At 38.8% G+C, this 144179-nt stretch overlaps 2 protein-coding genes across 3 annotated transcripts; both read right to left on the bottom strand.

Annotated features, from left to right (window-relative positions):
• Positions 1-48085: 48085 nt before the first annotated feature.
• CPA3 (carboxypeptidase A3) lies at positions 48086-80743 on the bottom strand. Of its 2 annotated transcripts, XM_024556292.3 has the most exons (11): positions 80659-80743; positions 80487-80562; positions 77498-77622; positions 69248-69350; positions 67287-67388; positions 66164-66265; positions 64754-64864; positions 63783-63873; positions 62579-62781; positions 60105-60189; positions 48086-48646 (listed from the first exon to the last, which is right to left on the bottom strand). In XM_024556292.3, exons 1-11 carry the CDS (start codon positions 80724-80726, stop codon positions 48459-48461), a joined length of 1254 nt encoding a protein of 417 aa, XP_024412060.2. In that variant the 5' UTR covers positions 80727-80743; the 3' UTR covers positions 48086-48458. The 2 variants fall into 2 exon arrangements, with proteins under 2 accessions (XP_024412060.2, XP_045047975.2); XM_045192040.3 differs by lacking the exon at positions 60105-60189 and having other exon boundaries at positions 48488-48646.
• Positions 80744-86580: 5837 nt separating this feature from the next.
• On the bottom strand, positions 86581-127107 carry CPB1 (carboxypeptidase B1). Its single transcript, XM_024556316.2, has 11 exons — positions 126979-127107; positions 126793-126868; positions 114360-114484; positions 104821-104920; positions 104633-104734; positions 103720-103821; positions 100210-100320; positions 100033-100123; positions 99184-99386; positions 88556-88640; positions 86581-86943 (listed from the first exon to the last, which is right to left on the bottom strand). The coding sequence occupies exons 1-11, from the start codon at positions 127047-127049 to the stop codon at positions 86756-86758; spliced, it is 1254 nt and encodes a 417-aa protein (XP_024412084.1). The 5' UTR covers positions 127050-127107; the 3' UTR covers positions 86581-86755.
• Between the last annotated feature and the right edge of the window lie 17072 nt (positions 127108-144179).

The following is a 144179-nucleotide window of genomic DNA, read 5'->3' as shown; positions in this document are numbered from 1 at the left end:
TTTCAAATTCTGAAGGTTGGGGAATATTAGGCTCTCATGTCAGGCCTGGGCCCATGGGGGGGAACTGAGTACCACCTTCCCTCTATGGACAGAGAACTATCCCCCAGTTCTCCTAAGTAACCATCTTGCTATTGTTATGAACTGAATTGTGTCTCCTGGATTCATATTTTGAAGCCCTAATTCCCAATGTGACTGTATTTGGAGATAGGGCCTTTAAAGAGATAATTAAGGTTAATTGAGGTCATAAAGGTGGAGCCCTAATCCCTTAGGACCCTGGTGGTATCCTTCTAAGAACAGGAGGGGACACCAGAGAGCTCTCTTTCTCCATGTGTGCACAGAGAAAAAGGAAAGGCCATGTGAGGACACAGGGAGAAGATAACCAGGAACAGAGACTTTATCAGAAGCCCACCTTGGTGGTACCATGACCTTGGACTTCATACCTCCCAAGCTGTGATAAGGTTAATTTCTGTTGTTTAAGCTACCCAGTCCATGGTATTTTGTTATGGCAGCTTGAGCAGACGAATACATCCGTTACCTCACTTATTTTGTGCCTAGCTTCTGTTGGTATTTGAGTTAGAGACTCCTGTTCTATGTGTTTGGGAGTTAAAAGAATGAGTTTCCAGTTCCTATACTTTGGCTACTGGTAGGGAAAGTTAAATGGAGAAATAATTTGTAACACAGGACATCATATAAGAGATGTACAACTGATATTGAAGGACAGAAGAGCTACTTATGGCTGGGATAAGAGGGAGAATACAGAAGTTTTTGCTATGGGGAGAGAGCATGTTAGAAGGTTTTTGACAGATTAGGAAGATTTCAATAAATGAGAATGCAACAGAGGCAGGAGCAAAGGCATGCAGGCACGAAAGTAGGTGGTATACCACTGAGTGGAGTTCTGGGTCCATGGCAGGTGGGGGTGTGTGTGACAGGAGATTAGGGCAGACAAGGAGGAGAGGGTCAAATCACAAGCCTTGAATATCATGCCATAGGGTTTGGTTTAATTCTAGAGTGAATGAGGAACACCTCAGGGGATGGAGGAGGGAACTGAGTAATGAAAGTTATGTTTTAATTAACTAATAAACGAGTATTTATTGGGAACATCGAATGTAGGCAATACATTTTTATTAACTAACTAAACAAATATTTATTGGGAACATCCAATGTGGACAGGACAGAACTAAGTCTCTGCCCTCATGGACTGGACGGAAATAGACAAATAGACACAGAACAATGTCAGGGGGTGATGAGTGCTATGAAGAAAAATAATGCAGTGTAAGGGAATAGAGTATAATATGGCAGGCGCTGGTGGTTAGGAGAGGCACAATAGTAGGGCATAACCCTGAATAAAGTGAGAGAATGGATTATTGGGTATTTGGGAGAATATAATTCTAGACCCAGGGAACCACAAGTGCAAAGGCCCTGAAGCAGGAGCACAGTCATGTTCAAGGAAAAACATAGAGGCCAGTCTGCCAGGAGAAAGCAGTGGGAAGAATGGTGGGCAGTGAGAATGAAGCAGTCAGAGGTCAGGTTTCTTTCTGGGAGAGGAACTCCGGTGCAGTGTGAATGGCTGATGAGGGACTAGGACTGGAGCAGGAGACACCTAGGAGCCTATAGTGATGATGAGGGCCTGATCCTTGATAGGAACAATGGAGTCGGAATTGGAGAGTCATACACAGGAGAAGGGTGCATTTTGGAGCAGTACACAAATAAAATCCCAAAACAGAGCCGGAATTGGGAACGACGGGGCTTTGTGGACATGATGAGATGGGGTACCTACCTCCCAATCTCTGGATCAATTGTGTGAGATGGCAGCCGTCAGAGAAGAATCAAAGTTCTGTCTCTCCCAAAGTTCAGAGCAGTCTGTAACTGTCCCAAGCTAGGGTGAAGGAAGAGACAGCCTTCGCCTGCTTCCACAGCTCAGAATCCCTGGGCGGTCTGCAGGGGGCATCAAGGAGAACAAAGATGTTCTTTCTTGTAAAAAGTACAACACTGACACTTAACACTGTACATCTCTGGCACATGTCTCCAAATCTTCTGGTTTGTCTAGCCCTAGAAAGAAATGACTTATTCTAACGAGGAGATAAAAAGAGTTGAAAGGCAATGCAGGGGTTGGGAGGGATAATGCAGGACGGAATGTGAATTGGCCTGGTATAGTTTCTCTTTGGGATTTTCCTTTTAAGCTTTAGTGAGGAGATAAATAGTCTTTTAAGAACCTTGTAAAGCTCTGCCTCCAGAGTGCAATGGCCAGGGAGCATGGTTATCACCTTTGGCATTCTTCTCCAATAATATTTTACCCTTGGTGTTTCTCCTCTTTCTTCTTGCTTGGGGAGCACTATGAGTTCCTTAGGAAAGAATGCTGTGCTTTCTCTGTTGGCCTCACTGTGGGGCATACATTCAAAATATATCAAAATGTCTTACTGTTGACTAAATATTTGTAGTAAGAGTGCCCTCTTTTGGTACACCCGACTTGTCTTCCACAGCCAATCCCTGACAATACTTCGCTTTTAATATTCGTTATCTTCTTCATTAAATAAATAGGCAAAGGAGAACAGCTAAAGGTATTGTTGTTGGGGATAAATGAATTCACTCAGTGTTTCTAGAACCTTCTTCCTCAGGCCTAATCCTTATTTGGCCATGGTCTCTGAATCTTCTGATCTAGTCTTTCTTTGGGATTTACACTTAACCTTTTACTAATCTAGAAAAAAGATACAAATGGAAGCAATTGAAAGTGTGGAAGGAGTGTTGATACAACCCATTTGATCACTTGTATTCCTCTGTTTCTGTGCTACTTACTAAGTGCCTTACTTAGCGTATCGAATGCTGAGGGCCATTGTCCTAGGCACTCAATGATCCTAAATGAGTAAGATATAGTCCTTGTCTTTGCTGAGCTTAGAATGTGGTGGGAAAGATGGATAAATAAACGGAAAATTATGACACCAGGTGACAGGTAACTGAGGTGTGAACAATACAGTTGGTGGTCAGAGGGAGATAGGAATTAATATTTTTGGTTATTCAAACTTGAAAGTGAAAAGAATGAATACCTCCCTGAAAAGAATGAATTCCTCCGCACAGGCACATCTCTCTGTGTACCAGACTTCAAGATTGTACGTACACACCATGATGGGTGTAACGTAGTTCTGTTTACTAACCCCACAGTGATTCCAGATCTCAAAGGGATACTTAAGAATACATATCAGTTTTCTCCCAATGTTTTCTTCTATGTTCAAGGAAAATTTTTTTCTATTATAATTTAAACTTTTGGAAAGACTCTATGCCCTAGCTTCAACTAATTAAATATCGCTTTTAATTACAGAATACCAATGTACAATAAAAAAGATTTGTGTGAGTTTTGCTAGAAATCATAGATTTGATAGAATGTTTTTCCTTCCTTTAAAAGGAGAGTCATACTTAATGAGACCCTCCTGAAATCATTCCTCATAAGGGAGAGGTTCCCCACCCCCACCCCGGGCTCTTGTCACCTTTATCCATTGGCTCTAACCCATGATCTTGTATATGTGCAGCTCTGAATGTTATCCAGGGTCCCAGTGACCCATAACCTTTCATTTTGGTTTATTTGGAAAATTTATTAATGCAGTTTACTGTATTTTTTCCTATGCTCTGAACCTTCTCCATAAGAAAAATTTTAGTTAAAACTGAGAGAAAAGGTAGTGGGTGGAGAGAAAAAGAGAGAATATATTGATGAGCTACATTTATCCCTCATATCCATCTTTTGGCTGTAAATTCAGATAAAATATGTTGGTGATATTTTGGGATATTCTTCTCACCGGACATAGATAGATGGTGATGTTTATTATTTCATATATATTTATTTTTTGATTTTTTAAATTAATGTTTGAATACAGTTGTCTCCATTTTCCCACCACCGCTTTCCCTTGCCCCAGCCACCCACCCACACCTCCTACCCTAAATCCTACCCCCTTTGGCCTTGTCCAAGGGTCCTTTATACATGTTCATTTATGACCCTTCCCATTACTTCCCTACCCCCTCCCCTCTGGTTCCTGTCAGTTTGTTCTTAATTTCAATGTCTCTGGTTATATTTTGCTTCCTTGTTTGCTTTGTTAATCAGGTTCTACGTATAGGTGAGATCATATGGTATTTGTCTTTCACCTCCTGTCTTACTTCACTTAGCATAATGCTCTCCAGTTCCATCCATGCTGTCGTAAAAAGTAGGAGCTCCTTATTTCTTTCTGCTGTGTAGTATTCCATTGTGTAAATGTACCACAGTTTTTTGATCCACTCATTTACTGATGGGCACCTAGGTTGCTTCTAGCACTTGGCTATTGTAAATTGTGCTGCTATGAACACTGGGGTGCATAGGTTCTTTTGAATTAGTGTTTCAGGATTCTTAGGGTATAATCCCAGAAATGGAATTGCTGGGTCAAAAGGCAGTTCCATTTTTAGTTTTTTGAGGAAATTCCATACTGTTTTCCACAGTGGCTGCACCAGTTTGCATTCCCACCAACAATGTACTAGGGTTCCCTTTTCTCCACAGCACTTGTTGTTTGTTGATTTGTTTGTGATGGCCATTCTGACTGGTGAGAAGTACTATCTCATTGTGGTTTTAATTTGCATCTCTCTGATGGCTAGTGATGTTGAGCATCCTTTCATATGTTTCTGGGCCCTCTTATGTCCTCCTTGTTCAGGTCCTTTGCCCATTTTCTAATTGGATTGTTTGTCTTCCTGGTGTGGAGTTGTGAGAGTTCTTTATATATTTTGGAGGTCAAACCCTTGTCCGAGGTATCATTGGCAAATATATTTTCCCGTACACTTGGTTCCCTTTTCATTTTGCTAATGTTTTCTTTAGCTATGCAGAAGCTCCTTATTTTGATGAAGTACCATTTGTTTATTCTTTCTTTTATGTCCCTTACTGTAGGGGACATATCAGTGAAAATACTGTTGTGTGGATATCTGAGATTTTCCTGCTTATGTTCTCCTCTAGGACTTTTATGTTATGACAATTTATATTTAAGTCTTTTATCCATCTTGAGTTTATTTTTTGTGTATGGTGTAAGGTGGTGGTCAAGTTTCATTTTTTTGCATGTAGCTATGCAGAGCTCCCAACACCATTTGTTGAAGAGGCTATTTTTACTCCATTTTATGCTTCCCCCCACCTTTGTTGAATACTAATGACCATAGAGACTTGGGTTTGTTTCTGGGCTCTCTATTCTGTTCCATTCATCTATGTGTCTGTTCTTATTCCAGTACCAGACAGTTTTGATTACCATGGCCTTGTAATATAGTATTTTATTTTTAACTACTTAGAATTCTTTTGACATTTTCATAAATTTGGTCTTCTTTTCATTTCGTTTTCAATGTTGGTTTTAACTCTTAATTGTGTACTAAAGAAAACATTTCTATCCCTTAAAGTGGAACTTATAACCTTTTTTTTTCCCCTCATATGTTGGGAACTGCCCTGCCTAGTTCCAGAAGCTGTAAACTCCCATGGTTAAGGCTGAGTCAGAGACCTTGGGACCATAAGCGACTAAGGAGACAAAGCTTACCTCCCTGGCAGGGGTACAATCTCTGCCCACTTTACTTCACCCTGCTTGGCCCTGAGCTTGGCCAGTTAGCCAATGATGGGTAAGATTCCTCAAGGGAGGGATGATCTAAGACAGGCATGATCACGAAAAAGGTCCACAGGGAAGGACTTGGGGGGCTATAGAAAAAGGGGGTGATGGACCCTCGCCCCTCGGCTTTGACATAGTCTGAGTCCTCATTCTGTCTCCAAGAAGTCTCCTAGTCTCTTGGCTGCCTTACTTCCCCTGCCTGACTTAAGCCTGAAACAATGACAGAGAGCGGTACAGTCCTGTGTAGGAAAGGGTGGATTCCCTGGGGCAATCAGGCCTAAGAAAGAATGCATAAAATCCTGTGAAACCTGCTTTGTTTATACCCTCAGTTTAAATGATAAGGATCCAAGCCTGAAATGAGTTTGTTTCCCAAAATCTTATAGCCCTTTAACTAACTGACCCTGACTCAGAATAAGCCCTCAGGTTTCTTTGTATGTTATCTATTGTTTGATCCTTACTGCCTGACGATGATTGATGAGCTTTACCTGTATTCCTGTGCAAAATGAACCCAATGAAAGCCCATTGAGGAAAAGGCTCTTGGCCCTTCTCCTTTGAGAGATTGGCCACCTTTCCTCCCCAAGCAGATCATGTCTTGGTAGACTTATTCTCATTTGTGGTGGCCTGGGGGGCCCTGGGGGCAGAGCCCCCCCACACTCATAGGACAGCTATCTCTTGGACTCCAGTTTTGGTTCACTTTACCTCTATTGCTTATACTACATCTTGTCCAAAAAATCTTCTATATTCAAAAATTCTTAAAAGGAATTCTTGGAGAAGTATACATACATCCTTAGGTTACTCCCTGGGAAGCACTGGTTTTGACATTGCCTTGCTGATTTGACATACAAAGTTCAAGTGGACTTAGAAGAACACAGATGCTCAGTGTAGCTTTGAACCTGCGTGGTCTGGAGCCGGTCTTGGTGATCCACATGGCTGAAGGTCCGAGGACTGTATATATATACAGACGGTGGACAATTGAGCCTTTATTTTTCTTTTCTTTTCTTCTTCTTCTTTTTTTTTTTGTAAGAGCAAAGCTGCTAAATCAATGGTAGAAGTTAAACACTCAAAATGGCAGTGAGAAGGAAACAGAGGTAAGGTAAAGACTGAGGGGACAGGCTGAGGGCACCCTAAGTTCCATTGGCTCTGTCACTCATGAGCTAAGTGTCCTAGAGTAGTAAACCTCACATGTGCTCTGAGGCTGATTTTCCCTATCTAAAATGATCAGTAGTGTACTTCTTGGGGGTGCCTCAGGGAGTACAAGAAGGGAAGGGGGAGCAAAGTACTGGGGCTAAAGGTCTCCTCTCCTGTTTCAACTGAACAGCTCAATTTTATTCTACTTTGTGTGTTTGACTTCATTGCAATATCTTGTTTGAAGAAAACAAAAGATTTTGTTTGATCCAGCAAAATAAAACACAACGTAACAAGACAAACAAAAACCTTTTGAAAATCATTAGACTAGATGATTTTTAAATTTTCTATGAGCTCTAGAATTCTATGAGTCAGAATAGTGGTATTGAAACTGGAAAAGTTTGTGTTCGTGCTGCCTGTCACTATCAGAATCAATAAGTAGAAACAAGGATTGAATCTTTACGGGCACTTTTTTCAAATGCTGGTGATCTGAGAAGATGGTGGGTGGTTATATATCCTCAAACATTATCTTAACATCTTATCTCAAGCCAACCTTTTTATAGGGAGAAGGAAAAGGTAGGTAAGGGGCTTGGAAAAAGCTAAAGATAAGAGTTGCAGTCTAGAAGTAATTTTCCTAGTACTTCTTTATCTGTTAATCAGCAATTCTTTATCTGCATCAGGGTCATTCCTCCTTGGAACACAATGGCTCAGACACCATCACCATCACTTGCAGACCCCCCAGGGCACAAAGGTTGAATTGCTTGTTGACCTCCTGGAGTCACCTGGTCACGTATTCCAGTTCCTGGAATAGCAGCTTTCCACATGCATTAATCACTTAAGCCTATCACCTATAGCTGAAGATCCTAGAGTTCTCCTACCAGTATTGCTTTCCTGCCCAGTATCCATGATGATTTCCTTCTGATTTTCCTGCAATCATCTTGTGACTATTCTTACAAAGCCAGAAGCTGTCAGAAGATACCACAGAGCTTAGGCACAGAGGCAGTCCAAAGGCAGCCAAACAGAGGAGGCTCCTGGTGGCAGCATTTAATTTCAGGGTGAAGCCTCGCCTATGGCTAACACCGTCTTCTGGGGTTTTCAGTTTTAGTGTAGTCAATAAATTTACCACCTCTCTTCCTCCACCTTTTTTTTTTTTTTTCTGAAGCCATTTAAAGTTGAGTTCTGCCCTTTGTAACCAAAAAATTTCTAACCAAATCAGATAGTGTTAAAAAGATAGCCAATAAATGTTAATTGAGATATAGGCACTGAACTGCAAGTGGGGTCCTGCTGCCCACCACCACCCTCTAGGCAAAATTCTGGAGGCAAAGCTTTGATGATAAAGGAAAGAAGTCTTTATTCAAAAGCTTCTCAATTTTGGAAGAACAGCTTTCCACATGCATTAATCATATAAGCCTATCAATTAAGGCAAAAATCTTTAACTCCAAAGTTCCCCTATCATTCCCCTGGTAGTTTTTAATTATCTTTTTTCTATAGGATTAGTTTATGAACTAAAACAACATAAGATACAAAAACTACACAGTTTTGGAAGAATGGCAGGCTTCTGCCTTGGCCCATTCACCCTAGAACATGCAAAGAGGAATAACCCTGGCCCCTCTGCCAGGCCAGCCCGATCCTAGGCTGCACCCAGAGTTTCTCCTCCCACCCCAATCCATCCAGAATGCCGTCCTTTGAGAAACAGAGGCAGCTGCAGTGCGATCATCCAGGCATCCCTGAGGAAGAGAGTCAAGGAGTGTCTGCCCTCCTTTTATTTTAAATTTTCTGGCCCATAATTCTATGCACTCCAGACACATTCAGCTTCTCAGCCAATTCCGTCCTAGACTGTTCAACATGGCCTGGGGCAACATCCTCCTATAATCCCTCCCTTCTCCTCCCCAAGTGATCTAATGAGATCTCTCTGTATCAGTGTCACAGAGTACAAAATAGTAAATGCTGGAGATACAGATGAAGGAACTCTTTCTTTCAGTAAAAAGCTTAACTTTAATATGCTGTCCTTTGTGAATGGAAATCAGTCCTGATTTACTATCAATAGGACATTCCCTTTGATTTGTTTACTAACTGGTAGTTACAAAACCTCTTACTTTGTGAGGCAATTAAAGTGATAATCTTATTCTCACTAACATATTGGGACCATCTGAACTCCTGAGGAGGTAGATGAATCTGAGAAACGTGAACTGGGTGAAAACAGATAATTGCAAAATAACGAAGGGACGCTGAAGGAACTGGGCTAAAATCACCCTTTGGCAGTGCTTGGGGAGAGTGTACATTGTAACGACTTTTTAAGGACAATTCCACAATATTACCAAAAGCTTAGATCTGTGATCCCATTCTTATTTAGCAATGCTGCCTCTAGAAAATGATTCTAAGGAAATAACTATGCATGTGCACAAAATCTTAGATTCAGAGATGTTCATTACAGCATTGATTATAAACACATGTACACACAGAGGAAAACATTCTAAATGTCAAGCAATAGGGGATTAATTAAACATGTATGCTCACATGCACACTTGAAGCCCATTCATCCATTTAAAGTGATGCAATGAAACCCTGGCTGGTGTGGCTCAGTTGGTTGGAGCATCGTCCCATAAACCAAAAGGTTGCAGGTTTGATTCCCAGTCAGGACACATGCCTACGTTGTGGGTTCGTTCCCAACTGGGGCGTGTCTCTCTTGCATGGATGTTTCCCTCCCTTTCTTCCCCTCTCTCTGGAATCAATAAGCATGCCCTTGGGCGGGGATAAAAAAAATAAAGTGATGTAATGTATACCCGGTGAAGATCTGTTGTTGGTATATCCTTAGGTGAAGCAGATTATGGAACAGTATGTATAGTCCTATATGTGTAAAAATATATGTGTGTACATGCACCATGTGGTCTAAGACATGAAGCATTCCTTGGCTAGGAAAGTAAAGCATGGCATGCTGGACCATGATATTCCCGAGTAAACATGAGCAGTGTCCACAGAATATAAACAATGCTCAGATGGGCCACTCTGACCGACTTTGGAACAAGATAAAGACAAAGCCACTCTACAACCACAAAAATGACTAAATATCTTCCTCTACCACAAGTGGCTGCTACTTCCTTTGTTTTTAAACTAGTGACAACTCTTACCTGCTTTAGTTCTTTTCCTTGCAAAATAAAAATCCCGTTATTCATCACCAAATTGTCCCTTATTGACAGAATCCAATTTAGATTTGATCCCTGTGGCCCTAATTTCTTTTGAAAAGCATCCATAAAAAGTCCAAATCTTGTAAGAATCCCCACCCGACTCCCTTTTCCTGAGGCGCCACAAGTGTGTTTCTGGTGGTTTCAGTCAATGGGCTTTAACACTTCTAAGTGAGATAAATGTGGCCTCTCCCACCCGCCAGAGCTGGCTGGACTTTCCATCTCCCTGAGTTTTGTATGCTGTGTAGCAGAGGAAGGGCTCCAACTGTGCAGTTAGTTCTCTGTGAGAGCCATCGAGGTGCTTGTTATCCTTTCTAAGAGGTCAGCTTCATTTCTTCTGTGCCAAGTGGGCTACATAAGCATCTCATGCTACAGGATAAGGCTGAAGATCTTCGGCTCAGTCCCCTTTCCCGAGAAGCCAGGTACTACTCCAGTGCTCTCTGGGTGTGGGGCACTGCCATTGGCCTCCTCCTCCGAGTGAACTTCTGTCCTAGTTCAGGCCTCCACTCAGCACCAGACTCCTGGTGGATGAGGTGTAGCCTTCTTATGTCTCTTAGCTTCTGTTTCTAGCCTTGTAGGTAAAATGTATTCAGCTGCTGAGGCTGGCTGGGAAGCTCAGGCTCTGAACAAAAAGTGGGTTTGGAGTGACAGAAAAAAAGTACCTATCATTCTTTTATAGCAGAGAGTTTGGCACACGTCATCTCTGGCACACAATCTAGAAAGGGTTTCAACAGGTATCCTGAAGTGCTAAAAGTGGGTGTCTCTCCACTGTTGTATTTGGACCTTTAAAAATGTTTACATATATTATTTATTTTTACTTTCTGGTTTTTCCTACAATGAATATATACTTTCAAAATTAAAAAAAAACATTATTTTTAACTAATAAAAGGGAAAACAGAATGAGAAGAAAGGATGAAAGAAGAAAGCAGGCCTTCCGCAGTAGATGTCCAGGCATGCGGGTGTTGCGGGCGTTTAAACGGACAGCCCTGGGGCTGGCATTCCCCGGCGTCGTGGAGTCCAGGTGTCAGCTTTTTGACTGTGATCTGTACCAGTGAGAATATTTTAATAAGCTGAGAGGCTTTTTCATCCTCTGTCTATCAGTGACTACAAGGGGGTCCCATGAGGGTGGAAGGGGGTAGTGGGGGTTCCCAATTGGGAAGAAATGTCGTTTGAAAGGGAAGTGGCATGATGGTATTACCCCAGGTTTCATATTAGAATTACTGGATACCCGCACCCCACCACCGTGACTTCGTCGATTATTGATTAAAGCAAGGATGGGATGGGTAAAGAATGGACATCCCAATTTTTGTAGAATTGAGCCAATTGTCCAAGGCCAGGCCACTCTGCAGGGAGGGTTTCCAGAGGCAGTGGCCACTGCTTTTGACCTGCTTCCAATCGGAAAAGGCCTGCTCACAGATTCTTTGTCAAATGCCAAGAACTGAGATATATCTCAGTAAAAGATACATCAAAGCCGTGATTTCATAGTTGTGATATAATTTTTTAAAAAACTATGCAAAAGATGCAAGCCAATTGATATCCATATCTTAGGTAAATTGCAGTGCAGGATACGGCAAAACCCACGCTGAGTGAGACACGTGACTGTAGGCTGGACAGGCTGGCAGAAGTTGCTTGATCAGAACTTTCTGAAAGAGCACGCCTTCAAACATCGCACTGAAAACATGCGGAGCTGGCTGAGAGCTTGTGGAAAACAGATTCCTGGTCCCTGTTAGAGAGTTTAGGTCAGGAGATCGGGGTCGGGGCCCAGGGCTGTGTCTTTTCACGAAGCTTTCCTGGTGACCAGGGCGGGGGTGGGGGGTGGGGGGCAGCCAGGTTTGGGAACCTTGAAGATGGGAGTGATACCTCCTTGGGGGCCTGCAGGATCGGTAGTTCTTGGTAATTAAACTTATTTTAAGTATGTGCTGGCTGTGAAGTCTATTAACTGTTGTTGATTGTTATCAGCATGGCTATCCCGTGGAATAATTTTATATTGATTTTCGGGGGAACAGAAATGGAGTTTCGCAAAGCTTGTCCACTAGGTGTCACTCCTTATCCAACTAAACCTGGCTAGCGGTGTTTAAATACAAGTACATCAATAAAATATTTCTGTCCTTGGTTACGTAAACACAAGTCACAGAACGTCCCCACGTGTGTGTTCTTAAGTCCTTTCCTGGCGATCTCCGTCAAAAAGGCGACCATACATCAGTTCTGTGGAGGACTAATTCCCATCACAGAGCCATTTTCGTTCTGAGACCTCTTTCTTTGTGCTGACAGACGCCCGAGTCCCAGCCTCCTCATTACACCGATTGCTTTTTAGGATGCGGGACCCAGCGCTTTCCGAGAACGCTCTGGATTCTCCTGTGATTAGAGCAAATGTTTCAAAAATGCTTCCTGAAATGCTGTCTCCCCGTGTTTCCGGCAGCACCTTCATCAGTTCCCCCTATCCATCATCCACGCCCCCAAGTCTCGGAGAGAGAGGGACCAAGGACGACCTGCAGGGACCCTCAAATGGGGAGAGGGGGTGGGGTGAGGGGGGCAGCGCTTCACCGCCACCACTCTGAGGCGATGCAGGCAAAATTTCTGTTAGCAATTTTGAATTCATAATATGTAATTATTTGATGCAAATATTGGTAAATGCTATTTGTTTCTCTTTTGCACTGCCTTTAGGGGTAAAAATGGATGTACAATTTAGAGTTTAGAAGAAAGCAAAAATGTGACTCAGATTGTGGTTCTAATTAAAAATAGATTTTATTATTATTTAAATATTGTCTTTCTTTAAAATATAAGGAGTCTATTTTCAGAGAAGAAATGGGGGGCAATAGTAAATAAGATGCATACTGCACCTTCCAGTTTAGGAGGTTGTCTCAAATCCATTATCTGGAATTATCTTCTGCACAACCTTGGGAGATGGGTGTTTTTGCTTCCAAGTTGCTGATGTCAACAGCTGTAATGCCACGCTGGAATTTTAATCCAGATAATCTGACTCCAAAAAGCTATACTGTCTATTAAACCAGTAATTCTTTTTTTTAAAAAAAATTTTTATTGTTATTCAATTACAGTTGTATGCATTTTCTCCCCATCCCTCCACCCCACCCCAGCTGAACCCACCTCCCTCCCCCACCTCTACCTTCCCCCTTGGTTTTGTCCATATGTCCTTTATAGTAGTTCCTGTAATCCCCTCTTCCCACTGTCCCCCCCCCCCCCCGCCCCCAGGCTATTGTTCGATTGTTCTTAACTTCAATGTCTCTGGTTATATTTTGTTTGCTTTTTTCTTCTATTGCTTATGTTCCAGTTAAAGGTGAGATCATATGGTATTTGTCTCTCACCGCCTGGCTTATTTCACTTAGCATAATGCTCTCCAGTTTCATCCATGCTGTTGCAAAGGGTATAAACTCCTTCTTTCTTTCTGCTGCATAGAATTCCATTGTGTAAATACACCATAGTTTTTGGATCCACTCGTTTGCTGATGGGCACTTAGGTTGCTTCCAGTACTTGGCTATTGTAAATTGTGCTGCTATGAACATTGGGGTGCATAGGTTCTTTTGGATGGGTGTTTCAGGGTTCTTAGGGTATAATCCCAGCAGCGGAACTGCTGGGTCAAAAGGCAGTTCCATCTTTAGTTTTCTAAGGAAATTCCATAGTGTTTTCCACAGTGGCCTCACCAGTCTGCATTCCCACCAACAGTGCACTAGGGTTCCCTTTTCTCTGCATCCTCTCCAACATTTGTTTGTGGATTTGTTTATGCTGGCCACTCTGACTGGTGTGAGATGGTACCTCATTGTGGTTTTAATTTGCATCTCTCTGATGGCTAGTGATGCTGAGCATCTTTTCATATGTCTCTGGGCCCTCTGTATGTCTTCCTTGGAGACGTGTCTGTTCAAGTCCTTTGCCAATTTTTTAATTGGGTTGTTTGTCTTCCTGGAGTGGAGTCATGTGAGTTCTTTATATATTTTGGAGATCAGGCCCTTGTCTGAGGTATCATTAGCAAATATGTTTTCCCATACTGTTGGTTCTCTTTGTAATTTGGTGCTGTTTTCTTTAGCCATGCAGAAGCTTTTTATTTTGATGATAAACCAGTAATTCTTGACTAGGGTGTGCATTGGAATCTCCCAGTGAGCTTTTCAACATAGGTACTCCCAGACCCACGCTGGACGACCTCCACCAGAATTCCCTGAGTGATATTGGGTTCATTCAATGAAGAAACACGGGGTAGGTCAGGTAGTGATAGATGTTTGGGGAGAAAGAACAAAGCACAGTAAGGTAGGAGAGAGTGACAGGAAGTGCTCTTTCAAAGGGTCAGTTGGGGAAAACCAACCTCTCCAAGGAGGGGACATCTGAACTTAGACCCTGATGAAGTGGAGCAGTAACCTTTGCAGATGCAGGTGGGAAGGGTGCTGTAGCAGAGGGAATAGCAGATGTAAAGGCTATGAGGCAGCAGTGTGCTTGGGGTGGAGAAACAGCAGGGAGACCAGTGTTGTGGAGTGGGGCTGAGGAGAGAGTGCTAGGAGACAGGTCAGGAGGCAACCTGGGGCCAGACGGTAGGCCTTCAGCTGGTGTTGCGCAGTTTTTAAAAAAGGTTCAGGCACAAATTCTCACTCCTCTAATGTTGTTCTTCTTCCTCCCCACCCCCTTTTGCCTTGCCAAGCAATGAAAAGGAAAAACAGGATAGATAAAAGCACAGCTAAAATACAACCCTGATGAGCTGCCACCATTGCAATCACCATGAAACCGCAGTTCAGGGCTGTTAGAGACCAAGAAGACTGAAAATGGTGAGTGGAGAATGAGTAGCTGCTAATTTGATAATCACCGTGAATCCGAGTGAAACAGATTTGTTCGCCTCACTGTCTACAATTTACTTTTATTTGTGATTGAATTGTAATTTCCATTTAAAATCATTATAAGGAAACAATACGCTCCTATCACGCTCACTTAACTACCATCCTGGAGCTTTTAGTTTTGCTCTAACATTAAATCTGGTCGTGCTGTCTTTCATTCCTACCATCAGGGCTTTCTCTTGAGAAGATGTTGTTCTTTTCCTTGTTGTATTTATAACGTGGGACAAACTACACATATGCCTGGAGAAATGATGATCGTGTTTTATTTCTTAGAGAAGTGAACATTGGTTACATTTGAAATTTTCTCTCAAGAGAGTTAAGTATCCCATAATTTTAGGGGAAAATCTTTTATATAGATATAATTAAAAATATGTTTATTAGAATAGGGGTAGAATGCCATATCCATAAAGTTTAAATCTACTATTTTTATGGATCTTAAACAATTAAACTCACTATGGTGAATACAGTTACAGTAGGCAGTATTGATGTTAATTTCCTTTTCATGTGCTCAGGTTTATTCTTTTAAATACTACGTGGAAAAATAAAGTGATATAAGCGGTCACTTGCTTAAGCCAGTTGGAAAAGCTGGATGAGAGAGAGCTCCAGACAAGAAACGCCAGCAACGTTGCCTGTCCCCACCCACAGTCACAAGTCCGCACTCTGAGTGACTGAGACACCCAGGTGAGGAATGACTCAGGAAACATGTGCCCTGTAGTGACCTCAGACTACCCCAGTAAAGTAGCGGCTTGTGAAACTGGATGCAAAATGTGATCCTCAATTCGTTAAGACGAAATCCTTTGTTTACATGTGCATTTAATAATGTGTAGAATGACATCCCCCCAGTATTGCCGGTGGTATTCCTTTAGTGGAGGGTGGTTTCTTGAGGCTTTCACGTTTATTTTTTTGCTTATGTATACTTGTTAAGATGAACACACACTTGCATAATGAAAACTTGTGCGATAAAGTTTATATACTTTTATATTATAGAAAACCACCATTAAATGCTACTCTTTTAAAACGACGTGTTGCATGATGTGAAGACCTCCCAGCCTCACTGCTTTATATCTCACCAACGAATCATTGACTCTTACTTATTTTACTTCAACACAAACTTTGCTTTCTGCAATAGAAAACTGTAGCTTTACTACGCTGTAGCTTTTCCAGTTTTTATAATAATCACTCCAACTCAGCACCACAGAAGAAGGGGCGATTTTTCTGTAAGTTAACTGTTTACGGAGTTCTGCGTGAAGGAGCTCAGGACTCTGGACCACACTGTCTGCTATATCCCTTCTGCCCACTAGAGGGCAACAGATGATAGGACTCGTGGTCCATTAAGGTTAACTTCTGTGTTGACAGCTTTTTGGGAGACAAGTGAGAAATGGTCCAGGCGTAGCTGGCTGGGTGTCACAGTGACTCTGTAATTCAGAAAGCTATGTGGTTTATTTGTGTTAGTGCAAATTAACAACAGAATGTTTTCCTCTCCTCTGACCTATCAGAATGCAGAAAATTAACTGCTGCCCCATTCTTAGGTTTTGGAGATGCCAATGACTCAACTCTACATACTTAGGAATAGGACTTGCACCAAATAAGGGTTCTTGTATAAGACTTGTGCACTATACACTATATATTCTTGGAGGTTCAGGTTAACCAAATTTGAAGCAGAGGCTGTATAAAGTTGAGATGTAAAACAGTTAAATTTTTTTTGCCCTCAAGGTATATACAATAGAAAAGCTAGATAACACAGTAAAAATTCTACATGCAATTAAGGGACTATAAAGGAAGGATTATTAGTAAAGAAAATAACAGGGAAATAAATTTGACTGTCAGAATTTGAAGAAAGTAATGTCTGCAGATTCGAATTTAGACAGGGGTTGAAAACTGGTATCTTCCTGGGACAGGCTGCAGAAGTACTTTGTCTGATTAGTAGACTGCTATAAAATTTTTAAAAATTGAGTTTATTTAGGGGGGCATGAAGTCTTTAGTTTGCTAGACTCCCCATCATTCCCTATCATTGTGTACCGAGCACTGCACACATTTCTCTCACCTTTCAGGCCCTTGAAGACATTTATGATTGCAACCCCTGGCTTAGAGGAACCGGGAAAGGGAGACACAGGAGGGAGGAGGCAGAGTGGCATGACTACTGGGACAGAACCTGGGGCAGGAGAGTCACACTGGAGGGTGTGTGGAGTGGGGCTGCTATATATACACTGGGTGACTCAGACCAAGGTGCCATGTTGGAAAATAGGTAAAAAAAAAAAAAAAAAAGGAAGAAAGTAGGTTACAAGGAATTGAGGGTGGTAGCGGTGTGATTTGAAGAGTTCTTTAGATCCGATACTACTATGGAGAGCTCTGTAAGTGCTTGAGGATGAGAGGGCCAGGAAGTCCTGGGATAAGATGCAGGGATCAGCCTGGAAAAGTGCTGGGAGTCTATTTCCTCTTCATTCTAGTATCTGTTTTTGCTGTGGGTTTCGATGACTAGTACTGCTCTTCTGAAAGGAAATGGTGAACTCTGGAGTCAAACGTGACATGTAGGGATGCTGCCCCTCATCACCACTCCAGACGTCACCACTCACCTGTGTGTGTCCCTAGGGAAGCTGGGGAGTCAACTCCCCACATCCAGGACACGAGTCTCTCCTTGAATGATCTTGGCAGCACCGACGCACGTCAGTGGGGTCAGTGCCAGCCCTGCTCCCAGCATTGACTCAGTGGCTCACAGGGGCACAGTGACTTAATCACTACACTTTAATTTTCTATAATAATTTCAAGGGATTGCACAAGCCAGCCTCAGAAGATTTATTCAGCACATTGGAGCTCAGAAAAAATGCCAAGATCCAGCTCTTAATAAATAAACCAAGCTGTCCACCCTCCACTTGAGAAGAGAATTGGTCGCAGTGCATTCTGGTAGTAAACGGTGGTGGGGGGTGGGGGAGGGTGAAGAAGGGCAAAGAGTCTAATAAGATTAGACATGGGTTCTAATTCTAACCTCACATTTTCCTAACTGAGTGACCTTAGGAAAGCCATTGAACTTCTATGAGCATCTGTTTCATTTGCAAAATAATGTCACTGGGATGTAGGTGGCAGGGCTTTTTTTTTTGGAAATGAAATGAGATAGTGTTTGTAAATGTCTGGCACATCTTCATTCCTACTTCATCTATGTGGATGTCACTCCTGGAACCCGGGAGTCCTGTCTGGGGAGACGGACTCTAGGTGAGAAGGAGCCAAGTCTCAAGGACACAGCATTAAGAGTTCATCTGTGTGAAGGAGCCAGGAAGAGATAATGTACTGATGTTTCCTGATTAACTCAATTAAACTCTGACCACTTAACATGCCGTTAACAGTTTTGGTTGCCTCAGCACTTTTTGTTCTGTTGCTCTGCTATCAAAAGAATCTAAGGCGGAATTGTGTTCAGGATCCAGAGGCTGCTTCCCGAACAGGTCGGGGAGTGCAGACCGCCCCTGTGGTGATTAGGCGGATGCTGAAGAGGAGCCTCTGACCAAGAAACAGACTGCCTGACTTCCCTGAGGCCTCACAGGACCTCAGGGAGCCTTGCTGCTTTTGTGTAAGTCTTCCTGTTCCCCGCAAAGTCATTTGGCCACCTCCAGCAAGAAAACCAAGCTTTTCAACACACCTGAGGGCTATGACACACCCCTGCCCCTTAACTGCATTGTCTGAGGGAAGGAAGAGTGTGGAGATGGGCTGATTCTGGTGATTGAAACAAGCCCCCAGCAGGTGCCTCTGTGATACCACAATTTCCTCTAGAAAGCCTCAGTCATAAACCTGAACTCATAAAGTAATCCATTCAATAACTAACTAGAAAGGCCATGTATCTAAGGATGAGATAAAAATCTGTTCCAGATAGAACTTTGGATGGTTTACAAGGCAGGCATGATGTCACGAAGTGTGGTTTCATAGTTTCATAGCATAACAAAGATGATTTCTTTGACTGTTTGTTTTCTCTTGAATTGAGGCCCAGAACTATTAACTTCTAAAATTTTTGGTAGGCTCTTTAAACCTCAGCCACAGACTCCTAAGGACAGAAGCAGCTTAGTTGAGGGAGGTGGGAGCAAGGTTTGGGGTGGTGTGGGAAGGAGTGGAGGTGTAGGGTAGAGAATTAGAAGGGAAAGGGCCATAGCACCTGGCTTGTAGGAGGAATTAACAGAAAGAGCACCGAGGTTATGGAGGAGCACCTGGTGTGGGAGCTGGGGGCAGGGTGGGGGGCTAGAGTGGGGCAAGTGAGGCAACTAGGTGCTAAACTTAAGGAGGCACTCATTGTCAGGTTCCTGTGAGTGCAGGGTTGGTACCCGAGAGTGAGCACCTCCTTAAATTTTGCATCGCGGATGCTTGGTTTGCTCATCCTAGTCCAGGCCCTGGACTAAATTGGAAAGACATTCTGGTTTCTCCAAGACAGTTTCAAATTTGCTTCTTACTTTGTTTACCCAGAGGGTCTAGTAAAGATCTAAATGGCACAACTTTGGTGAAGAAAGTCTCAGATACTAAAGTAAAGAGAAATCACAGCTTAACAGATGTAAACATTGGTCATTTAAGGTTAACCATTTTTATGACCTTCCGCTTTATTGAGATCCTCACTTCACTGCCGTGGTCGGGAGCCCTGGAACCGCACCCGCGTTATGCCCAATAACGTCTGCATACGGCCGGAGCGCTGAGCTTTTCTTCCTCCTCCTTTTCCTCTGTCTTTCTTCTTTCCCGTCTCAACTCTTTTCTTCTACTTCTCCCATTTTCCTTCTTACTCTGTGTGACACCATTGAAGTGACTGCCCTCTCTCTCTTTTTTTTTTTTCTCCCTCCTTCCTTTGCTTCCATGCTTATCACAGATTCAGAGGGAATAAAAGAATCAAATATCTGTTTCACAGCCATTTTATAAACAATACAGGCTCCTTTCTTTTGACACCACTAGGCAATGAAAAGCACTGTAGGAGGACATTTGTGACAGTAGAGTGATGAATTCATGATGACTAGGCAGTGTAGACTTGAAACAGGTCCACTGTGCTTCTCTGCTCTTAGCCGAGACCAAACCAGAATGAATGCCCGTGGGTGCTCAGCTGGATACAGGAAACAAAGAGGTTTTCTATTTTGTGATGAAAGGAAAATAATTTGGGGGGAGGACAAAAAATCCCTACTCAAACGAGAAGTTTAGTTTGTGTTTGTTTCAGCTAAATTGCTTCAAGCCCTGTCGTATATTTCTGTGGCCCTCAATTGCTGTTGAAATGTTTTTTAAAGCCTTTCAGGTGTTGTTAAACCTCTCCAGAAGTTTATTTCAAGGTTAAGGAGTTACGAATGCAGCTTTTTCAACATTAGATCATATTCAACATTCTTTACTTTTAAACAACTTGAATTTTTTGAACTAAGTTCCTTTTTTCAAATTCCATTTTGAAGCAGTCACATCTCATGTGAAACGGATTTCAGAAATTTATTTTAAAATATGATAAGGATTCAAATATTCTAGTCTACCACAACAGGAGGGAGGATTAGCATGGTTTATGCCATTCTCCTTTGTTTCAAGCTTTTCACGATGAAGAATGTGCAGTGTGTTGCGTAAAGACAAGAAAACAGACTCGCATGCCGGAGCTGGGATGCCGGTGTGTGCAGTTTGCACAATGTACACAGAACAATGGTGGGACTCCCCTTGCATCACAGCCATTGTACATGTGTGTATTTATTACAGTAATTTCCAAGGAATCACTTGGAAATGTTTGGGGGAAGGTGCTCCCCCTCCAACCCCCAATTTGCAAAATGTGCCATCTGCGAAAGCAGTGACCCCGATGCTGAGTTAATATTTAAAAGGTTTATTTTTGCTCGTTGGGTCCTAGGCCTCTACCTGAACTGAAATGGATTGGTCATATCCTGCTGTGTTGACACTAAGGACTTTTCTCCTAACTGGCTGATCATTCCAAAGCATGCAAACAAACCAACCAACTTTTCTTCTGACCCACAGCTGAGGTGCCAGCATGCCTTCTGGGGGATCCCATTCACCTGGTGAGGACAGAAATGGGAAATTGCTATTGAGGGCTATGTGATTTCTGTATTTTATTATTTTATTTTATTTTATTTTATTTTTTTACCTACCAGTGTGCAAAGCCTCAAGAGCTTGATACTGTGCTGCCTCAGTTGGAGTGTGGAGAAACAGGAAGTCTCCTTTGTTGGTGGGAAGGTATACAGGTGTAGCCCTTTTGGAGGGCAGTTTGGTAACCTCTATCACATGCATTGAAAATGCAGGTAGACTCTGGCTACATTTTAGCACCTTTACTACTGCCATTCAGGTCTGAGTCACCCCATTTCTCACCTCCTCTATGGTCTTCCTGCTCCACTCTTGTCCCCCCACGTCTATTCTCAACACACATTCAAAGTATTTTAAAACAAAAGACAGATCATGTCACATGTCCTTTTCAGATCCCTCCATTGGCTTCCCCTTCCATTAAGAGCAAAAGCCAAAATTCCCATCATGGGCTACAGGCCCTGCATAGCTTGGCCTGAGCACCCCTTTGATCTGATCTCTTATTTTGTCCTCTTGCTGCCTCTGCTTCAGCCACACTGGCCCAGTTGCTTTCCTTGAATATCTCAGTGATCTTTCAACTCCAGAGCCTTTGCATGAGATGCTTCCTCTGCCTGGAATAGTTTTCCCTAGGTGCCTGCAGGGTCAAATCCCTTACCTCCTTTAGGTCTTAGATGAAACCTCATGTTCTCCATGGGACCTTCACTGACCACTCAATTTAAAATTGCAACCTCTTGATCCCATTCCCTTTTACTCTTAGCTGCTTATTTCTACAACTATTATTATCTTCTAACACACTCTGGTGGACTTATTTATGGTGGTTTTATCTGTTATTTTCCATGAAAATGGAAGCTCATCAAAGGTAGAAATATATTTTTTGTTTCATTTATTGACAGTGCCTGGCAAGCTGTCCAATAAATATTTACTTACAAATATATTTCTAAAATATTTATTGGATATTTTTGAATTTATTGATTGGAATGTGATTCAGCAATTCCATTCCAGGAATTTATTTTGTGACATACTTACACATGAACACACAGGAACATAAATTGGTAGTCATTGAACATTGTTTATTATAGCAGTTATAAACTGAGCAGTTACAAAGACTGAGCAGTTATCCTAAAAGATTAAGCATTATCTGAAAGTGCTATTTAAGGGATTGGCCAAAGTCTTAAACCAGATAGGAATAAAAATTGATTTGTGTTCCACTGCCTCCTAGAAAATGGGGACAAATACTGAAGACCACATCAGTTACAGTCAGAACTTAATTTTCTTCGTACCTCTGAGTAAAAACTTGAAGTATATACATATATGGAGTTACTATTTTTCCCATCACTCCCAAATTGATAAGTTTCAAAGTTTAGAAGAGAGGTGTTCTGCTCTTATGTGCTAAGGAGAAGTGCCAACAATTAAGGTCAGGCACTTCCCCTGGGCTTACCTAGCGGGGCTAAACGGGTGCTGTGCCTTCGCCCATCTCCTCTGCCCCAATATGCTTCTGTAAAAAGGTTACGGAAGAAGTCCAGTGATTAAAGCTCAGTGTCCAAGGATATAGTGAAGGGTCCAGAAGACTCACTGTTAGGATTGGGGCTCCTGTAAGAAGTGGGACAGACTGGCATTTCCTCTCCTGGCTGAATGCAGTTCTACCTGGAGACTCACTGTGCTATTACTCCTGGAGTGGAGTTTACTTCTTGGGAAGCTTAACTGGTGCTCCAGGGGCTTGGAGGTAACCTGAACCCAGAGACTACTTATCTCAGGGTTTCTGCAAGCAGGAGGCCTGCAGGGGTCATCTACTGCCGAGATGAGACGGGGTGGGGGCAGTTGGCATGGGAAGAGGGAGGGGGCAACCCCATCTGCAGCTCCCTGTGTCCTTTGGAAAAATGGGAGATGAATTCACAGGGCACTGGGTCTGTCTCCGTGAAAATGATAATGAAGGAGAGAGTATAGGCCACGAGGTTGTCGAGGCAGCCTCTGGTCCACGTGTGTGTATAGGCTTTAGGGACTGTATTAGTTCACTAGGGCTCCCATAACAAAGTACTACAACCTGGCAGGCTTAAACAACAGAAATTTGTGTTCTCATAGCTGCGAAGTTCAGAAAATGCAAATCAAGGGTGTTGGTAAGTTTGGGTTCATCTGAGGCCTCCCTCCTCGGCTTGCCGATGGCTGCCTCCTCTGTGTGTCCTCACATGGCCTTTCCTCTGCGTGTGTGCAGCACTGTGGTCTCTGTGCGTGTCTGAATTTCCTCTTTTTAAAGGGACAATAGTTGCATCGAATTAGGGCCCACCTTTACAGTTTTGTCTTAATCATAATCAAGACCCTGTCTTCAAATACACATTCTGAGGTACTGGTGTTTTGAGCTTCAGTATATGAATCTGGGGGGGACACATTTCAGACCATAACAGGGACCTAGTTGATTAGTGGGGCTGAAGGGAGACACAGCTGCCATTTCCTGAGGTGGCTCTCAACAGTGGAAGAAGGCATGGTGGAGCTGGAGATCATCCCACGCACAAGGGGACCTCCCCAGCAGCAGGTGGAAGTAGATTGAGCCAGAGCAAGACTGGGGAGACACCCAAACACCCATAGGTTGTCAGTAATGTAAGAGGGTCTCTGCTTCTCCTATTCCTCCTGCTCTCCACTCTTAGTCCAAAATGCCTGATCCAGAAAAGGAGCCAGACTCTTTCCTTCTTTTTTCACCCAATGAGCCTCTTCTCAACTCCAAGTCCCTTCAGGCAATGCTAGGTCTACAATGGGGAGAAGAGAGAGGATGAAGTTTCAATTAGACATGAGGTGGGGATTTTAAACAAATTAAAATGAATTTTAACTGAAACCGGCAAGAAAGTTATAGAATCTGTGTAAGAAGTTGCTAGGAGAAAAAGGAGATTTCAGAACTCCATTGAACTGTGGTGCTTGAACAAAAGTAAAGGTATCTCAATTTAAACCCCACTGAGTTGATATTTCTCAATAAAATGGATGTCTATCTCTCTATGCAAAGAAAGGAGCATGTCTTGGAAAACACAGTAAACTGTTTTCAGTGGTTACCTCGAGGAGAGTTTGAGATGAGGGTTGGTATGGGAAGAAAATGTACTTTTTACTCTGTACTCTTTTAAATTAAGAAGAATTCATGTGCAAATACTGCTTAAAAACTCAAACAATATAAAACTAAAGTAGTTAGAACCATGTGGTACTAACAGAGCAGGAGACAGAGTTAAGAAATAGCCCTGAAAGATACATGTCAATTCCATATATATATATTTTTAAATTTTTATTGTTATTCAATTACAGTTGTATGCCTTTTCTCCCCATCCCTCCACCCCACCCCAGCTGAACCCACCTCCCTCCCCCACCTCCACCCTACCCCTTGATTTTGTCCATGTGTCCTTTATAGTAGTTCCTGTAATTCCATATATTTTAAAGGAATTTCTTACTAGGGGCAAAAAGTAGTTATTGTAGGGCAAGCCAGGAAACTTGTAATGGAAAGAAGGTGAGGTTTGCTGGGCATGAGGAGAGAACCTATTCAGTGCATCTGGAGGAAGATCTGTAGAAGATGGAGGAGACACTTGGACGGGAGCGTGAATGTTGGAAGCCAGTATGAACGGCTGATGCTGTTGCTTGAAGGTAGATAAAAGTTGTGACAGATGTCTGCCAAGTTTTTGGCAAGGAATGGGGTTCCATTTGGTATAATGCATTTCAAGGTCAAGCTCTTTTGTGTCATGTAGATGTGGCATGTTTTTGGCTCAGCGCTGAACCCTGGGGTTTGGGATTTACATAATTGTGTGAGGCATTAAGTCAAGAGGCAATGCACAGTGATTTGGCCAGTGTCATTTGATATAATTCCTCGCACATATGTTCAAACAACAGAAATCATCACAACAATACCAGAAAAAGGATTCTGCCAAAATAAGAAGAAAAGAGAGAAGGGTCATTTAAGTTCACGAATGTGTGAGGTTTATGCATGTATCACTCATTTCCCCATATGTGATTGATTCTATTCTTGGGTGTGCAGAGTAAATAAAACTTGTGGAATCATACACGTTCTGTGTGTACAGGAAGTGGCCAGAGAGGGGGATGATAACCCTGTGATATTCCTGGACCTAAATTAGGCCTGAACAAAAGGAGTTCTGATGAAATGAGGTACAAAACTGGACGTAGGACTGCATGCAATAAGTGTGGCCAGACCACACAAATTACTGCCAGTCTTTTCCCTGACAAAGCGATGAAAGGGGAAAACTATAAAATGGTAACATAAATAGTAAAAAATGCGGGTCTCTGCCTTGTTTTAGAGGGCATCTTTGCCATTAAACAGCACACTCTAAATAGTGTGCTGTTGGCTTTATCTGATGCTTGTTACTCATTCAAGCCACTGGATCTGATGGGGGTCAGCCCAGCTATGCTCCACAGGGCGTGTCTTCCCAAGGAAGGACTTATTTACCAACCCCTCTTGGCTCATACATACTCTATGTCCACTGGGTTTTCAAATGGCAGCTTTATAGTAACAGATAGGAACTTCTGTTGCATGTGACAACCCTTACTCAAAAAACCTGGAGCAAAATAAAGATTCAGGGAAAGAGGAATGGGTAAAATTGTGGTATACTGAATCTATACAGCAGTTAAAATGAATAAGCTATTGCAGGTATCAATGTAATAAATAAAGAAAGCAGTGTTAAATAAAAAATAAGTTGGAGAAGGATTCACAGGATAGACTAGTATTTAGGTAAATCTTTTAAAACACCCCACACTATTACGTATTACTTTGGAACAAATACACATGTAGTAAAACTACAAACATATGGAGAAAAACAATAGATAATATATTCAGAACAGGGGACTAAAGTAGGAGGAAGGATTTGTGAAGCTTATAAAAGGAGTTTCAAATATATCTATTAATATTCTTTTACTTAAATCCAGTGAGGATGGGCTAGGGGTGGGAGAGGACGGAACAGACCTTGTTGAAAGTACAGTGGCTGCTCCATTTCTTTGGTTGGCAGCGTCTTTGCATTTCTGAGCCAGAGCAGACAGTAGGGAGGGGCAAAGCATCTTTCCACCTTCTTTTCAGTCATCAGGTTTTCTGCACCGCAGCGCCAACACATTCATGGGTCACCAGTCATATGTCACGATCCAACTCTAAGGGCTTTGCGAACAGTGATCATTTCTCCCAGGTTTTGACAACTAATTGCCAGTTCTAGTTTTCCCTACTGTAAGTTCCCATCAATTTTTTTTTTTTTTTTTGGTGGAGGGAGTCTTATTAAGCATCTGTAATCATCCAAGCAGGCTCGATTCTGCTGTTGTAATAAACAAACACACACATTGCAGTGGCTTAATGCAGTGAAGGTTTCTTTCTAGCTCCTGCGGTGTTCAATGCATGTATTTCTGGTCAGGAGGTGTTTCTGAATGGTTCTCCTCTAAGCAGGGTGCACATTTATCTAGGCTTCTTACATTGTACAAGTCTGTCACCTTTTTAACCACAGGAGCGGGGGAGAAGGGTGGTGGCAGATTGTGAGGGATGTTTAATGGGCAGTCCTGAAAGTGGTGTACTTTATTTTTGCCCAATACCATCAGCCAGAATTCAGTCTCACAGTCCCACCTAGATGTAAGGAGGTCCAGGGAATGTAGCTTTTCTCTGTGCCTGAGAGGATAATAAAATAGTTTGGGGAACTCATAGCATTGTCCAGCCACCACATTTTATGGAGAATATAAGACCCCAAGACAGAATTTAAAACTACCATGTTTTGTTTTTTAACTTTTGCTTTTAATTATTTACCTAGTTGTTATTAATCATGTGATAGCTCCCTGCAAATCACCACCAAAAAGACTGAGACCTTGACAATGTCCTACAACTAACTCTATAGTCTTCACTTCCGATATCCCTGACTCTCTGCACAAGATAACAATCATCCTGAAACTGCCTTGGTCATTTTATCATTTTCCTTTTTCTAAAAAGTTAATCTTTTGTCTTGAGATAATTCTAGATTCACATGTAGTGGTAAGAAATACAGAAAGATCCTGTGTGCCCTTTATCCAGATTCCTCCAGTGGCAACATCTTGCAAACCTATACTTCAGTATCATAACAGGCCATTACCATTGACATAGTCCAGATATAGAACATTTCCAGTGTCGCACGGACCGGTTATGTTGCCCTTTTATAGTCACACCAACTTCCCTCTGGCCCTCCCCGCTCTGCTTCTGGCAACCGTGAGATTGTTCTCTGCTTTTATAATTTTGTAATTTCAGGAATGTTATATAAATGGGACCACTTTGAAATTTTTTCCCCCACTCAACATAATCCTTTGGGGATTTTCCCAGATAGTTGCATGTACCGTAGTCCGTTTCTTTTTATTGCGCCTCAGGTATCCCATGGTACGGCTGTGCCATAGTGTGTTTAACTATTCACCCGTCGAGTGACATCTAGATCGTTTCCAGTTTTGAACTGTTACAAATACAGCTGTTATTAATATGCATGTACAGGTTTATTTTTGGCGAACATACATCTTCATTTCTCTGAGATAAATGCCCAGGAGTGCAATTGGTGAATTACATGTTTTAGCTATTCCAGTTCCCATATCTTTCCATAACTTCAGACTAATCTTGTGTACATCTACAAAAAAAATCTTGCTGGGATTTTGATAGAAATTGTGTTAAACCTGCATATCAACTTGGAGGAGTATTGACAGCTTTACTATGTTGTCTTCCAATCCATGAACATGCTGTGACTCTCCTTTTATTTAGATCTTTGATTTATTTTGTTACTGTTTTGTAGTTTTCAGTATACATGTTTTGTTAGATTTACACTTAATTATTTTATTTTTGAGGGGTGCAATTGTTAGTGGTATATATATTTTAAAGATTTTATTTATTTATTTCTAGACCGAGGGGAAGGAAGGAAGAAAGGGAGGGAGAGAAACTTCAATGTGTGGTTGTCTCTCACATGCCCCCTACTGGGGACCTGGCCCACAACCCAGGCATGTGCCCTGACTGGAAATTGAACCGGAGATTCTTTGGTTCGCAGGCACTCAGTCCACTAAGCCACACCAGCCAGGTCTGTTAGTGATACATTTTAAATTTCAGTGTCCACATGTACTCATAGCTAGTATATATAAATATAATTGATATTTCTATGTTTATTTCATATCCCGCAACCTTACTGAATTTACTTATTAGTCCTAGGAAGTTTCTTGGAAATTCCTTTGGGAACTTCTATGTAGACAAACATGTCCTCTGTAATAGCGACACTTTATATCTTCTTTCTCACCTGCATTCTTTTATTTCATGTTCTTGCATTATTTCACTGACTAGGCCTTCCAGTGCTGTAGGCAATAAGAGTGGTGAGAGTGGGTACCCTTGCTTGTCCCTGATTTTAAGAGGAAAGCATCAGTCCTTTGCCCTTAATTACATTGGCTGTTGAGTTTTCTTTTGTTTTTGTTTTTGTAGATGATCTTTATCAAGTTCAGGAAATTCCTCTCTAGTCCTATTTTTCTGAGAGTTTTTATAATGAATGAGTGTGAATTTTGTTAAATGCCCTTTTTTTTGTATCTATTGATATAGTTCCTTTTTTTTTTCTGGGAGTTTGTTAAGCTCCACTTGGTTATAATATATAACTCTTTTTATACACCGTTGAGTTCTATTTGCTAATATTTTGTTGGGGATTGTTTGCATCTGTATGCATGAGGAATATTGGTCTATAGATTTCTTCTTTTTTTGGTACTGTCTTTGGTTTTGTTGTCAGGGTAACACTGGCTTCATAAATGACTTGGGTCATATTTTCTCCTTTTCTGTCCTATACCTTCTTGTTGAAAAAGATTTTGTAGAATTAGTATCCAAAGTTCTGTTAATTTTCTCAGTCATTTTTTCCTGTTGTTTAGATAGGATAATTTCTATTTTTTTATTCTGTTTTAGTCTGTTTATTCTGCTGTTGATCCTATCCATGGAGGTTAGTTAAAAGTTTTTTCGTGCATTTTAAAATTTCCAGCGGTTCTTCTTTTTATCCTCTGTTTCCTTGTTGATACTTTCTTTGATGAGACTTTCTAATGTTTCATTTGTTTCAAGTGTGCTCATAATTGCTCTTCTTATTTTTCATACAATGAGTAATTTTCATATGAAACCTGGACATTTTGGGCATTATGTTATGGGATACTAGCTCTTATTTAAACCTTCTGTTTTATTTGGCCTCTTCTGACACCTCTCTGGAAGTGTAAGGAGGCTGCTGCCTCGTTATGGCCAGGTAGCTGTACAAGTCCAGTTTCCTTACTTGACTTTGTTGACACCTGAAGGTGGGGTTCCTGCTTACAGCTGCACAGGACTGGAGTTCTGTCTCCTCACCAGTACTTCCCTGACAGAGAGGAGCATGCGTTCCTCATTATTTCTCCTCCCCTGGCCTCCACCGACACCATGGTGGCAGGGAGGCTTATTACTCCTGGGTGGTGGTGTAAGTCCTGAATGTCCCCAAGACTTCTTCTCACACCCCCACAGTGGAGAGAGGAAGGAGCATCCTGTTCCAGGCAGGTTTGAGGAGAAATCCAGGTTTCCCATGTTGTCTCCACTGAACCTGTTGGGGGAGCTCATTACCACACAGTGGAGATGAAAGTCCTAGTTTCCTACTCCCCTTTGACACCACCCGTGTGGGTGGTTTGAGGTTCCTCGTTGCAGTCTGATGGGGCCGGGGGTGGGGATGAAAGTCTAGATTTTCCCCTCAGTCTTCGCTGGCAGGGGTTGGGTCACAGTGTTTCTGTGCTGCTTTGCTGGAATAGAGTAGTTATTTTCTATAGGTTTTCTGTCTTGCTAGGCTGTCCTTTTCCTGGTTCTTTGTCTAGGAAAAATATGCTCTGTTGGGGCTTTTTTTTTTTTTTTTTCTGTATCTCTTGGAGTCTCTATGCTTCTTCAGCTTTAAGAGTGGTATGTTTAAGACAAAAAGAAAACCCAGGGAACTCATCAGGGTAACCTTCCATGGTCCCAACATCCCTTGATGGTCTGCTTTCTTCTCTCCACTTTTCAATAAAAGGGAAAAAACAAAAAAAGAATATCCCTACTCTATTTTCAACCTGGATCTTTATCTAGCAAACCTTCTGAGGCTTTACACACCTGGGGATATATTTACCAGGTCTTTAGATTTGACTAATAATTTGGGTTGGATAAAAAATTCTCAATTAACAATTTTTTTCTTCACTATTTTGGAAATTCTGCTTCCATAGTCTTGCATTCAGTGTTGATTTTGAACAATTTGATTTTGTTCTTTTGATGTGATATGCCTTTTCTTTTTGTTACCTGTTAAAATTTCCTCTTTGTATTTCTTATTCTTAAATTTTAGTGAAATGCGGTGTGGATTTTTCTTTGTTCCTCCTGTTTGGCACTTTATGGAATCATTCAGTCTTAGGCCTGTTATCTTTTTAAAAATTTGGAAATTTATCTATATTATTTCTTTAAATATTTACTCTTTTTAAAATTTCTGTTTCTGTGATTTGGATTTTAGCACTTCCGTTTCTGTTCCTTATTCCTATTGACTTCTATTTTACTCATTTCTTTGCCTTTTCTTCTTTTCTCAGCAGTTTTATTTTTAATGTTTCTTATCTTTGTGTTTTTGTATTTCAGCTATTGTAATCTTATCTTTAAAATATTTCTTGACACTTTTTAATGTTTTTGCTTTTATCATGTTGATACATTTTCCCTTTGAAAAATATTTCATTAACCTGATTTAAAATTATTTGTTTATATATTTTTGCTTCCGATGGAATCTGAGATCCAGATAGTTGTACTTCTTAAATATCCTTTTCTTTTGGTTTGTGGACTTTTTTTTTTTTCTGGGGGTATTTTTGAATCTGTCAGGCAATGCATACAGCAGAAGGCCAGACCACTCTGTCACCACAATCTACCCAGGGGGAGAAAGTGGGGTGTATGTATGAATCCTAACGTGCAGAGGGCCAGGCAGTGAGTCAATCACTTCTCATTTAAATAAATAAATAAACTCAAGGTAGGGCTTTGCTCTGTTGCCCCTCAGGAAAGAGCAGCTTCAGGTGGAGATCTTCTTTAACTGTAGTATCTTCCAAAAGCCATTACTTCAGGCTCAACCTCATCTCAGAGTGGCTTCTGCCATTGATTTTCAGATCACTTGGACCAAATCTGAGTTGTTAAAGGTGTGGGTGGGTCTATTCTTTGTCCCAACAGTACCTTTTCCATTTTAACCTCTCTGTACTCTACAGGGCTGCCTCTTGGGAAGCCGTTCCTGCCCTCTTACATCAATTCAAAAGAGCCCTCTGTCTTTATCTCAGGGATTTCTCATTACTTCCTTGGTGTTTTTGGCTCATCTTTGGGAAGAGACAATGCAGAGCCTGGTCTCCTTCCTTGTAGGATCTGGAAATGAATTCACCCACTCTTTGCTAATATTTTTAAAGAAACAAATATTTTTCAGCACAAAGTGACATATAGTTTTGTCTCATGGTTTTATTTTTTATAAAAAGTATAAATGTTAAGAACAATCTAACAATAGCCAGGGCGGGGGGGGGGGGGCCCGGGGACAGTGGGAAGAGGGGATTACAGGAACTACTATAAAGGACACATGGACAAAACCAAGGGGGAGGGTGGAGGTGGGGGAGGGAGGTGGGTTCAGCTGGAGTGGGGTGGAGGGATGGGGAGAAAAGGCATACAACTGTAATTGAATAACAATAAAAATTTAAAAAAAATTAAAAAAAAAAATAAAAACCAGCCCTGGCTGGTGTGGCTTGGTGGATTAAAAAAAAAAAAGTATAAATGTAAATAAAATGTAGAACACAAAGTACTACACCCAGGCTCTTTTTCTCTGCTCCATTTCCAATCTTGAGCCACCTACAGTCTCAACATTTTTTTATGCTGCAAGTTTTTTCTCTTTGTTATTTTGAGTGTACTTCTTTTGGTTTGTTCTTTTTGTTTATTTTTACTGTACTATAGTGTATATTTTTAATATATCACATAACGTTTAAAAATTATATATCAAAACTTACCAAAACCCTCTTACCTTATTTTTACTTTTCACTACTAGAGATGAGTATATGTTTATAAATATATATCTATATATACATATAGATATAGATTTATTAGTTTACATTTATTTAAGAATAAGATTACAAAGTCCATGGATGTAAAAACTTTATGGCTGTTAATAAGTCCTTCAAAGAATGATGCTTTTTTAAAACACTTATTCGGATATATACTTACTTGCATATGCACCGACTTGTTGGATATTACTTACGCCAAATTCTCTTCTGTCTTTTTGCACCACTCTGATTACATTTTTTAAGGATACATTACATTAAAATGGTGAGGGGTCTTTTTTAAAAAAATAAAACACTATTACGTCCAAATAACCCTCTAATATCCTCTTAATTCTAATTCTAATTTAAGTAATTAGGAATATAAGTATAAATTAGGACAATGGGTGACATTTACTCCTTCAGGTTCTAGCACTATAGCAATATAGAGAGCATGTATTACTTCAACAGTGTGAGGTCTTTGATGTCCCAGAAAGGTACAAAATGTTTTTGAAATTAGCGTTACTTTTGGACGCTGTCTGAAAGTCTGGCCTGTCCTTCTGTTTGGAGCCATGTAAGCTGTGGAGATTTCTGTCATCTGAGAAAGGGGTGAGGAGTGGGAAAAGGACGGCTGCTAGACTTCTCACCGACCCTAAGGCCTGCTGCCCAACCTAGCTTTAATTTGATATTAAAAACCCCCCTCAATACTGTAACATTTTTAACATATTAAAGACCTACCATTACCTGCTACTATTTTTAGACAATTGCTCTGAATATAGTGTTTACATTTTTATTGTGCAGTATAATTTACAAGATTCCTGAAATAGTTATGGTTAATATGTATTAAGCACTGTTTTAGATATACATGTTTAATCCTTGCATCAATTTTTGCTACGTAACAATGTCAAAATTTTGGAGGTTTGCAATGATAAATGTTTATTTTCTCCTTCAGAGGTCTGTGAGTTGTCTGTGGCTCAGCTGGGCTTCAGGCAGCTGGCTTTGACTCCAGGCCGTGAATTGGGTTCCCATCGGCCTCACCCGTGCCAACAGCTTCCTGGGGCATGTTCTTCCATTGCAGAACACAGAAATGTAAGTGGGAAGGCCAAGCCACACAAACATATTTAAAACTTCTGCTTATGTCACATTTGCTAAATTTCTGTCGTCCCATGCGAATCTCATGGGTAAGCCCCACTGTAGTAGGCTGAAATATATACTCTGTTCACCACGCCCAACATTGTAGAGCCATTTGGGAAAAAGTGTAGATATGTAACTTTATTAAGGAGTGAATGAAGAACTGAGAACAGCTCTAACTGGTGTGAATCAGTGGCTTAGGCATCGTCCCACAAATCAAAAGGTCACTGGTTCATTCTCAGTTGGGGTACATGCCTGGGTTGCGGGCCATGTCCCAGGTTGGGGGCATGTAAGAGGCAACCAATTGATGTTTCTCTCCCTCTCTTTCTCCCTCCCTTCCCCTCTCTCTAAAAATAAATACATAAATAAAATCCTTTAAAAAAAGAATTGAGAACAATAATTCCATGTATATAATCCTCAAAGCAATTGTGCAGACTGTTATGGTTAACTCACTGTCATCTCCACCCCCACCCCCTATATTATATTAAAGATGCTAATTGCATTGCATTTTAGGGGAGAAGAAGCCTAGTGTACTAGTCAGCTTGAGCTGCCATAACAAAATACCGTAGCCTGGATGGCTTAAACAATAGACATTTATTTCTCCAGTTCTGGAGGCTGGGAGCCTGTGAGGAGAGTGGCCCCATGGTCAGGTTCTGCTGAGAGCTCTCTTCCTGGCTTGCCGCCTTCTTGCTGTGCCCAGCAGAGAAAGGGAGCAAGCTCTGTGTGGTCTTCTTATAGGAGCAGCAGTACTGTTATGTGGCCAACCCTGATGACCTCATTTAATCCTAATTATCTCCCAAGGGCATCTGCTCCAAATACCATCACCTTGGTTGTTAACACTTACACATATGAATTTGATGGGGGGTGGGTGGTGGTGGGGCTAAATTCTGTCTGTACTTTTTAGGAACAACATTTCCCCAAACTCCTAAATAATAGAGTTCTGGGTCAGGTTCTGTCAGTGAGAAACACTTACTTGAGATGGCAAATGTCGAAAGCTAGGGGGGCATTATTCTCTGCTAGGCGGACAGATAAAAGGCAAAGGACAGTCATGAGGTTTACTCTGGGTGCAGCTTTGGTGTTACCTGAAGCTGAGATCTTTAGCAGAAGTTTTCTTAAGCCTTCTGACTGCTGGTTTGCCCTGACATTTGCTCCCCCAGACCTTCCTGATTTTGTAAGCACCTGTCATATCTTATTGAATTTAAGATGCCATCAAGAAAGAAAAAAGAATTCTACTAATTAGATTAAAATTTTTTAGCCTTAAGATTTGTATTCCATACATTTTTTAAATTAAAATCCCCCAATTTATTTATTTTATTTTTTATTGTTTTTTTCCATTATCATTAATCCTCCCTATACCCTCTTCCACCTCCACTCATTCCCCTAACCCCTGCAATCACCACCCTGTTGTCCATTATTTCTTTCCCTTTCTTTTCTTTTTGCTTAATCCCTCCACCACCTCAAGCCCCCCAGAGGTGTCAGCCTGCTCTTTTCTATGAGTCTCTCTATTTTGCTGGTTTCAGTTTGTTCATTAGATTCCACATATGAGTGAAATCACATGGTAATTGTCCTTCTCTGACTGGCCCATCTCACTTAGCATAATGTTCTTCAGGTCCATCCATGCTTTTGCAAAGGGTAAAATTTTTCTCTTTTTTATGGGTGAGTAGTATTCCATTGTGTAAATATACCATATTTTTTTCTTATCCACTCATCTACTGATGGACTCCTGGGCTTATTCCAAATCCTGGCTATTGTAAATAATGCTGCAATGAACATAGAGGTGCATATATTCTTTCAAATTAGTGTTTCAAGTTGTTTCAGATAAATTTCCAGAAGTCAAATCTCTGGGTCACATGGAAGTTCCATTCCTAATTTTCTGAGGCAACTCTGTACTACTTTCCACAGTGGCTTCACTTTTATTCCATACTTAAAAAAAAAAAAGCCTGTTTGACTTATGTAAACAGGCTTGAAAAAACATATGACAATCATACATAAATAAAAATGCAAATATGAACACAATAAATTTGGTGCTATTTCTGAAATAACTTCATATTCAGAATTTTGCTCCTGTGAGTCATTCTTCCACTTAGAGGCCTCAATGGGTACGTTTTTCCAATCATCGAGAGGCATCAGGAGCATTGTAACGGTGGGAAATTGTAACAGTGGGAAATTGTATCCCACCCCACCATTCTTTGACAATGTTTCTGTAAATGCTCACTCTGACTAATGTCACTTGTAGATAAACAGCATGTTTGTATAAGAATCCTAGGAACTAACTTCAAAACATACAGACTCTGACCTTTAGGCATCCTAGCTCTGGGAGATGTGCTGACCTTTGACCCTGGAGCCAGGATAATGTGAAGACAGGATGAGTAAGCCAGGAAGAAGCACACTGGACCATCATTTACCGGAATGGACTGTGTTCATTTGCATGTAGAGAACTTTTCAATTCCCACCTTGATCTTTGTTTTGTTTCCCTTCTCCCTCCTTATAAAAACCTCTGCCTCCACCGAGATGTGGAGATGGGCTTTGTAACATGAGCCCCCCACCTTCCAGATGTCTAGCATCTGAATAAACCACTTTCCTTTATATCAGTACCTGCCTCTAGAGTGTTGGCTTTTGTAGCGACAGGCAGCCAGACCTGATTTTGGATACAACATTAGTATTGGATCATTTCTTTTTAAATTTTATTTATTCATTTTTTTAGAGAGAGGGGAAGGAGGGAGAAAGAGAGGGAGAGAAACACCAATTGGTTGCCTCTTCCATGCCCCCAACTGGGGATATGGCCCACAACCCAGGCATGTGACCTGACTGGGAATTGAACCAGTGACCCTGTGGTTCATAGACCGATGCTCAATCCACTGAGCCACATCAGCCAGGGCTTGGATCATTTGTTAAAGGAGTTTTCAATCATTGTCTTCTGTCTTTCTTCCAAGCTGCTAACACCTATCTTGCCAGTTTAACTGGTATTGCCTTGTTTTTATGTTGACTCACAGTCTGTTCTCAAAGACTCTTGAAATGATTTGTGGATTTAAAGTGTGAGGATTTGCAATGGTTCAGTCTGCCACCAGGAACGAACATGAGGTTCTGCACTTCTCAATGAGCTAGTTCTTTACCAGTTTAAATACATATTCCTGTGATGCATCAAGAACTAACCTAAATGGTGGGTTGTGTAGGGTTCCTGGATATCTATTCTGAAGACTTTCAGGTAGCTTAGTGGGAATCCATCTATGCTTCTGAGCATATACTATAACATGTTGGGGGAAGAGCTCTTTTTCATATATCACTTTAAAATTTAAAATAAAATAAAAAAACCCATGGCATGTAAAACAGCAAAAGCGAAACAATCTAAATACGGACTTTGAGTGACAGAGACTTGCCAGGGTTGGTTCACTAACAGTAGTAAAGGCACCACCCTGGTGTGCAATGTTGGTTTGGGGAGACCGTGCATGTGAGGGGTGGGGGTGTAGGGCAGCTCTATAATTTCTGTGCAATTTTGCTATGAACCTATAATTTCCCTAAAAATGAAAACCTTTAAAAAAATTAAATATGACAGCAACACTGTTATTGGCAATTATGTATAACTTTACCCGTTTAGGCTTCTTTTATGACCTGTGTGACAATCTCAATCTCTTTAGCACTTCTAGTAGTGATAGTATGAGCCCTGTAGTTTCTTTAGCATTTCCTAAACAAATACTTTCTATTAATTTCCTCAGTTGCATCACATGTTGTTGTAGATTAAGTAACTTTTGTTCACAGTCAGCAAAAAGTTTCTGACAAATTGATACGTAGGGCCTGAAGGATAATCCTGGATGGCGCATAAATTACTCACACACGCCTCTCTTTTGTCTCTTCTGGATGATTTGTCTATTTCTCCCGCTTTCATTTCCCTATGACTTTGGGTTCCCCTAAAAGCAGAGCCTGAGACAAGGCTGTGGGTGCATAGAGAGCAAATTTAGAAGGTGATCTCTGGAAGCAAGTGACCCTCTGGGGCATTAACTTCACCCCTGGGGGCATTTATTGTTCCCCACACCTTAATTTCCAGGCTTCTCTGAGGTAAAAAAGGAGAGGCACCCTCATTGTTTTGAATAAAAAGAACAGTGATGAAGACAGAGAGATGGCTACTTGGAAGCACTATGCCGGTTTTGTTTTGCTCGTGTTGTTTGCTACTCCAAATGCATAAAATTGAGACTTAGCATAAGCTTGTGACCTTTATTCTCTCAGCCTGTTTGCTTCTGTGCCTCTACCGACTGCTGAGGATGGATGCTGTCTGCCTATCCCCAGCGGATCTTTTCTGTGTTCTCCAATTCACCCCAGACCTCCATCAGCCCATACTAAATTAATAATTTGGCAATGTCACGGAAAAGTCAGACTCTAAGGGGTCTGGCTGACATGTGTTCATTTATCAGAGCCTGTTCACTTGTCAGCACATTTCTGCACATCAGATTCTGGACTGTGGTCACTCCACCTAGATGTTGCCATACCAGGAGGCCCTGCTAAAGCAGCCTGCCAGAACTATGTCAGACAGGTGTTAGGAGCTGTCGGGAACTTAAAAAAAGTCCATGCAGTCGTGGCTGATTTCCAAGAGTATAGATGCAGGGTCAACAATAACCCTACATATGGAGCAGTTTACCAAAGTCAGCGAATTGAACTCTGGGAGCAGCTGAGAGCGTGGAGAACATGTGTGAACTGGAACACTTGGAAAAGGCCCCACGAGGGAGCTAGGTCCGAGCAGTGGATTTGAATTGGGGTGCAATGTTGATGAGGGCCCCAGGACACTTTCTTTTTGAAGACTTGGCCTCCCGAGAAGATGCCATTTAAAAATGTGATGCTATTCTTCTTGGGTCACCAAATTGTTGGCTGAATTCTGTAGCTCTTAAGAGCAGGCAACGTGATTGTGGGGTTGAAGTTTGAATGTAGGTCCAAATGCCATGTTTGCCAAGGAGGTGGGCGATTGACATTTTGCAGTGTCCTCGGAGAGGCTTAGTGGCTTATTTGTGTGTGGGAAGCTCAGTTTATATAAATGCCTGGGAGCTCTGGCTAAGAGCCATAGGTTTGGTGGGACCCATAAAGGGAAGAGTCTGTTGGCTTGCTCTGTGGAGCAGCCAGACATATTATGGTCCATGCATTTGAGTCCAAGCCATTTTGTCACCTGTGCTGGAACTTTCTGGGGGAATTGCTGTCCCTGACCTTGTTGGGTGATGTTGACCAGCTCCTGGGTGGACTTGCACCCTGTGGAGCCATGCCTGCCCCCAACCCCCCTGCCCCTTATTTATCACTGGGGAAGAGCTGTAGCATTTGCTTTCCCATGGGCTATGGAGAGATAGAGGCAGGGCCTATGGTATCTGGGACAGGCTGCAAACCTTCCTTTTGTTTACTCATTCTTTGTGCGTCCACATTGTTTGTAAACTCTCACTTGTTAGACAAGAAACAGGTCACTTTCGGCTCCAGAGGCCTTGCATGATGTACCACAAGGATTTCTGGTCAGCATTGGAAAGCAGCATGTGTGGGTCTCAGACCTGGGTTCAAATCCCAATGCTGCTCCTCAGGTGAAAGCCATTGGTGATTCTTTTAGGTTCTCTGAGTCTTGGTTTCCTCCTTCATGTGGTGGTCAATTACACCTGTCTCTTAGCGTCATCAGGAGATTAAATAAATTAATGATGTGAAAAGCCCGGCATGGAAGTCCAGAAATGTCAGTTTTCTTCCAACTTGGCCTAATAGGTCAGTTGTGATACCTGAAGCTAAAGCCTTAACAATTGAATTTAAATGAAAAATAAGATATTTATGCATTATTTAACAATAAGAAACAGTAAGAAAAAAAATCTTTAGATTTAAACTGAAGAATTTTAAAGGTGGAAGTATGGTTTTATTTCCTAAATGTGGTTGTTTCCAGTGAGTATTTTGTTCACTTTAGATGGGAAAAAAAATGTCATAGAGAAGAGATAGCCTTGGTATAAAGGCATCTGATGAAATGCAGCTAATTAAACACATAATTTGGTACTGACTGTGTACCCAACATATTCTGGCACATAAAATATTTACTCTGATAGACTGAAGCTGTTACTCTGAACTGGGTCTGAGTTGTTACTGAGACTGAGTGTTTTTAATCTAGCAAATGATAATGACTTCCTCACTTCTGACTTTGCCGGGTTCCGGCCTGCAATGGGATTTTATAGTCTTCCAGCTTTTGGTAGCGGTGCTCCATAGACTGTTTCTCTAAATCCTGTTTTTTGAAAAGAACATTAAATACGTGTTAATGTATATTTATATTCAAAACTCTAAATTCATTCTAAACATAAGCAAATCTCCTAATTATACATTTCCCCACTATATTCAGTTTTGTGTGAAAGCCAAGAACTTGAACAGCACAAAAAGGAGATCAGCTCAAAGTTTCTTTTCAAAAAGCTTTGATGTGTGGTTTCTGCCCTCCCAATTACTTGATGCATTCCTATAAGAAAATGATATTATTTTGGTCAGGTTTTAAGTAGGTATATTTTGAGGAAAAGCACACCCCAGACCTCGTAAATTAGGGGCATGAATGAGAAATTGCCAGTGTTACTAAAGGTCAAGATTCTACATTTTTTTTTTTCTGGCTGTAATGTCCCAAGCTCTGTATGGAGCATAGTGTCACAGCCTAGACTTGGCTTGGTCAGTCTGGGTGGGTGTGGGGCTGAGTCTGCAGTTCTCCCAGGCTCCTGGGCGATGCTCAGGCTGCTGGTCTGAGGACCACACTGAGTAGAAAGAGTTCAGCACACACATTTTAAAATTTGACTGCTTGGGTTTGATTGCCTATTCTACTATTTCTTAGCTCTATGACCCTGAGCAGGGTGTTTCGCTGATCTTTGCCTCCATTGGACACCTGTCAAAAATGTGAGTAATTAATATGACAGTTAGCTTTAAGGGTTTATTTAAAGAATAACTGATAGAAGCTTCTGGTCAAGAGGGCAAAGTAGGCAGACATGGCGTATCTCTTCGCACAACTAAATCAAAATTACAACTAAAACAGAACAACCATCACTCAGGAACATCAGAAATCTAGTTGAATGGAAGTCTGACAACTAGGAAATTGAGTTAAATGGAAGTCTGACAACTGCAGAATTGAAGAAACCACATCCATCCAGACTGGCAGGAGGGGCATGGGGGTAGAACAGGCTGGTCCTACACCTACGGTAAAATTTCAAGAGGGATATCTTGGGAGTGAGGAGTCCCAGACCCACTTCAGGCCCCCCAGCTCAGGATTCCAGTGCCAGGAAAATAAGTCCCCATAACTTCTGGCCGTGAAAACCAGCTGGGATTGAATTGGTGGAGGAGGCTGTTGGAGCCCTAAGCAGCTCCTCCTGGGGAACCCACACACGGACTCACCTACTTAGACTTGCTCCCTCTCAGCTCCAGCACTGGGGTGGTAGCTTGAAGGAGACCAGTGGTATACAGGGAGAGACTGAAGTGTCTGGTATTGGGGAGAGCAGAGGCCTCAATACCAGACACCACAGAGCCAGCAAGCTGGTGCCATATCTGAGACTCTATCACCCTCCCTGGCTATCACTGTGTGACCCACCTTGAGGATCCACAGAGACTCTATCCCACCCAATTTACAGGCTAATGATTTGGAACACCCAAACTGCTTTTCCATGAGAACGGTTGACCTTGGCTCCTAAATCCTATCAAACAAGCAAAAGCTAGATTCAGTGAGCCTTAGGCAGCCAGATTAGAGTCACAACTTGGTTTCACCTGGAAAGCTCCAAGCTCAGCACAAGTAGCAGCCATCTCAGATTGCTTCACAGTTCAGGCCCCAGCAAAACACAGGTGGAGGCTGACCTTGGCCTGCTCCACCTGGGAAACCCCAGGGCCAACACATCCAGTGGACAACTACAGACCACGTTGGAGCTTGCCCCTTTACAGGTGATCCTCCACAGAGGGCATAGGTTGGTGGTCAGTGGTCACAGCCACTACTTGCAGCTGATTGGCCTGGGTAAATCCCTCCCATTGATCTGCCAATAGCAGCCAAGTCTCAACTACCAGAGGAGGGTGTACTCAGCCCACATGAAGGGTGCACCTCAAGTACCCAGTTTGGGTGATAGGGGAGGCTGTGCCACTGGACCCTACAGGATACCTACTACATTAGGCCACACTACCAAGATTTGGAGTCAAAGCAGCTCTACCTAAGACATATAAACACAGGGAGCCTGCCAAAATGAGGAAACAAAGAAACATGGCCCAATGAAAGAACAGATCAAAACCTCCCAAAAAGAGCTAAATGAAATGGAGATAAGCAATCTGTTAGATGCAGAGTTCAAAACACTGGTTACAAGGATGCTCAAGCAACTTAGTGAGGACCTCAGCAGCATAAAAAAGATCCAATCAGAAATGAAAGATACACTAATTGAAATAAAGAGCAGTTTACATGGAAACAACAGTAGAATGGATGGAGCTGAGAATCAAATAAATGCTTAGGAAGCAAAAAACAATCACACAGAACGACAAGAAGAATAAAGAATCCAAAAAAATTAGGATAGTATAAACGGCATCTGGGATAACTTTAAGAGGTCAAACATTTGCTTCATAGGGGTTCTAGAAGAAGAGAAAGAGCAAGAAATTGGAAATCTGTTTGAAAAAACAGTGAAAGAAAACTTCCCTAATTTAGTGAAGGAAATATGCAAGTCCAGAAAGCGCTGAGTCCCAATGACGATGGACGCAAAGAAACCCACTCCAAGACACATCATTATTAAAAGGCCAAAGGTTAAAGATAAAGAGAGAATCTTCAAAGCAAAAGAAAAGAAGTTAGTTACTGGAAGGTTGCCAGATGGGAGAGAGGAGGAAGAGAATGGGTGAAGAGGTGAGGAGATTAAGAAGTACAAATAGGTAGTTACAGAATAGCCATGGGGATGTAAAGTACAGTATAGGAAATGGAGTAGGCAAAGAACTTACACGCATGACCCCTGGACATGAACAATGGTGTGGGGATTGCCTGAGGGAGTGGGGGAGCTGGGTGGAGGGGGACAAAGGGAGAAAGATCAGGACAACTGTAATAGCAAAATTAATAAAATGTAATTAAAAAAGAATGATAGAATCTATGTAAAGTATCGAACATCTATCTCATAGTGAAGTAATAACTACTGATAAATATTAACATTTATATTATCTGGTGAAAATAGTTTCTAGAAAATTGTAATGGGAGAGGAAGGAACCCTAATATTTATGTTTGCTTGAGAAACATTTCAGTACAACATGGCAGGTAACCATCCAGTTTTCCCAGGATTGTCTTGGTTTTAGCACTGAAAATCGTGCATCCTGGGAAACCCCTTGCTTCTGAGCAAGCCAGAACAATTGGCTAACCTTGTGTTTTATGTAGTGCTTTTAAAATCTGCACAATAGCCTTGTGACAAAAGTATTGTTATCTGAATTTCACGGATGGACCATGGCTAGCAAATAGTGAAACCTCTGTTCACATCTGCTTTGGAGTGACTTCAGGCTCCTTGTATGCTCCATCACGCCTGTTGTACATTCAAATGTTCTTGTAGTCTCATTTAGCCTTTTAAATTGCATTTCATATGCATATGTGGTTTAGAATAAAATAAAGACATAAAAGATCTTTAACCTCCATAGTTGTTTTTATAAAAAAAATCAATAGGTAATTAGAAACATACTGGACACACCAGAGTCATGAGGCTTCCCTGGTCCAAGGTCTAAGGAAAGGAATCTCTTCTTTAAGACTTTCTTTCTTTCCTTTTTTTTTTCTTTCATTTCTCGATGTTTTATTGTTTATGCTCTTGCAGATGTCCCATTTTTTGCCCCTTTTGGCCCTCCGACATGCAGCCCGCCCCTCCCCCCACTTCCATAGTCAGTCCCCACAGCATTGTCCAGGGCCGTGGCCCCTTCGTGTGTGTTCTCCGCCTACTCCCTTCACCTTCTCTCGATGAGTCCCCACCTCCCCTCTCCCCTCTTAAAGACTGGCTTTCTTATTTCAAATTCTTGCTTTTTGTAGACCAAATGAAATGAGCAGTTGGGTTAAGATGAAGCAGTCATATTTAAATTATTATGAGAGAGTGTTACTTTGTGGAATGGGCTAAGGAAAAATCTGACTTTATTACTTTTTTCTTACTGACCTTTTCTTTCTAGTCTTCTGCCAAAACCACCAGACACATGTTCCTTGCCTTTCTTCATTTTTCTGCCTTTGTGAAAAATTAATTAGAGTAAACAAAGTTGAGCTTTGTCAAGTGCAGCATTAAGGGACGCCTGAACGTAAGCAAGTTTTTGGATTATCCTATTACCCTGTTTGAGCTTGTGAGTGATGGCCAAGAACCACGTCAGCTGGAATCCTCTCCTTAGTCTCCAATGAAACAAATGCTGTTGACTCCAACATTATTTCTGCAAATATTTTTGAAGAATTTGCTTCATTTTACTATTAAGGAAGCTATTGCTCATTGCCAAAGGAATTTTTACAATGGACCCTAAAGCAGTTTCCTTAACAGACATAGTGGGCTTTGGTAGATGGAGGTCACAGTTTTTATGATCTGAAAATGGATTTGGATATGACACAACATAAAAACTTAAACCATTCCAAATTGATGAATAAAAATAAACTATAAATAATTATAATAAATTAATGCCAGCTATCTCACAATTCGTAGAATCAACAAAATTTCAAAGCAGGGACCTTTATTATCCTTATTTACTGATGTATATTTAAAAAAATTTTATGTTGAGTGGGTTTGAAATTTGTAAGTTTGTGTTCAAACACTTGGTTTTGTTATTTATAAACATTATTATGGATGGTGAAAATTTTAATGAAAAAAATCCCTATTTTGTCTATTTGATTTTCAGTCTACAATTTTAATGGAAGATAAAGCCTGCGAGTAAATTACTTTTGCAAATAAACTGCACAATTCAATAAATATCACTAAAATCATTGAAAAATCTTATTGAAAAGCTGAAGGAAATTTTAGAATTATTTTATGTCACTGGTTCTCAAAGCGTGGGTTGTGGACCAGCAGCACCAGCATTGCCTGGGGGAGGGGTTCAGCAGTCTGCACTTTAATGAGCTTCCCAGGTGATTCCATATGCATTCAAATGTGAGAACCCCTTGTCTAGATCGTCTAGAAGAGTGTGTGATGGGCCACTAGCAAGGTTCTAGAATTAGAACCTAAATTGATGACTCACAAATGAAATAACCTTTTTCCCTCTCAGCCTTCTAGAGAAGTAGTGACCATTAAACAGTGTAGCTAATGAAAATAATTTGAATTTTGTAGTGTGAAGATCTAGTTTCAGTTTGCAACTTTGTATATGCAAGTCACTTAAGTACTTTGAGTCATGGTTTCTAATATGTAAAATGTGGATAATAAATAGCAGCCCCTCAACTCAGTCTCACAGAGTTGTGATCAAATGCAGATGTGCACGAGAGGGCACTTGTTACATTACCAAGTGCTATGCAAACGTTACTTTTCATATGATCATTACTGCCTGTATGATTGAAGTTCTCAGAACTTTTCCTTCTCACCCCCCCACTCTTTGCCCCATTAAAATTTAATTGCCTCTTGATTTTTTAAGTTTTGCAGAAATTTAATAAAAAAGGAATTGGAGAATTTAAAATAAAAAAATAAACCAGAGTTCCTATTTCTTTTATGTATGAAATGAGAGATACAGATTTTTCTTTGTTTCATGAACAGACTTTTAAGCCTTGACTCCACAGTGTAAAACGAGCCAAGTCAATAGCACACTTCGGTGATACCATGGCAATAATAATGCATTTGCAACATTAAGTGTCAAATTTTCCTCACATATTTCAAAAACTGTTTTACATTTTTTCTGGTTTAACCTCTCTTGACATTAGTGAACTTAAGGCTTGTAATTGAAGGATAAGTGAGCAAAAAAGCAGTTCAAGTGATAACATATCCATTTCAATTCCTATTTTCTGGACTGAGACCTTTTATGCTAAGTTCACATGAGAGTAAATTTTTATGACAAAATTATAACCCTCACATAGATGTTACTCGGGCAGGCTGAGATCTGTCCTGGTATAATGGATTTTGTGACAATGAAATGCAAGAGAGTCTCCAAAAAGCTTTGCCTAAGGAATTTCTGACAGTAGCATATATGCTGCTGAGATTTTCAAGATGCTATTATGACTCATTTCTACTCATTATAGAAAAATGGGTTGGTATTTTAATCATGAAATACAATTGTGTTGAAAGGAGTAAGAGTTGTAAAGGCATAATCTATGAAATATTGCCATGTGTTCATATTAGCTACACTATTTAGTAAATGTTTCTTTTAATGTGGTTTTATGTAAAAAACCCTTCTAATTTGGGAGGTTGCTTTTATTTGTTACTCCTAATTTGAGTTTCACGTATAATTTTCTGCATGTCACTAGTTGAATGAAAAGGAGGCATCTTCTACAACCAGAGGTAATCTGAACTTCATATAATTCTCTATAAATTATTTACTAAATGGTAGAATACAGGTTCTTCTATTTCAGTGGGTTAATTATTTGAATGAAAATATGTAAAGTTGCCTCAAAATATTGTAAGTGTGCGGTTACAAATATCATAGCATCTATAAGAGCCACATATTTTCTTCTTTTTTCCTCAGCTTTATTGAGATACAATTGACATAGACACTGTGTAATTTAAGATGTACAACCTGATGATTTGATACATGTGTAGTTGTAAAATGATTATCATAACAGGATTAATTAACGCCTTCATCACCTCACATAATTATGTTTGTGTGTATGTGTGTGTGTTAAGAACACTTAAGGTGCGCTTTCAACAACTTTCAGGTATATGTCCATCCATTCGGAACGGCCGAAGTTAGTGTAGACACTGTGAGAACAAGTTGCTAGGGGAGAACCTGAGGACAGAGAGAATGTGCATTCTTAGTGATCTGTTGTAAGTTTCTCTGGGAATTACTTGTTTATTTTTTCATTTAAAGAAAATCAGGCAGAGATATTTGTCTTAAATGAGAAACAGACTCTTGTCAGTGAGCCTATTGTTCACTTAGCCAAGGAGCACTTGGTAATTGTAGAGTGTATCCGATGTGTAGGATGTGGGGAGGGTACCTCTGATAAGACATTTTAAAATCAGTTTGGGGTCACAATGCCCAATGGAAACTCAACTTTTTTTTTACATTAGTAAAAATAATCAATAAGATCTTTTATTTATTTACTTATTTCATTTTTTAACACTTTTTAATTGAATTTATTAGGGTGACATTGGTTAATAGAATTATACAAGTTTCAAGTGTACAATTCTATAACACATAAACTGTGTATTATATCATGTGTTCACCACCTCAAGTCAAGTCTCCTTCCATCACCATTTATCCTTCCTTTGCCCTCTCTACCTCCATGTCTCAGCCACTAGAACATTGCCAGAAAAAATTTCAAAATACTGCCCTGGCTGGTGTGGCTCAGTGGATTGAGTGCCGGCCTGAAAACCAAAGGATCAGTGGTTCGATTTCCAGTCTAGGGCACATGCCTGGGTTGAAACCCAGGTCCCCATTAGGGGGTGCATGAGAGGCAACCACATATTGATGTTTCTCTCCCTTTCTTTCTCCCTCCCTCCCCCTCTCTAAAAATAAATAAATAAAATCTTTAAAAAATTTTCAAAATTAAAACAATGTCCTTTGAGTGAACTTGGTAGTAAGAACACTAGAAAAGGGATGACGATTTAGAAAATTTTTTGTATGTGTGTGAGGCATAATTGTAAGAGACAGCATAACTTGTAACTTGTGTAAAAAGCCCTTTTACTGATAAATGAGAAATGTCAAGGGAAGAATCATAGCAATGGGTACTCAAATTTTCCCATAAAGTTTTAGTTTTTAATTTTAACATGGATATTTTTCCTTACCTATTTATCTTCACCATTTATATGAAGACAAAGAAGCAAAATACTCTGAGATACCACGCAAAAGCTATTTAAAATAAGAAGTAGTCTTGTTAGAATTTTTACTCACTCCAATGATTTTCCCATTTGAGAAAATAAATGTTAAACTACATAACTGCTTAATAAAATAGTACACAAAACTTTTGTGTCCTTTATAAACTGAATAATGGATGAATATAGGATGATATTCAACAATTGGGATTATCCTCTCACTTCCTCCTTCTTCACACCCAGTGGGATTAGAAGTATTTATGTCGGTCTTAACGTGAGAATTTCTTTCAGTCCTTTCTCAGTTGAGTGAGTGTGAATGAGTGTATAATTCCTATATGGCATGTTTATTGGAACAAATTTACATTCCTGTGTTCTGAGCCAGTTTTGAATGTAAATATTTAGGCATAGATATATTTTTTATAAGGGACAACTGAATCTCATAACCTAATTTCTTGACTCTGTGTCATTTTCTCTTTCCTCTGTTTATAAAGCAATTGTGTTACTGTTGGTTCCCCCAGGCACTTTTACATGGAAAACTTTTACCTTTACCTATTACGTTATAATGATCAGAAACACTATCACCTGTGGATTTGATGGCACTCTTTCTTTTATGGGCCCTTAAAGGACTCATGAGGAATGTGCCAGAGGATTTGTTGACCTGGTTTATCAGGATCTTATGGATCCTCAAAAATTTTTCTAGAATGTTCTGAAAAGTAAGTTTAAAGGAAGTTAAGAAACTTTCTCCTTGGCTTCAAATTCTGTCAGGCGTCTGTGTTCTGGATTTCTAGAATGCAGACGCCACTGTCATCACATGATGAAGTACTGAAGAATTAAGATTGGGAAAAGCTACTTCGTAACACTCTCTTAAACAATAGGATTACAGACAGTATAAAGGTATAAATTACTCCAATTGCCCTTGGTCAGTGTGACTTTTTCTCTTTTCAACTTGTAGTACATTTCCCGGCTTCCTTTCTGATCTCTTACGGGGGCAGGGCTCACAGCTGACCAGATGTCTTGGCTGTGTCTGCAATGGCCAAGGGATGTTTTGGCAGGTAGTTCCCTCTGGTTGTGACAGGTTAAACTATTTTGAATGTAATATATATTACATTGATGGGAACTGGTTTAAAGTACTGAGATTCATCTCCACATGAACTATTTTATTTCCTGTAAGTACATCCTTTTGCTGTTGTGAAGATACAAATGATGCCTACGTATATTTAAAAATGTGCATATGTAAGCAAAATACGTTTTTGAAATTGAAGATATTCTTCTTTTTAACAGTATACATGAGAAACATTAATGCTAATAGAGGAATGTAGAGAATGTAGTTTATAAAAAACAGAAGATGCATTTGGGAATGTGTTTTATTTTTATTATATCAGCACATAAAATGATGAAGCCACACTGTGAAAATCTGATTCTGGAGAAACTGAGGATTCTCATGTCTTTCTTATGATCCACTTTATATCACCTTTGAAAATATTCAAAATAATACTTTGTGCTTGTTTTAAACTTCACTTGGAACAAAGAAAGGTAGTTAAAATCTTTAGTTTAAAGCTATTTGTTAAGTTGGTACTGAGATAAAATAAAAGCAAAAAGAAATAATATAGGACTTAAATGAGCAAGAGTCAGGTGATGCAGAAGCATTATTTAGGGGTAATTGAAGATTGCCATTCCGATGAGAGGCACAAAGAAGAATTAGTTGGCTTATTCCAAACTAAGGGCAATTCTTTAGGAAGTATGCTTGAGGATATACTTGGCAATAAATTTAACAGCAAGCATGGTCTCTTTACAGGTTGACTTTATCTGAGATTCTGGAAGGAGAAAACCAAATCTGCCCCTGTCTCGGAGCTCAAAGGCGAATGTGTGGTGGATGCCCAGGTTGTAAGCCCAGTCTAAAGAAGAACCTGATGTCGGGTCTGTAAGACAGAAGCAGTAAATATTTAATTAGAAACAAGTGCTAATGTTTTTCTTGCAATGGAAATTCACTGGTGTAAAATTAGCAATAAAAATAATTATGTGTACAGTTAACTGCAGTAATGAATGGGAGTAGTGGTCTGCATATTTTACAGTGTAGAATAAAATATAATCATAGCTTTGGGACCCACTACATATTTTAAATATATGCTGCATTTTCAAAATTACATTTTACTTGGGTCAGTACCCTAAATTGAGTTTATTTCCTGCACATGCTGATGCACATGGATCTGAGCAAGGACAAGCAGCTGAGAAAATCAACTGAGGTGGCGGTTATTGGCCACTGAAAACCCCCCAAGGAAAACTACACACACAAACTATGCAAAATTACATTCTTCCTAACAGTTCAGGTCTCTTTCTATTCACGTTGCTAGGGTAAACTCCTTTATAGTTAAAAGACCAAAAAAGTTATCTTAAGGATGTATTTGATCCCCTCATTCATCTTTTCCATGGGAACTTTTTAAAAATTTTACTAAAAATGGTATTATTTGGTAAAAGGATGAAAAATATAAACACATCTAGAAGTTATATACTTATAAGATTTATATAGTGCAAATAAATACTAAAATACATTTATGCATATTTTGCTTTACATAGTAGAATAACTATTTTTTGTACATAAAATAATTTATGTTCCAGGACAAATATCAAGCTGACATTAACCTTTTAGGTTTCAAAGCTAAGAATTCAAAACTGTGATAAAAAAAAAGAGAGAAAGAATGTTTTGCTATAAAGAGATAAGGCTGGCTCTTAAATTATTCAACAAATATTTATTAAACCTTTAGTATGTCCGATGCACTTTATTTGGCACTGCGGAGGGTGGGTGGTGCAGATCTGAAGATGAAGATGCATTGGTGTCTTTGGGAACTTAGAGTTTAGGGGAGAGGAGTCAAAGATGCAAATCAGTTGAGACTAGACAGACTATGTAAATACTATAGGAAAGGCAAAATATTTTATGAAGAGTTAAAGAAAAAAGGGGTTATGCCTGGTGACGACAATGGCACTTCATGCTCAATGCGTGTTCTAATACCACCTTCATGATGGAGGTAGTATTTGAGGTGAGCCCTGAAGAAAGGTAATTTTCCGGATGGAGATGGAAGAAAGGTATTCTGGCCTGTGAACCACAGGGATGGAAAAGCATGGATGCATTTTTAGGAACCAGTGACGTTCAGTTGGACAGGAACAAAGGGAGCAGTAAGGATATGTAGGCAAAACTCAGCAAACCTGATAAATCAGGACACTGTCTTTTGTTCAGGAGGCAATAATAGCCATTTCAGTGCTGTATTTAGGATGGCTGATCTGGGCTGGAGAAAGTAGAGACCACTTAGAAGGTATTGTGAAAGGAAAGCCTGAACTAGTGTAGGCTCACCACGCTGGGAACAGAATTGAGGGCTCTGTGTGAGAAACACTGGAATGGAAGAGTCACAGAATTTGATAAACATTGGTGAGATTTCAATGTGGGTGGCTGAAGAAAGATCCACTTTATTAACAGAAACAGAAGCTTAGAAAGAGCAGTGATGGGGAAAGGAAAGTGAAGGAAGTAAGGCACAAGGACATGTTTACATCAGTCAGGAGCGAAATTAATTGGAAAATTAATTTCAAAATTTGGCAGAAACATCGCAGGTGAAATTGGTTTGCATAAGATTGATTCTTTTATTAATATTAATGTCCCTTTTCGGTTCTAGAAAATTTCTTTGATCTGAAATTTACTTTGTCTGATATTTAATATGGCCACTCCTTCTTTGATTAATGTTTTCGTGGTATATCTTTTTCCAATCTTTCAGTTTCAACGTATGTTATATTTGAATTGGGTTACATACAGTGTATTGCTAAATCACATATTTTAAACTCTATTTCCCAATCTCTACTTTTAATTAATATATTTAGGTAAATTATTGTTAGGAGTTCAATCTGCCATTTTATTATTTGATTTTTGTTTGTTCTCCCTGTTTTTATTACTCTGAAATAGGAATTTATTTTATATTTAATATATTTAACTATATTTAATATTTTATTTTATTGCCTTCTGTTTTGTTACATGAACATTTTTTGGGATTCCCTTTTGATTTATTTATAATATTGCTTTTGAGTATATCACTTTGTAACATTTTCTTAGTGGTTGCTCTTATGATAATATACATACATAATATATTGAAATCTATTAGTATCAATGTTTTATCATGTCAAGTGAGTATAAAAAGCTTGCATTTAGGTCGTTTTTCCTTTTCCACTTTTTAAATACAATTGTCTTCAGTACTTCTCTATGTACATTGACCATCATATTAGATGGGATTGTAATTTTTGATTCACCCATCAGGAGGAGAAAAGCTAATTCATTCACTCATTCATTCCCTAATTCATTGTTCTTTCTTCTTTTCTACAGTTTCAAGCCTTTTTCTGTTATCATTTCTTTGTTATTTAGAGAGCTTCCTTTAGCCATTTTAATTTTTTAAAGTACATTTTATTGATTATGTTATTACAGTTGTCCCAATTTTTCTCCCATTTATCCCTGTTCACCCTGCACCCCACCTCCTCCAGAATTCCCCTCCTTAGTTAAGACAGTTCCCCTGTCTATGTGTTGTACATATAAGTTCTTTGGCTTCTCCATTTCCTAAACTGTTTTTAACCTCCCCCTGCCTATTTTGTGCCTACCAATTATATTTCTTACTCCTTGCATCTTTCCCCCCATTCTCCTCTCCCCTTACCCACTGACTGATAACCCTCCATGTGATCTCCATTTCTGCGATTCTGTTCCTGTTCTACTTGTTTGCTTAGTTTTAGTTTTTGTTTTTTAAGTTCAGTTGTTGTTGTGAGTTCCTTGTCATTTTCCTGTTCATAGTATTTGATCTTCTTCTATTTTTAGTCCTTTTAACATATATAACATAGGGGCTTAGTGATGATGAACTCCTTTAACTTTACCTTGTCTGGGAAGCACTTTATCTGCCCTTCCATTTTAAATGGAAACTTTGCTGGATAGAGTAATCTTAGATGTAGGTCCTTGCCTTTCATGCCTTGGAATACTTCTTTCCAGCCCCTTCTTGCCTGTAAGGTTTCTTTTGAGAAATCAGCTGATAGTCTTATGGGAACTCCTTTGTAGCTAACTCTCTCCTCTTGTTGCTCTTAAGATTCTCTCCTTATTTTAATCTTGGCTAACTTAATTATGATGTGTCTTGGTATGTTTCTTCTTGGTTCCAACTTCTTTGGTACTCTCTGAGCATCCTGGACTTGCATGTCTATTTCCTTTGCCAGATTGGGGAAGTTCTGCTTCATTGTTTTTTCAAATAAGTTTTCAATGTTTTTGCTCTTCCTATTGTCCTTCTGGCATCCCTATGATTCAGATGTTGGAATGTTCAAAGTTGTCTCAAGAGGTTCTTCAGCCACTCCTCATTTTTTTGAATTGTTTCTTCATTCTGTTTTGGTTGGATGTTTATTTCTTTCTTTTGTTCCAAAATGTTGATTTGGGTCCCAATTTCCTTTCCTTCACTGTTGGTTCCCTATATATTTTCCTTTATTTCACTTTGTATAGTCTTCATTTCTTCCTTCATTTTGCGACCAAACTCAGTCAGTTCTGTGAGCATCCTGATTTACCAGTGTTTTGAACTCTGTATCTGATAGGTTGTCTCTCTCCTTGTCACTTAGTTTTCTTTTCTGGAGTTTTGATCTGTTCTTTCATTTGGGTCATATTTCTTTGTGTCAGCTCCCCTGTTACTTGTAAGGGGCAGAGCCTTAGGTATTCACCAGGGTGGGGCCACTGACTTTGTTGGGTTTTGGTGCTGTATGTGGGGGAGGGTTCATAGAGGAAACAATGCTGATTACTTGTAGCTTGGCTCTCACCCCACTTTCTGTCACTTCCCTCGCTTCCCACAAGCAAATTGGGCCCTTCTGGTGCTGATTCCTGGGCAGGTGGGATTGTGTACATTATAGGACCCCATGGGTCCCTCCCACAGATTCTCCTGTGAGACTGGGACTTTCTCCCACCACTGCAACCGTCACAGGTTTTTATAGCCAGAGGCTTTGAGGCTTTATTTCCCTGTGCTGGCACCCTGGGTTGCACGGTCTGTCTCGCTCCCCAGTTGCTTCTCCTGGCTTATCCTCATGTGAATGTGGGAAGTCACATCCTCCAGCCCCCACTTTGTTGCGCGTCCTCTCTGCCCCAGCCTCCTGTCTCTGCCCCTCCTACTAGTCTGGATGAATGTTTCTTCTTTAACTCCTTGGCTGTCAGATTTCCATGCAGTTTGATTTTCTGGCAGTTCTGGTTGTTTTCGGTTTTTAAATTGGTTGTTATCCTTCTCTTGGTTGTGTGAAGAAGTGAAGTGTTTCTACCTATGCCTCCATCTTGGCTGGAAGGCCCTCTTTAGCCATTTTTAAAGGGTAGGTCTGTGGTTGAAAAATTCTCTTAGATTTCCTTTGAGAGTGTCTTCAGTTTTTTACATTTCTGAAGGATATTTTTACCAAATATAGAAGTTTGGGATAATAATTCTTTTAGCACTTGAAAAATGTCACTTCACTTTGGCCTTTCATGGTTTGAAATGAGAAATCTGTTGTCATTTGAATTATTTTTTTCCCTCTTAATTGTTTCTCTTTGGTTACCTTCAAGATTTTTTTCTTTGTCTTTTGGTTTTGGAATTTTAATTATGATGTGGTTTGATGTGAGTTTCTTTGAGTTTATCCTGTTTGGGGTTCACTCAGCTTCTTGGGCATATTCATTTATGTCTTTAGGAAATTTAGAAAATTTCAGTCTTTATTTCTTCAAGTATTTTTTTCTATCTCCACTCTCTCCCTCCTCTCTTTCTGGAGTTGGATGATATCAATGTTGGAGCTTTTGTTATTATGCCACCGGTCCCTGAGGCTTTGCTCATTTTTTTTTTTTTTTAGGTTGTTTTCTCTCATCAGATTAGGTGAATTCTATTGTTCTATCTATAAGTTTACTGAGTCTTTCCTCCATCATATTCATTCTAATATTGAGCTACTCTGGTGAGTTTTTTAATATTTAAGTTACCGTGTTGTTTAGTTTTATAGTTTCCATTTGGTTGTTTTTCACATCTTGAATTTCTTTGGTGAGATTTCCTGTACGTCATTTGTTTCATGGTTCTGTAATGCTTGTTGAAGCATTTTCATGATGGTAACTCTGAAACTCTTGTTAGATGATACCAACATCTAAATCATCATCTTAATATTGGCATCTATTGCTTGTCTTGCCTCATTCAAGATGTAATTTTTCTCATCTTTGATAAAACAAGTGACTTTTGATTGTATATTGGACATATTAGCTATTATGTTAAATCTGAAATCTTAACTGAAATATATTTTAGCAGTAGTCACCCTGTTTAGGTTTAGCATGCAGGCCCTGCCTAGTCTTCTATTGTGACTTGTGGCTCAAATGACAATAGAGTTTTCAGAGCCATTGCATTGCTGTTTTTGTCTGGTTAGTTCATCTAGTTCTGTGGGGCTCCCACTGATTTCTTCAGTTGCCTGCTGCATGGAGGAAAGGGGGTTTCCCAGTTGGTCAACCTGATGCCTGTAGGGGGCAAACACAGGCTCCAGCTGGTGAGGATAGAAAGCACTTCCTTGATGAGGAAAGTAGTAGGAGAGGCCTAAAGAGAGAACATTGTGAAGGAGCTGCATATTATACCTATTATTGGAAAAATGTCTACTTTTAGAAGCAGTCAGCAGAGACATTGTAGAAGAGAGGGATGAGAAGGCAAACCAGGTAAGTTTAGTGTCAAGGAAGACAAAGGAATGGCAAGAAGGGATATCATCAACAGGGTCCAATGTGGCATGGATTTTGTGGAGCATGTCAGCTGAGATAAGTGTACTGGCTTTAGTGATCAGGAAGACTGCCATTTTTAGTTACAGACGGATTTAAGTTCATTAGGAAGAAAGCACATCAGGTTTGGTAGCAATGGAAGTAAGGAAAATAGAAATTGTGATTTAGAGTGTGTTAGATATTTTAACAAACTGGGCTAGTTTCTAGCTGTACTAGCTTTCCACTTGTAGTGAAATCAACTCTTCTGATTTCAAAGAGTTAAAGATTATGGCTATTCCATTTTGAAAAATTTATGTGAAATTTCTCTTTAAGTTTAATAGTGGTGATTGAGAAAAAAAAATAAGGTCTGTCCAGAAGGTATCAGCCATGTAATATGAAAAATAGAGACATTTATTGAAGACAACATAAGATACAAGAAACATTACACCTAATACAATGACACCTCATTGTAGGTGCCTTGGGATCTCACACAGTTCTCCCAATCACCATAAGTGGCCCCATTGTATTTTCCTGAATCTTATCACCAGTCTGAACTCTTTTCCTTTTCAAAGTTGATTTTAGTTTTGGGAAAAGCCAGAAGTTTCAGGGTGCCAAATCTGGGCTGTAGGAGTCTGAGTCAGCTGGGTGATTTGATGTGTCACTAAAAAACTCTGCACAAGATGTGACGTATGAGCTGGCATGTTGTCATGATTAAGCTGTCAATCACTAGTTAGCTATAGCTGTGGCCTTCTGAATCATGTGAATAGTTTCTGCAGAGGACTGTTCAAGCTTAATGCAAAATTTGATGCAGATTTGTTGTTCTGCTTGCTTAGTCATTTTGAATGTGACGACCACGCAGTATACATGCTCACTCAACAGTGTCTACCACCCCCACTGACTAGTACAGCGAAGTCATCATTATTTACACATGCACATTCCAGTCCACTCTCCTTGGCTGCCAAATTACAGCGATGTCATACAAACAATTCTTGTTATATTAACAATGGCTAGACATTTTCTGGACAGACCTTTTATATATATGTTTATATATATTCTTATATATAGATAGTAGATTTTCATAATTTTGTGGTGTTACTGAGTGTAATACATTTTCTTTTATGACACCAATTTTTATATTTTCAAAACCTTAATTTACAAACCCAAACCATACTAAGGCATAAAATAAATGCAACATTCAAAGCTTTTTACTTGTGAGACTACATTATTATAGAACTTAATTTGTTGAACATGCAACCTAGCCTTGTGTTTATCTCCATCTATGCTGACTAAAATCTGTATATTTATAAAATATAATAACAATCACTTGCTAAATTAACTCATTTCATTAATTCCTATCACAGCCTTATGATTTAAGTACCAATTGCTGTTTTACAGAAGAGGAAACCTGTTTTCGGAGTTTGTGATATTAACCATATACTGTGCTACTCACCATATATCAATCTATAGTTCTCCCAATGAAAGTCTTCATTGAGTTATACAAGATAATGTTTTTGTTGACAATATTTTCTTAATATATAGACATTAAAATTTTTTTACTCGTTTCAAGGCACATTATGTGCAAGGTACTTACTCTAATACAACTAAAACAAGTCAAAATAGAACTGAACTGAGCTAGGAATCCAGTTTTATCCCAAAGGAATTCACATAAAGTGATGCTGGTAAATTAATATATAATTTTTTTTTTAGAAAAAAAGTATTATTGACATGCATTAAACATAATAACCTGAACTTTTTGTATCAACACTAAGTCAAAATTCTATTTGAAGCAAGAGAGCTAAAGCAAGAGATACATGGTCATAAATTAAAATATTTTTTCTGCCTTTTTGTTGTTTCTTAATATAATCTCAGCTTGAATTTCTCTTAGTAGCTAGATATTGGGTATTGTGAGCTACAAATTTGAGGTCTTAATTTTCTCCTTTTCAAGATGTTTTGTGGAAAACAGTACAAGTTGAGAAACAGGAGCAGATCTAGCAGTTTTGATGCATGGGGAGGCACTAAAAAAGGCACTTTGTAATTAACTTTTTAATTCACGATGTGACTCACAAACGGATGGTATTAATAATGGTACATGTGACCTGGTTCCTATTAAGTCAATGAACTATTTTTGCTAACCAGGTACTATGTTCAGTTATTTCTAAGATGGTAAAGGATTAGATATACTGCCAATATACAAATGTAAACATTTTCACGATCTTTTAACATCAATTTTTGTGCAATTTAAATATTGCTGCTTTGTGGAAGAGTACTTGGTATACCATTGTGGTCTGGAATGCTGATTTTTGTATCTATTCTGCTCTAAAGTAATAAAATCTTTCTGTATGTCAATTTTACAGTCTACAAATGAGGGATTTCGTTGAGATCAGTGGTTCGTAACCCCAGTTTAATCTTAGAATCACTTTGGATACTTAAAAAACAACACAAGTGCCTGGGCCCCACCGCAGACTAACGAAATCAGAATGCTTTAGGGTGGGGACTAAGAACTTCTCAGATGCCTAATAGGAAGTGAGACTTAAGAATCACAAAGTAGATCAGTGATTTTCAACTGGTGTGCTGGGAGAGGCACAAAAGCGAGCTGCAAGAAACTTTAAAACACGCAGTACCTGACTATTTAGTCAGGGGCACTGACATCACTTCCCCTAGACTGTCAAATACATCGACGACAACAGCCAATACAACAATAGCCATCTGGTGCGAACTAATCAAAATTACACTTAATTTTGGTCAGATTGGCAAAAAATGAATATTTTTTAGCAATTAGTCTATGTGTGCCATGAGATGAAAATGGTTGAAAATCACTGAAGTAGATCATCTTTTATGTTTCCTCCTGGTTTAAAATTTTTTGGTTTTAACTTAAAAATTTTTGCTGTATTTGCTTCTTAGGTTTAGATTGCAAATGTACTTAATTTTTTCTGGAGGTCGGAGATCTCTCCACAACTTGGGTATTAAAAATGCTCCCTCAGACCTTTACTTCTGTTGCTCTCAAATCAAAGAGAAAAGTACTGGCAAGTGCTGGATGCTTTCCCCAAATCCTGGACTTAAGTAACAGTCAGGATATTGGTATGACTAAACGTTAATTGTGGAGTGCCTTTATTTTCTGTTCTTACCAAGTCAAACACTTTGCGACCCTTTACTTCTCATGACTGTTTAACATTCAATCAGAGCTTTATTAAGCGGTCACTGCTAAAAATTTTGGACATCAAGCTGCTGCCGCCCTGTATGAAAGAGGCAATTCTTTCTAAACCTGAATTCCTTTAAAAACCTTTTAATGTTATATAATAAAAAGTTTAAAGTGCTGCTACACAGATGTACAGTCTAGTAATTCCTCGCCACCCGATCCTCTCATTTCAAATGTGACACGTGATGGCTTGGAGCTATGTATGGTGTCTTTGGCTGTCTGCCAGTTAGAATGTACCTCCTTGAGAGTAGTGATTGTGTCTTAACTCTTCTCACCTGCCTTTCAAAGCTCCAAAGTGCTGGGCAGTTATTAGGTAGGTGCTCCGTAAATGAAATGATTGTGATGCAACGCCATGCACAGCTCTACTATGCTGATGATTTGCACATATAGATGTGGAAAGTGTGTAACTAGAAAATCCTTTGATTTTCTAGTTGCCACTTGCAAAGTTTGTTCCTGTTTGGAACCTTTTGGTTTTTGATGCTAAGAATATCTGTGTGTTTTTCTTGCTTATGATGTAAAAGTTGCTCCTACATCATTTCTGGGCGGCCCTGCTATTTCTCAGTATCCATTAAGTAGACTGCTATTTTAAACTGGTGTTCACGTCTGCTCTCTTGTTCTTTACTTTGCTTGTTTTTTGTGCTCCCACATGGCTAGGTATATCATTTGTTTTGAAGCCTAGTTGTCATCCACTTGTATGCATAACGAATTCCTGGCTTGCCTATTCAGCATGATCTGTGTGGGTGCTGGCAATTGGCTGTGTCATTGTACTTTCAGCCCTTTGCCAATGACTGGTGGATAGGTGATTGCTGATGAACGTTCTCTAGGAATGGGACTTGTCTGTTTTTTTCCTTTTTTGTCATTTATCCAATTCCACTGAAAAAGCTGCCAATAAGTTGGTTGTAGACGTTGTATGTGATGACTATGGCATTTTCAAATTTCATGGCAGTTGTTGAGGGTGTAGACTTTTAGTTCAAAGTTTATACTTTCAGCCTGGGTTAGGGAGGTGGTTTTTAAAGTGTGGCCAGGTAGAGTTATTGCAAGGAATCCATAGGTTCATATGCACATATTCATTTTTTCAGTACACAAATTCTAAAAGTATAATGGAAATAAGTTTGAGTTGTCCATGAAATGTAGTCTTTGTGCTAAAAATTTTGGCTATCATGGCTCTAGAGTGATGTGTGCTAAATCAAGTTCAGTGTTGTGGTTTCAATCCAAGTTCGCTCTTTTTGGGTAAGTCAGGATACCTCTTTCAGTGAGCATGGTTATGGGGCCTGTTTTTGATGTCGTCCATGCCCTGCACTGTGCTAGATATTAGGTGGTGCAAGAGGAGATCGGAAATATGATCCTCACTTCTGAGGAATTAAATTTTGCTAAGAAGTTAAGGGTTTGTAAGCAGTTTCATTGGGGATTTTCTGTTAAGTTTGGGCCTAAGAACTGAAGCTCAGAAATGGTTTGGAGAAAAGGCAATTTTTACTAAAGTATTTCCAAGTTAATGCCAGTGGGATCTAGCCACCAGAGCAGACATGATCTCACTTTCCAGGGTCTGGTTTTGATTGGTTAAAAACAAATTAATTTATTTTCATTGATTTAATATGGAACAGCCTAATTACTATAGCTGCAAAAAACCAAATAGGCAAGAAGTATGCACAGTGGTCAAAATCATGGGCTTTAAGTTTTGTTAAAACCTGGGAATGAATGCCAGTTTAGCTAGTTACAAGTATTGCCCAAGTCATAAGGTGCTTTCACAATTAATTGAGATAGTGAAAATCAAGGGCTAAGCAAGTGTCTGACAGGGAAGAAATATGTCAATAATTTAAAGTGCAGACAGAAAGTAAAACTAGTGCAGAGTAAGAAGTGGTGCTGAGACACTAAAACAGAACAACAGAACTAGAACCTTGTGACCTCCTTTCTTAATCTGCCGTATAGATTTTGGTTGAACACAATAGGAAGGGGCTGGTGAGAGAGACAGGAAACTAGTTTTGTATGATTAAAGTGGCTCAAACTGTGGGCCTACCCATTTTTCTACCAGGAGCTAGGGAAAAAACTGTGCTCGCCTGGGAGACTAGCCCAAGTAAGAAAGAGTCCAATTAAAGTTACGTGATTAAAAAAAGTATCAACTCTGCCCCAACTAATTCTTATTCTTGTGAGGATAAAATGTGTGGTTGGTGGGCACAGGAAAGGGGATGAATTAAACTGTAAATTTGTCTTGATTTAATAACTTTTGTTGACCTTGTAACCTTGTAAAAAGTTCAGTATAATTTGTTTCAAGAAAAATATTATCCTTACCAACAGCAGATTTTATGCCCCAGATTCACATATAATTCAAAATCACCTGTTAAAACTAAAGGTCAAATGAGCAATTCCAAATGTTCTAATCCTAATTTACAAATTCTATAATTTCCTTTGATATTTATAAAAAATAATTAGGGAAAATGACATATTAATGGTACAAACTTACAAATTGTTGATGCTATTGGGCCATAGATGTAGTGGGTTTCATAGAGAGTTGATAAAACATCAGTGCCGATCTTTGCAACTTTGGTCTAGAGAGAAAGGGAAGTTAGGAAGTTAGGGTGCTATGTAAGTGCCGTTAACTTACTGGGGATTAAAAAGTCCATTTTACTGGTTACTTGGTATTTGAAGATCAAAATAAAATAAATGGTTAAAGGAGAAATTTATTTTCAGTAAGATATATTGTCATTGTGGAGACTTCTAAATGTGAAATCAGTTATCTACAGTAATGTCTTATCTCCTTTTGTGATTCTATTTCTTTTCTCTCTCTCCTTCTTTCCCTTCCTCTGTGACTTCCCCCCTCTCTTCATTCTATCATTCCTTATAATAAAACATATCTTTCTTCTTTCAGATTTTTTTCTGGCTTTAGATTTTTTTTTAGCTTTTTTATGTAAATATTTAAATTGAATTTATTGGGGGTGCCATTGCTTAATAAGATCATGTAAGTTTCAAGTGTACATTTCTATGCTACATGATTGACCTATATATTGCATTGTGTGCTCACCACCCAAAGTCAAATAATTTTTCATCACCATATATTTGGCCCCCTTTATCCTTTACTGACTCCCATCCCTCTCCCCTCTGGTAACCACCATACTGTTGTCTGTGTCTATGAGTTTCAGTTTTCATATCCTACATTTAAGTAAACCATATGGTGCTTAGCTTTTTCTGACTGACTTATTTCACTTAGCATAATATTCTCAAGGTCCATCCATCCATGTTGCTGCTAGGTTCAGATTTTTGTCTCTTCTAAGCCATTTTCTCCCTTGTTCCTCTGTCCTTTGCCTTTATAGGCTCCACATCATCACAGGTCTTTCTTTGCATCAGATTTTAGCATGCCAAGGGCAGAAAAAGGGTGGTTGCCTCCTCTTTAAAATAGTTCTGTTAAATTAGAGTTTTTCTTCCAGAGCAGCATTTCATGATCTTTAATACACATTAGTATTTTGTGCTATGAGAATGATTTGTTGGAACAACCTTTAGTGGAATATAGTCATTAATGAAATTAATCAAATGAAAATGTTTTTTAGCCTATAATGATATTAGTGTATAATGTGTATAACCAAGAAATATTTTTTCTTAATCAATCTAGTTGCTGTGTAAAAGCTCTTACTTTACTCAAATGGTTTCTTGTATATATTTGTAGTTTTTAATCCATAATGCCATTTTCCTAAGGGCAGATTGAAATTACATTGCTGTGTCTTTGCATAAGTTGTTCATACTCATGGATTCAGATTTTCAACTACACTGGTTAAATAAATGATTCTATGGGCCATGGATTGCTTGTGTATTTTCTTGGTTGCATATACACAGATGGTTTTACTGATTGGTCCAAATGTCTGCTTCAACTCAAAATTAAATGCTCTTTTGCTGAAACAGTTGACTGAAGTCAGAATGACAATCTTGTCTTAAAAATTAAAAAAAAATTATGAGGCAGTATTTGAACATATCTCCTACTGGATATGTTGTATTTGCCAATCACCATGGGATGGGACACTAAATTTTATCTGCTTTATTTCTCTTCTTCTACAGCAATTAAAAATATTTATTTCTTTTCTTTTTCTTTTTTTAATCCTCACCCGAGGACATGCTTAATGATTTTAGAGAGGGGGAAGAGAGGAGAGAGAAAGGGAGAAAAACATTGATCAATTGCCTCTTTTAGGCATCCCGACTAGGGACCGAACCTGAAACCTAGGCATGTGCCCTGACTGGGAATCAAACTGGCAGCTATTCAATTTACAGATCGATGCTCCAACTAACTAAGCCAAATTGGCCAGGGCAAATATTTATTTCTTTATATGGATATTCATTTATTCATACTGCCGGTTCTTGTAATTCATTGAAACTCATATCTACAATTTTTTTAAAGCTAATAAATTAGTCTCCATAGAATGGAAAAGGATGCTTAGTGGGTCGTAGTTCTGGAAAGACTGTTCTTAGTGAGGAAGTTTCTCAAACATTCTTTGGATGGTAATGTTCTTTCTTTGGATAGTGGGAGTATTAATATCATTTCTAAGTTGATCTGGAGGGTGAAAATACAATGGACACCCTTACGTCTGGTGTCTTAGGGACAGGAATGACAGATGTCTTTGCTGTTCTAGTAGACTTTGGCTGTGTGTGGTTTCACTGACATACTGCAAATGTTTAACGATCTGTGTAGTAATGCAATTGTACTCGGGTGGCCTAGAGACGTTTCCTCCTACCGGCTTTATCTTAGAATCATGTTGAAAGATTTTATTAACTGTATACTTTTAATACTTAAAAATTCATCTAAGGGCATGATTTTAACTCTAAGGTAAATTTCATTAGTTCTTTTCTTTGGTAGTAAAATGTGGAATTCTTTGAACATAAGTTGTTAATAAAGAACTGACTGAAAGTCAATGGTGGTGTCAAAGCATAAACCACAGGCTTTTTTCTACATACCAGCTCCTCATTGTTAGGTGGCAATTCCGACGTATATCCGTATGGAAACAATAGCATCTGGGAGTAGGAGTGTATGGTGATGTAGGCTTTGATTGATTTCAGGTGGCTTTGAATGAAGTCAGTGACAGCTTTGGTCTCTTTCTCGGACTCCGGTTCGGGGCCCGGATAGGTTTCCTTACATGGGTCTTTGGTGGTAGGAAAAGCTGTAGAGGACAGAGATGGGTGAGATCACAGTCTGCTCCCCTCTTCAGCACAGCCACCACTTCTTCTGAGGTGGATTCCCAAAGTGTTTTCAGCATTTTAGCCTACCAGCTTTACACGGCCCCTCTGTATTTCTGGTGTCAGAGTCACTGCAGACTAACTTTGTACACAGAACTCAGAGTGTAACAAATTTAGCCTGCTAGAATATTCTTAGCCTTGTTTACTTTCCCTCCTTTGTCCAGAGTAACAGGACTAATAAAGTAGAAGCAGTCCAGGGCCCGGGGCCAAAAAGATCTCAGCTCCAATTCAACTGCAGTTCTAACTTGCGGGGCACTGGCTACGTTCTTTGAACCTGAGTTTCTTCAACCTATTTTGGCAGGCAGCCATCAGTTAGGGAGGCTGCTAATACCATATTCATTACGGTAGAATACAATTAAAAGTTGAGATGGTATTTTCCACAAAGCTAGATAGCAAAAAATATTATGAAAGGGGATAGTGGTCATTTCTCCATGAATATATGTAATGATAAAGTGATATTTGTGTAGAAACTACAGAGCCATCTGATATAGCAGATCTTTGTTTATTATCACATTTTTATTAAACCTTTCACTCTCTTTTCTCCAGGTGTTTCTTTTCACTAAACATCTAAAGAACTATCTGTATACTAGTTTTACCCACTGGTATTTCTCAACTTTTATCAGATCAGGATAAGGAAGGATCTTAGACCTCTCTTCAGATTATTTGAATTATTGTACATCTGAATTATGCTTAAATTTTAGCAAGCTAAATATATTAAGAGATAGTTTGATAATACCACACCCCATTTCCTCCCATATTACAAAACATTCATAATGCTTCTATAGCAGTGATGATATCTTTCATTTTTAGATTAGAAAAATAACACTCAGGTAAAACATATCTTTACTGAGATAAGTAGATGGTTTAAGTAAATTCTGTGTCTAAACACTTTATAGCTCTTTTCCATGAGATCAAGTCAACTCACCATTCCATGAGACATTAAAGTTCCTGTTGAGGTCAGTGCCAATGCAATTGGAGTTTTGATTCTTGGAGCGATTTTTTCTCCACATGCGGTTCTGCAGGATTAAATGACAGAAGTATTTACAGCAGATTAGTTTGAGCTTTTCAGTTTGATTGTTTCAGATCCTCTCTGCAAATTCCTACAGCTTTATTTGAAATCTATCTAGTTAAAGTGAGGCCCTTTATTATAAAGAAAAATGTATTGCCTTTTTACTACTTGTAATATTTTCAGAAATATTGCTTTTATGTAAGTATTCTAATTCAGTTAGTTTTAAAAAGTGTTGATTGGTTCTCATTATTAGAAAAGGTAAATGATGTTCTGGAATTACCTATACTTAAATTATAACTTCATTACATCTTTCACCATGTATAGATTCAGATATAATACAGGTCAAATTGTGACTGTAGGAGCATAATTTTCGGGAAAGGACTGGGTGTGATAGTATCTATCTGAAAGTTCATTATTAATCTTATTTAGCAGCAGCATGGAAATAAAGGATCCTGTTAAAAGACAGATAGATATCTGTGTCACTTGTTAATTGATTTTTGATATAATTATTCCTCCTCGAATTCTGGCCCAAGTTTATGGAATAAAGTGACTTTGGCTTTGAAGTCAGTGACTTGATTTCATAATATCTTTAAATGACTTGCACTCTTAGCTAGAATATCCTTTATAGTTACTGCTTTCTTTCATTTTTTTGCATTACTAGATTCAGCAGCAAAAATTTCATATTGTTTCAAGAACACCTGTGCAGTTAGAAAATCATGCTTGCCTTAGTCTGAAATTAAGATTTTAAAAAATATACGTTTGTGAATTGAAATTAACTGGTTACCCAAATTTTAAACTTAATGATAACAATCACTGTGCATTAAAGTCAGCGAGTAATATATTATGTAAATGCAAGAAAAAACCCCAACTACAGAACAATATATTACCTGTTTCCATGACCAAATATATCCATCAACGTTGAACACAGGAAGAACATAAAAGTTCATTTGGTCCAGGAGTTTGGTCATAATTTTGTTTTTTCCGTAAGTTTTGGTTGCCTATAAGGATAGGAACAAAAGGAATCTATTGTGTAAAGTTTAGCTATTATGTGGAAAGTTGTGGTTATAATAGTAATAACCACCATTCCTTAAGTCATTTACCCAAGGTCAAATGATTTTGAACATATTTACCCTAAACTGTACAAAAGTAAATGACCCATACAGATGACATAAAGGGACATTTATTCAGACTAATGAAATTAATTGAACTGAGCATTCTTTAAAGGATCATTTAATTTTTTGAGACTTGTAGCATTTCAAATGTAGCATGCAAGATCCATTTCTTAGGAAGATTAGAAGCCAAGTGAAAAATTAGCAGTACAGCTTATTTTAAATGGATTATTTCCCTCATATTCTTTTCATAAATATGGATTGAGTCTGTAAGCATTAGAATATGTAAATATTGGAGATGTTTCATAAATTAATTATAAATAGGATTAAAGAAAAAGTGCTCTTGATTAAAAAAATCAAGAGTTTAGAAATTGACCATCAACTTTTTTTTTTCCTCACATCTGACTGAACTTTCTCTAATTATATGGACTTTCTATGGCTACCTAAAATCTCTGTCATCATTTTTGGAAAATCTCTTCCAGGTACAGCTGTACTGGAGCTGGGAGATATCCTGTAGTCCTATGATGGGCGTTCCTTTATAACGGGTGCACTGGGCTCTCAGCTGGAAGAGCTAGAACAGGGCAGGGATAATCAACTCAACTGGCAGATTCACACCTAGTGAAACTACGCACACCCAGAAGGCCATCATCATGCCTGTTTCATCAGTGTGTTGGGTACAAAAGCTGCAGACAGAGAAGGTCAAACATAGTTGGAGTCAGAATAGAAATAGAGTGACAGAAATAACAAACATAAACTTAAAAAAATGAGTTATGTTTCACTTGGAAAGGGAATTTAAGTATGCCAAGTGTATGTGCGGTTAATGAAATACCTAAACAGAAATAAGGTCTCTGCTTTGAGCTTACTGAAGAAAGTCCATGTTTGTAGGTTGGAATGTTAAGATAGTTTCAGATTTTCCATGCTTAACTACAGGAAAACTCTCATATCGTAACCCCCCAAATTTTCTTTTCGTTTTATAAGCTGTCAGCTGGAGTTTAAGAAGTCTGAAGGAAGGCGTCAATTTTATAAAACCTGAATGTTGAGTAAAATCCAAAGCATTTATTTCCTGACAGCACCAAACATGGGCTCATCTAGTTCAGTAGAACTGCTCTTGCTTGGAAAGGGCAGTGGCCACTTAGTGAAGAGCTGGACACTGGACAATCAAAGAGTGGTGAGCTCTAATTCACTTGCCTGGTAGACAAACCACTGGCAGAATGCAGGGGAGATCCATTCTCGTGCGTGAATGCCACAGTCCATAAAAATAGCTTTTCTTCTTTCATCTTTTTTCCCAATCTATTTAAAAATAAAGTTGAGATATTATTGTGATTTGCACAAATTCACACATTGATCTCTTGTTGTCTTATAACTCATTCATATTCTTAAAGCAATTCTTCCTCACGGTTAATGAGTAGCTGTGTAAGTACATGTTGTTCTCAGGTAGGACCATGGCATATATCCTTAAATGTCTCTATATAATTCAAAATCGATTACATAGGATATTTTTCAAAAGTTTTTCCTAGTGTCAGAGTTGCTTTTAGGATTATTTTTTTTTAAATCACGATCTTATTTTTCTGCTAACATTCGTTGCTCTGAGACATAAATTATAAAGTTGCTTCTGTTTCTGACATTTCTTTTTTCTGTCTTCATAACCTGGGGACGTTCTGCTTGGAGTGGAAGATTTTGTTTTTGAAGTGGGAAGGAGGACTCATGACTAGATATTTGAAAGGCAGTCATTTTGAAGAGAGGTTAAATTTGTTTTGCATAGTTGGAGAGAATGAATCGATGGGAATTTAGGGTCAGAAAGGGCTTCCCAGTTATTCAGGGGGTGTATGTTGGAGCAGTGTCTTTGGATGTACAACAATCCAGCAGCAGCTGAATGGTAGTTATCAGCTTGGTTATAGAAGGAAATCACCCATCACCATGGGGTTGAAATGCTTCACTTACTGTTCTGGGAGCCTATGATTCTATGTTCTTGAATTTTTCTTTTCTTTGTGACATTTTAGTTAACCATTTCACTGAATTTTAATGGACAGAAAACTGTTTTATGAACCAGGGACATCATAAACTCTTGTAACAAACATACAGGATATTTGCATTTGTCCACTGTATCTTGACAAATGGTTTAATCAGGAACTTTCTTAGTTCCACTTCAAATCACCTGTCACTTTTGTTCTAGAATGGATGTCTAGAGCTTAATATTCTCCAAAACTTAAGATGTTTATTGTATCAAAATTAGCTATATGTGTTAAAAAGTAACTTTAAAATTCATGTTTTCAACAATAATATGAATCAGTAGTTCTTGAATTATTTTTACCTTGAGAACATACAGTGGATTATCTTCAACAGTAGTTCCAATTTTAATACGAGAGACCATGTCAGGACACTTGTGCACCATTTTTTCAGTCCAAGCAACAATCTTAAGAGTAAACTCAATATGAGAAATTAGGATAAAAGAAAACTAATAAAAGACAACAAATATTTAAGATAACTCTTTTTCTTTTCTTTTTAGTTGAAGCACAGGGATTTTATTTAATTTTTTATTTTTTTAAATTATGTTTTATTGATTATGTTATTACAGTTGTCCTGATTTTTTCCCCTTTGCCCCCCTCCACCCAGCACCCCCAACTCCCTCAGGCAATCCCCCGACCATTGTTTATGCCCATGGGTCATGCATGAAAGTTCTTTGTCTACTCCTTTTCCTATACTGTACTTTACAGCCCCACGGCTATTCTGGAACTATCTATTTGTACTTCTTAATCCCCTCACATCTTCACCCATTCTCCCCCACCCCTTCCCTTCTGGCAACCATCAAAACATTCTCTGTATCTATGGTTCTTTCTCTGTTCTTGTTTGCTTAGTTTGTTTCTTTAGAATGAACTGTTGATAGATATGTATCTGTCCACATTTTTTTTTGCCATTTTATTGTTCATAGTTTTGATCTTACTCTTTTTAAAAAATAAGTCCCTTTAACATTTCATGTAATAATGGTTTGATGATGATGAACTCCTTTAGCTTGTTCATGTCTGGGAAGCTCGTTATCTACCCTTTGGTTCTAAATGATACCTTTGCTGGGTAGAGCAATCTTGGCTTTAAGTGCCTGCTCATCCTGACTTTGAATATTTCTTGCCAGTCCCTTCTAGCCTGCAAAGCTTCTTTTGAGAAACCAGCTGACAGTTTTATGGGAACTCCCCTGCAAGTAACTAACTTCTTTTCTCTTGCTGCTTTTAAGATTCTCTTTTTATCTTTAACTTTGGCATTTTAATTATGATGTGTTTTGGAGTGGGCCTCTTTGCATCCGTCTAGTTTGGGATTCTCTGTGCTTCCTGGACTTGCATATGTTACTTCCTTCACCAAATTAGGGAATTTTTCTTCCACTATTTTTTCAAATAGATTTCTAATTTCTTGCTCTTTCCCTTCTCCTTCTGGCATCCCTATGATGCAAATGTTGGACATCTTGAAGCTGTTCCAGAAGTGTCATGCTACCCTCATTTTGGGGGGTTCTTTTTTCTTATTGTTCTGATTGTTTTTGTATTGGTTCCTTATGTTCCAAATCATCGATTTGATTCTCAGCTTCATCCACTCTACTATTGTTTTCCTATAAATTGTTCTTTATTTCAATTAATGTATCCTTCATTTCTAACTAGATCTTTTTTATGCTGTTGTGGTCTTCGCTAAGTTCCTTGAGCATCCTTACAAATGGTGTTTTTTAAGGATATTTTGTAAGGGAATCAGACTGCATCTGATAGATTGCTTATCTTCATTTTGTTTAGTTCTTTTTCTGGAGTTTGGCCTGTTCTTTCATTTAGGCTGTATTTCTTTGTCTTCTCATTTTGGCAGCCTCCCTGTGTTTGTTTCTGTTAGGTGGGGCTGCTTTGACTCCATGTCGTGGTAGTGTGGCCTAATGTAGTAGGTGTCCTCTAGGGTCCAGTGGCACAGCTTTCCCTATCACCCAAGCTGGGTGCTCAAGGTGTGCCCATAGTGTGGGCTGAATACACCCTCCTCTTGTAGTTGAGACTTGGTTGCTGTTGGCATATCGATGGGAGGGACTTACCCAGGCTAGTCAGGTGCAAGGACTGGCTGTGACCACTGAGCACCAACCTATGCCCTCTGTGGAGGATCAGCTGTGTAGGGGCAGGATGGTGGTTCTCTGATGTGGTCTGTAACTGTCCACTGGGTGCACTGGCCCTGAGGTTTCTTGGGTGGTACAGGCCAAGGTCAGCTCCCACCTGGGTTTTTCCCAGGGAAGCCTGGAAGCACAGGCATTTTATACTGTACCTTGTCCCAGGAATTGTATTTTGCATAGCTGTGCCTGCCTGGCATATCTTCTTTGACATCAAACTGTTTCTCAATCACTTCTTGTAGATCATGAATCAAGATTCTGTTTGATAAGGGAATGATAAAATGCACATTTACTAGAGAAAGAAAAAACACATTTATCTTTCATTTGCAAAATTTTCTCTTCCTTTATCTTAATCAGGTTTTCCTGTTTCTTGATTATTCTCTTACCATTTCCTTTAGACACGTCATGTGTCTGGCTTAAGATCTTCCCATTAATCTATAGCTGTGCTGTCCAATATAATAGTCTATAGCCACACATGGCTATTGAATACTTAGAGTGGACTTGTCCAATCATAGAGAGTATTGTATATGTGAAATAGCTCACGAAGAAGTTGTAATCATTATGTTGGAATAATATTATGGATGTGTTAGCTTAAAGAGACTATTTTGTTAAAATTACTTTTTTTATTGTGGTTACTAGAGTATTTCAAATTATCCATGTGTCTTGCATTATACTGCTTTTGGTAAGTGCTGCTCACAATCATTCTTCAAACATACACACACTCATAAACACACAACTCAGGCAACAGTGGACACTCTTGTGCACAAATCTTCTGACTCTCCCAAGGAACTGGAGTAACAACAATAATAAGCACTTACTTAGCACTCACCATGTGCCAGTCCTGCTCTAACCAACTTACATATATCGATTTATTTAATGTCCACATTGAGATTATTATCTTCATTTTACAGATGAAAAAGCTGAGACATAAAGTGTTTAAATAACTCGCCATGGTTATAGAGCTAGAAAATGGCTAGGCTGGTTTAGAGTGTGACGTAAGATGCAGGAAGAATCATTGGAAAGCTAGTGTTGGGGACCAGAAGGTATGTCTCTGCCCTTTTACCTATTTCATCTCATCCTGAGTTATATCATCTCATCACCTCATTGAATCACATGGCTTTGAATACAACCTAATTGTCATCCATATTTGTGACTCCAATTCTGGCTTCTTCCTGAACCTACCTCTCCCTCACCTCTTCCCCTACCTCTCCTGTGACTTGCACATCCAACTGCCTACCTGACATTTTCATCTGGACATCCATATGTTTAGTATGGTCCAGGTACTGACTTATGCACATTATTTTACTTTATTTTATTACTGTTATCACCATTTACAGATGGAGTTGTTCAAAAAGTTTAAATACGATTCATGTATGGTGGAGTTGGGAACTTGAATGTCAGCTTGATATTCCAAAAATACCACTGTCATCATATATACAAATATTTTTTTCATTATTTTTATTGTTGACACTATTACAGATGTCTCCAATTCTGCGCCCCCCCCCTACCCCTTTGCCCTCCTCAATCCAGCCCATCTGCCCTTCCCTCTGGTCATAACTACACATACAAATATTTTTGTCTGTTTAGGGATTTTCTATTTTGTCCTATTGATCTGTTTTCCTACTCTTGTGTAAACATCAAGCCATAATTACAGTTTTAGTACTGAATTTTAATATTTGATAAAGTCTCTCCTTATTCTTGTTTCCAAATTTTTTGAGTTTGAATTTTACCTATTTTAAGAAATGTTTTGTCAGAATCACTTTAGGAATTATTAGAAAAGTGGGCTTTTGATTAGAATTGTACTAGATTATGAATAAGTTTGAGAAATTTATAATTAATATTAAAGCATAATATAGCTGTTTTGATACTTTAGTAAAATTTTGTATATTTTGTTTATTATATTTTTATGAGTATTATGAGTGTTTTTTTCCAAATAGATACATGAACTGTTTGTTATTTATATATTAAAAACATTGCTTTCATTATACTTATCTATTAGCCACTGTATTAGTTTAAAATCTATCCTTTTACTTCTGATTTTTTAAGTTATGTCTTTAGGATTTTCTGTGTAGTTATTCTGCAAAAAATTATACTTTCTACTTTTTCCAATATCTATCTTTTTCTTGTTTTATTGCATTGGCTAGGCTCTCTGAACAAGGGAAACAATAATGGTGAAAGAGGATGTTATATTTTCTTTTTCTGGTTTTAACAAAAAATTCTGTCTTTCATCATTAAGTATATATAATGCTGATTGCTATTTTGAGATCAATATGGCAGTGTCTGTATGATCAAATTATCCTTGTCCATTGATGTATGGTTGCAATTAAAAGTTATTATTAAATTTCTTAGTGTGTTAAATATTATGTTGCAGCCACAGGAGAGTTATACACACTCTCACAAAAATGCCTTGTTCTTCTTATTTTAGATATAATTATAAAAGCTCGTGTAACCTAGGTGTAATTTTACCTAGGAGGAATGCACTGGACACAGGGAAAATGATTTGTAGGAAGCAAGCATACGTGATAACTGACAGCAAAAAGAGCAAAGTGAAATTACATAGACAGAGGCCTGAGGAAACACCAGGGTCAGATGTAAATCCAAATTTCCCAACATATATTTTGGGAATTTAGCCCTGGAAAAGATCATTTTCTTACAGCACAGTATGAAAATTTGCATTTGTAATGATAATCCTCCAAGCAAAAGTGAACTATATTTAATGTACTCTATTTTGTAGGGTAGTGTGGCTTATAATGAAAATATCTCTTGTGAAATATTTAAAATAAAGGTTTTTCTGAAGTTGTACTTATCTGAACAATTTCTTTATTTGGATTATCTCATTTCCCATTGACTTCATATAAAAAAGGCATTACTCTATTTTGTTGATGAAACATGAATTTTTCTTCTGTTAGCAAAGAGTTCTATGTAGAAAGATGCTTTCTATTTTTAAACATTTATTCTAGTCATTTAGGACAGTATCATGCACTCTTTTGCTTCCATAAATCCCACCAAGTAAGGAAGCAGGAATCCAGTGGGAAGAGGCTCTGTGAACCAGATGCTCTTGGGTTCCAAACCTATTAGGCTACTTAATGCTTAATGTGATTTTGGGAAGGTTAACTATTTATCTGACTCTCAGTTCACTCACTTTAACAATAGTACCAAATATACCAGCTGGGATTGTGCTAAGGATGAAATTAAGTGAAATGTGAGATGTACCTGGCATTCCATAGGCCCCAGTGAACTTCAGTATAATAGTGAAAACGAGTCAGGAAACTGACAACCACCTCACAATTTTAAAATGTCTTTAAACCAGGCTTAGAAGGTCTGTACTCGTTTGACTCTCATTTGTTCAATTTCTCATAATAATGAACTGTGACACTGAAGCACCCACTCTACTTGTCAGTTTCTTCTTGCTGATTGACTGACTGATCTGAGTTTGGAGGCAGAACTTAAATGAGGTATACTCCTAATTAGGGTTTATTTAACACATGAGACCAAGTACTGCTCATGAATATTGATTCCCATTAACAGCACTGACAAGCACATTATTATGCACATTATGTGTAACTCACTGTTTGCTTGGCTTTTGACTTATGATAAATCTGGGATTTCTGAGAAAAAAATTATGAAAATTTTGGAATCAGCTGGGGCATCTTGCACTAAAACTCACACAAAGGCCTGAGAAGGTTGGAAATTATATTTTGGGTGGTAACTGCATACATAATTAATTGTTTTAAGTCCTAAAGAGGGCATGTGGATTTTGCTTTACCTACATTAATAGAGGAAACAGGCCGAAGAGAAATTTTATGGTCCCGAAGGTTGATTTGTAACATAAGACAGTATTAATTAATCACAGGAAGCTCATACCTAAGAATATTTTTAAAGTTACACATATCAACTTAGCTCTTGTGATAAGAGCAGCAAAAGAAAATTGGGTGAGCTGAAATACGACCTTTCCACAAAGGCAGCTGCATGTGGACATCAGAACAATGCCAGATTGTTGCTGATAAGGACTAAAAATTAAGCCTAAGGCTGAAAATTAAGAACTGGGGCCAGATGTTATTTTCATGAGCTCTTCCAACAACCAGCAGCCAGGCTTAGGCCTATGAAATCAAATTATTTTCTCTTAAATATTACTTTAGCACTCTAATAATTATTTGATTTGTTAAAAATATTTCTAAATGTAGGTGAAAAGATAAACAATTATCATTGAAGATTTAATGATATGAATGGCTAATGTTTATCCAGTCTTTCTTATGTGCCAGGAACTCCGTTCAGCATGACATTTACATTTTACCTTTTAATCTTCACTTCAACACTGCTAATTGGGTACCATGATAACCCCCACCTTTATACAGGTTATGTAGATTTACAAAGTTCTCAGAGCTGGGAAAATACAGAAGTTGGGGTTTGAAGTGTGAGAGGGCTCACCTCTCCCTGTGAACTGTTACACAATAGTGCCTCCGGTACAAGGAGTGATGGCCCTGGACAATGCCACTGGACCTGCAGTCTTCTTAGCCTACTGAGAAAAGTCTGTCCACTTGACCAGCTGTCTTGGAAACCTGTGTCTCAAAGTCAGGGAGCAGATGAGAAGTTCAGAGAAGAGGCAAGGATGAATCCTATTTTGATAATTTCAAAGTGCCCCCCTTCTGCTTCTTTTAGAGAGGAATAAAGAAGGAGTGATGGGGAACTGTGGGCAAAGGTACAGTAATCTCCCGTTATTCATACTTTCTCTCTCCAAGGTTTCAGTTACCTGCGGTCAACTGTGGTCCAAAAATATTAAGTGGGAAATTCCAGAAATAAACAATTCATAAGTTTTAAATTGCATGCCTTTCTGAGTACTCCTCACTGCATCTCCTCATATAGGCATTGTATCATTTCATATCATCACAGGAAGCAGGGTGAGTACAGAACAAGATATTCTGAGAAAGAGAGACCGCATTCACATAACTTTTATTATAGTATGTTGTTATAATTGTTCTATTTTATTATTAGTTATTGTTAGTGTCTTACGGTGCTTAATTTATAAATTAAACTTTATCATAGCTGTGTTTGTATAGGTAAAAATAGTCTGTGTGTGCTGACAGGGGGAGCATGTTTCAGGGAGGCAGAGTCATTGTTATGTGCCTTAGAAGCCCCACCTCGTGCTTATGCTCACATTTCAGTAGGACGGGGTCTACCTAAAGGCGTGATTTCAGGTTTCCACAAGATCCCACTTATCCCAAGTAACTTCCTAATTGGGTTATGATGTATCAAACTGGGGCACTTTCTGACATGGATTTCCCCACATGTGAGGCATATCCAATGTTGGACAATAAGCTATAAGGCATTAATTTATTCACTGGGAGGGACAGGGAGCATCTGGTGATAGCCTCTAGCTATCCTCTGTTGTACAGGGTGTGTGTGTGTGTGCACGCATGCACAATTGTGTAAACACATGTAAGTGTTCTTTTCTCCACTTGATTTAATAGAAGCAAAGGATCCAGGCAAAGAGTTATTCTGTAGTCCCAGTCAATCTTCCTGAAACCCCTATGAAACACCATAAAGTAATATACTTATTTTATAGGACTCTGTAGATCTTTGGAACATGAACATGTGTCTGACTGAACATCATTAGGGACTTACACATTAATATGAAATGGCAATGTTCACTGTGTCAGTTTGGTGTGAATATCTTTTGCATTTCCCACATAATCTTATGTGGATTTGAATAAGATTTTACTTAATTGTATTATTTGAATTTTACTATTATATTAATAGTGAACAACTCTTTATCTTATAATTTTAACTTTAGATGAAAGAAAAGATAGCCTAAAATGTCCTAAAATACAAATACCTAAAATATAAAAAAATAGTAAAAATGCTAGGGTTTTTAACTGCTGAATCTAGATATGGTATCTACACCTTCAGGCTCAGTTGAATGGATTTACTTTCTTTTATATGTTTTTCACCAGTCTGTTCAGGTTGGTTTGTATATACATATTATTTGGGTTTTTTTTTTTTGGTTTGGCCTTATATGATTTTGTAGAAGTGTAAACAAAAATGTAGTAAACATGCTGCTTTAAAATCAAATCTTAGTAATTTAATTTTCTGAAAATTAAAAAAATCACACACAGATGCTTTAAACTAAATAGTGGTTTATATGCACTGTCTAATGAAGGCTGTCGAAGTAAATCATTGTGTCAAACCGGCCTCGTAATGTGGTTTTATTCAGACTGGTGCCTGGGTCCAACCAGATGTTTCTGTTCTTAGAATCCTCTTCTGTTACTGACTGACACCAAGTAACACATATAATTAATATGCAAATAAAATTATCTATATAATTAGTACTTGGAGACAAGATTTTAAGTAGTTCTCATCTGCCGAGATCACTTTACATATTTATATTTCTGAGTAAGGTAACTATCTAATTATGTGGCTTTCCTACAACTGTGGCTAATTTGGACCAATTTCTAGAAATCATGTCCTAATTAGATAAAACTAATTTTTATAGGTAGTTTAGCACTTTGGTTCTTGATGTGCATAGCAAGTAAGGATGCATAACACAGAATTGAAAAACGCACTATTTATGAGCAACTGAATTTAGATAATTAGACTTCTGTTGAAGTCAGGCTAGGAGAGGCCAATAGAGGACTGTAGAAGAGAAAGGGAGGATGTGAGCGATTGGATAAAATAGAGGCACGTCAGCTACCTGCCCAGGTGTCTTCTGTCACAGTGATTTACTCCATTATCCACACTCATGTGAAGCAACTAGCTTTTTGTCTACATTACCAAGATAGTAAGGAAAACATAATACTTCATTTTTACCCTGCTGGTCTAACCAAATTATACAAGATTGGCTAGCTAAAATTTGTTTTAGCTCGGGCTGGATACTTTGTAAGAATTAGACAGTCATAGGAATCCGACTCAGGTCTGCGTTAATGAAGCAAAGTGAGGAGTGTAGTAACTGAGGCACATATTTGAGAAGCCTGGCTGTGAAGTGAATCAAGAGACACAGTCACTAGGGGGTGTATACAGGGTGGAGGGGTGATGTCTTTCAGATGAAAGAGTCCAGAAGTCATCTGAATCTTAGCTTAATGCACTACTAATTCCTGTGATCTTGGATGTATATTTTAGAAAGTTTTTCTTCTAATTCAATGCTGCAATTTATTTTAAAAAATGGAAAAACACATGTTGATATATTATTTAAAAGGAGTTAAATGCTGGTATAAATTAATTTTGAATACGTTCTCCTCACTTATTAACTTCCTTGGTTTCACATCCCTCTTGAAACAACAGCAAAAACAGAGATAAACAACAGCCTCCTACTTTTTAAGCTATAAAGCCACAAGCGAGATTTTTTTAACTTGTCTTACATATGTTCTTTCTTAATTTCAGTAGGGTTTATATTTATTGAGGATATTGAAGGAATATTATACATGCAACCAAGTAGAGATGAGCAGCAGGAAATCCACTCTGCAACAGATTAGAGGATCTTTGTCTCAGCTGGAAGAAGAGGCCTTTTGAGTGACAGCCCTGTTAGGTAACAGGGGCATGAAATAGCAAGTCAAGGAGAAAGAACTAGTACTTAGCAGTGTTTTGAGTGGTGAGGGTCTCAATAAAGGGGATTCCTGGGATGCCAAGGGTTGGGGAAGTTAAAATGGGACCGCTTTTAATCACTAAATGTTTGAAAGTATAAAAACACATTTTGTTTTCTATATTGTGTTGATTTGTAATATTCGTTGCTGGGCTCCCTTCTTGTTCACTGCCCCCAGGCCCAGACAGTGCATGGCTCATGGCTGGTGATCAACACACTCTAATTTCTGCTTATTTTTCTATGGGATCACAATGACTCATTCTGGCATCTTTGGCCATTCAAAAATTCTCTCCTCTTGGATTTGTCTTATTCTATTGCATTGCTTTTGGTTTTTCTGAGGAAGAATTTCTTTCATAAAAAATTACTTATTTACTATATATTCTACATTCCCTCATTTCTGACTTAAAGATGAACACTATTATTTGGTTCTCCTTTAGTATCAGGAGAATTCACATACAAAAATGCGGTGCTGGTGGTCACCAGTAGTGTCTGGGCTCTGGGTGACTGACTACCTGTGGAGGTGGTGAGTGTGCCTGACGCGTCCGTGTCTGCTCACATGCATCCTCCCTCACTAGGGGCTGGTTTGGAGATGGCAGATGTAGACATTGCCACTCTTGCAGATCAGAGCAAACATAAGATGGAAGTTGTGTGGTCAGGTTTGATTGAATGGCCTCTATGGTCAGGCCTCAATAGTCTGTTTGGAAGTAACTGTAAATTTTATGTCATAGATACAATTTTAATTTTTTCTCAATTAAAAAAATGGTACTTCCCTTTCAAGACACCCCAAACTTTGCATATCCAACACATTTGAATATTGAATAATAGGACTTACTCATAGTGCATTTTATTTTGATCCAAGGCAGACTGGATGGACTGGGATTCCTTGTCACTGACTTGGAAATCCACTGTCATGTTGGTGGCCACATGGAGGCCGGCATCTGGATACCAGAAGTCAAGCTGTAGAAACGAGTTCAAACAGTCATTTGTTAGCTCACCCAACACATATTTATTAAGAAATGACTGTATGTCATACACCATGAAAGGAATTTGGGTTCAATATGACTAAGGTATGGACCTTTTTCTTAACAAGCTTATGAAATTTTTGTAAATACCACATATTTAATGTCTGTTGAATATGACAGAGTGGGGGAAAAAACCATCTGTGCCAGTCAGTTTTGCAGGACATGGTACCTATACATACAAAAAGGATGAGCAGCTTTCGGTTAATTTGTTTGGCTCCACCATCTTGGGGTTGATTGGGGTTTTTTCATAATTGATTTAGCCACAGAATCTGTCTCTAATTGGGCATATAGATTAAATATATGGTTCCACACTACTCTTGTCAGTTCAAACCTCACAACCAAATATCCCTGTAAACTCCGGAATTCCTGGAAGTTCCAAAAGAAGGCATAATCTTCAGTCCTGTAATTTTTCTAGCAGTATGCCATTGGGCAAATTACTAAAACTCCCTGAGTTTCAGTTTGCTCCCCTAAAAAATGAGGCTAACAGGACTCCACTTGGATGTTGTGAAGATTGTAAAATGGTTTTGAGGTCTGAGATATGCAAGTTTTTAACAGATGCTGATTTCCTGCCCTTTCTCTTCATCTGGCTAAGAATTTCAGAAATTTGGTCCCAGAAGAATTTCTGGTCCCAGAAATGGGCCCAGAAGGACAGCATTCAGATTAAAATAACTTTGATAAGATTCCAATTCTTGTTGTTCTTCAAAATCATACTCAATTATGAGACCTAGTGAAGTACAATTCTCCAACCTGGGAAATGTGAAGGAAATGCCCAATTTCTACCCATTACACTGGGCCTGTGGGCACGTCTAAGTCTGCCTGGCTGTTTCTAAGTTGAATCCCACCGTACCTCTCAGTTAATCATTATGAGACTGCCATGAACATATATTTATTGGTTCGTTTTGATCAAAAAGCTACAGATGAACTGGACATATGAGGTATGCAAAGGTGATATAAAGGTGAGTGAGGTAGGGCCACCTAACCGTAATGGCAGTTTCTCTGTCTGAACAGGGTAATGCATCACAAGGTCTAGGGCTCAGTGACTGAGCATTTATTAAGCATCAGGCACAGAGCTGGGTGTCACCATTCTGCAGACTAATAAAGGACTTGGGAGAAACAAGATGTTTGGCTTGAGAGGCATCGCATATGTGTTTCCAACACGCTGACCAGCGCTAGGGAAAAGCACAGGTGCTCCAGGAGCACAAGAAGCAATCCCAGCTGGGTCATGAGAGTTGGTGGACAGAGAAGACTTCCTGCAGGAGGCACTGTCTGAGCTGGGTCTTGAAGAAGGAGAGTTAGCCAAGTCAAGGAGTAAACATTTCTCCTGAGCAAAGCTGTGTGGGGCCACAGTGGGTGAGTCGATGGTGTTCATGGAGTTTTAGAGAAAAACAGTTGGGGAGGAGGATACTACAGAGGCTGGCAGTCTGGCAGATCTTGAAGACCTTGCTACACCAGTACCAATAGAAAGTGCTTCTCCATTGCTTACTGTGACCAGGCCCGCGACTCGGCGCTCCCCAAATAGCTCATTTAGTCTTTAAAACAACCTTAGGAAATAAGCATGATTATTATCCCATTTGATGGAGAAGGAAACTGAGATCCAGAGAGGTTAAGTAACTTGCCTAAGGCCACAAAGCTGGGATTGGAATCTGTGAAGACCATACTCTGTCTACAATCGGCTGCCTCTCATGAAAAAGCTTCAAATGGAGGAATGCAATCATCAAGCCTTAGAGAAAGCAATCAGTTGGGGTGTGGACTGACTTTGTGGGAGGAAGGACTAGAACCCTGAATGCTAGTAAAGGTGTTACTAAAATTGTCCCAGTAAGAGCCAATGTGAACTTGGTAATGGCCATGAAATGGAGTGAAAAGTATGGATTTGAAAAGCACTTGGGAATTAGAATAGGTGGAACTTTTGATTGATTTGAGGTAGAGATAAGGGTGTGTGGGACTAGAATAAATCCCAAATTTGGTTCTGGGTTTAAATCTGATGTGTCATCTTGATTATTTAGTTTACTGTCTTTGAACTTCAATTCTGGTTTAAATGGGTTAAGTCAGGGGTGTCAAACTCATTTTCACCAAGGGCCACATCAGCCTTGTAGTTGCCTTCAAAGGGCTGAAATAATTTTCGAACTGTATAAATGTAACTACTCCTTAACTGTTAAGGAGTTGAAATTACATTCGGCCCTTGAAAGGCAACTGCGAGGCTGATGTGGCCCCCGGTGAAAATGAGTTTGATGCCCCTGGGTTAAGTGATGACACTGACACTGGAAATCTGTTGGAGAATTTGCAGTGGTGCATGCAAAGTGGCCAGCACAATGCACCTTTGTATGGGAGCAGCTGAAAAAAATGATGAAGTGATTGTTAGCCTGGTGTACTTAAAAGACTCATCAAACTTGAAGAATTTCCTTTTAAAATGGACCTGCTCTTGGAAAGGGTCACATCTTGGTCCTTAATGTTATTAGTTAATACTTTAAACAGAAACGATGCCACGGGTAAAGACTGGGGTGGGAGTGAGCACAGTGGAGTGGGCAAGGAGGGAAATGAGGCACCAATAAAGGTCAGGAACATCCCCTATTTCACAATTTCAGCTAGAAAAAGTACTTGTTTGCCAGGCTTTTGGGGGGAAAAATGGAAGTGGTAATTTGGAGAAAAACAAAATCAAGAAGAATTGACAATGGGCTGAATTACCAACTAGCTCCTGCCACTTCCCTTTATTTTTGTCTTTGGACATTAAACATAAAATAAAAAAGAAGAAGCTTTTAGAGAAGAGAAAGAAAAGATAAAATATCTCTCTAAATGCTTTACCTTGTTGGTTTTGGCCAAGTCCTTTATGATGTTTGCTTGGTTTTCATCCTGGGGCTTTACACGGAACACCTTCTCCCTTTATGAATGCAAAAGATGAAAAACATGAACTGTAAAGAGTATTCCCTAATCCTCTTCCCACGCAGACACTGCCACACAGGGTGGTGAGATTTACCTGTCAAAGCGGACAGGAGCAATCGCCAGGGTGGTAGCGAGCAAACCCACAAGCAGGATGAACTGCATGCTTCTTGCTTGCCTGCCCCTAGACCCTCTGCCAGTTTTATGCCTCAGCTCTTATCTGGAGGAGCATCTGACTTCCTCTTAGGGTTCTGGTGGATGAAATGTCCCTCTATCGTGCCTGCCCCCCCATGTTTTCTAATTGAGGGGAGAGAAGTGGGGTAGCAACATTAACACTGAAGGCTGTACTACTCATATTCATTTTACAATAGGGAAATTCCCATTTTACAGATGGGATGGGAGGCAGATTCCTTTTTAAACAAATAAGCTGCCCATGGTAACAGAGCTAGTATGTTCACAGAGCTGGCATTGAACCCAGTTCTTTGTTTTAAAATACTACTCTAACATATGTTTGAATTGCATGATGGAAGGAATCAGTTTAAATTTGCACTTGGAACCTGAGACAAATTTGAGTATCTGGCCACTGAACCTTGGTGGGTGGTCCTTAATAACATGTTTTTTGAAGCTACATTGTAAATTGTTAAATTAAAAACATGTAAATTACAGAATAGTTTTTAAAGATTTTATTTATTTATTTTTAGAGAGAGGGAAAGGGATGGAGAAAGAGAGGGAGAGAAATGATGATTTGTGAGAGATAGATCGATCGGTCGCCTCTTACACGCCCCCAGTTGGGGACCTGGCCTGAAACCCAGGCATGTGCCTTGATGGGAATCGAACTGGTGACCCTTTGGTTTGCAGGCCAGCACTCAATCCACTGAGTCACACCAGCCAGGGCAGAATATTTTAAATGTATTAAAATATTATAAGTAATCTAGAAAACATTGGTGTGTTCACCATCTAGACTTCATGGTGGTGATACTTTTGCCATACTTGTTCTGTACCTCTCTTTGTAAAGAAGTAAACAGTACAGAAAGAGCTAAAGCATCCACTTCCCCACTCCTTTCCCATTCTCCTCCCTCTGTCCTCAGAGGTAGCGCCTGTGCTTAAAGCAGTGAGGACTCGAAGAGGGGAAGATAATATGGTTGCTCAAATGGTGTACATTGGCTTCTATCTTTAGGATCTGAGAGATGCAGGTGCCCAATAAATGCTTTTATGAAAGTTGAATTAATGAATGCCATTTATAGGCCATTTGAAATAGTTTCTTGGGGGAAGGCCGTTAGTTTCGAACACAGCTCAGTTAATTATGGGTTATTTGGGAGACAACATACCTTTACCCAGAATCATAGGTAATCTAATAGAGTGAGCGAATTGATCTAATCAGAGAAATTATTAGAATTGCCTTCTAAAAATTCCCCCTCACATTGACAGATGTATAGGTGGTCATATATGAAACTTCTTAGAGTCATGGTTGCCTATTTTTATTATCAAAATAATATTTTGGCGGAGATTATAGATTATAAGTAGCAGCAATAGTTTATTTCTCTCCATCCGATAGGTGTGTGATATAATGTATGACTTTCCTTTATTCCTTCAAAGGTCCCGTTTCCCCAGCCCTGCAGGTAAGGAAGAGGAGGGTTTTACAAATGGTTTCATATTCTTGACATTGGACAAGCTCATCAGCACTAGAAACTCCCAGAGCAAATGCTTGTTCTATTGTTTCTAAGCGTATGTTTCCCAGGGGTACAGAGAAAAAGAAAGAGCTTGACTTTGGACTTAGACAGATAGCTCCCAAACACTGGCTACTTCACCTTGAGCAAACTGCCCAGTCATTCTGGGTCTTGGTTTTCTCATCTCTAAAATGGGGCTGCAAATGCACATTTAAAAAGTGGCTGTGAGGACTAAATGAGGTCGCACGTGTAAGGGACTTGGTGAATGGCAGGTGCTACAAAACATGCTGTGACCTCTTGGTGGTTGACAAAATCGTCAGATTCTGTAAACCAGCTTACAGTTGGCCACTGGCAGGTTGCAGAACTGAAGAGTATCAGCACAGATTGCATGGTAGACTAAAGTGGCTGCTGTGACCTTTGGGGGTGACATATCTCTCTATACTTGTGTCACTGTGGACTCCCTCAAGAATTCTTTATGTAATGACTTTGCTGTTTGGAATTTTATTTTCTGATTCTAAAAGTAATACATGCCCGTTGAAAATAATTTAGCAAAATATAGGAAAGTTGGAAGAAGACAATGGAAAAATCTGTGAATTCTAACATTCTGATATATTTCTTGAATCCTTTGTGTGTGTGTGTGTGACTAGTTTTAAAACTGTGTAGAAAAGGCTTCTATATCTTTTTTTAGGTCAAGTAGGAAGGATACCTCTATTTTATTTTGGGATCTAGGTAAATGTTTTAAGAATCAGATATCTCTCAGGATAAGACTCAAAGATAAATACATCTTTGACCTTTTAATGTCTGTTGCGTATTGACAGTTCCCTGTTTCTAGAATACAACATAAATATGTGATGCTTTTAAGACCTCTCACTTCTCCCCAATCTATTTAGCCTCTGAAGAACTGTACAATAGGTGGAGCACAAGAATATACTGACGCTTTTTTTCAGAACGGGTCATAGATTTTTGACAAGCCCAGGTCAGTACAACGTTATATTACTGTAGCAAGATTCATAGAAGGTCTTGGCATATGAATGGGCTGGGAAAGTTGTTGGATACCATATCACTTCAGGACTGACTATGTAAGACAACGTGTTTCATAGGTTCAATTAATCACTTTTAAAAGAGGTTTAAATTTGAAGCTTCACATGCCAATAATTTTCCATCTTTCTGGATCTTTGTACTCCTAGGATTTTTCAGTAGTATATGTCTAACCACAATTTAAAATATCACTATATTTTAAACTATGCTTTTCTGCATATTTTTCAGACCATATTCTTACAAGAAAAATGTCCTAGAAAATGGAAGTCAGAATTCTCTTGTAATTTATTAAGATCTCTCAAATACTTCTCTGACTTTAAATCCAGTCCAATACACCCCAGAAATACCTTTAGATATTTCATAAAGGACACAGTGAAAGAAAAATTTGTTACCTTTAACTGTGGATGTTGGATTCATAACATTGAAACAAAGCTGCCTTGCAAAATACTGCAGAGAATCGTGTCCTCAGTGTTGTAGCCAAGGTAGCATCTCTGGACAAAGGCCTGGGTGTGTGATTCAGGCAGTGTCAGACCTGGCCAGGGGACAGTGACTGCCTTCTCAAATGAGATGACCCAAGAGGATCATCAAGACCCCATTGGGCACCCAAATAACCTCATTAACTGTCACGATTACTCCTTCTCTTCTGTGTAGGCCTGAAATTCTCTCCCACCAGTTCATATGGTTAGTTGGCAAAAGCAGATAAACACATGGAATGTGGCCCTAGGTGTGTAGAACTTCTATACTCCAGTCTGGAAAACCAGTCTTGCTATTTTATAGACAAACCGTTGGAGAAAAGAGAGATTCAGTGGGCCATTCCTGTGTTGCTGGCTAATTGCTGCTTTGAGGGAGATGAGAATGTGGAACTGAAGGAAGAGCTCAGAGCCTGTCCTGAGCTCTTGGGCTGGGAGTAAGTTAAAGAAGGGAGGAGAAGAGATGCCCTAACAGCCAGGGGTTCCTGAGGGGGCAAGTTTGGGCTGGTGCCCTCTGCAGTCTCTGGTCAGCTGAGCAGGAGGGCATATGGCACCACTGCATTGGGAAGGATAAAGCAGACTTTTCTGTTTTTTTGTTTTTTTTTTCAGTTTAGCTCAGGCAAGTGACACTCTTTGCCAGTTGGCAAGAGATATAGCAAAAGTGTCTCCAGTGCAGGAAATCTCAGGTACATGGGATTGTGAATGAGAGTATTTGTGCATTTGCTCACCCAATCCTTATTTTTCTTCTTAAAAATTCCTTGTAATTTTAGAAAAGCCCTTCCGTATTCCTAATTTCTATTTCAAAGCACTCAATTTAGGGACTTTGGAGGGTTCTTTATGGTTTACTCACTTAATTTCTGAACTTTGGGTCACAGCATCCCTTATTTAGGGGTCGATGTTATCTGCGGGAGGCAAGTAAAGGCGTGTGCTGTGGAACTAAACTATCTATGAACTGAAAGACACACCTCCAGTAAGAAAACTTCACTCAGGTAACTACAGTTGAGTTAGCCTTCCAATTCACAGCATGGATATAACTTAAATTGGAATGGGGGAAAGATAATTTAGCTACATTACAGCTATTTTTTAAATTACCATTAGTACTGCTTAAGAATTTATGGGGATTTCTTTTGCCTGTAAGATGTCTCTTTGTATCTTATTTAAATAATGTGTTACTAAATTATGTTGATGTTTGCTTGACAAATTGTAGCAGCTTCACTGCCACCATCTAGTGGACAATTAATGCATTAATCATTCTTCAGCTTGACAACTTCTAAACAAACCATTAGTACTTCAGAGGATTCTTTTTGGTTTTATTTTCTGTCACATACTATTACTTTTAATTACTTTTTTATTGAGGTAATGTTGGTTAATAACATTATATAGATTTCAGGTGTTCAACATTATAAGTCGATATCTGTATACTCTATTCCTTGCTCTCTTTTTTTCCCCTATGGTTTTTTCTTTTTTTTAAATTCTCACTTGAGGACATGCTCGTAGTTTTAGAAAGAGGGAAAGAGAGAGAGAGGGAGAGAAACATTGATGAGAGAGAGAAACATCAATGGTTTCCTCTAGCATGTGCCCTGACCCAGGATCGAACCCACAACCTAGGTTTGTGTCCTGAGTGGGAATAGAACCTGTGACCTTTTGGTTTACAGGATGGTGCTCCAGCCAACTGAGCCACACCGGGCAGGGCTCTTGTGTGCTCTTTTGTTGCTGAGCACAAAGTAGAATTCTTGTTTTGAATAGAACACTATCATAGATATTTTAACATACTTTGCTAGATGTGGAGTTTTATTTTCCTTGAATCGCATAGAAAATAATAAGTTCATATTTGATTATGAATTAGAAGTAAGGGAGATCCTTGAATTATAATTAAATACATATTATTTAAAAAATTTGACCTTTGCACAATACACTCCAATGTTAGCATGTTCAGTTCTGATTCTGGAAAACTTCAAGTCATGGAATGACTTTTGGTGCAGCCGGGATTCCGGACACCTAATGTGTTACCTCTCATCTGCCTCCCACACCTTAGCCTGGTGGGTGTTTTAAAAACTGATCCTGCCATCTACAACTTAATGTATTTAATTGCTTTCCATTGTTCCTAGAACAATGTTCCAAATCCGTAAGATGACCTGCCTGACATGGTCCCCGGCTCCTTCCTCAGCCCATACACATGCCCTGCTGTCCTCAGCTGGCTAAGCTTCACCCTCTTTGGCTTTCTTCTCTCAGGTTCTGAAGAGTCACAGGTCCTGAAAGGGGTGCTCATTTTGTCAGCTAATTGTGACTTAATCTTCAGGATTCAGCACTTCCTGAGAGAGCCTTCTCCCCCACATCAGGTAGGTAGATCTTTTAATGTTATTTATTTATTTACTTATTTATTTATTCCAACACTTACTTGCTTAATGTAAATTAATGAATTATTAAATAGTAAGTTAAATATTTGTTTCAGGTCTGTCTTTCCAAATGGCCTATACAACCACTGAGGGCAGAAATGTTATCTTTCTTTTTCATTCATTGCTCTGTTCTCAATTGCTTCGCAAAGTGCTTGGCATGCAGTAGACAGGTCAGAAAATAACTTGAATGAGCTGAGTGAGATGGAAGCTAAACCATGGTGGGGTCCTCTCACCTAAACTATGGTTTATAATCCTAAATCTCCCCTTATGTTTATTCTTCCTTGCAAGCCCCCATCAGAGCCTGTGCTTCTCTGTGCTCTGCCCGTGTTGGCTGACACCCTGCGGACTTGAACTCCTGTGTGTGCTGACCCATGTCATCTTCTGTGCACGGCTTGCTCAGTCATTTGTTCACATCATTCCCCCCCCAAAGAAGTAGGTAACTGTCAGGTTTTGCAATTACAATGATTCATTTTTATTATGGCAAATATTAAAAGATCCAAGTAATTTAATAGACCCAGAAGCTTAAAAGAAGGATTGGGATCTGGAAATATTTAGGAAAACAGAAATCAGAACTCAGGACAGAAAGAGTGAGCATTTTGAACTAAGGCTCTCCGCATGCTTGACTAGTATGGATGCTCCAGGACGTAGCTGGTAACGTGCTTGAGGGCCAGCATCATCTCCTCGCAGGTTGGCCGGATCTGGGATTCAGGAAGGATAAAGCCATATTTGCCTTTGTCCCGGAGTTCAAAGGTGAAGGAATATTTGATTCCTTGGTCATAAGCCCAGTCGTCAGAGCCTCCAGCAGCAGGATCTAAAATGTGCAAACAGCAGGAAAAATCTTTACATCTAGGAAGGAAATTTTTAAAGATGCCAGCTCCTTTTTATAATTGCAAATGTTTCACTGTGCAACATAAAATAGGGAGGCTAGTTGTCTAGTAATCTGGATCATAAAATATATGGGGGCTACTTAAAAAAAATTAGTGCAATGTTACCTCTAAGCCTTTTTTGTAAGAATGATGTGTTTAATACCTTAGGAAGTATGTAATTGTAATATACAAACTTCTCACTGTGCCTGTAGGCTGCGGTAAACTATGCTAATTGTCTGTAATTTGTTTACAAAACATATATAATTTCTGGGAAAAGAATGTATATCTCCTAGGAAAATAGGAAAAGCTGTGTGATGACTGGTGAGAGGACAGGACTCCACACCCTGCAGAAACTGTGCTGCATGAAGAAATGGGGCAGCTAGAGGGCAGGGCTGTGCCTTCCCTTTTGTTTCCTCAGGGTCTAGCATACGTCCTGGCATAGATGAAGCATTCATTCATTAACAATTGTGACGTCACTGCCACATAGATTATGTATGTATTCATTCATTTGTTCTTCATTTGTTCCCTCATTCATTCATTCTTCCTTTCATCTATTTAATTCAGTCAATGACATACAGCCCCCCTGCGCAGCAGGCCATTGGCTCAACTCCGGGGAAGTCAGGACACAGGAAAGACATGCCTCCACCCTCCCAGGTCTCACAGTATAAAGGAGACAAGATATCCTCAATATATGAATAGATGGGTTATTTCTGCTAGAACCCCTTAAAAATAGTATACCCCATTGGATTCAGAGCAGTTTAAAAAAGGACAAAAATACAGAAAACTGTGTTTTACATAAAGCTTTAAAAAAGCGCCTTAGGATTGGAGCCTGTCCAATCGCATGGGAGGCCCCTTGATGACAGGACTGGGTCTTTTTCCTTGTATTTCTAGTCCTTTCAGATGCAGGGCAGAAAGAGATCACGCAAGGGCAAAGAAAAATATCGGTAGAAATTGAAAACAGAGCCTGCAGAATGTGCCTTCCCAGTGAAGTCCAAGGTTCTGGGGTCTAGCCCCAAACTGGGTCTCTTGCTGTGTGTCTTTTGTCCAGTTGTTTGCACAGCCTGAGTGACTGGCTAGCCAGGGAAACACTCCCTCTTATGTTTTCCTCAAGCAATTGTCCTAGACAAAGCTCCTGGGGCACGATCCTGGGTAGTCATCGCTGGCACGATGGGCTGGGTTGGTTAGTCCTGGGTGTGCTCTTTCCTTTGCACCCTTCTGTCGTAGCAGGCATCTCACCTGCGTTCACATTCTCTGCTTCCCTGCTGTGGGTTCTTTGAAGACTGTGCTCTGGTCCCTTCCTCCCTTTTCTCCTTCCCTCTTCTCCACCCTTCCTTTCTTCCCTAGGACCTAGTAAGGGGCTGCCACACCATAGATGCTCAATAGGTGTTTATAGAGAGCGAATGTTTCCTGAACAGAAAACCAATGACATATTTTATAGAAAATTCACTGTCCGGCAGAAGCCATGTGCTGTAAATGATCAAAAAGAAAGGGCTCTGGGAACCATTTGTTGCCTTTTTAGGCATGGGGTCTCCGCACAGTTCTGAAGCCCAGACTCACAGATTGTGGTAGCTCCTGGGCCATATGTGTACTTGGTGCCATACAGTGTGGCCAGTTCTTTCACGGTAGCTTTAGCCAGGGCATTCTGCAAAAAAGACCAGCAGTAGGTGAGTAAGTAAATCGAAGCACACACTGACGAAAAACAAACAAACACCCACACGTTATTTTGAGGACATTGAAGAGTTGTAAGTCACAGTTCTGGTTAATGTTTCATGCTTATCAGCACCCATTCCAATTTTTCCATCGAACTTAGTCATGTGATCCCAGTGATTGCCCCGAAAGGATGCCTTCCCCGAATACCCCAAGCAGTCACTCTGAGCTTCCCTCTGTCACACGCACAATGTGTCATAGTGTGTCAACACCACTTACTGGCCTCTGAGTTCTCAGTGACTTTTTCTGTCTTTTGTTTCCTAGTGGCCTCAGGGTCTAGTTCGGGGCTTGTCACTTAGTGATTGTTCAGTAACTATTTGTTGCAACTCTGAGGATGGTTAGCGCTCTTCTTACCCAACTATTTGAGAATTAGTTTATTTATTTTAAATCATTGTTATAGTAAAATCTGAGTTCTGGGAGTAAGTTCTGTTTTAGTCAGAGGACAATCTTTTGCTTCATTTTCTTTTTTTATTTACCTACAACTTAGTTGGTCTTTTTTTGTTGTTGGAATTCGTATTTAGGCTTGTTAAACAATTTTTTAAAACCTTAGTTCAGGCTAGAGAAATGAGGCCATAGCAATCTGTAACTGTCCCAGGTATCCACATTTATCCACATAGCAAATGTTATTGTGTATTAAAAGTTAGGTCACGTCTCAGGATTAGTTTGGCAAATTTATCTTGTCTCTGGAGCTTGTGAGGGAAAAGCGAGAGGAAAGGAGGTCTTTATGGTTGTGCAGAGGTTGTGTGTCTATGACGGGCAAACAAACAAAAATCAGACACACCCAAAGTGACCCCAAACAGAAACACAAATCCCCTGGAAATGTGGCAGGTTATGAAGTCGAGACAGAGCCATGGCAGGGTAATGGGAGCTGGGGCAGGGGCATTAGAAACTGCTTGTACGAATGACTGAAGAGCCAGTGCAGTCCCCAGTCCCACACAGAAATGCTTAGGAACTGGCAGTGGCAAGGATGTGGGGTAGTTCCACCTTGGAAGAGCTTTAGACTGAAAAACTAGAGAACATTTATTCTATTTCAAAATGCAGAACATTTGAATTCTAGAATAAGTAGAAAATATTAACTTATGTGTATGCTTTTTTTCTTAGACATGGCATCACCCTCTCAAAGGACCCGTGGCCTGCTTGTCCCTGCACTTCTTAGTTCCTCAGGAGAGGGAGGACTCTGTGCCCCGCTGCTCCCTGTGCCGTAAGCGCTCTCACAGGCACTGCCACACCGCCTGTTTAAATGAATCATTAGAGAAGCAAGGCCTGCATGGGCTGTCTGGGGAATACAGATTTGAAAATCCGTTTACTGTGAGAGAAAATGCCACAATTCATCCTGGCTATGAAACTAGCTATATTTCATACTCTGGCATCATAATTTTGTCTTGTACATATGCTTGGAAAACTGTGAGGTTAGGGATGAAAGCAGAATAATTCTATTTGTACTGTAGCAACTTCCTTTACTTCTTTCTCTAATATTAAAACCCGTTTAGTGGAGTCTTGTGTAAAACTGATGAGGGCGTGTCTGTAAGACTTCAAGGATTCCGGCTCCCAGACAGTCCATGCTTCATCAACCAAGTGGTAAATTAGGAACTTTAAAAAGAATTATAAAATTTAAAGCGTGATGTTTTTGGTTTGGTCAACTGAGATGATGCAATCAGTTTTTTGTAGCTAACTTATTATTCTCAGAATTATGGATGGTAACTTGAAAATTTTAGGGTTTCACTTTCCTTTTTTTCCAAACTGGTAGACTGTCACGTGCTTCCTCTCACTGCACGGAGTCTGTGCTACCGTGATCTCAGTGTCTAGCTCCTGTTCAGTCTCATTCTGACCAACACACTGCAGTTAGGTCTTCTCACCGCCCATGAGGGCCTATTGCCAAAAGGAATAGGCACGATCTGCAAACATTGTACACCACTCAGAGCAAGCCATCTTTGAGCGTGTGAAACACGGTGAGGTACTAATTCTTTTGGCAGGTAAACAGTATGGTTTTACTGTTCTGCAATGTCTTTGACTTGCCTTTACCCAAGGCCATCTCTAGTTAGTTATTTTTCTGTAAGGCAGAACATTTGATCCTAAAAAAACTTTTATTCCTCCCATAGTTACCTTCTCCAGGCTTTTCATCTGTTTACTTTTCCCCTTCAGCCTTGAATTACTGCTTTTATTTAGAGGAAATATGATTTTAGTACGTTCCGGCGATCTCAGGTACAGCACTGTGACCACAGTTAACGATACTGTATGAAACACTTGAAGGCTGCTGTGAGCATAGAGCTTTCACACCCGCATCGTAACGACAGTCACAAAAGGGTAATTATGTGAGGCGAAGGATGTGCTGACTAGGGTGGTAAACATTTCACAATATACACCTAGATCAAATAATCGTGTTACCAGTATATTGTAATATGTCGGTTATGTCTCAATAAAGCTGGAAACAAAAAGATATATGATTCTCCAGGGTTAGTCCCAAATGTGAAAATTTATAAAGACTAGAGAGGATTTAAGACAAGAAGATCATTTTCATCTGCAGAACTCCTGTACGTTGGTTGACCTTCAAGTCTCTCAATATATATATTGGTGTAACATAATATTTGAGTTATCCAACAAAACCTACTCGTGATCTGTTACTTTTTTTGACTTAATCAACTTATCAATCTAGCCATGTACTACTGTTAAGATCACACAGAAAAGTTCCGTTTGCCTTTTCTCAAAATGATAACCAAGTGTTTTGTAAGCCTCATAGGCATCTCTTGGAAACAGCTGCTCTGCCTTTGATGCTGAAGCAATATCTAAGATTGATGTTATCTTAAAGCCACCGTTGTCTTGCTTCTGTCACTGGTGCATGTTGCAGGAACACTTAGTTTATATGCCTCAGCCTTAGCCCTCCTTTTCCTCAGGGGCTCTCTCATCTGGGTATATACCTCATCACTCATCTTACGAGCATCACCTCATCACATCTCTCAGTGACTCTCACCTTCTAATGAAGGGGAGCCTCCGTTCTTTGCATAAGAGTGTGTGCTGGTGCCTCCCTTCTCTCACAGGCTTGCTGTGCCTCCCTCGTTCCTTCCAAGCTAAGTTTCCCTGAACTCATCCCTGTAGACCTGACCTTGCCTCTCCTTACCTCTATGACTTCGAGTGTCCTTCTCTCTTTTGCTAGTCTCCCCTTTCTTTCCTTGTTCGCATGGGAAATTGCTATTTTCTTCCAAATGTGGTTTGCAGTGTCACCTGTCTTTGCTAAGCTGTCTGAACTCTCTTAGGGAGCACTGAGTCCCCTAAGGGGTTACTTAGGGGTTGTGAGGGGTTACACGTCTATCAGAGTTCCTATCACTCTGTGCTGTAATCACTTTTTTTGCATTTATTTGCCCCCTACCCCCAGGTGAGTTCCTTGTGTGAAGGGATTCTTGGCTATTCGTTTTGTACCCTCAGCAGATTGCATAGCATGTAGCACATGGTTGGTTGATTGAGTCTTATTCTAGGACTTACAGGTTCGGGGCCTGATTTGGATGCGGGTGCGGAGGACTGATCTTTGCAGAGGCTGAACTGTGACCCACCTGAGTGGTGACTGGGATACTTGTGGGGAGGGCAGTGCTACCATAGAGTGATGGCTGACGGGTTGCCACATTTAGACATTGACCTCTGCTGTGGATTTACTTATTTCCACTAATACTGAAAAAATTAAATCTGGGAAACCTTTCTCTTAGCCCCTCAAAGCTAAGAGACAAAAAATTCAGAACAGGCATTAAGCAACAGAATATCATATTTTAAATTCCAACGATCTTAACAAAAATCCCTGGAATCAGTGTGGGTCTTTTCTTTTGAAGAATTCAAATACTTTCACAAATGTTAGTCATTTATCTTCCCAACATTATCTGTCCACATTTCATTGATACAGAATTCTGCAGCAGAATGGAATGCCAGGGGGGATGGCAGGCTTGGTGGGAATGTTTCACCAAGCTGGGTGACTGACCCTGCCAGGAATGGGAGAGAGGGAGGTGATCCCAGCATTTGCTAACATGTTAGAGTGGTGACTCCTTTCCCTTGTATGGCTCTGTAAAAAGGGACAAAGACAGCTGACGAAAGACCCACAGAAGCAATTGCACATCAGAGTGTGATCCACATCTTGCAAAACTCCAATTAATGCCACTTTCTATATAACCTGTCATTTGAGGGACATCTTACATCTTCTTCGCTCAATGGATTCAAAATAAGAACTAACATTTACATAAACTTTAGACTCTACAAAGAACTCTTGATAAGAGCTAGATATTTTTATCCCCATTTTACAGATAAAAGAACTGGAACTCAGAGAGGATAAAAGAACATGCCCAAGGGCACGCAGCCCTGGTAAGTGGCTGACTCGAGCTAGGTTCTTCTTGCTTTAAATCCTGTGCTCTTTTTCACTTTTCCTTGTGGCCTTCGAATACTTCAAAAGAAGTGTTGCTGAAGCTGGTTTTACCAATTGTAAAGAACAGAAGAAAGCTAAATATAAATCAGCCTCAGAGAAAACTTTGCTTTCAGTCAAGGCCAAACATAACGAGGCTTTATTAATCCTTAGATATGAATCTCCTACCACATCTTATGCATGTTCTCTTTTGTCACCTGTTTTCTTAGAAAGAGGCCTTGGTCATGCAGCAAAAGACAGAGAGAGTCTAAAGTGTCACATCTAACTCAAAGCCCAAGAGGCAGAGGACCAGCGTAAAGGTTCTCCAGGCTCTGAGCTCTAGGGTGCTGCGGAGATGAATAAAGTGAGGGTGTTTTTTTTCCCAGTGACCTGTGTTCCTGGGTAACATGTGATCAGGAATCCCCTGTCTCATGACTGAGCTCATGGTCCTCATTGCAGCCTCCATGTACACAGCCAGTGTCAAGACTGGGGACACTGCCTTCTAATCTTTCACTGGTCCGTTTTTACAGTGCAAGGAAATGAAGGCCCCAAAGTGACTTGAGGTCTAAACCAATTCAAAGGAAATTTTCTTCAGAACTTCGTTCCTTACTGGAAGTCCTTAGTTTAACCATCTCTCTGGTGGATGCTTACGAGAATGGAAGCATCAAAATGATCTTTAACTGCAGTTTCCTTCCTTCCCTCCTGTGATAATGGGGACCCTAAACCAAGGGACCAGTGAGGAATTGAACTTTTATAATTTTGGTGCAAAAGGAGAAGCCTGCAAGGCCCACAGGCAGGCACTGAAGAGAAAGCCTTTGGGGCTTTAACAAACAAATATGTTTCTGGAACAGAAAGAGAGTAAACAAGCGCAGGCCCCGGTTGCAGAACCCTTAGATTAGAGAAAGGCGAGGAGGAGTCAGGGGCAGGCTTGGCTCAGGGGTGCAGGGCCTGCTATCTCAGCAGAGCCCACGGGGAGTGTGGGAATGTTTGCACTGATGTAAACCAAATTTTTTCTTTGGCTGATCTACAGACATATTTTTAAGCTCTTTAAAATTCAAGGAAAATGTGAAGCATGAGTCAGCTGAAGTTTCAAAGTCCAGAGATTTTTGTGTGTGTGTGGAAGTGGTGCTTTTTCCAAATACATATTAAAAAATAAGTGCTACAGAATGGGAAGGGACAGGGTCTCCTGCACTTCAGATTTGCAGAACATTGTAAACTATTAGTGAGAAGGGTGTAAGGTCCTGTGAAAGCCAGGCACCTTTGGCCGGGAATGTGACTCTGTTCTTATCTTTGTTTAAAGCAGGGTTCCTCAACTTCAGCACTCCTGACGTGTGGGCTGGGTAATTCTTGCTGTGGGGCCATCCTGTGCATCGAAGAATATTATTTATCAGCATCCGCTGGCCTCTACCCACTCCAGGCCAAGCACTACCACAGTTATGACAACCAAAAATATCTCCCCAACACTGCCAAATGCCCCCTGGGGGCGGGGGAGTGGGCAACATTAGTTAAAAGGAAAGTCAGATACAGGACATAATTACAGCAAAAGAGTGTATTTTGTAGAAAAAATATTAAAAAGGCTGGTAACTGGTTTTAAAGGTGCTCTGACTCCTTATTTTCCTGTGTTGACAATGGCTAAGTGTCTCCTAAATACTACTGCTAGGTCAGTCCTGCTGGAACATCACTTTACCAGCAGGGCTGCCAGATATAGCAAAAAATATGGGATTTCCACTTTAATTTAAATTTCAGATAAATAAAGAATACTTTTTCAGTATAATTCTACCCCATGCAATATTTGGCAATACTTAAACACCAAAAATTGTATGATGTTTTTTGAAATTCAAATGAAACTGAGAGTCCTGTATTTGACCTAGCAATCCTATTTCCCAGGTCGCTGGCTCCAGGACCCCTCCCTCCTCAACTCCATTTTCAGTCCCACTGTGGTACATGCGTTAGCTCTTCTCCCTGCCTAAAGTGCACTCTTCCTTCCTCTGCCACCCCAGTTCTGCCCATCCTCCAAGGCTCAGGACTAACTGGGCCTCCTCTCTGTAACCTTCATTGAATGGCTTTGTCACACACTGCCGTTTCCCTGCCCCGGAGTCCTGATATTGTGCCTCGTTGGCAAGTCCCATTCGGTGCTTCTCTGTATGTATCACACAGCCGAGTCTCCTCATTCCAATGGGATCCTACCTGCACTATCGGAGGAAGCATAGTTTACACTGAGCACTTAATAGGTGCTCCATGAAATTTCTGGTGATTTCCTGAGGAGCCATGGACTGACCAGGCCCTAGAGGAGAATTTTAACAGGCCAAGAAGTTGCTTAAAATGTATAGTGGAAAATCAGCAACCAGTTTTTCTAATCAAAGAAACTCTGCAGTTGTTTTTTGAAAACATTTTGTCTTTTAAGTGAGATTACAAATTCTGAGAAAATTCCTGAAGTGGATGTTTTGTGCCTCTAGTCCTGTCTGCCGTAGTAGCCTGCCTGAGAGAGGGACTGTGGCCTCCTCATTCCTGTTATTAGGCAGGAAGATGGGGATAGCTGTGACTGGGTGTGCTCGTGGCCCTGCAGTTGTCCACCTCCGAATCACAATGTTCTTCCCTCTGATTTTTATGTTTTTCTCTAATCAGAGTCTTGCTCTAGGCTCACATGCTTGGGTGAAGTGCTAGATTTCTATCTTGGTGGCCCATAACTGAAACTTTAATTAAGTGCTAGTGAGGTGCCACGAGACTAGAAGGTGTTAGACTTCAGGAGGAGATTTCTATCTTTTGGTCATTTATTAATTTTCGGTAAGACTGCCATTTTTCTCCTGTTAAATGAGTCTATACCCCTGAAAGTACAGCCACAATCATCAAGATTGAGCCCTAAGAAGTCAAGTACCTCAGCTGATGAGTGTAAATCCTTAGCAAAGTCCCAGGACAGAGGTATGAAAGACTTTATTTGATGAGTGACAGCTACATGGGGTGCCAACATAGAACATGGCCACACCAATATGTGTGTTTGTCTTGGAAAATTGGGGGAGCCTAGGAAATTCTTCAAGATCCCATAGTTCTAGGCCCTAGGCTGCCTCTATTACTACTGTTGACTCAGCCAAGCTTTTATTGTCTCAGCTGGAAAATGAGAAAACAACCAGAGACATTCCAAGATTTCCAGCTATAAAATTCAGTGCTTCTAATGCAGAAATGTGGTGTGAGATGCATGCCCCTTGGTGAACTTTTGTAGAGTGAGTGCGCATCGGCTTTCTGTTTGGTCAGTCTGGGGAGTGGGTCAGGATGCTTAGTTGACCTGTTATTTTTCTGGGTTCCTGCTTTTGAACTTAGAAGTGGTATAATAATAATAATTGCTATTAACAGTGCCACGTAGTCCTCTTTAAGGGGGACTATATATACACACACACATAAATTTTGTGTAAGACAAAAATCTGCTTAGCGTTCCTTTAAGAAAATTCTGACTTGTCTATAATAATGTGGCATGCCCAGAATTTATCCTATTAATTTTTTCCTACCTTTTGTTTTCTGCTCTGGGGTCACATTTTTTTTTTTAACTGAGAATTAATATGGAGCCATTAGATTTGGATGGAACATTCATCTTTTTAGATCAAGACTTTTACTTCTTCCTTGATATCCTCATTACAAATAACAACCATGAAAAAGCTAATATTGCTCTTTTTGAGAAACTCAAATTCTCTTTTGGCTATACATACATTTGTTACAATGCTGTAGTTATGAGTTCTAGCACAATGTCCTTAGGAAGTAAGTGAATTGGATTTACACAAAATAAGAAAAAGATTGAAAGGATCTTTAGTCATTCAAAAGATTTAAAGTTGCTTTGGAGTGCCAAACTAAATTCAGATTTCCAAATGAATCAGCTAACATTTACCTTAGATTTTGCTAGTGGCATTTAAATATTTCTTTTAAGTTACTAGGCTAAAGTTTGATCATAGAAAAAATTATTGGAAATTAAAGTAACTTTGAAATCGATGAGTGTGATATCAGTATAATTACTTTGTAGTCACCTATCTTCTTATACTCTAAAAAAGATGAGAAGCAGAGTGTACTTTTCCTTGAATGTATTAATTTTGTGAATATGAAAACAAATATCCAAGATAAGATTATTTTGTGGTTTTTGCTTTTTCTGACAATAGGTTGTGAAAACTTTACTTTCATATGTTTCTGCTTGTTATGTTTTTTTGCTAACTCAAATTTACAAACAGTTTTGAAGGGCAGGATTTCTAATATCTGTCTTACTATTCCCTCTCTTTCCTTGATTTTCCATGAAGAAGTGGCTGTTAGAGGAGCAGAGGCGGCCACTGTTGTGAGGGAATGCCTTCCCACCATGAGGGCATGTGTGAACTGGCCCGCTAGACCTGCCAGCTCTGGGTCAGGGTCTTTTCCTGAATGAAACTACCACAGGAAGCAGCAAAAATTATTCACAAGGTTCTAAAAGTACAAGGTGACATTTTTTTTAAGAAGGATAATCTGTGGGCTTTCCGAGTAGACCAGATACTATGTTACCGTTGTATGGAGTGATGAAGTTTTCATCTAAAAGAGCTTGAATATTTTCTCAAATTAGGAAAGAATATTGAAACTTTGTGAAGAATTTCTGTTCCAAAGCATACTTTAAGCATTAGTCTTTAGAATTTATGTTTAAAACTAGTTGCTATTAAGTACACTGGATACTCTGGTTATTGTTACACTTAATATGGCTTATAATTTTAGTTTTACTATTTTACTTATTAACTCATTAGTGCTTAGTTATTATGTCTTTGTTCTTTTCTCTTCTAATGTAGTACAATTTAAACATATTCACGTGAATGAAGCAAACAACACACCTTACCTCCTCTCCTTTGGTGGCCAGAAATCTGGGACAGCAATGAAGAGCTGACCCCCCACCCCCATCTCTGGGAGGCAAGCCTGTGAGCACCCACTGGGAACACTGCTGGACTGAGTATAATTGGCAAACTGAAATATTTAATGGTTCCAACTAATGGTGTTTTCCTTTGTGTTTTGGCTACAGATAGGGAAAACAGAGAGCTTTTTGAAAAATAGCATTTTTTTTTTTTTAAAGAAGGACCTGGCTAACTATTGTATTAGCTATCATTGTTTTTAAGAGGCTAAGTTATTTTTCCATTTTGCTCTTCACAAAATATTTACAGCATTACATGTTTGATTTGGTCTCTGAAAGACTGAGTCTGAAAGTACAAAACAATAATTCCCGGTTGCTAAAGTTACTGGGTCTTCAAATTTGTGTATTTAGGTAAGCCAAATGCCTGTGTCACTAAGTGGGGTACTTTTGTTTTTGGCATCACTCAAATGCTGTAAATCTTATACTTGTTCTTTCAGATCACTGGTCCCAACTTCTGGCAGCCAGATGTTTCATAAATTAAAAAAAAATTATCTGAAGAATTCAAATCTGCTTTTTAAGAAAATATGCACTCATGTGTGGTGTTTGTTAATTACATAATTTAACTTTTCATATAGTTATATCTTGATCCTCCAAGAAGATTGCTAGGTTCTTGAGTTAGGTATATTAATTGTTTTACATTATTTCCTATATCTAGTAAGGACTCATTCACATCATTTTTTCATTGATTGATTTACTTTTGTGTCTCACCTAATCAAACAGTGAAATGAGTAATTTTAGGATCTCATCACTTAATCCAAGTCAACCAGATGTGCCACATTCCTAATGACATCTGCCATGCTCTGCCGATGTCAGATCCAGCTCAAGGTAACCTGATGAAATTGACTTTGTGATTAAGAATACGTATGAGATGAAGGCACTTGGTTGATTATCCCAGAGGCCTCCGAAATCGTCGTGTGAGTCAGTGTTGTGGTGAGGCAGGAGGAGGTGGAACTATTGTCATTCTGAAGGTTAGTGAATAAGCCACCTGTTGGGGACCATTCCCTGCATCAAAATCATATTTCTCTTAGCTAATTTATATAGCTCATTCTAGATCCCCTATAAATCTGTTGTAAGTTTTTGCTTCTGTTACTAAACTCATTAATGGAACGTGCAGAAATGGTTCTTACAGGTTTTTTTTTTCCAAAAAGAAAATGTAAAAAATTTCAAGAGTGAAATACCATATCTACTGTCATGACTACTTACCAACTCAGCATCGTTCTCTGCGAGTTTGTAATCATAGGAGTAAGGATAAAGCATCATCTGGGAATAGGAGTGGATGGTCAGATACGCTTTGATGGAAGACAGGTTGCTGCGGATAAAATTCACCAGGGCCTTGGTCTCTTTCTCAGACTCTGCAGCAGTTCCACAGTAAGTTTCATCACAGGGATTTGGAGAGGCTCCTACTTCTGAAAAAACATATATTGTTGTTATTGGTAAGTCATCATCTATTGAAGTTCTCACAGGGCATGTTTCAAACTTTCAAATTAGAGTTAAAAATAAGTGGTTTTCACAGAACTATTTATGATCATCCTCATGTATGTACACATTATAAAATATGTACACATTTACTCACAAGATTAGGTTAGTATGTTTTTTAAGCTAACAGGGTAATAAGTTGTGTGTGAAATCAGCAATGTTTCCCTCTGTAGTATTATACAATCAGACAATATAGTGTAAGAAAATTAGTAGCCATGAGAAATTTCCATATCATTGTAATCATTTCTGAGAATCAAATCACAAAATTACAATTATATCACAATTTTATTTAAATAACTATTTAATGATGGTCTCTGCTAGATTAGCTCTTCCACAAGTTATGTCTTGTTTGTTCAGTCTTGTTTCCAGCATTTAACACAGCCGGGAACACAGTAGAACATGCAATACATTTTAATTGACTGAATAAATAAAACTTTATTATCTATGTTTTCAGAAGTTAGAACTCTAAACTATAAAATGTTGTAATTCTTCTTCTTTTAGGCACTGTTGTGTTTCGTATGTTATTTTTCCTCCTATGCGTCTCAACAGATGCAAAATGGTCATCCAGATACTTACTGCACCAACCAGCATCAAAATTCCTGTTGGGGTCTGTGCCAATGCATTTAGTTCCAGCATTTGTGGAGCGGGTCTTTCTCCACATTCGGTCCTGAAAGTAGGTTATATGGTCAGAACAAGTATAATAGAGTGGTTAGTTTTAATTTGATTAGTGCCTCTCAGTATTTGTTCATATACCTTTGTCCAGGTGTAGACGTAGCCATCAATATTGAACACAGGCAAGACATAAAAGTCTAACTTTTCAAGGAATTCTGTCATGTGGACCTCATGTTTGTAGGTGCGGACAGCCTGTACATGAAATATGAAGCAGAATTTCATGAAAAAATGGAATGTATGATGTTAAAATTTACGTAGACTAGATGAATGTTGACTTTGGTAATGAAAGCATTGTTCTCTATTAAGTAGATGTTATTAATATTTAAAAAGCAATTAGCAAAATACTGCTGATAGTTTTGTTTAAAATACTTATTTCTAACTTTTCTGTTTTCAGGATACTCTATTTTGTCTCTGTGTAACCCATATAATTATTTTTTATTTTAACTTTAAAGATGAATAAAGATTTAACAAAATTAAAGACTACTGAAGAACTTACTAGGTCTGTCCAGAGTGTATCCAGCCATGTAATATGAAAAATAGAGACATTTATTGAAGATACAAGATACAAGAAACACTGTGCATAGGACAGTGATACCTTAGTGCCCTTCAAAGTAGGCACCTTGGGACCTCACACAGTTCTTCCAATTTCCATCAGCTGCCCCATCATTTTCCTGAATCTCATTCATGGTCTGAAATCTCTTCCCTTTCAAAGGTGATTTTGGTTTTGGGAAAAGCCAGAAGTCACAGGATGCCAAATCTGGGTTGTAGGGCTGCTGAGTCACCTGGGTGATTTGATGTTTTCCAAAAAAAACTCTGCAGGAGATGTGATGTGTGAGTGGGTGCTCACACATGATGAAGCTGCCAATCACCAGATGTTCGTGGCTGTGGCCTTCTGAATCATCTGAATAGTTTCCACAGAGGAATGTTTAAGCTTAATGCAAAATTTGATGCATAGTTGTTGCTCTACTCACTCGGTCATTTTGAATGCAACAACCACATAGTACACATGATCACTCAATGGCATCTACTGCCTCCACTGACTAGTACAGTGAAGTTCATGCATGTACATTCCAGTCCACTCTCCTTGGCTGACAGGTTACATGGATGTCACACCATTCTTGTTATATTAACAATGGCTGGCTCTGGCTGGTGTGGCTCAGTGGATTGAGTGCTGGCCTGTGAACCAAAGGGTTGCTGGTTCAATTCTCAGTCAGGACACATGCCTGGGTTGTTGGCTAGGTCCCCAGTTGGGGGTGTGAGAGGCAACCACACACTGATATTTCTCTCCCTCTCTTCCTCTCCTCCTTTCCCTCTCTCTAGAAATAAATAAATACAATCTTTAAAAAATGGCTGGACTTTTTCTGGACATATCTTTGGGTATATTCACATTTCCTTTGCAATAGTAACTGCAATAACTTTTTTTCCAAAGTTAGCAGGATATGATGGTGAGACCCATTCTCATAAGTAAGGAATGTCTGTGGGGGCTATGCATGCTTCTCATAATATCATCTTGAAAATTTATTTAATTTCTATAAAACCTCCTGTAGATGGTCTCACCAAAATGTCCATTCATGGATGAAAAATGAGAAATTCTTCCATTATAAAGTGAGTTTGGACTGATGAATTTTGGGGAGCCTCTCACTGAGGCTCCAAACTACACAATGATGGAAGTCTCCTTCTTACCCTTCTTTCTTCAGAATGGAACTCTGTTAAGGGACTGGACTGGTTCTACATGATAAGTAATGTGGACACTTTTCTGTGAATGAGGGCCTCATGCCAATTTATTATGCTCTGTTAGTCACACTCTCTCAGCCCCAGAATTGTTTTGAAGTTAAATTTTACTTTAGGCTTCCCTAGGCTTGCTTGAATAGACTTTACGATATTTAAGACTTCTATGGATTAATAGTTTTTAAATACTCTTGGTGACTCTATGTGTGTATGTTCAGTATAATAACACAGAGTAAAGCATGGGCTTTTTAGGTTGCAGGAGCTATAGAACCATGTTCTTTCAGTGGTCTACAATTCGAGATAATCAAAGTGATGATAAAAGTTCTTTCCTTCTGGAGGGCAGATGGTGAGACACCCACTGAAGTTAAATGGTACCAACTGGATACATAAAACATCTGGGAACCAAAACCATGCAAATAGATACAGAACTGCTTCACAGAAATTATATTGTATATAATAGTATTCTCATATTTTAAAGCACTTTAATATCTTAAACCTTGAATTTTAAATAATTTTGGACTCACAGAAGATTGCAAACACAGGGAGTCCCACACACCCTTCAGTCAGCTTTCCCTAACGTTACCATTTTACGTAACCATGGTGCCTGGTCACAGTGACGCACGTTGGTACAATACTATAAACCTTAGCTGCAGGCTTTACTCAGATTTCACCAGTTTTTCTACTAACGCCCCTTTTCTGTTCTAGGACCCCACATTGCATTTGGTTGTGCTGTCTCCATGGTTCCCTCTTATCTGAGACAGTTCCTCAGTCTGTCTTTGTCTTTCACGGCTTTGTCACTTCTGCTGAAGAGTACTGGTCTGGTTATTTTTTCAGAAAGTCCCTTCAGTGGGCTTCTCTGATTTTTAAAAAATAATTAATTAGAGAGAGGTTATGCATTTTCGGGAAGAATACCACAAAGATGACGTGTCTGTTCAGTGGGTAGTGTAAGAAGGTACATTGTATTGATTGTCTTATACTGGTGGTGGTAACCTGGATCGTTTGATTAAGGTAGTTTTGTTAGGTTTCTTCACTGTCAATTTTACCTTTATAATTTGATACATATTTTTGAGGGGATACTTTTGACACTGTAAATATTCTGTTTCTCTTTAAAATTTTACCTCCCGATTTTCACACTCATCCATTGATTTCCCTTAGTTGATTACACCTGTGGTATTCTGGTGGTGATTTTCTAGCTTGCTCATTCTTTGTACATCCATTAGTTGTGAGTCTGTAAGAAAGACTTGTTCCTTCCTCCCCTTTTATTTATTTATTTAATCATTTATTTATATCAATAGGGCTCATGGAAATTTAAAAATTTTAGTTTTTAAAAGACTTTCAAATACATATTATTGTTATAATTATAAAGAATGAAAACAATATCATTTAGAGTAGGGGCCACTTATACTGTTTCCTTTTTTCTTTTTTACAGTTGTCTCCATTTTCTCCCGGCCACTCCCCCCACCCCAGCCATCCCCACTTCCCACCCTTGACCCACCCCCCTTTTATACTGTTTTCTTCTATTCCAAAACATGCAATCATTATTATTCAGGAGGTAATGACCAAGTTAGTGGTTTATACACAATCATTAACTTTTATCCACTATACTATCAACTGGCTTCTCCACCAAAGGTGGGTGTGAAAGTTCAGGTGAGTGAAATTTGAGTAAATACAATTTTCTGTTTTATTTTAAAAATCTTGCCTTATTAAGTTCTTTTGGTGAAAGTTGAAACTAATATCCAAAAATGGGAACTTAAAATTATAATTTTTCTGTTATTATTCTTTTATTATAGCTAGCTTATAAGGAATTGATTGAAGTAAAATAATTTCTATTACCCTCTGCCCCAAATCATTCTACATACTGACCTCTCTCACAAACCACTGGCAAAATGCTGGGGAAATCCACTCTCTGGCATGGAAACCACAGTCCATGAAAATGGCAGGCTTATTTGGTCCGGGTTTGCCAACCTATTGCAAACAAAAGGAAAACTCAGATTTCTTCACATTCAGGGGTTCACATTCACTGTGTTTCTGAGCTTTGAACTCAACAGGTGAAACTTGATACCAGCAAGAGATATATCCCATGATTAAGTTAAAACATAATACTAGCACAGTATGTTCTTGCCTCTACACACCCACTGTGTTTGAGCTGAAGGCTTACGTAGCTGTTTATTATTTTTATGAAGCTTGACAAGCTCATATTTTCAGAAGATGCTTGATTACTCTGCTTAATTGTCACGCGAAGGTTATTCTCAGCTGCTATGATTAAGCGACATGGCCAAGACTGGATAAGTAATTAGAAGTAATTATGATTGTTGCTAATCTTGTAAGAATTTTTCCTTATCTCCCACTTATTCCTTGTCTTTTTATGTTCTTCATTACAATTATATGACCTAAATGGTGTTAGAGGATGACAGAAACAAATCGTTGATACACTTTGTAACGTTGTCTGATGTGAACCTCTTTAGCAAATGGATTTGCAAACTATATCTGGGAGAGGAGAATTTCATCAAGGTAGATGATCATCTTAGAGGAGTGTGGTTAAATTTATAATGCATCTACTTTATTGTATTTTTTCCTTTTGAATAAATCAACATAATGATTTAAAAATCCACATATGATAAAAGAAGCCAGGGAATCTGATTCCCTGGGGGATATAGGTGGGGAAAGAATTATAACAATATTTGGGATGAGCATGTCTGTGAAACAGATGTTAATGTGTAGAATTCATTGATTTAAAGCCCTCAGAGTTGGCAAGGTCATGGTTAAAAGTAATTACCTTGAGGAGGTACATAGTGCGTCCTTCAAATGTGGTGCCGATTGCACTCCGAGAGATGAGATCTGGATTCTCACTGGCAATTTGTTGAGTCCAAGCCTCTATCTATCAAATAGAACCATGTGGATTAATGTAACATTCTTGGTTCGACTCCCAAAGGAATGTCTGACTAAATCGTGTGCACTTCATACCGTTTCCCAGTTGTTGTACTTCTCGTAATTGTGTCCAGCTGAGCGGACGTGGCTATCAAACTGAGCCTCCAGCAAAGATTTCAGGTTGCTTATCAATACCCTGCAATAAACCAAAATGGGTGCTCCTGTGAACATAAGTGTATTTCCCGATGAACACATGTGAAAACCCAGAGCCGCTGCATTAGTTGATGGTACAATACATTCTCCATAGAGTCACTTGTGTTCTGTGACAGTTCCTAATGTCCTTCAACTTGAGCTGATTTTCACAAATGATGAATACATTACTGAGAAAGATATTGTAGAGTGTGAGCAAGGCAGGCTCTTCCTGGGTGGTCTAGGACCCAACACTTGAAAAATGTTTTATCCTGGTACCAGGCGCATTCTAGGTGAAGGCCATGGGATGCCACACAAAAGTATGCACTTGAGTCCTATTTGTGGTCCTTCTTCCTCAGGACACTCCTGTTGTTAGCACTAAGTCCCATGTCCCAGGAACCTACCCAGTCCTAAGTAAACTGGGACAGTTGTCATCTGAGTTCTTTCTCTATAGTTTTGAGAAAAATATCTTGATGGGTGGAAATTCAGAAATATTAATAAGCAAAAGATTTATTAGACAAAAGAATACTGAGTTTAAGACCTAGTTTCTGCCTGCCTGTCTTTCAACTGTTTAAAGTAATCTAAGAATGGTTCTGTAGCAAGGTAATATGAAAATTAGTGACAGAACTTTTGAGGCCTGCTTATTTCTATAAATGTTCAGGTGAAAGTTCCTACTATCAGAGGCAGGCCTGAGGTTGTGTGTATATGTGCCTTCATTTCTTTGCTACTTTTGAATGGAAAGTGTGTTCTGAAGGGACAAAATTTTATGAGCGTTAATGTCCTTAATCACAGCATTGTGAATATTATGGGCAGAGGCCAGGTAGCAGAAACTTCTGTTAACCACAGTCAAGCCTTGAAATGTTTTAATCTGACACACCGAGACTTTCAGCCCCACATCAAAAGTCTACCTCTCTTCTTCCTGACCCAAGGGCATTCTGAAGAAGTATGGCTGAGTCAGCCTCTGCGCCTCCCCCGCCCTGGTCTCTCTTTCATTTGGTTAACTTGGGCATGAACTTGTGTCTGTTTATAGAAAATGAAATAAAATAATGCTAACTGATATTTGCTTCCTAGCAAAAGCTCAATACTCTCTTAAGGTAGTTTTTTTTTGTTTGTTTGGTTTTTTTTTTAAGAAAAGGAACAGATTTTAAAATTTATTCTGTGGAAAGAAAATTTTCTGATGAGCCATCATTAGTACTTTGTTAGTGCATTAGTTTCTATGGCTGCTGTAAACTACCACAAACAACATGAAGTTGTTACTTTACACTTCTGTCGGGGAGAAGTCCAACATAGGTCTCTCTGGGCTAAAATCAAGGAATCAGCAGGGCTGAATTCCTTTCTGGAAGCTCTAGGGGAGAATCTGACCCTTTGCCCTCGCCAGCTGCTAGAGGCACAGTCCTTGGGCCTTTGCTCTCCTCTCCATCTTCAAAGCCAGCAACAGAGGGTCAAGTCCTTCTCACATGGCATCACTGACCTCTGCTTGTGCCTCCCTCTTCCAATGTTAAGGACCTTTGTGTTTACAGTGGACCTATTTGGACAACTCAGATAATGCACCTATTTTAAATTTAGCTGCTTAGCAACATTAATTTCATCCACAACACTAACACCTCTTTGCCCATTATCGTAATGTGTTTAAGTGTTTTGGGGGTTAGGATATATCTGTCTTGGAGGGATCATATCATTCTGCCTACAATAGTTGGGGACAATGAGTATAGTAAGATCCATAATTATACTCAACACCTACATGGAATTGTTAGGGAAGAAGGTAGAAGTAGAAGAAATCCTAAATTAGAAATCAGAAGATCAGGGTCATAGTTTTGCCTAACTCATAAATTGGATTCAGAAAATTAATTTAATCTCTGGGTCTTAATTTTATAATTTTTAGAATGAGAGTGTTTGATTAGCTGGCATTTAATGTTCTTTTCAGTTCTGAGATGCAATGACTTGACTCAAATGCATACGCTTGGGTCACTTACATAGACAGTTTCCAAGGCTTATGAAAAAAAACTATGGTCAAGTTTCTAGTTAACATTTTCATAAAATTCAGGAAAACACAGAGGAAACTAGTGTCTAGAATAGGGGTAGTTTAGGAAAATGATTTTCAAATATAAATGTAAAACAAAAACTTCGAAAACTTAAAAAAATTAGCAAGTAGAAACTTTTAAGAAAACAATTACATCCTAAGATTATCAAATTAAAAGAACAAATCCTGCCTAACACAAGGATGAACTTCCCTGATCAAATGACAAAACTGAAAATTGAAGAGGAAACAGCAAATGGCATCTATTTTCACTTTAACAAGATTTGCCATGGTCAGTGAGCAGGTAATATAGCATCTCAGTCATATGGCTTCTTAGTGGGTGCCCAGAGAAAAAAAATCATCAGTTAATTGCCCCCAGGCATTCCACAGCCTCAAGACTTTCCCTAGACATTTGTATCTAAGACCATAACCATGGCGATGATCTCTGACCTGTCAGGAACCAGCCTGAGTGGCAGGGGCAGCAGAGCTCTCACAGCACATCGCTGCCCTTCTCCTGCACCCAGGCCTCAAATGCAAATTATTTAGGAGAATCAGTGACTATGAGGGGGTTGGTATTCTGTTTGGTACTAAAATGAGATATTCTGTTAGCATTATTACTATGTTAAATATTAAACATTTTCATCAATAATCAGGACAAAGAAGCACAAAAAAAGTAAATTTAAGATGATGCCTAAGAGTAAAAGTATCCTCTAGTAACTTGCAGAATAGCATCAGAATGAGGTTGAAATGTGGTGCTGACTTTTGCCCGAAGGCAGGGAATTGACCTCAAATGATCTTTCCAGCCCTACAATTATTTGATTTTATTAGATTTAGGACAAAGTACTACTTTAGCTATATTACAAAATATTATTACTAAATAATGAGCTCCTATTCTAGGAGATTAAAACAATGCCTCTTAATGTAATAGAGACCACATTACAGCTCCAAAATACAGAGGCATGTGCACTATTTTATACTTTTATATGTTCCTTTTATGGTGCTATGCAACTTTATTTTTTAAATGCAGGCAAATAAGATAACAGGGACTCCCGACAAAGCAAGGAATACAATGCCTGAGAAGGAGAGACATGACTCAGTTCTCTCCGCCTTTCGGATTCCTGACAAAGGAGTCTTTGCTCAGTTCCTGCACTGTGTGCCCACTGCTACTGAAGAACACTATTATGTACCCATGTTCTATGAGGCCACTTTCCTGTGAGAATCTGAAAGATGTAGAAAAATGATGTTATAGGCAGTTGGGAATAATCAGTCTCTCCCTGGATTGGATATTGACACCACTGAATTCATAGTCTTTCTGTATCTAAGGGTGCAACATAAGCTTTTAAAAATAGGTATTTTTCTGGGTACATACATTGTGAATTTTTTCCCATGATAATTCAGAATCTGATTAAAGTTGCCAAATGATACAAGTCTTGGAGAAGAGGGTTGGAATCACTGAAATATCTGAAAAGCTATTTTGGTGGAACTTGTGCAGTAGATGGTTCCTATGGTTCACAAACACAACTGCAAATTCTTGGCAGCAGGAAATCACCCAAATACAAACTAGTTGCCATATGAGGTAATAATGGGATGCACAGGGACTGCTTGCAGCCCCGGCAAGGATATCGCTGGTGTGCTTCTCCAGGATTTCTAGGGGCTTATTATTATTTAATATGTAAAAAATTATATACTGCAAATGTGCTCCACAGTGAATACAGAAGCAAAAAATAACAAGATCTCAGCCCTTAGGGAATGTCCTGTGTTCTAGATGAGACAACATTTGTACACAATTCCCCAAAAGTTTACCCACTAAAAATGTATGTAAATTTTCTATTTGATACAAGAAGATTGGTGTGTGATTGGAAGCCATTTTAGTACTTTGTGATGTGAGTAGTTTGGACATCATTCAGGTGGCGAGAGTTAACTTATGGTCACTGATCTTTTTTTCTTAAAGAATTATAAAGAAACTGTCATCTTTCTAAACCTTACAATAGGCTCCTACAGGCTAGGGATTTAGAAGTCCTTCCTAGTGTAATAAGAAGAGCAAAATGTCACAAACACGACTCTTGCATTTTGAGATTTATTCTTTTATAGTTTTGTTTTTGAAAGGCAGTCAGCTCTTAAGGTCAAATTTTTACTTTCCACAGGCAGAAGCAGATAGCTAAGCTATGTGAAGCATGATAATGGGGTTAAACATAACACTTTCCGTTGACCTTTAAAAAATGTATAATCTCCATGTTTGTATAATACTAAACCATAAGCAGTGTTCTTAGCAATAGAAATATCAGTTGCAATTTATTTACATATTGTTGTGCTTCCTTCACAACAGTTCTTTGAGAGAGGCGTCATATCCTCATTTTATAGAGAAGGAAACTGAAGATCAGAAATGACAAGCAAATTTCCAAGATCTCACCGCCAGGAGGTTGCAGAGCCAGGATTTGAATCTGGTCTACTTTTTTTTTTTTTTTTTCAATGCATTTACTCATTGCATTATGCTGCACCACTTCCCCTGATGGATGTACAGATTTTACAAGTGAAAATTGTGACATATTCAGTAGCATAAATGCTACTGTATATGTTTAAGATATGAAAAATAAGAAATTTTATGTTAAAATTATGTTGATCACATTTTCTCAAAATATAATGAAGACTTGAGCTTGTGGTGGGGGATTGTTGGGTAAACATTTCAATGTTTAGGTCTAGAGTCTGAGACTGTCCCTTTGCTCCAAGCTTACCCACTCCCTGGAGGAAAACACCCTGCTCTGAACTAAGGCCTCATTTTCTCCTTTCCTCTAGGTCAGCATGGTTTCTCCCAGTTCTAAGCCTTAGCATATAGTCTGTTCTCTGCCTAGCAGGGGAGTCCAACCTTTGGCATCTCCAGGCCACATGGGAAGAAGAAAAGTTGTCTTGGGCCACACATTAAATACTTTGTGACACGTAATCACAAAAATATCTCATGTTTTAAGTAAATTTACGATTTTGTGTTGGGCCTCATTCATACCATCCTGGGCCACGTGAGGCTTGCAGGCCATGGGTTGGACACCACTGGTAGAGCATGACTGGTTCTTATTGTCTGGCTAATTCCTGCTCATCTTTCAGTGCTCAGCTGAAGCCTCGTTGCTTGGGGTGGCCATTTAAATTGTTTGTGGTTGAATTTATTGAGGTGACATCAGTTAATAAGATTTTATAGATTTCAGGTGTATAATTCTATAATACATCATCCGTATATTGTATTGTGTTTTCATCACCCCAAGTCAAGTCTCCATCATAATTTACCCCCTCTTTACCCTTTTCTACCTCTCCCGACCCCCATTTCCATCTGGTAATCACCATACTGTTGTCTGTATCTAGGAGGTTTTTCTTTCCTTATTCTCTTCTCCTTTTTCCTAAGCCTCCTCTCCCCTCTGACAGCTGTCAGTCTGTTCTCTGTATTTACGAGTCTGTTTCTATTTCGCTAGTTTATTTTGTTCATTAGATTCCACATATAAATAAAATTATATGGTACTCATCTTTTTCAGACTGCTTTATTTTGCTTATCATAATACTCTCCAGGTCCATCCATGCTGTCAAAACCAGGTAAGATTTCCTTTTTTAACAAGTAGTATTCCATTGTGTAAATGTACAACTGCCTTTTCATCTACTCATCTACTGATGGGCACTTGGGCTGCTTCCAGATCTTGGCTATTATAAATAATGCTACCACGAACATAGAGGTGCATATATAATTTTGAATCAGTGTCCCAGGTTTCTTTGGATATATTCCCAGAAGTGGGATTGCTGGGTAAAAAGACAGTTCCACTTTTCATTTTTTGAGGTATCTCCATACTCTTTCCACCATGGCTGCACCAGTCTGCATTCCCACCAACACTGCACAAGGGTTCCCTTTTCTCCACATCCTTGCCAATACTTGTTTGTTGATTTATTGATGATAGCCATTCTCACATGTGTGAGGTGATATCTCATTGTAGCTTTAATTTGCATTTCTCTGATGATTAGTGACATTGAGCATATGTCTATGGGCCATCTATATGTCCTCTTTGGAGAAGTGTCTATTCAAATCCTTGGCTTATTTTTCAATTGGATTTTCTTTTTTTTGGTGTTCAGTTATATAAGCTCTTTACAAATTTTGGAAATTAACCACTCACCAGATATATCTTTGGAGAATATGTTCTCCCATCCAGTGGGTTGTTTTTTCAATTTGTTGATGGTTTTCTTTGCTGTGCAAAACTTTTTAGTCTGATGTAGTTTCATTATTTATTTCTTCTTTAGTTTTCCTTGCCCAAGGTGAAATATCAGAAAAAATATTGCTGTGATCAATGATCAAGATTTTACTGTCTATGTTTTCTTCTAGGAGTTTTAAGATTTTGACTCTGACATTTAAGCCTTTAATCCATTTTGAGTTTATTCTTGCATATGGTGTAAGAAGGTGGTCTAGTTTAATTTTTTGCAAAATCTGCCCAATTTTCCCAACACCATTGATTGAATAGACTGTCTTTATCCTATTGTATGTTTTTGCCTGCTTTGTTAAATACTAATTGACCATAAAAGAGTGGTTTTATTTCTGGGCTCTCTATCTTGTTCTATTGATCAATATATTTGTTTGTGTGCCAATAGCATGCTATTTTGATTACTATGGTCTTGTAGTATAGCTTGATATTAGATGCCATGATTCCTCCAACTCTGTTCTTTTTCAAGATTGCTGTGGCTATTCCAGGTCTTTTGTGTACATTTACATTTTGTTCCATGTACATTTTGGGAGTACTTGTTCTAGTCCTGTGAAATACATCATTGGTATCTTGATGGGAATTGCATTGAATTTATAGATTGCTTTGATAGTATGGACATTTAAATCAGTGTTAATTCTTCTTATTCATGGAAAAGCATATACTTCCACCTATTTGTATCTTCTTCAATTTCTTTCTTCAGTGTCTTATAGTTTTCTGAATACAGGTCTTTTATATCATAGTTGAATTTATTCCTAGATATAAATGGGATTGTTTTCTTAGTTTTGCTTTCTGATAGTTAATTATTGGTGTATTAAAAATGCAACTGATTTCTGAATATTTATTTTGTATCTGCTACTTTATTGAATTTATTTATCAGTTCTAGTAGTTTTTTGGTTGAATCTTGAGAGTTATCTATATACACCATCATGTCTTCCTTTCCAATTTGGATGCCTTTTATTTCTTCTTCTTATCTGATTGATGTGACTAGGATATTCAGTACTATGTTGACTCAGAGTGGTGAAAGTGGACATCCCTGTTTGTTCCTGATTTTAAGAGAAACACTTTTAGTTTTTGCCCACTGAGGATGTGGGTTCATCATATATGGCTTTTATTATGTTATGTTCTCTATATGCCCACTTTGCTGAGAGTTTTTATTTTAAACAGGAGCTGGATTTTATAAGTTGATATTTCTGTACCTTTTGATATGATCATGTGGTTTTTATCCTTCATTTTATTTACATGGTGTATTGCTTATTTATTTGCAGATATTGTACCAAACTCGCATCTCTGGAATAAATCCCACTTAATCATGAGGTATCATCCATTTACCTCTGGTTTGCTGACATTATGTTGAGGATTTCAGCATCTACATTCACCAGGGATATTGGCTTATAGTTTCCATTTTTGGTAGTGTCTTCATCTGTTTATGGAATTAGGATATGGGTGGACTTCTAATATGAACTTTGAAGTCTTCCAACCTCTTGAATATTTTGGAATAGTTTGAGAAGGAGAGGTGTTAGTTGTTCTTTGAATGTTTGGTAAAATTCAATTGTGAAGCCATCCAGTCCGGGACATTTGTTTGTTGGAAGGGTTTTTTTTTTTTATTACTATTTCAATTTCATTAGTTGTAATCTGTCTATTTAGATTTCTGATTCTTCCTAACTCAGGTTTGGGGTGAAGCTACAGGGAGTCCAGAGAGTGGGGTTACTGATTTTTTATAGGCTGATGCCATATGGAGGAGTGTGCCCCATCCATAAAAGATGGTGTCTGTAGTATCGGAAAGTAACAGCACAGGAAATCTGGTGGCTGTCCCTTCAACTGTCTCCCCAGAGCCACAAACCCTAGTCTCTCTTCATGTCACTCTAGTCCACTCTTCCCTCACTTCACCTGATCCCAGGTTGAGTGGTTGTGAATGAGATTTTGTGGGTTGGCCCTTTAAGAGGACACCTGTTTTTCTAGTGTACTTTCATTCCTCCCTGACAGACAGAATCCCCAATGATTTTCACAGTCTGATGTTATGTGGCCATCTCTTCTTGGCTCTGGTGTTCTGGGCTTTAGAACCCAGCTTGGAGCTGAGACCACACACTTCTCAGGGCATACCTCCTAGAGCAGAGATATCCCTTTGGAATCTCAGCCACTGCTCATGGGAGGGTGGCCATCCCTTTTCGTGTCTTTGTGCTTCCTACTAGTCTCTGTGTGGCTTCTTCTATGAATCCTTGGTTAAAAAACTTCCCTTCAGCTAGTCTTCAGTTTGTTACCCAGGTTGATTTTTCTATATTTTAGTTGTTAATTTCAGTTTTGTCCTGGGAAGAAGTGACTATAACATCCATCTACTCTGCACCATCTTAAATCTTAAAAAATCAGGGTAACCCTTTCTAGCCCCCAGACTTGGTCTATTTTCTTGCATTTTGAGCTGCCTACTCTTCTTAACATCTATTACACATTATTGGAATTTTTATTGATAGTCTGTTTTCCCCAGAAGTGGGTGGGGCCATATCTATTCTTATTAATACTTAGTATATGTAGGCACTCACTATTTGTGGGGTGAAAAAATTGACAACTGCCTCTTCTTAGGAGGACATTCTTACCTTAAAAAGCTTAGATGGACCAGTGTGCTATTAGAGAGAGGAGACATAGTGTGATCAGCTTAGCCAACTCTATTCTAGGCTTTTGGACAATGACTTCTTTTTTCAGTCCTTCTCTCCATGTTTCTCTGATGGTTAGATATAGTAGTGGGGCCTTGGGAGAAACAGGACAGGAGGACCACTCATTCTGATTCTAGTCTGGTCCTTAATCTAAAGGAGCACGAATAGCTCTCATGGCTCACATTACATCTGGCTGCTCACCTGGAAAAGAGACTTGATATGATTTGGGACTAAAACTGTATCTCTCTGATAAAACAGTACCAGTTTGTTTGGCCTGTAGTCTATATATCACTTATAAACCAGTAGCAGGTCAGATATTTGACTGAAGATTTGGGGTTCAATAATCAAAACCATTTTTATTAGAGCAATAACTAAACACAAAATCTGCCAGGCCTGAAGTCTTAATATCAGGATTTTAGGGCCAGTGCTGTCATGATCTGTTTGTGGGGCCCTGGGAAAGCCATGGTCTTGGTCTTATTTTTACCTTCCCAGAGTTATTCAGAGGCTTGGATAAGAACATACATGGAAGAGAATATTAGTATCTATAAGACATAAACTTACTCGTATTGTAGTTCATTCTGCTCCAGAAAGTCTTCCACAGTGCAAATATCATCTGCCTTAACCCGGAAGTCAACTGTACTGTGAGGTTTGATTTGTGTGACAGAATCTGGTTTCCAGAAGTCAATCTGAGTAAGGAATAAGATATATTGTACTGGACACATATAACCTATTGGGTAAGTTATCATTGGCAAGCACATTATTGCTCTACACCATTGAATCATTTTCAAACTCAAATTATTCATGAAATCTCTTAGAGATGTATCCTTTGAGTGAATAAGAATTGGGGCCAAGCAGTTAGATGTCAATAAAAATGTTTACACATATATTCATGGCCCTAATTTATTATCAACAAACATGAAGAACATATAATTATTTCCCAGAATGCTAGTTAATTACAGTATTTTGTAGCTACTTTTTTTTCTATTTATTGATTTTTGGGAGGAGTCATTGAGATAGCAATGTTTGTGGTAATGGATAAATGTACTGAACACACATGTTCAGTACATTCAGATGAGATACAAAATTTAAAAGAGAGGAAAGGAGCTTTCCTTTTTGATTTTTAATGGATTTATTTTATGAGGAACCCAGTGTTGTGCATATCACAGTAATGTGTGGACCCAGGAGCATTCCTGACCTGTGGAGGATACATAAGGGCAGAAAAATGTATCTTTCCACAGTGACCATCTAGGTTCTATGGCCAGATACAAACCATCTTTGAAGATCCAGTAATATACTGACACTTTCATTTGTTCAATATACGTCAACTATTATTGAGGACCTACCAGGTGCTAGGCTCTGTGCCTGAGACTAGAAATATAATAGTCAGCAAATCAAAGATGTCTTCTGTTTTCAGGAATAATTTAGAGAAAATTATGCACAAAAATAACAGGATGATGTATTTGACAATTCTATGCCTTTCTTTGTGCATGTGCGGTTTCAAATGTTCTTTTTCCATGAAAAAATAATAACCAAGGATATGCTGTCTCCTGTAGGTGCTGTTTTCCTGTTCCTTCCCTGAGCTGAGTAAAGACCTAAAAGCAGGAGATGAGCCTGACCGTGGGTCTTTCTCTACCTTTGTGTAATGCACAATCCTTGTGTAGATGTGTACAAGTTAGTCTCAGATGTGACAGGTGGAGACGTTTAGGGCCATTGCTAGGAAACTTGGAAGGGAGTTTAGGCAGACTTAGAAGGTGTTTAATAGAAACTGGTGAGGAGAAATATTAAGATGACTCAATTTTAGATAAACCTATAGAAAATCCAATGGTGTGTATCCTGTCCTAGTATTCTTCAAATATGTAGACGTCTTTTGGGTGCTGAGTCATGAGTCAGGGTGATAGGGAATGTCAGTGCAATGGAAGGCAGGTGCACAGGGATTACATCAGGAAGGATTCTAGAAGAAAAGGTGTGAGTGTGGTTGACACTAAGGTGTTGAAAGGACAGAGTATTGATGATTTTATGTACCCTGTGAATCAAGGATGAGAGATGAAGATAAGATATTAAAAAGTAATGGAGGAAGGGAGTTTCAAGATAGCAGCAGAGTGAGTGGATCTTATACTCATCTCCTTCCTGGACCAACCTGGAAACAACTAAATTAAAGAGCAATCACCCTTAATAACCAACTAAGAGTAGCTGAACAGATGTCTTATAACCAAGGATTTACAGAAGAAGCCACATAGAGACTGCACTTGCACAACAGCTCACAGGCTATGGTTGAGGTTGAGCTGCCCAGTCAGCCAACCTGAAGGTTGATCCCATGCACAAAAGGGCCATTTGCAATTAAGACTCAATTATAATAAGAAGGTCCACATAACCAACATGAAGGACATTCCTAGAGCACCCAGCTCAAGAGATCAAGAAGAGTGTACTGCTGGGTTCCACAGAATACCCACTACATAAGGCCACACCATGAAGACTGGGAGTTATAACAGGTCTGTCTAAAACACAGAAACAAACACAAGGTGGCAGCCAAGATAGGTAGACAAAAAAAAAATGTTCCAAATGAAAGAACAGGAGGAATCTCCAGAAAAATAGCTAAATGAAATAGAGGCAAGCAATTTATCAGATATGTGTCACAGTAATGTGTGGACCCAGGAGCATTCCTGACCTGTGGAGGATACATAAGGGCAGAAAAATGTATCTTTCCACAGTGACCATCCAGGTTCTATGGCCAGATACAAACCATCTTTGAAGATTCAGTAATATACTGACACTTTCATAACCATAAAGTAATGGTTATAAAAATGCTCAAGGAATGTAGTGAGAACTACAACACTATGAAAAAGGACATAGAAACCATGAAAAGGAATGAGTTGGAAATGAAGAAAACTATATCTGACATCAAGAATAAACTGAAAGGGAGAAAAAGTGGGTTGCATGAGGCAAAGGATCAAATCAGTGATTTGGAAGGCAAGGTAAAGAAAACACCCAATCAGAGAAGCCAAAAACAGAAAAAACAAAAAAATTTAAAAAAATGAGAATAGTTTAAGGGACCTTTAGGACAACATGAACTGTAACAACATCCACATCCCATGTGTGCAAGAAGAAGAGAGAGAGCAAGGAGTCAGAAACCTATATGATGAAATAATGACAGAAAAATTGCCTTACCTAGTGAAAGAAGAAGACACACAAGTCCAGGAAGCACAGAGAGTCACATACAAAATGATCCCAAAGAGGACCACACCAAGACACATCATAATTAAAATGGTAAAGGTTAAAGACAACGTGCAATAAGAGAAAAGCAGTTAATTAGCTACAAGGAATCTCCTATCAGACTGTCAGCTTATTTCTCAACAGAAACATTTCAGGTCAGAGGGACTGGCATGAAATATTCAATGTGATAAAAAGCAAGGGTGTAAAAACAAGACTACCTTACCCACTTTTCCCAGGAAGACTATCATTTAAAACTGAAAGAGAAATAAAAAGCTTTTCAGGCAAGGGAAAGCTAAAGGACTTTTTTCCCCACCAAACTGGTATTCCAAGATATATTAAAGGGCTTGATTTAAGCAATAAAAAAAGAAGAAGAAAGTAAACTGAGGAACAGAGTTCAAGGAATAAAGTGGCAAGATATACATATCTATTAATAATTACTTTAAATGTAAATAGCTTAAATGCCCTAATCAACAACATAAGGTAGCTGAATGGATAAGGAAACAAGATGCATATATGTGCTGTCTAGAAGAGGCCCACATCAGAACAAAGATAATATACAAACTAAAAGTAAAGGGATGAAAAAGGCTATTTCATGCAAATGAAAATGAAAAAAAAAACCCTCAGGTAGCAATACTTATATCTAGCAAAATAGACTTTAAAACAAAGGCAAAGATAGACACTACATAATGATAAAAGGAACAATCCAACAAGAGGATATAACTCTGGCAAACATTTGTATACCCAACATAAGAGCACACAATATGTAAAGCAAATATTCATGAATATAAAGGAAGAGATCAACAGTAATGCAATTATAGTATGGGACTAACACCTCTTTGTCATACAGTTATAGTATGGGACTAATACCTCTTTGTCATACAATTGTAGTATGGGACTAACACCTCCTTGTCATTAATGGGTAGATGTTCCAGACAGAAGATCAACAAGGAAACATTGGCCTTAAATGACACACTTAATCATATGGATTTAATTGATATCTTCCTAGCATCTCTCCTCAAAGCAACAGAATATACTTTCTTTTCAAGTGCACATGGAACATTTTCTTTCAAAGACCATATGATAGGACACAGAGTAAGTCTCAATAAATTAAGAATATTAAAATCATATCAAACATTTTCCCTGACCACAGTGGTATAAAACTAGAAATCAATTCCCCCCCCCAAAACTGAAAAACACATAAAGTCATGGAGGCTAAATGACATGTTAATGAACAATGAGTGGGTTAACAATGAAATTGGAGAAAAAATTTAAAAGTTATTTTGAAAGAAATGAAAATGAGAACACAACAACCCAAGATCTATGGAACACAGTGAAAATAGTTCCAAGAGAGAAATTCATAGATTATGGGCCTATCTCACAAAACAAGAAAAAACTCAAATAAACAATCTAACTTTACACTTAAAGGAATTAAAAAAAGTACCCAAATATACAAAGCTCAAAGTGAGTAGAAGGAAGGAAATAATAAAAGAGCAGAAATAAACCAGAGTCTAAAAATATAATACAAAATATCAATGAAATTAAGAGGTGGTTCTTTGACAAAATAAACAAGATTGACGAACCTTTAACCAGATTCATAAGAAACAAAGAGGGAGGACCCAAATAAATAAAATAAAAAACAAAGAGAAGAAGTAACAACTGTCATCAAAGAAATACAAAGAATTTTAAGATATATTACAAACAGCCATATGCTAATAAATTGGACAATCTGGAAGAAATGGATAAATTCCTAGAAACAGATAGTCTTCCAAACTGAATCAGGAAGAATCAGAAAATCTGAATAGACAAATTACAACAAATGAAATTGAAGTAGTAATAAATAACACTCCCATCAAAAACCAGTTTTGATCCCAATAGCTTCACAGATAAATGTTACTAAACATTCAAAGTAGATCTAACCCTTATCCTTCTCAAACTATTCTAAGAACGTTCAAGTGGAAAGAGAACTGTGAAACTCATTTTTCATGTCTGCCATTACCCTAATTCCAAAACCAGATAAAGACACTATGAAGAAAGAATATTACAGGCCAATATCCCTGGTGAACATAGTTGCTAAAATCCTCAACAAAATATTAGCAAGTTGGATCCAGAATACATTAAAAAGATCCCATACCATGATCAATGGGATTTATTCTGAGAATGCAAGGTTGGTGTAGTATTTGCAAATCAATAAACGTGGTATAATATTTAAACAAAGTGAAGGATAAAAACCATATGATCAAAGCAATAGAAACAGAAACAGCATTTGATGAAATGCAGCACCAAATTATGACAAAAACCCTCAGCAAAATGGGAATAGAAGAAACATACCTCAATATAATAATGGCTTTATATGTGGCAAACACACAGCCAACATTATACTCAATGGTAATAAGCATAAAAGTGTTTCCTTCAAGATCAGAAACAAGACAGGGATGTCTGCTTTCACCACTCTTATTCAATATAGTGCTGGAAGTCCTAGTTACAGCAATCAGACAAAAAGTCAAAATAAAAGGCATCCAAACTGGAAAGGAGGAAGTAAAACTGTTATTATTAATAGATAACATGATATAGTACATAGAAAAACCTGAAGACTCCATCAAAAACACACTAGGTCTAATTAATAAATTCAGCTAGTAGCAGGACACAAAATTAATATTCAGAAATTGGTAGCATTTTTATATATTAATAATGAATTATCAGAAAAAAATAAACTAAGAAAGCAATTCCATTTACTATTGCAACTACAACAAAAAATAAATAATTTAGGAATAAACTTAACCAAAGATGTTAAAGATCTCTATTCAGAAAACTATAGGATGTTGAAGAAAGTAATTGATACAAATAAGTGGAAGCATATACTACGTTCATGGATTAGAAGAGTTAACATCATTAAAATGTCCATACTACCCAAAGCAACCTATGTATTCAACACAATTCTTACTAAAATACCAATGGCATATTCAACAGGTCTAGAAGAAATATTCCAAAAACTTATATGCAACCAAAAAAGACCCCAAAAGCCTCAGAAATCTTGAGAAAGAAAAACAAAGTTGGAGCTTTCACAATACCTGATATCAAACTATACTGCAAGTTTATTGTAATCAAAACAGCCTGGTACTGGCATAAGAATAGGTGCATAGACCAATGGAATGGAACAGAGGGCCCAGAAATCAATCCACACCTATATAGTCAATTGATATTTGACAATGGAAGCAGGGACTTACAATGGAGTATAGATAGTCTCTTCAACAAATGGTGTTGGAAAAATTGGACAGGTATAAGCAAAAAAAAAATGAAACTAGACCATTAACTTACACATACATAAGAATAAACTCAAAATGGTTAAAAGACTTAAATGTAAGTTGCAAAACCATAATAATACTAGAAGAAAACAAAGGTAGTAAAATTTCAGACATCTCTCATAGCAGTATTTTTTGCCCATATGTCTTCTAGGGCAAGGAAAATAAAGGAGAAAATAAACAAATAGGTCACATCAAACTAAAAAGCTTCTGCATAGCAAAGGAAGCCATCAACAAAATGAAAAGGAAACCCACTTATGGGAGAACATATTTGCCAATGAGACATATGATAAGGGACTAACTTCCAAAGTTTATAAATAAATTATACAACTCAATGTCAAGAAGACAAACAATCCAATTAAAAATGGGCAAAGGGCCTGAATAGACACTTTTCCAAAGGGGACATACAGATGGCCAATAGACATATGAAAAAATGCTCATTGTCACTAATTATCAGAGAGATGCGAATTGAAAGCACAATGAGATGTCACCTCACACCTGGCAGAATGGTTGTCGTCAATAAATCAACAAACAAGTGCTGACAAGGATGTGAAGGAAAGGGAACCCTAGTGCACTGTTGGTGGGAATGCAGACTGGTGCAGCCACTGTGGAAAGCAGTGTCGAGTTTCCTCAAAAAATTAAAAATGTTATTACCTTTTGACCCAGCGATCCCACTGCTGGGAATATATCCTAAGAATCCAGAAACACCAATTCAAAAGAATATATGCACCCCTATGTTCGTTGTAGCATTATTTACAATAACCAAGATTTGGAAACAGCCCAAGCTCTCATCAATCTATGAATGAATAAAACAATGATGGCACATTTACACAATGGAATACTACACAACCATAAAAACGAGGGAATTCTTACCTTTTGCAACAGCATGGATGAACCTGGAGAGTATTATGCTAAGTGAAGTAAGCCAGTCACAGAAAGACAAATACCATATGATCTGCCTTATATATGGAATCCGATGAACACAACAAATTGATGAACAAAATAGAAACAGGCATGGACTCTTGGAGCAGATTGACAGCTATCAGAGGGGACAGGGGGAACTGGTTGAAAGAAGGTGGAGAGATTAGCCAAAAAACATATATGCATGACCCACAGACACAGACAGCAGTGTGGTGAGGGCCAAGTAGAAAAGGGGAGAGGCCTTGGTGGAGGAGGGCAAAGGGGGTGGGGAAATAGGGACATTTGTAATAGTGTCAACAATAAAAATAAAGTATAAAAATTTGAAAAAGGTAATGGAGGAAGTATAAAGAAAAACAGGGAACAATAGACTGGTAATGAGTTCTAGTTAGCTAACATTGTAAAGAGAAGTGTGATGAAGATAAGAATATTGTATTAGAAAGCATATTTTTAAAAGTTAACTCAATCTGTATTTCTAATAAATACTTGTCACTCGAAGGTGGAACAGGAGAGGGAGGTGTATCTTTATAGACACAGAAGTTTAGATTGGTAAAGCACATGAAGTCCTCCAAGTATGTGTATCAAGTTGGCTGTGCCCCACCCATATATAACGCTGGGACCTGCTAGTGTGCTCAGAGGACTCCCCATGGCTGAGATCTATGTTTCCATGCTTGAAAGCTCTTTCCCCAAGAATTAGAAAAAGCTAAGCAGTTTGAGGTAGGCCAAGTAATAACTCTTTTCAGAAAAGTGCTCAACCATGACCCTGGAAGTGGATGTATAAATACTCCAATCCCTCAGTGCTCAGGTGGGATAATTCTGAAGCATGTGACTTGCATCCTTTCCTAGAGTTTCTCTGCAGAATTAAGTTCTAGTAATCCTGTGTGGTAAGTGACTTCATAGGGACCACTTTGTTGGCTTCTCTGCATCACTCCCCACTTCTCTACCAGTACTTCCCGCATTTCTGAAAAGAAATCTTTGCCCACAAATCTTTGTGTAAGGGTCTTATTTGGAACAACATATATTAAGATGTAGCTTGTCACTCAGAACAAAAAATGCCTGCATAATATACTTGGTGATGGTTCTAATATGATATTGATTATGTCTAGTACCACTTCAGAGTAGCCTAATTATCTTATGGATAGTATAATTTTTGTTAGTAAGTTGAAAGTTGCCTTCCCTGATCTCCTAACCTCTTGCCCATTCATCTTGGCTTTGATAAATATTCCAGGGAGGTGGGGGAGAAATATATATATGATTCTGCAGTAAGAATGATGCTTTAAAAAAAATAAGGTAGAGGAATCTCATAAACACATTTGACAGAAGGCTTGCAGACCTAATTCGAGGTCTCTTAAAATTTCAGTTTGACCTGGAGAAATTGTTCAGCAAACATACCAACATCCAATTCTATGGAGTCCTGCAAGTATGATGCAGACTTATTATACTGAAGTTACTCCCCAGTAGTTCTCAGGAGAAATGGAGCCAAAAATCGGGAGTAACACTATAGTCACATGATGTTTACCAAGGCATCAAGTAGGGAAACAAAGAATAAACTCAAATTATTAACACAAAGAGGTAAATATAAATTTCAATAATTACCAAGAACTTATGAATGAGATCTATGTCTGAAGTATGGAAACGGCATAAAATATATAACATGAAATGAAGGGAATTGAGTTATATGTTAAGAAGTTATACAGCTGAAGTCATAAAATTATAATCCAGGAAACTGAGTGATAAAGAACCATAAAGAACATTTGCTGGAAGATAAAAGAATGTCTTTACGTGATAACACTGTGGGAATGTCAGCTTAATCAGCTAGCTGGATAATAACTAAAGAGTCCTTCCTAAAACATATCACAAAACTAGTGCAATAGCAAGATACAGATTAAGAATTTATCTTAACTTAAATTCTTTTGGAAATAAGATGGGCATATACAAGAATATTAGTGTTGGGGGTCTTTGGTTCTTCACAAATTTATACAAGTTTGTTTCTTCACATTGCATTTGACTATAAGTTGAGCATATTACTGATTCTTCATTTATCTTGATGGAATTTTCTTTCTTATTGGAAGTAGAAGTGACTTCTCTTCTAGGCTTGATTCCTCCTAATTCCATGGGAGAACTTACTATATAGTGGGAATAATAAGAACACTGGAAGACTGTAACCAGGTTACTCTGGGCCACAGGTGGTAAACACAAGGTCCGTGGGCCGAATCTGGCCCTCCAGCTTGTTTTATCCTGCCCGGCACCTTGTTTCTACCTGGCGGCAGCACCAAGCTCTTGCTTAACTGTTAAGGAGTAGTTACATTTACACAGTCCTAAAATTACATTCGGCCCTTTGAAGGCAACTGCGAGGCTGATGTGGCCCCCGGTGAAAATGAGTTTGACGCCCCTGCTATAGGCATAGATAAACATGTACCTTAGAGAAACAGAGTTTAAAAAGTACAGAGAAAAGAAAATAGGTTTTATGGTAAATGTCAACAATAAATGAAGAAGTGCAACCCCGATAGCAAGGAGATAAAATAAAGTCCTTACTGTACAATTATAGATGAAAAACGGGAGGCAGCTAGAGTCCAATGTGGTCACGGATCTCTCCGATACACTTAACTTTTAAAAGGACATGTTCAAAAGCTGGGAGGAAGGACACATGGCCAAGGATGAATACAAAGACTAGATGCCCTTGTAATGATCTTATCAGGAAGGCTACAGTCCAGAATATGCTGTACTTGCAAGATCGCTAAGGAGAATAAAAATCTCTTTTTCAATCATGCTGGAAATAAAATGAGTAAAGAAGAAATACGTAGCTCCACTGCTTGGAGCTAAGGCATGGTGTTTGCAGCTGGAAGAGGGAAAGTAGACCTATTTAACTCCTGTTTGGCTTTGTTGTTTCCAAGGAGTTAACACTATCTCTTGTTTCTTCTACTTCTGAGAGATGAAATTAACATAAGTAAAGAATTTTTCACATGTTATAATTTTAGCAGAAATAACGTTCTTTGGAAAGAATACTTTTGAGGCCCACAGTCATTGAGGAAACAGGGCACTATACTGGCTGTGTAAATTGCCTTCCAAATCCCAGATGTAATAAACATTTACATAGTTCTTGTTATATATGTTCTTTCTAAGTGCTTTACTTACATTAATTCTTTTAAATCTGACAACAATCCCATAAGTCAAATATTATTATTCTCCTCATTTGATGAACTAAAAAGTTGAGACCCAGAGAGGTGTCCAAGATCCAGCTAGCAAGTGGTACAGCCAGGAGTTGAACCCAGGCAGTCTGAGTCCAGATTCTTTTTCTCTTGACCACCATAAAAAGCTGAATTTCAGGTAACTAAAGACATACTGCAGATGTGGTTGCCGAACTGCTTTCTCAGCAATCTTGGAGGGATCAGAACATGAAGGGATCACGGAGGAGTAGAATGGGCACATCCTGGATTTCATAAAAAGAAAAACAGGTGAATCCCAGAAGCAAGAGTTTCTGGGGCCTGGCATGGATTCTGGCAAAGCTGCAGAGTAAACTGGAAGCATATGGATTGTGAATGTTCAGAAAAGGAAGCTGTGATTTCTGGGAGCCAGTACAGTTTAAAGCAAGAATGTCAGGCCCAATTAACTTCATCTTATTATTGGAAGAGACTACTAGCTGAATGCTGAATCTGGAAGACACTTGGTCAAAGAATTTCACTGTGTCTTTGTTTATATTCTTTACAAGTTGAAAAGCAATGTGTTATCTGTAGATAACACCCAGTAAAATGGGTAGTTGAGAAAAATTATTCAAGAAGAGTTGGTTAATGAATCACTTTCAGTGCTTAACACTATGTCTGGCACATTGGAGAGTCAAGATAAATATGTATTAAATGAATAAGCAATGAAGGAACCCTCTAATTCTGTGCTGACCTCTGAGTTACTTAATGTTTTTCTTTATAAGTAACAAAGATAAAAGTTGAGAAGGCATGCTTATCAAACTTGCCGGTGATGCAAAGTTAGGGGGAAGAATTATTACTCTGGACGACTGAATTCATTTTTAAAATGATCTCAACATGCTGAAAACAGGCTATCAAGATAAATTTTAGCAAGGTAAATCTAAAATCTTGCATCTGGGTTAAAAAAAATCATTTGGGCAATTACAGAAGGAAGAATATCTTCCTTGAGGATGATTCATGTGGGAAATAATTACCTAATGGTTTTGATTGGCCATAGGTTTACTGTGAGCTAAGAGTGTTCAATAACTATTCAAGATGCTAAAAAGAATCTTGAGCCTCATTAATGAAGGTAGGCAATGATCGTGCAGTATGTATTAATCAGAGCACACCTGGAGGTCCATTGTTAATTCTGAGAGCTACATTTGAAAAAAGAAATATTGACAGAAAGCTTGAGTAATATCCAGAGGTGACCAGAATGATCAAGTGTCTGTAGACCAATGCTAAGAGAATTGATGGAAGGCCTGGAAAAGATAAATCTTAGAGATAAGACAATATTTGACTGAGCTAGGTCCAATGGGTCAAAGTTAGAAAAGGTAGCTTTCAGCTTCATATAACAATTAGAATGATTTTTAAGGCAACCCCATGGGCTACTCTGAAAAGCAGTTTTCTTACTGTTCCTACTATCCCTCAAAGTACTCAAACAGGTTTTATTAGTGGTAGCAACCAGCGATACTCTTTCTATGGAAGAAATTCCAGATTTGAGTGAAAGGCTGGAATAGATAACTTTATATTATATTATCTTTTAATTCTATACTTCTGAATGTTTCACATTATGACACTGCCTACCTTCTTTTTCCCCCTCCACATCTTAAAAAGTAGGAAAAAAATACTATAGAAAGAAAACAGCTAGATAGAAGGCTAGACAAATATTTAGGAGTTAGTAGATTTTTTGGTTTATATATTCATGAAGAAACAGCCTTGGCCTGTGTGAGCTATTTGTGATGAGCAATAGCATCCTGCCACATTGTGTACATAATTAAAAAGGTCAGTTTTTATCCCACATCCAGTGGAGTTTTAGAAGTAGCATAGAGACTTTGGTTTCTTGAAAGTAAAAAGAAAGAATGAAAATCACTCATGTCTTTTTACCTCCTTTTCTCCCACATGTCATATCATGAAGGGGGCCTGAATCAAGGTCATGAAAACTCAAGCTGTTTGATTTGGAATGAAAGAAAATCAAAGAGAACAGATGATACATGGGATGTGGAAATGAATTTCAAGTTGGACAAAAGCCCAGTTTTTCAGTAATGTCGAAGTCGATCATTTTTCTTTTTTGCCTTAGAAGGGAAGTGACTGTACATTAGATGTTCTATGACCTTTGTGACAGTTCCAACTCATCCAGTTGTCAAGCTCTGTCCACTCTTAAAAATGTTAACTTGGATTTATGATACTTAAGGGGTTATAGCAATCTAATTTAAGCAGAAAAAAAAAGTATGTGACACTAAATATTTTTCAAGTCTTTATTTCTTGCTACAAAAATGCTATAGTTACTATTTCATGTCATTCTTCCTTTAATGGAATCACAGTGCAAACTATCTAAGATTTTAAAGTAACTGTGAAGCAAACCTATGGTACAGATTTGTTATTTACCTGGTTGGTGCTGGCCAACTCCTGGAGCAAGTTGATGTGATTTTCATTTTCAACTGTGACACGGAACACTTTCTCACTGAATGGTGAAATAGCAGAAGAAGAGAAAAATTTAAATTGGGTATTACATTCATACTTTTGCATTAACAAGGAAGAAGGACTTGCTCATTTAAGGAGTTGTTTACTTACCCTTCGAAGTGCTCACCAGAATGGTGAGCAGATGCTAGGGCCACAGTGGCGAGAACCAAGAGTGCCAACATTGTGCCTGACTAGGTCTTTCGCATGTGTTTCACCTGCTTTTATAATTCACGGTGTTCTTTGTTTTCTTTTTCTGATTGCAAATAGTCACTATCAAATTTTGATTAATGGTTTTCCTGGCATTGTTGCCTTGGTAGCTGTGTAAAATCTGAGAGGCTATCTCTCTCCACACCTGTGGAAACAGAGCAAATAATCTCAAATTCAACCTGTCTAATTTGGATGTCAGACCTTGAATAGTTTGGAGATGAGTTTTAAGTAAAACCTATTTTTAGTCTATATTTGTATTTCATTTTGAATGGAGAACTACATGCAATAAATTCTATAGATTTAAGTGTAAATTTTGATGAGTTTTGACAAATGTATATGCCATGTAATAAACATCCCCATCAAGGTGTAGAACACTATCATACCCTGAGAAGTTCTTCTGAGTACATTTTAGTTTGTTTCTCCTTCAGGAAACCACTATTCAGATTTCTAGCTTCATACATTAATTTTGCCTCTACTAAAACTTCATGTAATTGAGATCATATCATATACATTTCTTTGTATCTGGCTTCTTTCATTCCAGATATTGTTTTTGAGATTTATTGGCATTTTTGTTTGCATTATTGGTTTGTCCCTTTATATTAATGAGTTATATTCCATTGCATGAATATACTACAACTTTTTAACCTATTTTCCTATTGATGGATATTTATGTTTTTTTCCAATTCTGTATTATTATGAATAAAGCTACCATAAGAATTATTATACAGATCTTTTTATTGACATGCTTCAATTTTGGGAGGAGGTAAATAAGAGTGGAATTGCTAAATAATGTAGATGAGTTCTAATATAATATTTTGTCATTTTTCCACAGTGGTTGTACCATTTTAAGCTTTCACCACTATCTGGTTGCTTTTCATTCAATCCAACATATAGATATTATTTGGTATTATTAGTCTTTAATTTTGGTAATTCTAATGAGTGCATAGTAGTATCTAATTGCATTTTTATTTAGTATTTTCCTGATGCTGAATATCTTTTCATATATTTATTGACAATTTGTAAATCCTCTGTAGTGGAGCATCTATTGAAGTCTTTTGCCTTTTTAAAGAAATTTATTGTTTGCTTTTTAAAATTGTTTTATAGCAGTTCTTTATACATTCTGGATACAAGTCCTCCATATTAGAATGCCTATTATTAACAAATCAACAAACAACAAATACTAGCTAAGATGAGGAGAAAGGGGAACACTTTTGCACTGTTGGTGGGAATGCAGGCTGGTGTAGCCTCTGGAAAGCAGTATGGAGATACCTCAAAAAGTTAAAAATGGAACTGCCTTTTGACTCAGTGATCTCATTTCAGGGAATATACTGAAGGAACTCAAAACACTAATTCAAAAGAACATAAGCACCCTTATGTTGATTGCAGCATTATTTACAATCACCAAAATATGGAAACAGCCCAAGTGTCAATAATAATAAATGATAGGATAAATCAATAATAAATGATAGGATAAAACAGCTATGGGACATTTACACAATGGAATTCTACTCAGCCATAAAAAAAGAAGAAAATTTTACCCTTTGCAACAGTATGGATGTACTTGGAGAACATTATGCTAAGTGAAATAAGCCAGTCAGAAAAAGACAAATACCATATGATTTCACTCATTTGTGGAGCCTAATGAACAAACTGAACTAAGCAAAACAGAGACAGACTCATAGATGGAGAGCCAATGACAGCTAGTGAGGGGAGGGAGGTTAGGAGGTGGAGGAACTGAGCAAAAAGGAAAAAGGACTCATGGATATGGGCAACAGGGTGGTGATTGCTGGGTGGGGGCAGGTATAAGGGGACTAAGTGGTAATAGAGAAAATATGATAGAGATTATATATTTAAAAAAACACAAAAGGATTTTAATTGATAGAAAAGGGAAGCTCCTAAATGGGGAGTTATTTCTGAAAAGAGTTAGCTTTTTTTGTTTGTTTGTTTGCATCCAATCAAAATAATTGGTTCAGTCAATACAGTGACAACTCTGCTCATGCCCTTATGTTACCTGAACTGCCTGGTTGCGAGGCAGCTGGTTTCCCTGTAACTTGATGGGTATAACTAATTGATGACCCAATCTATTGGTATTGTTTCAAGGAGGACAAAAACAACCTGAAAATGTTATCCAGGTGCATCAATGGCCTGTTATCTTTGTGTAATTATATTTAATATTCTAATAAACTGCCTTTTTTAATGGATATGAAGAGAGAGGCTAGTAAACGATTTCTTGGCTGGCTTTTCTCTCTGGTGTCTACTGATGTAGAGATATATATATTAACATGATCATCATCATTAATGGGCATAGTCTGCATATCTCTGGTGGGAATGCTATTTGTTACAGACTGCAGACTGGTATTTTTGAAAGCTGGGAGATAAACAGGACAACTTCATCCCATAAATCTTACCACCTGACTCATCAATTTGAAGTTTCTTATTGAAACAAGGAAAACATCTTTAATCATGCAAATATTTGGAAACTGCAAGCATATTTCTATTTGGAATTTGGGAGATAATTAAAATGGACAAGTTATGATTGATTAACTCAGGAAGAATGGGTTAGTTAAAAGGCAGTTGGTTTTCTTTCCAGCCTTGAATCAACACTCCATCAACAGGAATTAGGAAAAGAGCATAACTAGGCTCCAGCTCCTTGCTGAGGGCAATTAATCAGGACAGAGGCGTGGGGAGGTGAACTGGAATGGTGCCAAATAAATCAACCTGTTTTTATACCTACATTTATCTTTGTTAATTCTTAGAGACCATCTTAATATTTTGAATTTGATTTATATATGAAATGGTGGATATTAGGAAAAAGTTTCCAGGTATTTTGAATTATTGTGTGAATAAACTATGTTTTATTTTCATACTAACACCTTTCTTCATATATGAAAAAAATATATTTTATTCTAGTGTGTAAGGCAATGGGGAACTATGTTTATTCTCAGAATGCTGTAATAGAACATTAAAGCTCCTTAAAACCTTTTGAGGAAAGGGCAGGATTTTCATAAATAAATGTTAATAATATAAAATGTCATATGGGTAGAGAAATAAAAGCATACAATCAATTTAAAAAAGAAAATGTTGATATATTCTGACAACTTATTTACTATTTACTTGATAGGAATCTTAAAAAGGTCTGTGTTCTACTTTATGGCTAGAGTTCAATTTCAATTTATTCTTAAAATTAGCGTGGAAGGGCAGCCTCCAGGAAACGCAGCTCATGCTGTCAATTGGCAATCTGGTTCTAACTACTGGGCTGGTTTTTTTCTTTTGCCCAGTTCAAAGTCATTGAGATGCTTGTGTTTTTCTCTATGAGGAATTTTATAAGCTGACCTTTTGACAACCACTCTGGTTCACACTTGTGAGTATCAGGTAGAGATCCTGAGTCATTTGAAAAAGTTGATGTGTGAGTGCTGAGAAAGACGATCAGTATGATGGATGTTAGCACTTTGATTTTTACCCATTAAAAGTGATATATTTTAATGTTGGAATGCTGTACAGTTGTTTTGGAGGACTAGGTAAGAAGTCATGATATTTTTAAATAATAAAATTCTTCCAAAGACCTCTCAGAATAAAATAGCTAAATCAACACCTTGATTGAGATTTAAAAGAATATTCCAGGATCTTTGTTTAATTTCCATTTAGCTCAGAGTTCTGGTCTCCAAATGCAAGGAGGGTTGAGCTTGCTTCACAATCAATGAGCTAATTTTGCAGCACTGCCTGCTGCTCCCCAACATTGATCTTACTCAGAGGCAAGTCTGTTAAACATGATGTCAGCGGGAATTATTTTGACAGCTGCCAGAAGCAGTAATGTAAGACTCAAAAAGTTTTCATTTTGGAATGTGGTGGTCTAGAATATTGGTCTGATGTCTACATACTAATGGACAATCAAAGACAGTAGCACAACGTTTAAGAGAAGAACCCACAAGGAAAAGTGATCACATTATCAACTGAACAAAACAACATTTTTTCACAGGGAACATTAGGAAGTAAGGGTGAAACACACAAATTCCCCTCTCATTTCAAATTAGACGAGAAGAATCAAAGGCACATTCTTACTCTTGATGGTCTCTGCTATTGCTTTACTGCCATGAGTAGTGGTTTCAAACGACATGAAATGCCATCCTTGATACATGGAGTGTTGGCTGCTGACAGGTCCCTCTTAATCTGAAGAAAGTGCCTCTCTATGGGCTACAGTTTTCATTCTCAGGATTAATGAGCCAACATCAGATTATATGATAAATTTGCTTGAAGCCTGGTCTCGTGTTTTCTAACAGTGCTAGATTAACATTCGGTATCTGCATTTCTGGGTGGTAACACAAGGATAAATCAAACAGCAAATAAAATTTAGGTAGGCCATCTGCTGCCCTGATTTTATGAATTCCAGCCCATAGGACATTGACCGGGCATGGGTATATAGGCCATTGTCTTTTACTGTGGGACTTACAACAACATTGGACAAATGTTCATCCATGCTGCTGGTCTTCTTGGAAAGAGTAAAATTTAGCAGAAGTGATTTTTTTGGTTGTTATAAGTTTTTGTTTTAATAAAAACAAACACAACAGAAGAAAAAGCAGCATGTACTCATCACTCCGGGTGCGACATCTCAGCAGGCTTTAGGAACCCATCCACGAGGGGTAAATTGTTTAATGAGTAATTGTAAGCCGAACTGTAAAAAGCCATATTAGGCTTCCATGATTTTATTCTCTTCTTCTGGTAAAAGATCATTACTTCTCCCTGAGCCTCGAACGGTTAAGCCTTTTACAACTTTTCCATTTCCAAGAAAGTTCTTGATTTCTTCTGATTGTGTGTCTTTACTTAATAGTGGTTTTCTAAAAAAATATGTTTTTCCAATGTTTCTGAGTAAATGTTCTATTATTTCAAAAGTTGAATTTTAAAAAGTTTTTGTTTTCCGAGAGAAGTAAGTCTATTTTCTTTGAGCAGTTTCATGTAAAGTGTGAAATCACATTTCGGTGCTGTTGTTTGGAGGCGTTTTTATGTTTCAATGTCTGTTGCCAATCTGGTTCTTTAGTAGCATCTGCTCAGATGCAGTGGTTACCAGGACTGGTTAGAACTGCACTTCAAGGACTTTCTGTAGATTTTTAGCTAACACCATAAAATGAGGTCTCTATTTCTGCGGCTAATAAAAGTCTTAATGATATGTGCATCCAGCAGATGGGACAGAGGGCTATTTTGGCAGTGGGCAGTTGAAATCTGCCCTCAGTTGTTTGTATAAGGCTCTCACTAAAGTCAATAAAAGGTAATTTTCACACACAATTTAGTTCAGAGTATAAAATGTGGGGAAGAGTAGCTGGTTTAAGTCCAATGGGCATAAGGGTAGCAGTTGGTAAAAGTTTTGTTTGATGGCAAATTGTAACTGGCAGACTGACAAGTTGATCAAGAGAAATACAGTACCAAGTCACACTCTGTGGACAATGGCTGGGATTCAGAGGCAGAGCAAAGGACGCAGCTGAGGTAATTATCCCCAATATTGCTGGCATAAGCCTTGATGTTAAAAGAAAGACACAAAAAAGAAACAAAAGTCTCTTTTTGTTCCCAATTTCTTTCTTTATCACTTCCTCACTCATGGCCATTTTTGAAACCATTCATTTGCTTATGCTCCTACTTAGTATTTTGGCGAACAAACAAAATGGTCACATACATCAGTACTGTGTTTTAGGAACATCGTCTTGGGCATCAGCTACATGCAGAATCTACACTCTGGCCATGCAGTGTCAGGTGTGAGGCTCAGATGTGACACGCAGCAGGACTCCATACACTCTTCCTGGTTATGGTGAGGGGATGTTATGTTTAATGGATATCGGGCTTTCCTGTGGCCTAGAAACAATGTGGATAGCAGGTTCGTAAGTGAAAATTTTGTATAGAAACCACCAGTGACTTTGCTCTTTCATGTACTTTTTGAATGATTTGTGAATGATTTATACAGTTAATAATAGCTTACATGCACTTTGGGAATTAAAAAAAGGTCCGCAGTGTTTCTGACATGCAATATTTTATCTCATGCTGGTGGTTTCTGAATATGGAAATGTATGTATGGCAACTATGCAGAACAGCGTCATGTTCTGGCTCTTATTGTTAAATCTTTGAAGGCAGGCACTAGAACTCTGTATGCCAAGAAGACGTGACAAATGAGAAATGAGATTATGGTCACGGAATCAGTGAAATTTGTTAGACTACCATAAGTTTTCTCAATCTTAACACTATTAACATTTTGGGCTGGGCAATTCTTTGTTGTGGGGGCCATTCTGTAAATTGTAGTGTGTTTAGCAGCATCCCTGGACTCTGCCAATCAGACACCAGTGGTCAGCCCCCTTGCCCTGACTGAATTGTGATAACCAAAAATATCTTTAGACATTGCCAAATGTCCTCTTGGGGCCTCCAAATCCAACTTAGACCTCCATGAACTTGAGTGAGGCTGTGGACACAGTTGGCAAAGCGAATCAGGAAAAAGGTATACATGTAGTATGTTTAGATTAGACATTGGCCATGGTTTTTGATGGCTCCATCAGCATCCATAAGAACCTATTAAAGCATAAATCGCAAGACAACATCAGCCACTATGAGATACTTCCTACATGCCAGCATGAAGCCGATGTTCGCTCCAACAGATGATTCTCTGGACTGTGCAGAGCAGAGGGGTTGGTGGCCGGTAGGCAGCTGTGGTTTTGTGAGGTGAGGTGGAACAATTGTACCCAGAGCAGAATTAACCCTGAAGCTGGGCCTAAGGAGTGGAAGCTGAGATGTGACAAGCTGGACAGAGATGACAAGTGCTTACCAAGAGGGTGGTGATTACAGAGTGGGAGGTTTTTCTTGAATAGAGGTAATTTTATTTCTTTAAAGTTCCTTGTCATTTTTTCCTCTGAACATCTGCAAGTGCTTCCAGTCCCCCAGGGAGACTGGCTTCCTGCACAGTACAGCTGAGCCTAGAGGCTGTTTGCACAGGAAGTGGGCCTAGGTATGCTCCTACTCTTCCTTATCCTTCTAGGTGAAGACAGGCTGGGGCCAACAGGCGCCGTACCTTTATTTCTACTTTTTGTTTTAGTGGTTGATACTATCTCGCCAAAGTGAAGTGAAGAAGAGGGACCCATTGATTACATCTTTGTGCTCCAATTGTTTTGGCTTCAAAAATCCAAAATGATATTTTTTTATCCTTAACATCTTTCCATAGATCATGGCACCTCCTGGACTTCGGCCTGCCTGTTAGTAAAAATCTGTGCAAGCACCAGACATTCTTCATGTATTTCTTTTTCACTTTTAACACATTTTTAAATAAAACTATTCTTTTTAGAATTCTAAAAAACCAATGTAATTTACTAATTTCTGAGTTATAGGATTCTTAAAAATATGTAACTCCTCACAGGGTGATTTAAAAGAGGGTGTTTCAGGACTAACGTGAATGGTGCATTTTCATTTGAAGTGGGACTGTGCTTCAATAAGAGTTTGAACGTGGATACTGAAGTACGTTTCAGAGCTAGGGGATTGCGAATGGTTGTTGAGAGCCTGACTAATTGCTCAGATCTTTTTGGTAACAGACTGTTTCCAGTTGGCTTTGGTCTGTCCAGATGCCATAGTTGCCCAAACGGACCAGGTATTTTTAAATATCCATGCCTTTGCTCATGCTCTGCCAGCGGCTTGAAATATCTTCCTTTCTGAAGTCTCCCTGAGGAAACCCTTCCCCTTCATTGAACCCAAGGCACAGTCCTCTACACCCCCAACACATTTTAATGCGTCACAATTTGCTATGTTTTTTAAACATAATTTTTATTGATTATGCTATTATAGTTTTCCTAATTTTCCCTCCTTATCCCCAACTCTCTGCATTCCCCCAACTCTGCTCCCCCAACTCTCCAGCATTCCCCCCGCTCTTAGTTCGTGTCCATGGGTTGTACATTTAAGTTCTTTGAGTTCTCTGTTTCCTATACCATTTTTAATATCTCCCCATCTATTTTATGCCTACTAATTATGCTTCTTCCCTGTACCTTTTCCCCCCTATTCCTCCCTTCTCCCATGCCACTGAAATCCCTCCATGTGAGGTCCATTTCTCTGATTCTGTTCCTCTTCTGGTTGTTTGCTTAGTTTTTGTTTTCGTTGTTTTTCTTTTCTTTTCAATTCATTTGTTGATAGTTGTGAGTTTGTTGTCATTTTATTGTTCATATTTTTTTATCTTCTTTTTTCTTAGATAAGTCCCTTTAACATTTCATATAATAATGGCTTGGTGATGATGAACTCCTTTAACTTGACCTTATCTGGGAAGCACTTTATCTGTCCTTCAATTCTAAATGATAGCTTTGCTGGATAGAGTAATCTTGCATGTAGGTCCTTGCCTTTCATGACTTGGAATACTTCTTGCCAGCCCCTTCTTGCCTGCAAGGTCTCTTTTGAGAAATCAGCTGATAGCCTTATGGGAACTCCTTTGTAGGTAACTCTCTCCTTTCCTCTTGCTTCTTTTAGGATTCTCTCTTTATCTTTAATCTTGGGTAACTTAATGATGATGTGCCTTGGTGTGTTTCTCTTTGGGTCCAACTTCTTTGGGACTCTCTGAGCTTCCTGGACTTCCTAGAATTCTATTTCCTTTGCCAGTTTGGGGAAGTTTTCCTTCATTATTTGTTCAAATAAGTTTTCAATGACTTGCTGTTGTTCTCCTTCTGGCACCCCTATAATTCGGATAAGGTAACATGTCAGATTGTTCCAGAGGATTGTAAGACTCTCTTCACTGTTTTGAATTCTAGTTTCTTCATTTTGTTCCAGTTGGATGTTTATTTTTTCCTTTTGTTCCAAATCGATGCTTTGACTCATGGTCGCCTACCTATCACTGTTGGTTCCCTGAATATTTTGCTTTATTTCACATTGGGTCTCCTTCATTTGTTCTTTCATTTTGTGACCAAACTCAGTCAGTTCTGTGAGCATTTTGATTACCAAGGCTTTAAATTCTCCATCAGATAAATTGGCAATCTCCTCATCGCTTAGTTCTCTTTCTGAGGTTTTGCTCTGTTCTTTCATTTGAGCCATATTTCTTTGTCCTGGTGCAGCTGATAGGCTGTAAGGGGGCGGGGCCTTTGGTATTCACCCCAGTGGGGCAACCCTCTTTTATTCACCCCAGTGGGGCAACCCTCTTTACTGTGCTGTGGCGCTGCCTGTGGGGGAGGGGCTAGAGAGAGAACAGTGCAGCTCGCTTGCTCAGCTCTAGTGCACTTTCCAACAGACTCTCTGTAAGACTGTGAGTTTCTCCCACTGGGGCAACTGCTGTAGTCCACAGTCAGCTCTGAGTCTCAGTGTCCCCTTAAGTTGGCCCCACCCGCAAAGCTCACCGCCTCACCACAACCGTCCCTGTCTGCCTGGTCCCCTGCCTCACTGTGGTTTTTCTGAGTCGGCCTCCAAGGTCTGCCGCCTTACTGGTCTGGTTCACTTTTTCTTTAATTCCTTGGTTGTCAGAGTTCCATGCAGCTTGCTTTTCTGGCGATTTTGGTTGTTCATTGATTTTAGATTGGTTGTTATCCTCCTTTTGGTTGTGCAAGGAAGCAAAGGGTTTCTACCTATGCCTCCATCTTGGCCAGCACTCTTGCAAACACCTGATATGTTTCTTACAATGAATAACATATCATAATCAAATTCGTGACTTTTTAAATTAATTAAGGGTATGCAATGTAATGGTTTATTGTATAGTCGAGGTCAATCTAGATTTGATGAAATGCAGTACATGAAACTGTACTGTCAATATGTTATTCAGTGGAAATGTGCAGTAGGAGTTGAACATGATGATCTAGGTCTTTAGTGAGGTGAAGGTATGAAATGCATTCACCCATCCCAACATTCCCCAGAGTCTCAATTCATTAGAGCATCAACTTTAATGCCCAAAAACATACTACTGAGCAGTCATGTAAAATAAGGGTTGATGAGGAACTGATGAAGAAGTAAATTTACAGAGCTGTGCAACTATCACCCAAGTCTAATTTTAGAACTTTATCACTCCAAATAGATCTCTCAGGCCCCTTTGCAGTCAATCCTTGATCCTATCCCCATTTCTAGGTAATCACTGATCTACTTTCTATTTCTATACATTTTTATTTTCTGGGCATTTCATATATGTGGAATTTTATGTTATATTATAGAACTAGATTTTGTATGATAATTTTTATATTATAATTAATACAAAGTGGAATTTTATATTATTATGTTATGTTAATGGAATATTATATTATATTTTTCTAACTCTTTTGTGCTTGGCTTACTTCATTTAGCATAATGTTTTTTGAGGTTCATCCATGTTGTAGCATTTATCAGTAGTTCATTCTTTTCTTAGTGCTGAATGTATTTCATTGTCGGAATGGACCACATTTTGTTTATCCATTCACCACTTCATGAACATTTTGTATTGTTTTTACTCATGAACATCCACCTGTAAATCTTTTTGTGGACATATGTTTTCATTCTCTTGGGTAGATACTGAATGATTTCTTTATCAAACTATGAATACCTGTCTCAAGAACAGAATGTTGTTTTGTAGACATCTTTGAAATTGTCTTTTTTACATGAGGCTGTATTAAAACTTGGTATTTAGTTATAGACCTAAAAATTAAAACACTAATGACTATGCGAATATGAGAAGTGCAGCTAATAGGCTGTTCAAATTACTGGTACAATTTACTGTCCTTCACTAGTAATTACCTTCAGTCTCCCTGTCGTAAATAAAAATGTCATACATTATATTTACTACTCTGGTAATACCAACAAACAGCCTACCAGTTGTCATTTCCAGACTGTCTGCTATGAGGTGATATAGCAATCTAATTCTTTAAAACTGTGTCCTGGAGTGTATCATCTTATCCCCTCCCTTTTTGTCCTTTTATGGTAAAAGGACATTTTACATTTGAAAACTAGGATTTAGATTGATTCTAAAATGGATCAAGATAAAAAAGTAACTTGTTTTAAAACCTTTTCAAACTCTGAACATGCAAGATAGTTTATTAATTTATCAGAGAAGTTAAAGAGATAGGAAAATTTCCCTACCTCTGGTTTGCTCTGTTCCCTGGATTCTCATATAATCTAGAGACCAATTCTATATTTGACCATTTTTTTATAGTAGGAATATAGAAAATGTGATGATGATTAATGTTAATATAACATTAACAACAAAAGTTCTCAGGACACTTCTGCTAAATTGGTAGTGATAGATTAAGACAGAATATCTCATCTATAAGTGGAATCTAATCAATGAAACAAACAAGCAAGCAAAATATAACCAGAGACATTGAAATTAAGAACAAACTGACAGTAACCAGAGGGGAGGTGGGAGGGGATATTGTAGTGATTAGGGGGAAGGGTTGTCAAGGAACATGTATAAAGAACACCTGGACAAAGCAAAAGGGGGGTAGGATCGAGGGTGGGAGGTGGGTGGGGAGTATTGGGGGGAAAATGGGGATGACTGTACTTGGACAACAATAAAAACAAGGACAGAATATAGTCCAGCTTGACAGAAGTCCTACAACTAAGGGTAAAAAGAAGGCACATCAAGACTGGTAGAAGGGATGAAGACATGGAACAGGCTGGTCCCACACCAACATGTGGCAGATAAAAATCAAGAGGGAAATCTCTACTGTGAATGTTCCCTCCCCATCCTCCAAGGAGTGAGGGGTCCTGGCCCTACACCAAGCCCACCAACCCAGGGTTCCAGTGCTAAGAAGATAAGTCCCCATAACTTCTGGCTGTAAAAATCAGCAGAGAGTGTGGCTAAGTGAGAAAGAAGGCTTTTGGAGTCCCAGGTGTTCGTTACTCTTAAAGGGCTCATGGAGGGACTTGGATTCACTTGCTCTGAGCTCAAGCACTGGGGCATAGCATCTGGAGAAACACGAAGGACATAAAAGGAGAAACTAAATTGTCTGGCTTCAGGGTGAGAGCTGGAGAGGCAGCTTTCTTTCAGATGGAAGAGCTGGCTGAGGTCATTGTTACTTTTCTGAGCCTACCCTGCTACAGAGCCAGTTAGTGGGTGCCATATATGAGTCTCCATCAACATGGCTGACACAGTTCACCCACCCTGGTGAGTCCCTGAGACCTTGCCCCACCCAAATTGTGGGCCCACCCAAGCTGTTTCCAGTGACTTTTCCACACAAAAGGGTTGACTTGGCTTATGACTTTTTTTAGGACTTTCCTAAGATCTCACAAAAAAGCATCATCTGGGCTTCAAGTGCCCTGTACCTCTCACTAAGTGGCCCCAGGCATTGCACTCGTGGCAGCCTATAGGGGACCATTCCATGTGGCACGGGGAATGTAGCCCAGCCACTGATTCAGAAAACCGATGGGGAGTGAGGTCAGCACACAGAACACATGCTCTTGGATAGGCTTTCCTGTGGGGAATCAGGCCTGCATTGTACCTACCTTGCTTTGAGGTTTGCTTTTTGCTAAAACTCCCTCACCCTGAATTGAGGCAGCAAATGTTTACTGCATATCTTTAAAGTAACTTCCTAAAATCTATGCTAAACCTCCCAAGGACTAGTGTAACCAGTTCAACCACTTTTCCCTTTGCATTTGCAAATATCCTTCTTTGATGTAATTAGCAACATCCTTTCCTTTGTTATCTATAAAAGGTAATCACCTACGGTGAATCTGTGCATAGTAAATGAGGACCACCCTAGATGTCATGTACCCAGAAAAGCAATAAAAGCCTGTCCAGGCAGGGGTCAGGGCCTTCTCTCTTACTCAGAGAGTGGCCATGCCATCCCTTTTTCTCCACAGGACATCCTTAGTTCATGTGAGTTTGTTTGTTGCGGCCACAACACACAGACCCCATGGGCCGGGGTCTGCATCAGCAGCCAGTTTCACTTCATATCCTGGCCTCTTTTGAGCACCTCCAAGTCCAGCACAAGTAGCAGTCATCTCCAGATTGCATTGTGGCTCATGCTGGGTGGCCCCAGGTAGGGCAAAGGCAGTGGTTGGCCTTGGAATGCATCTCCCAGGAATGTTCTAGAGCCAGTGAACCTGGTGGAAAGTTTCAGACCATTCTGAAGCACCACCCAACCACTTCCGCAAGCAACTAATGCAAGGGGTAAAGTCAGCAGGCACCAGAGCCCTGCAAAAGTAAGTTCTGCTCTATGAAGTTGGCCCCTGCACAGCTGATCCATTATGGTGGTTGGTGGTCACATCCAGTCTTCTCAGCAATAGGCCTAAGGGTTAATTCCTTTCATTGAGGTGTCAGCAGAGAAAGGTATACACAGCCCACATGAGGGTGCACCTGGGGTGCCCAGTGCTGGACACTGTGCCACTGGGCCTTACAGGACATCTACTACATAAGGCCACCCTGCCAAGCCCAGGAAATGTAGTAGCCCTACTTAATATATAGGATACATACAGGGAGGCTGCCAGAATGAGGAGACAAAGAAACATGTCCCAAATGAAAGGACAGAACAAAATTCCAGAAAAAGAAGTAAACAAAATTGAGGCAAGCAATCTTCCAGAGGCAGAGTTCAAAACACTGGTTATACAGATACTCAATGAATTTAGGGGAAGAGAAGATGAACTTATTGAGGACTTCGATGAAGAGATTGGAAACATAAAATCAGATTAGAAAAACATAAAGAACAACCAGTCAGGAATGAAGAATACACTAACTAAAATGAAGAATACATTATAAGGAATCAACAGTGGAGTAGATCAAGTTGAAGAAGATCAAATCAGAGATTTGGAAGGTAAGGAAGCAGAAAATATCCAATCATAACAGCAAGAAGAAAAAAAGAATACAAACAACATGAGGATTGTATAAGGAGCTTCAGGGACAACTTCAAGTGTACCAACATTCACAACATGGGGTGCCAGAAAGAGAAGAGAGAGAGCAAGGAATTGGAAACCTGTGTGAAAAAATAATGATGGAAATCTTCCCTAATGTGGTGAAGGAAAGACACAAGTCCAGGAAGCCCAGAGAGTCCCAAATCCAAATCAAGACATGTGATAACTAAAATGCCAAAGGTTAAAGACAAAGAGAGAATATTAAAAACAGCAAGGGAACTCCCATAAGACTCTCAACTGATTTCTCACCAGGAATTTTGAAAGCCAGAAGAGATTGTCGTGAAATATTCAAAGTGATGAAAGAAAGCAAGGACTTAACAAAAAGATTATCCATATAGCAAAGTTATTATTTAGACTTGAAGGACAGATAAAGAGCTTCCCAGACAGGAAGAAGCTAAAGAAGTTCATTACCACCAAACCAGTATTACAAGAAATGATAAATTGTCTTTTTTAAAAAGAAGAAAAAAATAGATAAAAATTATGAACAATAAAATGACAATAAATACATATCTATTAATAATTACTGTAAATGCCGATGGATTAATGCTCTAATAAAAAGACATATGAAAGCTGAATGAATAACATAACAAGACCAGTACACATGCTATCTATGAGATTCAGTTCAGATTGAAAGACACACACAGACTAAAAGTAAAGGGACAGAAGAAGATATTTCATGAAAATGGAAACAAACAAACAAGCAAACCAAAGCTGGGGTAGCAATACTTATACCAGACAAATTAGACTGGAAAACAAAGGTTATAACAAGAGACAGTGAAGGACCCAGCAATTCTACTTCTGGGTATTTATCCAAAGAACCCCCCAAAACTAAACCAAAAAAGCATATACATCCATATGTTCATTGCAGCATTATTTACAATAGCCAAGATATGGAAGCAAAAGGTGAGTGGATAAAAAAGAGGTGGTGCATATATACAATGGAACATGACTCAGCCATTATAAAAATGAAATCTTGTCATCTGCACAACATGGATGGACCTAAAGGGTATTGTGCTGAATGAAGTAAGTCAGACAGAGGAAGACATATGCTATATATGTGATTTCTCTTATATGTGGGACCTCAAAAACAAAATAAACAATTAAGCAGAACAGAAACAAACTTACGGATACAGAGAACATTTTGATGGTTGTTAGATAGAAGGGGAATTTTGGGGGTGGGTCAATAAGGTGAAGGGATTAAGAAGTATTAATTGGTAGTTACAGAACAGTCATGGGAGTGCAAAGTACAGCATAGGAAATACAGTCAATAACATTGTAATAACTATGTATGGTGTCAGATGGGTACGAGATTTATTGGGGTGATCACTATATAAATTATATAATATCTAATCACTATGTTGTGCACCTGAAACTAATATAATATTGTCTGTCAACTGTAATGGAAAAATAAAAATTATTTTAAAAAATATGGTCTTCATTCATTCATTCATTCAATTAGGTATTCACTAAATTAGTTTCTTATTATTTCTAAAGATATTTACGTGGCATCTTCCACGTGCAAGGCTCTGAGCTAGGCACCTCGACTACAACTGTGAACAGCTGTTCAAATTGTACCCAGTAAAGAAAGAAGCTATTTAGCAGATGGGTTTCCCAACTAATTTTTAAAAAAATTACCAGTAAGTTGCTCTAGAAGGAGAAACTTACAACTTTGGTTACTTGATTTGAAGATCTTTGGGGCTTCCCTTCAACTCTATGATGTAGTTGTTCACTTGGCCTTTTCCTTGAATTATTTTTGGGTTTGGTATTTAGCAGCTTCAAAGACCAGGAAAAACATGGCCAAGGACAAGAAGAATCATTCTCTAGGTTGCAAGTTCCAACACCTCCAAGATCAGGTCTTTTGAATCCTATATCTCTTATTAAAACCTAAGAATAAAGATACAAATATTGTTCAAAAATAAAAATTAAAGGTTAATTAAAAGCATTTCACATAAAAATATTGTTCTGTCCTATTCATCTAAGTTTTTGCATATTTTCTCACACTATTGATTTTGTACAAAATGCTTAATGTTTGCTTCATTTGAATGTGACACCATAGATCCCTAGTTAAAGATTTCTTCTCTCTTTGGTACCAGATTCCCAGATGAAGTATGATTTAATTTTTAAAATCAAACTTTTCTGTTTCAAAATAAGTGTTCATCAGGTGACATCTAGGGAGTGACACTTTTTATAAATTAGAGACGGTGCTGTGCTAAGTTTTGGGAAGAAAACTTAGAAATTGTTGCTGCTAGCATTTAAGAAAAAAACCCATTTTCAATATAGGAATATATCAGGTTACACTTCAAACTTATCTAATCAAATTCAAAGGGAGTTATCCATGGACCCTACAATGACAATCTTACCAGAATCCAAAATCTATACATTTTCCAAAGTCTGGACAGTCATAATATTGTTTGAGCTACACTAAGATCACTCTTGTTTCTTTCTAGACTTTCCTTTTTTATTTAATTTTTAAGTTTTCTTTTATTTATTGATTTTAGAGACAAAGAGGAAGAGAGAGAGTGAGAGAGAAAGGGGGGAGAGAGAGAAAAACACTTAGCATTCCACTTATGCATTCATCGGTTTCTTCTTTTTAAAAAAATTCTTTTATTAATTCTAGAGAGAGGGGAAAGGAAGGAGAAAGAGAAGGAGAAAAACATCAATGTGAGAGAGAAACATCTTTGGTTGCCTCTTGCATGCACCCCAACTGGGGACTGAACCTGCAACCCAGGTATGTGCCCTGATCGGGAACTGAACCTGTAAATTTTTGGTTTGCAGGATAACACACAACCAACTGAGCCACACCGGCCAGGGCATCAAACCCACAACCTTTGCATATCAGAACAATGCTCCAACCAACTGCGCTATCTGGCCATGGCTTCTAGACTTTTCATAGATAACAGTAGCAAAACATTGAATTCTAGTATTGTGATTTATAATAAGAAATATAGATTTGTTTTTTTGTCCCCATTCCTATCACAAAAGCTCTAAAACCCTTGGAATTTATTGAGTGTTAAGAGCCATACAGGTGCCCTGGTATTTATAACAAACCCCTCTCAACCACCCCTGAGTGTGTGTTAGTGAGATGAGGTTTGGAAAGCACCTAAGGATGGGGGCTGGTTGCCAGGGGAACCAACACTGTGATTAGAAGTTTCGAATTTTCAGTTCTACGAGCTTCACCTCCAGCAGCAGAAAAGAGTGAAGGGTTGAATCAATTGCTAATGGTTAAGGAATTATCCCTTAATCAATTATCCCTATGTACTGAAGCCTTCATAAAAGCCCAAAAGGACGATGTTTGGAGAGCTTCTGGG

Source organism: Desmodus rotundus, chromosome 2 (genome assembly GCF_022682495.2).
Source record: "Desmodus rotundus isolate HL8 chromosome 2, HLdesRot8A.1, whole genome shotgun sequence".
NCBI classification, from domain to species: Eukaryota; Metazoa; Chordata; class Mammalia; order Chiroptera; family Phyllostomidae; genus Desmodus; species Desmodus rotundus.
The sequence above is the reverse complement of the archived record's forward strand: the minus strand, read 5'-3'. Positions and strand labels throughout refer to the sequence as shown.

Excerpts from the sequence above, each read along its gene's own strand:
- CPA3 (XM_024556292.3), bottom strand. The coding sequence starts at position 80,726 with ATGCAGTTCATCCTGCTTGTGGGTTTGCTCGCTACCACCCTGGCGATT. Across the intron at positions 66,266-67,286 it reads ATCCACTGTATGTTCTCAAG|ATTGGGAAAAAAGATGAAAG; the intron begins GTAAAAATAATT and ends ATTTTTAAATAG. Across the intron at positions 62,782-63,782 it reads CTTTAATGTCTCATGGAATG|CTTTTCCTACCACCAAAGAC; the intron begins GTGAGTTGACTT and ends TGTCCTCTACAG.
- CPB1 (XM_024556316.2), bottom strand. The coding sequence starts at position 127,049 with ATGTTGGCACTCTTGGTTCTCGCCACTGTGGCCCTAGCATCTGCTCAC. Across the intron at positions 103,822-104,632 it reads GCACTATGTACCTCCTCAAG|GTTGGCAAACCCGGACCAAA; the intron begins GTAATTACTTTT and ends TGTTTGCAATAG. Across the intron at positions 100,124-100,209 it reads ACGTCTACACCTGGACAAAG|GACCGAATGTGGAGAAAGAC; the intron begins GTATATGAACAA and ends ACCTACTTTCAG.